The sequence below is a fragment of the Capra hircus genome, chromosome 24 (assembly GCF_001704415.2).
Source record: "Capra hircus breed San Clemente chromosome 24, ASM170441v1, whole genome shotgun sequence".
Lineage (NCBI taxonomy): Eukaryota > Metazoa > Chordata > Mammalia > Artiodactyla > Bovidae > Capra > Capra hircus.
The window spans coordinates 36,430,614-36,574,792 of NC_030831.1; positions in this window are offsets into that span (position 1 = coordinate 36,430,614).

A 144,179-nucleotide genomic window follows, 5' to 3' on the forward strand; every position below is an offset into this window, starting at 1 on the left:
GTTGGATAAAAATACACCCAGAAAAACTACACAGTTACTGTTTTCTCAAATAATTTCCAATTTAGTATAAAGCATGACAGAATAAAAGATTCTAAAGTCCCAATACTCTACAAGGGTTTTACTGAAAAGCTAGCAATTAATTACAAGAGGAAATTTTGGAGATGGTTTATTTGGAAGTGGAGGGTAGGCTGTTTTTGAGGAAAGGCAAAATGTCCAGTAAGCACAGATTGCAGGATGGTGTCTTAAGATAACAATACAATCATAACAAAGGAGATATAATAAGAAAGGACATATCATGCGTGGGAAATGCACTAGCACGACTGGAGAAAAATGTAGAAGATGAGGTGGGGAAGGTTGTAGCCAGAGCATGGAGGCTCCAAGCCAAAAGTGAAAGCTTACGTTTAACATCAGGTCAGTGTCATGCGAGGGCCAGCATTTTGTGCAGGTGAATAAGAATCCACATGGTTAGTTAATGACATTGTTGTTATTGTTCAGTTGCTAAGTTGTATCCAATTCTTTTCAACCTCATGGGCTGTAGCAAGCCAGGCTTCCCTGTCCCTTACCATCTCCCAGAGCTTGCTCAAACTCATGTCCATTGAATTGGTGATGACATCCTACTATCCCATCCTCTGTCATCTCTCCTCCTGCCTTCAATCTTTCCCAGCATCAGAGTATTTTCCAATGAGCTGGTTCTTTGCATCAGGTAGCCAAAGTATTGGAGCTTCAGCTTCAGCATCAGTATTTCCAGTGAATTTTCAGGGTTTATTTCCTTTTGCATTGACTAGTTTGATCTCCTTTCTTGTCCAAGGGACTCTCAAGAGTCCTCCAGCACTGGAGTTCAAAAGCATCAATGTCAAATTTCTCGAAACATTCTCAAAATCAACTTTATACTCAGTGTGAGCCCGGTGTTAATATCAATGTGGGCTTTCCTGATAGCTCAGTTGGTAAAGAGTCTGCCTGCCATGCAGGAAACCCTGGTTCGATTCCTGGGTTGGGAAGATTCCCTGGAGAAGGGATAGGCTACCCATTCCAGTATTCCTGGGCTTTCCTTGTGGCTCAACTGGTAAAGGATCTGCCTGCAGTGAGGGAGACTTGGGTTCAGTCCCTAGGTTAGGAAGATCCCCTGGAGAAGGGAAAGGCTACCTACTCCAGTATTCTGGCCTAAAGAATTCCATGGACTGTCTAGCCCATGGAGTCAGAAAGAGTTGGACACAACTGAGCGACTTTCACACAATTCACACTTTTCAGTCTAAGATACTGAAATGAAAAGACCCAAGTCCTACCCCTGTCTGTCTCAGTGGTTAGTCTTATGGCTTGAGAAGTCATTTTACTGAGTAGAGTGGGGATCCAAGGTTTTGAGGATCAAAAGAGATTACAAAAAGCAGTGTTTGTTTCTATAAAAAAGCAGTAAATAGGTATAAATTCACCCTCAAAACTCAAGAGTACAAAAATAAAATGTTTTGTTTTTTATCTTTATTATAAAATATTTTATATATACAAAAAGAAATGTTATGTTTGTGCTGTTTTGTTCTTAATTACTCAGTCATGTCTGTCTCTTTGTGACCCCATGGGCTATAGCCCATAAGGCTCCTCTGTCCATAGGATTCTCCAGGCAAGAATACTGGAGCGGGTTGCTATACCCTCTTCCAGGGGATTTTTCCCAACCTAGGGATCGAACCCACATCTCCATGTGGAGGAATCTGCACTGCAGGCAGATTCTTTACCTGTTGAGCCATTGGGGAAGCACTGTATAACCAAGGGTACCATCAATAAAATGAAAAAGAAACGTATGGAATGACAAAAAAATATTTGCAAACCATGTATCTTAAAAGGAATATATAAGGAACTCATACAACTCAATAGCAAAAAGCAAACAAATAAACAACACCCCCCCCATAATCTAGTTAAAAATTGAACAAGGACCTGAATAGACATTTTTTCAAAGAAGACATACAAATGGCTAATGATTATACGAAACGATACTGATCATTAAGGAAATGTAAATCAAGACTGTAATGGAATATTATTCAGCCATAAAAAGATAGAAATCTTGCCATCTGTGACAGCATAGACTTAGAGAGGATTATGTTAGGTGGAATAAACAAAGCATACAAAGAAGAATTTTTAATATTGATTCAAGGCAGTAGAGGTGATAGTACTTTTCTTGCTCCAAATTAATACAATATATATTGAGGTTTGCTTGGGGATTTATTCCTCACTGTTCACTTACTAAAGTGTCACTTAAGTTTAGGGTATAGATACAACAGTGACATTAGTTTTTCCCTGCCATCCTAGAGTTCAAAGTCAATTTTAAGTTTTAAAATTGTCTTCTTGCTGCTTTGGGCATGGTTTTTACTGTTTTGTTAGTTATGTGCCTGGAGAAGGCAAATATTTGCTAAAGGAAAACATAATTTGGAAAGTAAATATTTCTCCCCACATCTGAAAGTGAACTCCAAAGAGTACTTTTGAATTTTCTATGGAGATCGAAATTTCTCCATGTCTTTAAAAATGGTTGACATGCTGTATGCACATGCGTGTATGCGTGCACTCCCACATGCTTATCCCATCTGTGTGCATTTGTATATACATTTCATATATATATATATGTAAAATTTTAATATAAGCACAACTGTTCAGGGATGAGTCAGTAAATAAGCTTCGCCAAATTGAGCATTTTCTCATCTTGGCTTCTCTTTCTAGCTGTGGGATGTATCACCATCAGCTTCCAGACTTGCAGTGGGAAAGAAGATGTTTTTTCCAAAGTTCTCCATTGAACCAAGTAGAGAGGTGATTCACTCCCTTGGAGATGATGACCTTTGGGGTGGGCAGCTGATGAAGACTTTCTGTAAAACTCTTTATGACTGTTCTACAAAAGGCTTGTCTTGAGAATACTGCTAGGTGAGGGGATTGTTTAATAGTTTATTTTAATTATTCATAGAGACTTTAAGGTTTGGCCAACTTTTCTTGAGTGTTCACTAAGCATCAAGTACAATATTAAGTATTGTATACTTTTTCTCAGGACTCACAACAACTTTATGAGGTAGATATTTTCACTGCCCCCATTCAGAGGTGAGAAAATTGAGGTTCAGAGATGTTAATTAATATAGTTAAGTTGGCACAGCACTAAATGGGGGAAGCAGAACTAGAACACAGATTTGAATAGCCCACAAATTTGTGATTTTTATGAATAACTCTATCATATGTTCTCTCCAAATATCTTCAGTTCTTTAGCTTTTATCGTCATATTCTCCTAGTATTCTTTTTTATTGCTATCATTTACTTGCAAGCAGTAGAGAGATGATGAGAATTGCTTGGTCAGATTAAGGGAGAGCTCTAATTATGATGCAGAAGATCATTTTCAGTTAACAGCTAATAAAAAACCTATAACTTGTTAAAACTTACTAACTAACTAGATTTAAATAATCTGTCTTATTGACATTGAACAGAATAAACTGAACAGGCAGCAATAATTCATATTTCAAGTTATTTGCCTCTTAGATGGTCTTGAACAAGGCCACGTGGTAAAATGGGAAGAGCAGTGGAGTAAGAATCAGTAGTCTTGGATTTGAATTCACTGCAGATAGCACCTAGCCTGACAAGATAGCTTTGTTTTGAGACTTGATTTTCAAAAGACTGCATTGCAGGAGACCCAGGTTCAATTCCTGGGTTGGGAAGATTCCCTGGAGAAGGGAATGGCAACCCACTCCAGTATTCTTGCCTGGAAAATCCCATGGACAAAAGAGCCTGGTGGGCTATAGTCCATGGGGTCGTGAAGAGTTGGACACGACTGAGCAACTAATACTTTCACTTCACTTTCAAGGTCACTTATTCTATGACTTGGTAACACTATTAGTTCACTTAGACCTTCTCACAGAGGCCGGTGTGATATCCTATACCATCCATGAGTGAGTGAAGTGAGTGAAGTCGCTCAGTTGTGTCCGACTCTTTGCGACCCCATAGACTAGCGTACCAGGCTCCTCTGTCCATGGGATTTTCCAGGCAACAGTACTGGAGTGGATTGCCATTTCCTTCTCCAGGGGATCCTCCCAACCCAGGGCTCGAACCCAGGTCTCCTGCATTGCAGTCAGACGCTTTACTGTCTGAGCCACCAGGGAAGTAAAAATCAAGTTAGACTATGTACGAAATAAATTCAGGTTGTGGATTTCATGTCACTGTTGACTAAATTCACCTACAGGCATCAATCTTTAGAAGTTTTTCAATTGAGTGTATTTGGAACACTAGTGGTGGTGAAGGCAATGCTGCTTGTTAATCGCTCAGAAGATTCCGTTTCTGTGATCTGAAACAGAGTGATTGCTCATCTCCCATATTGCAGTGGGTGAACGGAGAAGACGCTGGTCCCAACTGCTGTCAGAGCATCTGTGTCTCTTTCTGGAGCTGGAGGTAGGGGAGCACGTTGAGCACTTCATCTGGTTTGCATGCACCCTGCCTTTCAATTAAATGGAACAGGAGGGCTAGAGGATGTGTGTGGGATTTGAAACCCGCAGGAAAGGAAATAATTTTGGATGCCAGAACCCAGAATAGGAAATGTATTCAAATGTTACACTTTAGGAAGGATACAAATATATTAATATATGTGTTGCTTCTATTCTCAATACTATCATTTTAATTCATCTTTATACAAATAGAAGAGGAAACTTTGTTTCTGTAATCTTAGCTCAGAATGGTATTTCTGCACGGTCAAAAAAATTTTTTTTTCTTGCATCATATGACTTGGTGTGATGAATATATTCTGAAATAAAAATGAGTTATTGGATGAAACCTGAAGAGGACACAATGTGCTCAAATTTATCATCTCACCAGTGGTATAAATATTGAAACTAAGGCCAGGAACATATGGCCCTAAAACTCAGTACAGCAAGCAACGAGGCAAAATATCCATGTATCTATGTGCCACCCCAAATTAGAAGTTAGATTTCCTATTCCTTCCTGAGGAGAACATATTCCTAATGCTGTTTACCAAATTTATGAAGATACAGGCTTGTTTTTAGTTATTTTTTATGTACAGCTTATGTCCACACACCTATTTCGTGAAGCAAGCACACCTAATACAGAGGCAACAGTGTCCCCTTCTTCACAGAAAATATTTGTTGAAGCAAAAGCAAATCTTGTACCAGAAATCTAACAGAAAATAAGAAAACTTGCCAATGTTTTTTTCTGAATTAAGTTTTATATTTACTTGGACTTTTCTAGTGGCTCAGATGGTAAAAGAATCTGCCTGCAATGCAAGAGACCTGGGCTTGATCCCTACGTCAGGAGGGTCCCCTAGAGAAGGGATTAGTACCCCACTCCAGTATTCTTGTCTGGAGAATTCCATGGACACAGGAGCCTAGTGAGCCACAGTCTGTGGGGTTGCAAAGGGTTGGACTCGACTGCAGGATTAACACTTTCAATATATTAAAACTTTCAATATATTAGAAACATACATTCAATATATTAACACTTTCAATATACATACATTCTTCTCTTCTGTTATGGAATAAAATATGCAAAGACAATTCACAGGAAATTTTATTTTATTTTATGTACATCAGTGCAGTTACAAAGTTAAACAAACTTGCGTATTTTAAAAAATTTGAAGTCCCTTATTTTAAGGGAAGAATTTTGCTCTGTAGTGCTCAGAAGTTAACATGAGTTAAAAATCCCCTTTAGCGTAAAATAATGTTTTAATAGTCAAGCGACAACAAAAAGAATCTAGTATTTATTTGCTATAATAAGAAAAAATTACTTCATAAGGGCTATCTTGTAAAATTTTTTTCCCCTTAAAGAAAAAAAGGGGAGTGGGTGCCTGTGGGTGGTCTATTAACTTGGCATGTCTGTGTTTACAATAATCACTTTTCCACTTCTCTTGCCACCTCTGTCTCCCTCTTTCTGGCCTATATAGTAGGAGTGAAACACTTCCTTCTACAAGTTAATTGAATTGGGCCTCTGCTCTAACGTAATTGAGGTTTGCAAGGCTTCCCTGGTGGCTCAGTGGTAAAGAACCCATCTGTAATGCAGGGGATGAGGTAGGAGTCACAGGTTCGATTCCCGTGTCAGGAAGTTCCCCTAGAGAAGGAAATGGCAACCCACTCCTGTGTTCTTGCCTGGGAAATCCCACAGATAGAGGAGGTTGGCAGGCTACAGTTCATGGGTACAAAGAGTTGGACATGACTGAGCAACTATCACAAATCACACACATAACATTATGTAAGTTTCATCTGTATAACATTAAATTTCTACTTCTGTATGCACATTCCTCAAGTGTTCTTGATTGAACTAAGCTTTCAGTTAAGAAATAAACAGCAATTAACAAAGCAATTAAGATATGATGTCAAACTTTATGAATGGGCATATTAGAAAAGAAAGCTTCCAAACGTGGATTTCAAATTAGAATTAAAATGTTTCCTATAGAGTTGTTAGAGGAGGTGGAATCCCTTGTAACCTCCTCTAAGGTTTGATAGACATGGAACAACAGACTGGTTCCAAATAGGAAAAGGAGTACGTCAAGACTGTATACTGTCACCCTGCTTATTTAACTTATATGCAGAATACATCATGAGAAACGCTGGGCTGGAAGAAGCACAAGCTGGAATTAAGATTGCCGGGAGAAATATCAATAACCTCAGATATGCAGATGACACCACCCTTATGGCAGAAAGTGAAGAGGAACTAAGAAGCCTCTTGATGAAAGTGAAAGAGGAGAGTGAAAAAGTTGGCTTAAAGCTCAACAATCAGAAAACGAAGATCATGGCATCTGGTCCCATCACTTCATAGGAAATAGATGGGGAAACAGTGTCAGACTTTATTTTTTTGGGCTCCAAAATCACTGCAGATGGTGACTGCAGCCATGAAAAAAAATTTTTTTTTTTTACTTTATTTTACTTTACAATACTGTATTGGTTTTGCCATACATCAACATGAATTTGCCATGGGTGTACAAGTGTTCCCCATCTTGAACCCCCCTCCCACCTCCCTCCCCATACCATCTCTCTGGGTCATCCCGGTGCACCAGCCCCAAGCATCTTGTATCCTGCATTGAACCTGGACTGGCGATTTGTTTCTTATATGATCTTATACATGTTTCAATGCCATTCTCCCAAATCATCCCACCCTCTTCCTCTCCCAGAAAAGACTGTTCTATATATCCATGTCTCTTTTGCTGTCTCACATACAGGGTTATCATTACCATCTTTCTAAATTCCATATATATACATTAGTATACTGTATTGGTGTTTTTCTTTCTGGCTTACTTCACTCTGTATAATAGGCTCCAGTTTCATCCACCTCATTAGAACTGATTCAAATTTATTCTTTTTAATGGCTGAGTAATACTTCATTGTGTATATGTACCACAGCTTTCTTATCCATTCATCTACTGATGGACATCTAGGTTGCTTCCATGTCCTGGCTATTATAAACAGTGCTGTGATGAACATTGGGGTACACGTGTCTCTTTCAATTCTGGTGTCCTCAGTGTGTATGCCCAGCAGTGGGATTGCTGGGTCATAAGGCACTTCTATTTCCAGTTTTTGAAGGAATCTCCACACGCTTCTCCATTAGTTGGCTTTGTATTAGTTTGCATTCCCACCAACAGTGTAAGAGGGTTCCCTTTTCTCCACACCCTCTCCAGCATTTATTGCTTGTAGACTTTTGGATCATAGCCATTCTGACTAGCATGAAATGGTAACTCACTGTGGTTTTGATTTGCATTTCTCTAATAATGAGTGATGTTGAGCATCTTTTCATGTGTTTGTTAGCCATCTGTATGTCTTTGGAGAAATGTCTATTTAGTTCTTTTTCTGGAATTGAGCTACAGGAGTTGTTTGTATATTTTTGAGATTAGTTGTTTGTCAGTTGCTTCATTTGCTGTTCTCCCATTTCTAAGGCTGACTTTTCACCTTGCTTCTAGTTTCCTTTTTTGTGTAGAAGCTTTTAATTTTAATTAGGTCCCATTTGCTTATTTTTGCTTTTATTTCCAGTACTCTGGGAGATTAAAATACGCTTACTCCTTGGAAGAAAAGTTATGACCAACCTAGATAGCATATTCAAAAGCAGAGACATTACTTTGCCAACAAAGGTCTGTCTAGTCAAGGCTATGGTTTTTCCTGTGGTCATGTATGGATGTGAGAGTTGGACTGTGAAGAAAGCTGAGTGCCGAAGAATTGATGCTTTTTAACTGCGGTGTTGGAGAAGACTCTTGAGAGTCCCTTGGACTGTAAGGAGATCCAACCAGTCCATTCTAAAGGAGATCAGCCCTGGGTGTTCTTTGGAAGAAATAATGCTAAAGCTGAAACTCCAATACTTTGGCCACCTCATGTGAAGAGTTGACTCGTTGGAAAAGACTCTGCTGCTGGGAGGGATTGGGGACAGGAGGAAAAGGGGATGACAGAGGATGAGATAGCTGGATGGCATCACCGACTCGATGGACGTGAGTTTGAGTGAACTCTGGGAAAATGGTGATGGACAGGGAGGCCTGGCGTGCTGTGATTCATGGGGTCGCAAAGAGTCAGACACGACTGAGTGACTGATATGACCTGACCTGACCAAAAAAGAGGCAATTCATTTAATTTGGAATTAATTCAGTAACTTTTATTAAATGAGACTGTTCATTCGAGCCTTTGATTGACTTGAAAAACTTGTTTGTCACTATATATAATGTTTTGGGCTTCTGCTAGGAAAAGAACCAAATGAATCCATAAAAAAATTATAGAAAATATTTTGAACTTATAAATAATTTTGGAGTAGAGTTTTATAAGCATGGCTTTAAAAATAAAAAGAAGCAGGTCTGGAGTAAATGACACAAATTTAGCTGCTGACAAATTGGGAATTCATTACAGTAAAAAGAACAACAATCTAAGTTAATAAACAAAATCAAATATCCAAACTATGAACTGGAGAAAAAATTACAAAATTAAGGACAGTTAAACTTTTGGAGATGGCGGGAATATTCATTATCTTGAATGTGGTAATGGTTTCATTGATGTACACATGTTAAAATATTGTTTACTTTCAGTATAAAAGCATATTGTATGTCAATTTATATGCCATTTGTGGACCATAATTAGAAATTTAATTTCACTTATCCAAATTAAAAATTTACATGTGTTAATCTATTTATCAATTTGACCTATTAGACACCCTAAAAACACTCCCATAGAAAAACATTTAGGAATGCTGGATAAACTATGACTAAATGTCCTTTAAAATGAACTGCTGGAATAAGAAGAATCAAATGGAAATTCCCAGGGACTACATAGGAAGAAAGAGCAAAAAACCCAACTGATAGTAATGCTAAAGTCAAGGCAATTGTGAGTGTGTAGTCCTGAGTCCAATTCAGTTCAGTTCAGTCGCTCAGTCGTGTGTGACTATTTGCTACCCCATGAACTGCAGCACACCAGGCCTCCCTGTCCATCACCAACTCCCAGAGTTTACCCAAACTCATGTCCATTGAGTCGGTGATGCCATTCAACCATCTCATTATCCTCTGTTATCCTCTTCTCCTCCTGCCCTCAATCTTTCCCAGCATCAGGATCTTTTCCAATGAGTCAGCTCTTCACATCAGGTGGCCAGAGTATTGGAGTTTCAGCTTCAACATCAGTCCTTCCAACGAACGCCCAGGACTGATCTCCTTTAGGATGGACTGGTTGGATCTCCTTGCAGTCCAAGGGACTCTCAAGAGTCTTCTCCAACACCACAGTTCAAAAGCATCAATTCTTTGGTGCTCAGCTTTCTTTATAGTCCAACTCTCACATCCATACATGACCACTGGAAAAACCCTAGCCTTGACTAGATGGACCTTTGTTAACAAAGTAATGTCTCTTCTTTTTAATATGCTATCTAGATTGGTCATAACTTTCCTTCCAAGGAGAAAACATCTTTTAATTTCATGGCTGCAATCACCATCTGCAGTGACTTTGGAGCCCCCCAAAGTAAAGTCAGCCACTGTTTCCCCATCTATTTGCCATGAAGTGATGGGACCAGATGCCATGATCTTCGTTTTCTGAATGTTGAGCTTTAAGCCAACTTTTTCACTCTGCTCTTTCACCTTCATCAAGAAGCTCTTTCGTTCTTCACTTTCTGCCATAAGGGTGGTGTCATCTGCATATCTGAGGTTATTGATATTTCTCCCGGTTATTGATATTTCTTGATTCCAGCTTGTGTTTCTTCCAGTCCAGCGTTTCTCATGATGTACTCTGCATAGACGTTAAATAAGCAGGGTGACAATATACAGCCTTGACATACTCCTTTTCCTATTTGGAACCAGTTTGTTGTTCTATGTCCAGTTCTAACTGTTGTTTCCTGACCTGCATACAGGTTTCTCAAGAGGCAGGTCAGGTGGTCTGGTATTCCCATCTCTTTCAGAATTTTCCACAGGTTATTGTGATCTACACAGTCAAAGGCTTTGGCATAGTCAATAAAGCAGAAACAGATGTTTTTCTGGAAGTCTCCTGCTTTTTCCATGATCCAGCGGATTTTGGCAATTTGACCTCTGGTTCCTCTGCCTTTTCTAAAACCAGCTTGAACATCAGGAAGTTCACGGTTCACGTATTGCTGAAGCCTGGCTTGGAGAACTTTGAGCATTACTTTACTAGCATGTGAGATGAGTGCCACTGTGCGGTAGTTTGAGCATTCTTTGGCATTGCCTTTCTTTGGGATTGGGATGAAAACTGACCTTTTCCAGTCCTGTGGCCACTGCTGAGTTTTCCAAATTTGCTGGCCTACTGAGTGCAGCACTTTCACAGCATCATCTTTTAGGATTTGAAATAGTTCAACCGGAATTCCATCATCTCCACTAACTTTGTTCATAGTAATGCTTTCTAAGGCCCATTTGACTTCACATTCATTATGTCTGGCTCTAGATGAGTGATCACACCATCGTGATTATCTGGGTCTTGAATAGCTTTTTTGTACAGCAGTCCTGAGAGTAGCTGCCAATCTCAGTTCCCTAGAGCTTTGGGTTTGATAATCATGTGGGTTGGAATATAAGAAGGTGAGTGGGCTTGAGGTTGCTGCTTAAACTAGGACACTTGAAAACCTACAAACTTGGTGAAAGAATGCCTAAAAAAAATTCCATGTACCAGCAATAAGAAAAGACAAGGGAACTAAGTCTTATCCTGGACTTTCAATTAAAACAAAACAAAGCAAAACTCTCCTCTAAAGTTTGTATTGGTGATCCTGAACTCACACATGTTAGAAGGCCAAATTTGTAGCACTTGGGTGATCCAGAAAATCCCAATCTAATAGTTTATCTTAAGTGGCCTCTGATTGATAGTACCTTTAGATGCTGGCTATAGCAAAAATAAATATTTCTCAGAGTCACACAAAAAAAACCTCCCACATGTAAATTCTCCATGAAATTGATCTTATAACCTAAGATATCAAGATACAAGTGATAATCAGCAGAAGTTTAATAGGGTGCATTAGACCCACAAGGCACTGTATATAAAGTATATTGAATAAAAACATTAATTTTATATATTTAAAAACAGAAAGCAGAGAATAAAAAACAGCACAAAATGAGATTTTTTGTTCAGTCACTCAGTCATGTCTGAATCTTTGCCACCCCTTTGGACTGCAGCACACTAGGCTTCCCTGTCCTTCTCTATCTCCCAGAGTTTGCTCAACCTTGTGTCTATTGACTCAGTGATTCCATACAACCATCTCATCCTATGTTGTCCCCTTCTGCTGCCCTCAATCTTTGCCAGCATCAGGGTCTTTTCCAGCAAGTCAGCTCTTTGAATCAGGTGGCCAAAGTATTGGAGCTTCAACTTCAGCATCAGTCCTTCCAATGAATTTTTGGGATTGATTTCCTTTAGAATTAATGGGTTTGAGCTCCTTGCTGTCCAAGGGACTCTCAAGAGTCCCTTCTCCGGTACCACAATTCAAAAGCAGCAATTCTTCAGCACTCAACCTGCTTTATGGTCCAACCCTCACATCTGTACATGACTACTGGAGAAACCATAGCTTTAACTACGTGGACCTTTGTCAGTAAAGTCATGTCTCTGCTTTTTAATACACTGTCTAGGTTTGCCATAGCCTTTCTTCCAAGGAGCAAGCATCTTCCAATTTCATGGCTGCAGTCACCTTCCGCAGTGATTTTGAAGCCCAAGAAACTGTAATTTATCACTGTTTCCAATTTTTCCTCATCTATTTGCCATGAAGATGGGACTGGATGCCATGATCTTAATTTTTTGAATGTTGTTTTTTTAAGCTTCTTTCACTCTCATCAATAGAGAAGGCAATGACAACCCACTCCAATACTCTTGCCTGGAAAATCCTATGGACAGAGGAGACTACAGTCCATGGGGTTGTGAAGAGTGGGACACAACTGAGCGACTTCACTTTTCACTTTCATGCACTGGAGAAGGAAATGGCAACCCACTCCAGTCTTCTTACCTGGAGAATCCCAGGGAAGGGGGAGCCTGGTGGGCTGCCGTCTATGGGGTCGCACAGAGTTGGACACTACTGAAGTGACTTAACAGCAGCTCTCATCAAGAGGCTCTTTAGTTCCTCTTCACTTTCTGTCATTAGATTGGTATCATTTGCATATCAGAGGTCGTTGATATTTCTCGTGGAAGTCCTGATTCCAGCTTGTGATTCATCCAGCCTAGGATTTCTCATTATGTACTCTGCATAGAAGTTGAATAAACAGTGTGACAATAGATACAGCCTTGACATACTCCTTTCCTAATTTTGAACCAATCCGTTGTTCTATGTCTGGTTCTAACTGTTGCTTCTTGACCTGCATACAGGTGTCTTAGGAGGTAGGTAATGTGGTCTGTTATCCCTATCTCTTTAATAATTTTCCAGTTTGTTGTGATCCACACAGTCAAAGGCTTTAGCATAGTCGCTGAAGCAGAAGTAGATGTTTTTCTGAAATTCCTTCGTTTTTTTCTATAATCCAGTGGATGTTGACAATTTGCAATAATTTGTTGACAAGATGCAATAATTTGTCCTTTATGTTAGAGAGGAAGTTGCACCATGTTCCAGGACACTGTGCTCCTAAAATCTTACCAGATATGTTGAGCACCTTAGATGGTTTAATCTTCGATGATTTAACTTTCTGCCTCTTTTTACTTAGCTGGTCTAATTAACATGATATCATGGATATAGTGAAACTATGAGATGGTCTTCAGAGCATCTACTTGGGTCCTAATCAGGACTCCTGTCTTAGAGAAGGCTTGCAGAAATCTTCTCTTTCACTTTCATAATTAAGTAATTCTTCTGAGCCCCAGATTTTTCTGCTGTCTGGCTACAGGATATGAGAGACTTCAAATGTTGCCTAGGAGACTTTCTGGCTTTCACACTTTTCCTAAATTGGTGATTAATCCAACGTTTCAGTAGTTCCCCAAAAGAAGCTTCTAATTCTGTAGTTATTAAGATTATTACTCCCCGCTTGGCCCCCTTCCACCCTCAGCGTCTCAAATGCCCCCCAGACACACTTCCGTCCACTGGTGCTCAAACTCAATTCACCACTGGCTCAGATGATCCATACAGTACATCTCAGTTGTTTCAGAGATCCAGGTGCTATCAGGATGCCACCTTCCAGCAAAGATGGTATTCTCTTTACCATCCTATGGGTGCCCTGGTTCCAGAGTCTACCTCTGTGGTTCATTGCAGGTACTGATCCTTGTAGTTGCTTTACTAGGGAACAAGTTATAAAATGAAAACTTATAGGCTGGTGATTTGTTGGCAGTGTGTTCTCAGGAAAAACACTGGCAGTGAGTCATCCAGGCTTAGGCAAGGGGCAAAGCTGAACTATAATATAGTTGCAGCAGAGACTTCAGACTGTTTCCCTGCCAACTCTGTAGATGGGATGGCTATTCAGAGACACTGAACTGAGATAAGACATCTAGGCCTTCATACCCTCCCATCCACACTGAACAGTCATTACAGTGGCCCACCCTTGAGGAGGGGTTAATGTTTGTCCTGGATGTTCTCTTTGTCCAAGGGCAGTTCCCTGGGAGGGACTCAGCTGGAGACCTCAACACTCAACACTACCATCAAGTCAGGAAATATAATGCCTCAGGCCTAATAAATGAGTTTGGTTGGTTCACAATCATCTCTATTAGAGGGAGAGACACAATGAAGAGTAAAGAGAGTTTTAATTTTCTCTTTTGTCTATCATGTACCTATCTCTTTATGTGTCTATCAATCGTATCTCTGCCTTAAAGGTAAGGTTTAAATTTTTGCAGTGTGCATACTCTTCATGTATTTTACAATTGTACTGCAAAGGAAATGAAGGAGTTGGGGGAGAGGAAGAGGACAAGGACAGGGAGGAGAAGGAGAACAAGATTTTTATTTAGCTCAAATAATAAAATTCAGTACAAATTTAAAATGCCCTCTGCAAATAAACCTGGCCATGGTAGGTAGGTAAAGTAGCAGTAGCAATTGCTGAAACCTTACATTTAGTATTTAGTTGCATCAGCCATGAAATTAAAAGATGCTTACTCCTCAGAAGGAAAGTTATGATCAACCTAGATAGCATATTCAAAAGCAGAGACATTACTTTACCAACAAAGGTCCGTCTAGTCAAGGCTATGGTTTTTCCAGTGGTCGTGTATGGATGTGAGAGCTGGACTGTGAAGAAAGCTGAGTACCAAAGAATTGATGCTTTTGAACTGTGTTGTTGGAGAAGACTCTTGAGCGTCCCTTGGACTGTAAGGAGATCCAACCAGTCCATTCTGAAGGAGAGCAACCCTGGGTGTTCTTTGGAAGGAATGACGCTAACGCTGAAACTCCAGTACTTTGGCCACCTCATGTGAAGAGTTGACTCATTTGAAAAGACCCTGATGCTGGGAAAGATTGAGGGGAGGAGGAGAAGGGGACGACAGAGGATGAGATGGCTGGATGGCATCACCGATTCAATGGACATGAGTTTGAGTGAACTCCAGGAGTTGGTGATGGACAGGGAGGCCTGGCGTACTGCAATTCATGGGGTCACAAAGAGTCGGACACGACTGAGTAACTGAACTGAACCTAACTGATAAGTCTGCATGCTTGATTGTTAGCTCATTTGATAATGATAGGTTCAGTGTTAAAATCAAAACCCTTTGAAATCACATGAAACACTGTGCCTTGTAAAGGCAAATGGAGTGAACACAGGACATCAAACAAGAGGCAGCTGGAAAGAATGTACTAGTGCCCTGGCTGTACCTAACATTTATGAGTGTTTCTAGACACCCTCTCTATACAAAGAAGTCAGGTTTAAATGGCAAAAAGAAGTATTTCTGGTAAATGTAATGTCTGGTGTGTTAGCTACTGGAGACAACTTTGCAAACTGTAGAGTCATTCACAGATGCTAAACAAAAATATATACTGTTATTATGGAGATTCTAAATTATATCAATGACTTTTTTGAGACAGCATTTCTGTTTTCATTTGTGATTTTCATGATCAATTTGATTGTAGAGTGCTAGTGAATTATCAAATCAAACCAATTTTTTTCTCACACTACTATACTTAAAACAGAAGAGAGAAATTCAGACTATTAAGGAATCAGCAAAATTGTATTTTGACAGCCCATATAAAACTAGGCATATCAGAAAAAGTTCTTTCAAAGTACCTTGAAAATCAGTGGTATGAGACAAATTCTTATATTTCTTTTCCCAGCCTTCCTTGCAATGCTTCCTCTCCTTCTAATCTCATCGCCTTTCTTTTATTTCTCATTAATTCATCTATTTACTTAAGAATTTATCACACATTAATGGAATACCATGGCAGGCAAAATTCTGTTAGTAAACAAAACTGCTGTTGATATTTCATTAAGAGAAGTATTTATTTATAATGTAGATTGATAGGATAAAAGTTTGTTAGAAGTGCTGGAGGAAGAAAGGTGATGAAGGTGCCATTACTGAAAGATCAGGAACTTAAAAGACTTGTCTTTTGTACTCATTGAAACCCATTTTTATGCCACAAAGGAGCCTTTGGTTTTCTTCTGGCTATGGTCAGCTCATGCTTCATTTCTCCTGTATTGCCACATGTGTGGTACATGGATATTAGACCACTGTGGCAGTCTGAAGAAAAATAATGACTTCTAGCTTCCATCTTCTACATACTAGCAATGAACCAATAGAATCTGAGATTAAAAACACAGTATCATTGACACTCCAAAATCATATACTTAGGTATAAATGTAACACAATATGTATAAGATCTATTGGAGGAAAACTACAAAATTGATGAAATAAATAAAAGAACTAAGGAAACAGACAGCTATTTCATGTCATGGAGAGGAAGAATCAATGCTGTCAAAATTTATTTCTTCTTAACTTCTTCTGTACATTCATCACAGTCCCAATGACAATCCCAGAAAGTTGTTTTGTAGATACTGACCAACTGATTCTAAAGTTTCTATAGCGAGGTAAAGGACCCAGAACAGACCACAGAATATTAAAAATGAAAGACAAAGTTGGAAGACTGACATCACACAACTTTAAAATGTACTATAAAATGAATACAACTTAAAATGTACTACAGCAATCAAGACATTGTGGGACTCCCCTGCTGGCATAGTGGGTAAGAATCTACCTGCCAATGGAAGGGACACAGGTTTGATCCCTGGTCCAGGAAGATCCAACATGCCTTGGAGCAACTAAGCCTGTGTGCCACAATTACTGAGCCTGTATCTAGAGTCTGTGTGCCGCAACTGCCGAAGCCTGCTTGCCTAGATCCTGTGCTCCACAAAAGAGAAGCCACTGCAGTGAGAAGCCTGCACACTGCAACGAAGTATAGCTCTGCTTACTGCAACTAGAGAAAGGCTGTACACAGCAACAAAGACCCAGAGCAGCCAAAAATAAATTAAAAAATAAGAAAATGTGGTATTGCAATAGACAATATTTAAGGAAAAAGACGAACATTCCAGCTAAAGTAGAAAATATTATGAGTATATGAGTAGCTTAGACTTTTTTCTGCTTCTTGTAAATCTGTTTAAAAGATAAATCAATAAAGGTATACTTTTGGCCAACTGGTGTAACAGGAACCAAATTTAGTATAGGTCATTACACAGTATTGAGTAGAGTTCCCTGTTCTATACAGTAGGTCTTTATTAGTTACCTATTTTACATATGGTGGTGGTTTAGTTGCTAAGTCATGTACGACTCTTGCCACCCCTTGGACTGTAGCCTTCCAGGCTCCTCTGTCCACGGAATTCTCACTGGAGTGGGTTGCCATTTCCTTCTCCAGGGGATCTTCCTGACCCAGGAATTGAAACTGGGTCTCCTTCATTGCAGGCAGATTCTTTACCAACTGAGCTACAAGGGAAGGTTATATATAGAAGTGTGTGTATGTCAATCCCAATCTCACAAATTATTCCTTCCCCATCCTTTTCCTCCCTGGTAACCATAAGTGTTTTTTCCTACATCTGTGACTCTACTTCCATTTTTGTAAATATTCAAGTGGTATAAATGAACTTATTATACTATTTACAGATTCCACATATAAATATTATATGATATTTGTCTTTCTCTAGAAATATCATGTTTAATAGTGAAATACTGAAAGATTTCTTTCTGAGATCGGGAGTGTCATAGAGTGCTTGTTTCAGTAGTTCTTTTCAAAATTGTGCTGGATATTCCAGATGATTCAAGAAAGCAAGTAAAAAAAGAAAAAGGAATAAGATTTGGAAAAGTAGGAACTAAACTGTCATCATTCTCAGAAAGCAGGATTGTAAAATAAAAAATTCCAAAGATCTTACAAATTATTACAATTAAGAAAATGATGTTAGCTTATTCAGAATAGGGGTTTCCCAGGTGGCTCAGTGGTAAAGAACCTGCCATCCAAGCAGCAGACATGGAATTGATCCTTGGTTTGGCAAGATGCCCTGGAGAAAGAAATGGCAACCCACTCCAGTGTTCTTACCTGGGAAATCCCATAGACAGAGGAGCCTGGTGGGCTACAGCCTGTGGGGTTTCAAAGAGTTATACACTTCATAGTAACTAAGTAGCATAATCATAGAGTATAAATTCAATATGCAAAAACATTTTTATAACTTAAGCTGGAAACAACTGGACAATTAATTTCAAAAATAATATAGAAAACTGGAGATAGGGGGTGGTCCTAAGATGGTGGAGGAATAAGATGGGGAGAATACTTTCTCCCTCACAAAGTCATTGAAAGAACATTTGAACGCTGAGCAAATTCCACAAAACAACTTCTGAATGCTGGCAGAGGACATCAGGCACCCAGAAAAACAGCCCATTGACTTTGAAAGGAGTTAGGACAAAATACAAAAGCAAAAAAGAGAGACAAAAGAGGTGGGGATGGAGATCCATCCCAGGAAGGGAGTCTTAAAAGAGGAGAAGTTTCCAAACACTAGGAAACACTCTCACCAGCAGGTCTGTGGGGAGTTTTGGAATCTCAGAGGGCAACATAACTGGGAGGAAAAATAAATAAATAAAACCCACAGATTATGTGCCTAATGTCAACTCCCAGTGCTCGCAGCTGCCACCAGCAAGTATGGGCTGAACAGGGAGGCATGGGCTGCATCACTTAGGGTAAGGACCAGGCCGAATGCCTTGAAGGCAATCTGAGGGAACCAAGGTGAGATAGCAACCCAAACTGTGGGAAAGCCAGAGAGAGGAAAAAAAATAAAAATAATATAAATTTCAATTGTATTTAAAATTACCAAGCAAAGAGAAAGTCAAAGAACCTTTTTACCAAACATTACAAAACTGTCGAGAGAAATTTAAAAAGTAAAATGAATTAAGTGAAATACTATGTTCATGAATTGAAAGACACAATATTGTAACTATATTTGATTAGAAATTATTGTGTAACAAACTTCTCCCACATGTTTGACTTAAAATAACAACTATTTATTAGTCATGAATTTATTGTCTTAAGGAAAGGTCTGCTGATTTAGGTCAGATGATTTTAACTGGTCTCACATATGCAACTTTGATCATCTGGTGGATAAACTGGAGGCTAGTTGGTCCAGGATAACTTCACTTATACTGGGTGATGTCTGGTTTTATCTTGGAAAGCAGATATTATAGCACCTTTCATCTCCCATAATTGGACAGGCTATCCTAAACCTGTCCTTATGGTGACTTGGCAGGTTCCAAAAGAGAGATAATAAATACAAAACTGAACCAGGAAGACATAGAAGATCTTAACAGACCCATCACAAGCATGGAAATTGAAACTGTAGTCAGAAGTCTTCCAGCAAACAAAAGCCCAGGTCCAGATGGCTTCACAGCTGAATTCCACCAAAAATTTAGAGAAGAGCTAACACCTGTTCTACTCAAACTCTTCCAGAAAATTGCAGAGGAAGGTAAACTTTCAAACTCATTCTATGAGGCCACCATCACTCTAATACCAAAACCTGACAAAGATGCTACAAAAAAAGAAAACTACAGGCCAATATCACTGATGAACATAGATGCAAAAATCCTTAACAAAATTCTAGCAAACAGAATCCAAGAACATATTAAAAAGATCATACACCATGACCAAGTGGGCTTTATCCCAGGGATGCAAGGATTCTTCAATATCTGCAAATCAATCAATGTTATACACCACATTAACAAATTGAAAAATAAAAGCCATATGATTATCTCAATAGATGCAGAGAAAGCCTTTGACAAAATTCAACATCCATTTATGATAGAAACTCTCCAGAAAGCAGGAATAGAAGGAACATACCTCAACATAATAAAAGCTATACATGACAAACCCACAGCAAACATTATCCTCAATGGTGAAACATTGAAAGCATTCCCCCTAAACTCAGGAACAAGACAAGGGTGCCCACTTTCACCACTACTATTCAACATAGTTTTGGAAGTTTTGGCCACAGCAATCAGAGCAGAAAAAGAAATAAAAGGAATCCAAATTGGAAAGGAAGAAGTAAAACTCTCACTGTTTGCAGATGACATGATCCTCTATAGAAAACCCTAAAGACTCCACCAGAAAATTACTAGAGCTAATCAATGAATATAGTAAAGTTGCAGGATACAAAATCAACACACAGAAATCCTTTGCATTCCTATACACTAATAATGAGAAAATAAAAAGAGAAATTAAGGAAACAATTCCATTCACCATTGCAACGAAAAGAATAAAATACTGAGGAATATATCTACCTAAAGAAACTAAAGACCTATATATAGAAAACTATAAAACACTGGTGAAAGAAATCAAAGAGGACACTAATAGATGGAGAAATATACCATGTTCATGGATTGGAAGAATCAATATAGTGAAAATGAGTATGCTACCCAAAGCAATCTATAGATTCAATGCAATCCCTATCAGGCTACCAATGGTATTTTTCACAGAGCTAGATCAAATAATTTCACAATTTGTATGGAAATACAAAAAACCTCAAATAGCCAAAGCAATCTTGAGAAAGAAGAATGGAACTGGAGAAATCAACCTGCCTGACTTCAGGCTCTACTACAAAGCCACAGTCATCAAGACAGTATGGTACTGGCACAAAGACAGAAATATAGATCAATGGAACAAAATAGAAAGCCCAGAGATAAATCTATGCACCTATGGACAGCTTATCTTTGACAAAGGAGGCAAGAATATACAATGGATTAAAGACAATCTCTTTAACAAGTGGTGCTAGGAAAACTGGTCAACCACTTGTAAAAGAATGAAACTAGATCACTTTCTAACACCATACACAAAAATAAACTCAAAATGGATGAAAGATATAAATGTAAGACCAGAAACTATAAAACTCTTAGAGGAGAACATAGGCAAAACACTCTCCAACATAAATCACAGCAGGATCCTCTATGACCCACCTCCCAGAATATTGGAAATAAAAGCAAAAATAAACAAATGGGATCTAATTAAAATTAAAAGCTTCTGCACAACAAAGGAAACTAGAAGCAAGGTGAAAAGTCAGCCTTCAGAATGGGAGAAAATAATAGTAAATGAAGCAACTGACAAACAACTAATCTCAAAAATATATAAGCAACTTCTGCAGCTCAATTCCAGAAAAATAAATGACCCAATCAAAAAATGGGCCAAAGAACTAAACAGACATTTCTCCAAAGAAGACATACAATACAGATGGCTAACAAACACGTGAAAAGATGCTCAACATCACTCATTATCAGAGAAATGCAAATCAAAACCACAATGAGGTACCATTTCATGCTAGTCAGTATGGCTGCGATCCAAAAGTCTAGAAGCAATAAATTCTGGAGAGGGTGTGGAGAAAAGGGAACCCTCTTACACTGTTGGTGGGAATGCAAACTAGTACAGCCACTATGGAGAACAGTGTGGAGATTCCTTAAAAAACTGGAAATAGAAGTGCCTTATGACCCAGCAATCCCACTGCTGAGCTTACACACTGAGGAAACCAGAATTGAAAGAGACACGTGTACCCCAATGTTCATTGCAGCATTGTTTATAATGCCAGAACATGGAAGCAACCTAGATGTCCATCAGCAGATGAATGGATAAGAAAGCTGTGGTACATATACACAATGGAGTATTACTCAGCCATTAAATAGAATAAATTTGAATCAGTTCTAATGAGGTGGATGAAACAGAGTGAAGTAAGCCAGAAAGAAAAACATTAATACAGCATACTAACTCATATATATGGAATTTAGAAAGATGGTAACGATAACCCTGTATGCGAGACAGCAAAAGAGACACAGATGTATAGAACAGTCTTTCGGACTCTGTGGGAGAGAGAGAGGGAGAGGGTGGGATGATTTGGGGGAATGGCATGGAAACATGTATAATATCATATAAGAAATGAATCACCAGTCCAGGTTCGATACAGGATCCTTGGGGCTGGTGCACTGGGATGACCTGGAGGGATGGTACAGGGAGGGAGGTGAGAAGGGGATTCAGAATTGGGAACATGTGTATGCCTGTGGCAGATTCATGTTGATGTGTGGCAGAACCAATGCAATATTGTAAAGTAATTAACCTCCAATTAAAATAAATAAATTTAAATTTAAAAATGCACGCCTTCCTACAGCCTAACTTAATGCTACACAGTATCATATCCACTGCATTTTATCATCCAAAACAAGTCGTATGTCTTGCCCAGATACAGGCATTGGAGAAATAGACTTTGTATCTTGGTAGGATGAATTGCTAAGTTTCAGAGCAAAAGACTGACTGTAGGCAGGAATGGAAAATTGTGGGTGCTTTAATTCTTTACAAATTTGCTTATAGCTTCAATGTACCCCAATAAAAATTCTGTGATTGTATGTGTGTGTGTGTGTAAACTGACAAGTTAATTCTAAAATTCATTAGAAAATGTAAATGGCCAACAATAAAAGGAACAAGCTAGAGACTTATAATAATGAATGAAAGAACCAATTATAAAGTTGTAATTAACTGATAGTACATTAATGGCACAGGAATGCGGGTCTCCTCATTTCTATCAAAATTGATACGCAAGGAAACATGGAAACAAAAGTCTTTTCAATATATTGTGCTGGGTCATTGAATGTTTATATGACCCTACTTAACGTCCCCTCTGCATCAATTAAGTAGGCTAGGTGTAAGTGGAAAAGATAAACAGTAAACTGTTAAAAAAAAAGACATTGGAAAACCTCTTTATGCTTTGTGTGTGTTAAATCACTTCAGTCGTGTCTGACTATTTCCGATCCCATGGACTGTAGCCTGCCAGATTCCGCTGTCCATGAGTAGCCTCTTCTTATTGTAGCTAGAGGAAGCTCATGCACAGCAATGAAGCCCCAGCACAGCAAAAATCAATAAATTAATTAAAAATCCACAAGGAGGTACACAAACATGAGAATGACTAGGACAAAAAAGACAGAGGAAGATGTGGAACCCCAGAAACTCTTGAATAATGCCAAATAAGAGTGTAAATTGTACAGTCACTTTGGGAAGCTGTTTACCTATAGAGACTAAAGAATCCCACTCCCAGGTAATTACTCAACAGAAATACTACATAAAATCACTAAAATATGTGTGTGGGAATATAGATAACTTTTAGTCCCAAACTGATAACAACAAAAATATACAAAAAATAATATATAAATAATATCTATTATATTCACATAATGGACTACTTTGCTAAAGTAAAAGTGGACAGACTATAGTTGTACTGAATAACAAGAATAAAACTTATACAATACTGAATCAAAGATGCCAGAAACAAAGGCATACATACTGTGATTCCATTAACTTAAAGTTCAGTAAAAGGTAAAGGACTTCCCAGATGGTGCTGGTGGTAAAGAACCTATCTGCCAGTGTAGGAGACATAAGTGACTTGGATTCAATCCTTGGTTTGGGACAAATCCCTTGAGGAGGGCATGGCAACCCACTCCAGTAATCTTGCCTGGAGAATCCCAGGGACAGAGAAGCTTGGTGGGTTACAGTTTGTAGGGTCACAAAGAGTCAGACATGACTGAAGTGATTTAACATACAACACACACACAGAGAATGTTTTAGAATAGGTGGTAGAATAGTATAGAATTTGAAATATATGGTACAGTTCTTTTTTTTCGAATATGGTATCCTAAACTAACACTTTATAATTGCAAACTCATGTTACCTGCTCATCCTTAGCTTTCATTGCATTCATCAGTCGTTCAATAACATCAAATACATGTCTGATCATTAATCTCTGTTTATTATCCAAATTGTGTCCCTTCTGGGCTTGATCTCACCATTTTGTGTAATTGTTTCAAAATAAACTAATTAGACTACATTAAGCCCTAATTCTCAGTTGGGGAAAGTGCATTTTTTATTAATCAATTTATTTCACAATTTAATGGGAACGGTTTGAATTTCTTTTCCCATCAGGAAAATAGGCAGATGGATTTGCATCAGAAATTATCCTTGTGCTGGAATATGAAGGCTTAAGTCCTTAGAACAAGAAACCTGGCCCAAGGGCATAGTCTCCCCAAGATGGTCAAACAAGTGGCGTTTAAAGGAGCTGAACTGGCGGCTGTGGAAGTGATGGCATTGTGTTCTATTGCCCATTTGATAAAATTTCCACCCTGTGATTTGGAGACCAGTTAATTGCATCAAACAATAAAAAAGTTATTGCTTTATTTTCCTTGAGAATTTGTCATTAAAAAATAGCTATTTGAATTTGAGTGGAGCAGGTTTTAGAGAGACTTGACAGGAGTAAGTGTGAAAAAAAAAATGTTAGCCATTCAGTTGTGTCCAACTGTTTGTGATCCCATGGACAGAACCATGTGATTTTCCAGGCAAGAATACTGGAGTGGGTAGCCATTCCCTTCTCCAGGGAATCTTCCTGACCCAGGGATCAAACCTGGGTCTCCCACATTAAGGGCCAATTTTTTATTGTCTGAGTAACAAGGAAGACCCCACAACTCTATAAGCAGAGTATATGTGAATAGACACATAGATATTTGTGTGTATGTACATATTCACATATTGATACATATGCATAAATTAATCAGTCATTTACACCTATCATCTACTAAAGAGAGCTATCTATCTGTATTAGAAAATTAGCACTCTTGGTATGGTAAGATTTTGAATGTTTATATCATGTGTTCTATTTATACACTTTGATTTTAGCAGTAAAAAAATCCACCTGCAATGCAGGAGGCACAAGAGATGCAGGTTCTACCCCTGGGTCAAGAAGATCCCCTGGGAGAAGGAAATGGCAACCCACTCCAGTATTTTTGCCTGGATAATCCCACGGACAAAGGAGCCTAGTAGGCTACAGTCCATAGGGTCTGGAAGAGTCTGACATGACTGAGTGAGCACACACACTTGCATTTAAAAATAGGAACATAAAAGCATTAAGAATAATTCTTTAAGACAACTTAATGAACTGTTACAGTATCACCAAGATATTTTCTTTCAAAATATGATGAACAGGACATACAACTACATTTTTTTTTTTTGGCTGTTTCAGAATGACCTATTGACTTTGTTAATTTATAGAAACCCTTTTAAAATTCCTTTTAGCCTATCCCCATTTTAGCTGGAATGAAAATCTTTTAACAGACACACAAAATGAAAGGAAGTGATACCAACTTTGGAGGCTCTAACAGCCATGAAGAAAAAGCTAGAGTCTCTTGCCTCTCTGATTATCTACCACTCCTGTCAGGTGGAGGGTTCTTTCTTGTGGATTTCTGTTCAAAAGGACATGGGTGATATTAACAACTAATTATTCTTGAATAATTAGCTCTCACTTGGCCTCAACTTTTATTTGCTTTTTTGTTTTCTACTACTCCACGATCTACTCGTGATTGGAGTTCACTCAGTTTTCTTTTTCTGAAGGATGTAGGAATGCAGAATACATCAAAATGTACAAGGCATGGAGACAGAAACGTTTCTCTCTTCTCCACCATATACCCATTGCCTGGAACAACACATAGTAGGCACTGAAAAAAGTTACTGAGTGAATACAAGAAGTGTTCATACTCCACTTCCTTCCATGAAGCAGTTCTAGCTCTCCGACTACCCCTTTCCCCCAAGATTATCCAATCACAAGCTGCCCTGGGACCAGCATCCTTTTCTCAGTTTGGTTTCTTAGTATTGCTGAGAAAGCAAGATTTGGTAATCCTGTTTTTATGGCCTGTAAAGTTAATTTTGAGCCCCTGGATATAAGGAGTCCATGTTCCCAATCATCTTTGGAGCATTTACCACCCCTTTGAGAATCCTCTGTTTCCCCCAACACCTCCCATTGGACTTCATGAGAACAAAAATAAACTTCTGTTAAACCATTGAGATTTGGGCATCATAAATTTCAGCTACTAGGTTACATTTGGACAACAGGAGCCTGACAAAAGCATGTAAAAATCAGAAGTACTACTTGAACTCTAAACATCACTGTTGCTCTTTTCCTTTTTTGCATGAGGATCCAAATCTTAACCATATTTGTCAAGAAGTCTTCAAGGTACTTGGCAAGGTCAGCTGTGTTTTACCTTTCCTGACTGATGACCAGTGCATTGAAAATGCCTTTTGAATGTTTTGCAATAGTAAAAGTAATCTGTGTATGCTCAGTCATGTCTGACTCTTTGCAACATGTCATAGACGGTAGCCTGCCAGACTCCTCTTGTCCAAAGGTAAACTAGTAGCTGAAATTCATGATGCCCAAATCTCAGTAGTTTAACAAAAGTTTATTTTTCTTCTCATGAAGCCCAATGGGAGGTGTTGGGGGAAATAGAGGATTCTCGAAAGGGTAATAAATGCTCCAAAGATGATTGGGATCATGGACTCCTCATATCCTGTCCTTCCTTCTTTCTCTAGGATCTTAGAATCCTCTGTTAGATATTCTGAATGTTACTGACATATGGAGGAAGTTAGGCTCCTACATTAAAAAAAAAAATGATGAATACCCTCGGTCTACATGATCATGAAATCATGTCCAGAGATGTTAACTGGAAGTGTTTGTTTGTATCACTTAAATTGTTTTCTTTACTCATTTTCTAAACCCTTGTACTACCCTTTCATTTTATAGGTGGCTTGTAAAACAAATAATAGCACAGGTTTCTATAATGTGATTTGTCAACATTTACAGGAGTTATTGAAAGAAATATTTTAGGAAAATCAGAAAACTCTAAGGAAGTTTAAAATTTGAGATATATGATAAATAGATAGAGGTAAGATAGAATAAGGTCTTCCCTAGTGGCTCAGGTGGTCAAGAACTCACCTGCAATGTAGGAGACTTGGGTTTGATCCCTGGATTGGGAAGATTCCTCGGAGAAGGAAATGGCAACCCACTCTAGTATACTTGCCTGGAAAATCACACGAACAGAGGAGCCTGGTGCACTACCGTCCATGGGATTGCAAAGAGTTGGACACAACTCAGCGACTAACACTTTCACTTTCATGATAGACTAAATGAGCAACTACTTAAGTAGTAAGGCTCTTTTGACTCAAAACCAGAACTAGATTTGTTTTGTATGGTTTCTATATCTAGAGTGAAACAGAACTCTTCATGTCCTACCACTCATAATCATGTTCCCAGGTGCCCTCTCATCCCCCACTCCCCACCTCTGCCCTCTGACACCCAGAGCCTTTACATCTGCAGGGACTCAGGACCTGATCATTATGTTCTTGCTGAGTGAGGCTTACATGTAACATTTTTATGGGTCAGACAGGACATGCTGTTCATCATATCTGCCCACACTTTATTGGTCAGAGCTCACTCAGATGACAGTACCTAATTGCAAGTGATGCTAAAAATGGTTCTGCTTGTGTGCCCAGGAGAAAGAGAAAGGTAACAAGTTTCCACCGTTAAGATTATTGGCGTTTATGTTACCAAGAGGAACTTTATTTTATGGTAGCATTGAACACTCTGATGAACATTTGTTACTAACCACTTTCTTCTTTGATTTTCATGAAGTAAATTTTCATTTCTTCTGCCATCTCCTCTTATAGCCATTCATTCATTTTTAAGTAGCTTAATTTATTCATTTGGCTGTGCCAGGTCTTAGTTGCAGCATGTGAGATCTTTAGTTGTGGCATAAGAACTCTTGGATGCAGAATGTGGAATCTAGTTCCCTGACCAGGATCAAACCCAGGCTCCTGCAATGAGAGTGGGGAGTCTTAGCCACTGGAACACCAGGAAAGTCCTTAACCATTCATTTTTGATTCCTTTTGAGGACTGTTCTTTCTCTTCCCAGTCTTTAAAAGTCAAATTTGTAATTCCAAAGGATTTCATTGTCATCTCTCTGAGATTTTTACAGTAAATATAATTCCTGCAGTATCTTAAAGAAAACATATTCTTGATATTTGAAGATTCTTGAATTTAATCAAGAACTCTGTTAAATTGCAGACCCATATTTTCAACGGTTTAATAAATACTTTGATTTGAAAGGTCCCCAGGCACTTCAAATCAATCACATTGAAAAATGTATCATTAATTTACACCAAAGGATTTCAGTATCATCTATTTTGATGAATGACTCTACTCTGCCCTGTAATTGCATATTCTTTCTTTCTCACATACACACTCCTCAGTGAAGATCATCAGTTCAGTTACTGCATTCTACAATTTCTAGTTTTTAGTACCTTTTGTATCCATCATCTATTTTCATGGCCTGAATTCAGGCTGTCATAAGTTTCTTTTTGCCTTGCTTTTAAATCTTTGCTTGCTTGTAGCTCTCCCAAGATTGGGTATAGTCTTTCTGTAGTCTTTCATTATCTACACCAAGAGTCAGCAGGAAGTGGGGGAGAGCTTTCAAGACAGAGCAGTTAGAATGAACCAAATTGGAATGTACAATTTGCACATTGGACTGGGGGTGGATTGTAGGACTTGGAAAGAAGTACAGTAGCTGGCAGAGCCATGCCCAGACAGAGAAGATGGACGTTAGAGCCAGGTGTCAAATTTCTGCACAGGGTTCATTAACTGAATGGAGACTCTGGTCCTGTTGATGGGCCAGCCGGCTGAATCTGTAGAGAGAATTCTTCGGTTGATCAAAGCAGAGTCGGGAGCACAGTCAGGAGCAGGGTTATTAGGGCCAGATGGATGCTGATCAGAGTCACAGACCACCTGGAATAATTCAAAGTGCAAGAACCAGAATGGACTGCAGCATAAATGCTGAAGTAGATTCTTACTCTCTCAGCCAGTTCGGTTAAGTGGCCTGAATGAGAATAACTGAGGAAGCTTCAGAGAAAGGCAGATTTAAGTTCTCCCTGAGAAATACCTTTTAGTGATCAGAATTGATTGTCAGAAAGGTGGGCTGCTTTGTGAGTTAGTGAGTTCCCCGGTCACTGAAATGACTCAGAGACATCGTGAGTGCCTGTGAAGCTACCGTAGAGACTATTTTTGCATCGCATGAATGAGGGGGTGACACAGTTGCTAAACTCATTTGTGACTCTCAGGTGTTATCTTCTCAGTTTGAAAATTGTGATCTGCTTCCAACTGGCTGTGACATCTTTCACATTCTCCTACAGAGCAGACATTGAGTTGCAGAGATTCTCCCATTGTTCTGCTTGTGTTCCGGTTCTCCACCCTCAAAGAAGTGGTTTTGTTCTTAGTCCTGGGCTTCCCTGGTGCCTCAGGGGTAAAGAATCCACCAGCCAATGCAGGAGACTCGAGTTCAATCGGGATGATCCCCTGGAGAAGGAAATGACAACCCACTCTAGTATTCTTGCCTAGAGAATTCCATGGACAGAGGAGTCTGGCAGGCCCCAGTCCATGAGGTCGTGAAGAGTCAGATTTAGTGACTTAGCAACAAAACAACAACAACAAGCAACAACCCATTCATATTTAACAAATACATCTTTTAATTTGCTCTCCCCCACTACCCCCACTGATATCAGCTGCCAGTAATCCAACCAGTTAACTCAATGAGATTTTAAGTTTGAACTAGGTCTTTTAATTGAACAAGAAAGAGGAAGGAGACCTGGAATGCAGAGTCCAAAGTATGGGATTCAGCTCTGAAAAAGATGCCTTTTAAAACCAACCAGTCCTTCATGCAGAGAGCAAAGCCAAGCAGCGGTGACAAGATCTGCTCTGGAAGCTTCGAGCTGCGAAGGATATGTTTTCTAGATTTGTTGTCAAATGTAGCATTTGGAAGTGGTAAATCATTGCAGGAGCCTGTGTGCTTGGCAACTGCACTCCCGCCTGGGTTGCTGGCAGAACAAGCTGCAGCTTCTTCGTCTCCCACAGACCTGATGGGGACATGTGAGCCATCAGTGACTGATCATTTGGGGAAAACCTGACAGAAGACAGAAATTTTCCTTACTTTTCTCTTGCTGTAATGAAGTGAGCAGAAGCTCAATGAAATCAAGTTGTCTTATTTATTATACAGATGACTCACATGCATTCTGACTCATGCCAGGACAGTCACTCTGCCACTAGTACAGATGCGCCAGGGCTGAAGAAAAATTGTGCTCTTCAGACCCCCCCACCCCCACCCCGACTCCTTCCTGAGGACTGGGCTATCATGATATTGCTCAGATTGGCCCTTGCGCTCAGAGCTGGGACAGTAACTCATTCTGGTGGGGGATGACTTTTCAAGCTTACAGCTGTATCCATTGGGGTGGATGCTGTTAATCAGCCCTGTCCATGACATCATTAAAGGAATGGCTCCTGAATATAAGGGCCATTTTATAGCTTTGTCATTCTCATGCTTTAAAACGCTGCCGTTCCTTCATCCATCAGATAAAATGAGGATGTGGTCTAAACCTGTTCTTTCAGAACAGATCCCTCCATAATTGTTCTGTGAAAAAGAATGTGCTGTCAGGCTCTGCACTGTATCTGCTTTGCATCTGTTTTTTGTCCAGTTATGTCTGAGCAGCCACCATGTTTTCCCCTCAGCTTACTTTCAGAACATGATGTGATGGGGGTATTGCCAAGAGTTTGAATAAAAACAGAATGTAGTTGTGTGATGTCATTGTAATACTTTGCCCAATTAAACACTTTGAGAATTTACTATTTAGACAGGAAAAAAATCCCTTTGGATTGTCTTTCTAGAATGTATGTTAGGTGAGCCATCTCAGAGTTCACACTGAACTCCTAAACTAATTTTGTGTTTGTGTTTCATGATAAAAGCTGACTTTCTAAAATAATATATTGAGTGGGTATCTAGTGAGATGTCTTGGAAGGTAAAATTTTCCATGTATTAAGAGCATGTTTTCACTCTTTCAATTGGTCTTTCATAAAATTTCCTATGGAAATAGTAGAATAAAACCTAGAATGTCAGAGTTTTTACAAGTTTTTACTTTCCTCCAGCTTCTATGTGAGTATGGAGATCTAGGCACAGGAAGATGAAGTGATCTTCCCAAGATTCTAGAGAAAAAACTGGCACTGTAAGCAGTGAACTCTGTACATAATTTTATTTTCACATATCATATTCATATGGTATGTATTCTTATTGTTGTTATTTAGTCAGTCGTGTCTGATTCTTTGAGACCCCATGGACTGCAGCATACCAGGATTCCCTGTCCTTTACTATCTCCCAGAGTTTTCCCAAACTCATGTGCATTGAGTTGGTGATGCCATCCAACCATTTATTCTTATAAAGTGGTTATTCATGAAGAAGAATTTTCCAGTTCTTTCTTGTGGGTTTTGCATTCTTCTATTGAAAAACTGAAATAATCTCTGCATAATTATTTGCATTTGTCAAAACACTGTTCTTTCCCCATTCACTGACATTTCTTTTCTCTACATTTTATAATATCTTCACTCATGGAAACTTGGAAGAGAAATTCTTAAAGGAAGAGGATAGCAAAAAGACATCTGCTTAAATGAATACTGATTCTCTTGCAGTTTCAAATCATATATGAAGAATCATTCTTAAAAAATGAAAATTGAGCTAAATATGTAGAGAATTCCAAGACACACTGATAAATATAGATTGGTCAATATATATGAATACTTGTTGACCCACCTTGGAACCAATGAAACTGCACCTTATCTAGAATTCCAAAATATGCTCTATTAGATTTGATTTCTGTGAGCTTTTTCTCAATGAAATATAATTTCACTGCAAAATATATTTAGTGAATGCCAGAGAAGATATTCCCCTATATAGAAATTTATAATGCATATTTGTATGCTAGAATCTCTGGAATGTTACATAACCAAGAAACATTTTCAACTATGTTTCACCTCTGCAGGTGCAGTATATTTTTCCCTTGCCATACTTGTTGACATGTAGAAGAGGTGAATGATGTTCCCTAGGACATTTATTAGGAATCTCTGAATTTAAAAATTTCTTTAAGTAGGTAGTAGAGAATCATTTCTAAAACTCATTACAGACATCAAAAATATGGAAGTTTGGGTTAAACATGAATTATATTTTATATGTTAGATGACTTTTTTGAGCAAATAATTGAAAATTATTGAAAAATAATGAAAGAAACGTCACTCTTTCATAAGAAATTTAGAAAGTTTCTTATCTAAATGTAAGACCAGAAACTATAAAACTCCTAGAGGGGAACATAGGCAAAACACTCTCCGACATAAATCACAGCAGGATCCTCTATGATCCACCTCCCAGAATTCTGGAAATAAAAGCAAAAATAAACAAATGGGATCTAATTAAAATTAAAAGCTTCTGCACAACAAAGGAAACTATAAGCAAGGTGAAAAGACAGCCTTCTGAATGGGAGAAAATAATAGCAAATGAAACAACTGAAAACAACTAATCTCAAAAAAATACAAGCAACTTATGCGACTCAATTCCAGAAAAATAAACGACCAATCAAAAAATTGGCCAAAGAACTAAATAGACAGTTCTCCAAAGAAGACATACGGATGGCTAACAAACACATGAAAAGATGCTCAACATCACTCATTATTAAAGAAATGCAAATCAAAACCACAATGAGGTACCACTTCACACCAGTCAGAATGTCTGCGATCCAAAAATCTGCAAGCAATAAATGCTGGAGAGGGTGTGAGAAAAGGGAACCCTCCTACACGGTTGGTGGGAATGCAAACTAGTACAGCCACTATGGAGAACAGTGTGGAGATTCCTTCAACAACTGGAAATAGAAGTGCCTTATGACCCAGCAATCCCACTGCTGGGCATACACACCGAGGAAACCAGAATTGAAAGAGATACGTGTACCCCAATGTTCATCGCAGCACTGTTTATAATAGCCAGGACATGGAAGCAACCTAGATGTCCATCAGCAGATGAATGGATAAGAAAGCTGTGGTACATATACACAATGGAGTATTACTCAGCCATTAAAAAGAATACATTTCAATCAGTTCTGATGAGATGGATGAATTGGAGCCGATTATACAGAGTGAAGTAAGCCAGAAAGAAAAACACCAATACAGTATACTAACACATATATATGGAATTTAGAAAGATGACAATGATGACCCTGTATGCAAGACAGCAAAAAAGACACAGATGTGTATAGCGGACTTTTGGACTCAGAGGGAGAGGGAGAGGGTGGGATGATTTGGGAGAATGGCATTGAAACATGTATACTATCATGTAAGAATCGAATCACCAGTCTATGTCCGATGCAGGATACAGCAAGCTTGGGGCTGGTGCACGGGGATGACCCAGAGGGATGTTGTGGGGAGGGAGGTGGGGGGGGGGTTCATGTTTGGGATCGTATGTACACCCGTGGTGGATTCATGTCAATGTATGGCAAAACCAATACAGTATTGTAAAGTAAAATAAAGTAAAAATAAAAATTAAAAAAAAAATAAAATAAAATTGTGAACTGGAGCAAAGCTTTATATATCCTGACAGGATACTAAGCACTTTTAAGTAAGCAATATGTTTTAGGTAAACCAATAAACTAATTAACATCAATTTGCATGTTAAAAAAAAAAGAGTAGATACTGTGTATTTTTGTATTTTTATCTCTAGCATAGTTCCATTTGTTAGAGCTCAATCTTTGTTGAGTTAATCATGTTAAAGAAAAAGATACCTCTCTGAAAAGATTTAGGTCATCTGGTACACAAGAATGCTCAGTTGTTAGAAATAAAACTAAAATCTGTTCTAATCCATCCAAAAGGGTGCTTTTTCCTAAAGTAGTCTATTTTTTTAATGAAATAAATTTAGTTACCATTGGTGTCTCATTGAGAACAGACATATTATTATTTATATTTTTCTAAACTAAAAGTAATGCTCAAAATTCTCCAAGCCAGGCTTCAGCAATACATGAACCGTGAACTTCCAGATGTTCAAGCTGGTTTTAGGAAAGGCAGAGGAACCAGAGATCAAATTGCCAATATCCGCTGGATCATGGAAAAAGCAAGAGAGTTCCAGAAAAATATCTATTTCTGCTTTATTGACTATGCCAAAGCCTTTGACTGTATGGATCACAATAAACTGGAAAATTCTGAAAGAGATGGGAATACCAGACCACCTGACCTGCCTCTTGAGAAACCTGTATGCAGGTCAGGAAGCAACAGTTCGAACTGGACATGGAACAAGAGACTGTTTCCAAATAGGAAAAGGAGTACATCAAGGCTATATATTGTCACCCTGCTTATTTAACTTCTATGCAGAGTACATCATGGGAAATGCTGGGCTAGAAGAAGCACAAGCTGGAATCAAGTTTGCCGGGAGAAATATCAGTAACCTCAGATATGCAGATGACAACACCCTTATGGCAGAAAGTGAAGAGGAACTAAAAAGCCTCTTGATGGAAGTGAAAGAGGAGAGCGAAAAAGTTGGCTTAAAGCTCAATATTCAGAAAATGAAGAACATGGTATCTGGTCCCGTCACTTCATGGGAAATAGATGGGGAAACAGTGGAAACAGTGTCAGACTTCATTTCTTTGGGCTCCAAAATCACTGCAGATGGTGATTGTAGCCATGAAATTAGAAGACTCTTACTCCTTGGAAGGAAAGTTATGACCAACCTAGATAGCATATTCAAAAGCAGAGACATTATTTTGCCAACAAAGGTCCATCTAGTCAAGGTTATGATTTTTCCAGTGGTCGTGTATGGATGTGAGAGTTGCACTAAAAAGAAAGCTGAGCCCCAAAGAATTGATGCTTTTGAACTGTGGTGTTGGAGAAAACTCTTGAGAGTCCCTTGGACTGCAAGGAGATCCAACCAGTCCATCCTAAAGGAGATCAGTCCTGGGTGTTCTTTGGAAGGACTGATGCTAAAGCTGAAACTCCAATACTTTGGCCACCTCCTGTGAAGAGCTGACTCATTGGAAAATACTCTGATACTGGGAGGGATTGAGGGCAGGAGGAGAAGGGGATGACAGAGGATGAGATGGCTGAATGGCATCACCAACTCGATGGACATGGGTTTGGGTGGACTCTGGTAGTTGGTGATGGACAGGGAGGCCTGGCGTGCTGTGATTCATGGGGTCGCAAAGCATCAGACACAACTGAGAGACTGAACTGAACTGAAACTAAAAAAAAAATTTGGAGTCAGTAAGTAGCTATTACAGCTGTCCCATAAGAGACTAGGGTTATGTTTTTTGGGAGGTTGTTTTTAGACTGCTTCCTAAGAGAGAATAAGATATTCATTGCACCTGTATCATTTTTCCCTGGTACTTTTAATACAAATTATAAGGTTATTGAAAAATCTAGCTCTCCAGAAAACATAAGCCTATAAAATTTTCCAGTTGTGTATTTCTTGTTTCTGTTTTGAAGCTACTGGAGATACCATGTAATTGCTGTCATGGTACAGAATATGTAGTGTGGCCACACAGAAGCATCAAATGACAGTTTCCAATGTAATGGTAATTTGAGGTTATTAATAATTTAGTGTTGATAGTAATCGGGACTAATCATCCTATTCTCTCTGTGTTTTCCTTTTGATATCTTAAGGCTTTTCACTTATTCTACTATATGTCTTAACTCCAGGTGAATAAAATCACGTCAAAACAAGCATGGAGAAGGGCTCTAGGCAGACAAGTGGGCAGTGGTATTGAAGCTGCATAGATTTATGGCCTGACAACTCTCTTGTTAGATGTGTAGGTCCTAGGTATGCCTATCAGTTCAGTTCAGTTCAGTCGCTCAGTCGTGTCCGACTCTGGGCGACCCCATGAATCGCAGCACTCCAGGCCTCCCTGTCCATCACCAGCTCCCGGAGTTTACTCAGACTCACGTCCATCGAGTCAGTGATGCCATCCAGCCATCTCATCCTCTGTCGTCCCCTTCTCCTCCTGCCCCCAATCCCTCCCAGCATCAGAGTCTTTTCCAATGAGTCAACTCTTTGCATGACGTGGCTAAAGTACCGGAGTTTTAGCTTTAGCATCAGTCCTTCCAAAGAACACCCAGGACTGATCTCCTTTAGGATGGACTGGTTGGATTTCCTAGCAGTCCAAGGGACTCTCAAGAGTCTTCTCCAACACCACAGTTCAAAAACATCAATTCTTTGGCAATCAGCTTTCTTCACAGTCCAACTCTCACATCCATACATGACCACAGGAAAAACCATAGCCTTGACTAGACGGACCTTAAGTCGGCAAAGTAATGTCTCTGCTTTTGAATATGCTATCTAGGTTGGTCATAACTTTCCTTCCAATGAGTAAGCATCTTTTAATTTCATGGCTACAATAACCATCTGCAGTGATTTTGGAGCCCCCAAAAATAAAGTCTGACACTGTTTCCGCTGTTTTCCCATCTATTTCCTATGAAGTGATGGGACCAGATGCCATGATCTTCGTTTTCTGAATGTTGAGCTAGCATCAATCTTGTAGACTGGAGCTATGGTCTTGACATAGGAAATATCACTGTATCTAAAAAGCAGGGAGAGAGAACTGCAGGCTGATGGAAATGTCCTTTAAAGTATTAACTGTATAACAGATTATTATGCCATACAGATCAGAGAAAATTTTTCATGCACTTTACTTGGTCTCACTGAATTATTCACTTTTCAGTGCAGCCCTCTTTTTTTCTGGCAGTAGTAGTTATTTAACTACAGTGTCTGGTCCTTCCTCTGATCAAGACTTCTAGATGGTTATACATTTATTCTACATTGTTTCATTCTTCTCAATAAAGCTCTTCTTTTTCATTATCATCCAGCACCTGGAATTCTCTATCTTACATAAAAACAAAGTTAGAAGAAAATTAACCTCCCCCCTCATAGTCTTCTCACTTGCTGTTTCATTAAATATTTCGAATACCTTTGATTCTATTACTTGTCTTATATTCTGAGTCTGTGTATATGTAATATATAATGCTTATAGGTTTATTTCAAACACCTGAAAGGACAGACATCATTTATTTAGCCTACATTTTGGAGAGTTTAGTATCAAATAGCTTATAGGATAAGTACCCCTATGTAGTATAACTATCAGTGATTGTTGATTCAGTATGGATCATCTATGTGATACAAAACCATTCTTCTATTTTCCTAAAGCCACATAGGGGTTAGATGAGGGATCTGTGATGATTTTATATCTATTTTTCATATAACTGAGTCATATAGCCCAGCAAGTTTGAATTTTTATGCTTTTCAACTAATAAGATATTAAAGCAGTCACACAAAAAGGAAAAAGAACAGAAATGTGTTCAATTTAGTGTAAAATCTTAATGCTTTATGATTATGCTACATGAGTTTAAATCTTAGAGAGTTAAGTGACTGTTTACTGACTGCCTATGCTGCGCCAGGCACTAAAGACCTACTATGTGTATTCCATGAGAAAAAGTTAAACATGATTGCTTCCTCTAGGAATCTACTATTTGTAAAGCATAAACTGCTATGTGGTGAAATAACTATACATTAATATACTTCTCATAAAATGGTGGTGAACGGAGAATTCCAGGCTAAGAAGGCATCAAATGCAAAGGCCCTGAGTTAGGAAAAATCTCAGGGATATTTACTAGAAGGTAAGAAATAGAACCAGTAAGGCAGGAAGGTAACAAATAAGGGAGAGGATGATGGGAGATGAGATAGAAGCTGAACCAGTGGATTCTTGGTCTGTGATGGGAGCTAAGATTTTATTCTAGCTTCATTCTAGCTTATTCTATTTTATTCTAGTAATGGAGAGGAGAGAATTTTTTTGGACAAAGGGATGTCATGATCTGACTTTGATTTCTGTATAGAAAAAATGCATTGGTGAGAGTGAAAAAGTAGAAGCAGAGATAACTCTCAAGCTTTTTCCCCTTCTAACTTCAGGACAGATATGTTGATGGCTTGGTTAGGATGGTAGCAATGGAAGTGCATGAGGTAGAGAGAGATGTTAAGAAGTGATCTTGGTGATCTGATAAGCTCATTGTGGGTGAGACACGAAAGATAAGGGAAAGGAAGTAAAAATTATGGTTTTCTGGATGATTGACTGAATGGTTGGCAGTGGGATGTGTTGAGAGAGAAACAGATTTGGAAATTTGAGTTGTTTGAGTAGTTTGCCTTTTAGACTCGCTTCTTTGGACTTTCCATGTTGAAGACACCTGCTAGACATCAAAGTGGAGCTGTGACTCTTTCCCCTTCTCTCTCATCATCTACCTGCCTGTCTATCGATGAATGAATCTGGGGCTTCAGAAGGACAAGTCTAGATCAGAGATGTATTGTATGTCTGGGAGCCACTGTGTAGATGGACTGTGTAGCCCACCAGGCTCCCCCAGTCTATGGGATTCTCCAGGCAAGAACACTGGAGTGGGTTGTCATGCCCTCCTCCAGGGCATCTTCCCAACCCAGGGATCAAACCCACATCTCTTTTGTCTCCTGCATTGGCAGGCGGGTTCTTTACCACTAGTGCCACCTGGTCTGAATCAGAGAGTGTAGATAGAGGAAAAGTGAGAGGGCTTAGGAATGAATGCTGAGGGACGCTATTTGTGGAATTGTGTAAAGGAGGAAAAGTCAACCAAGGAACCTGAGAAGGAGTGGCCAGAGGGGCAGTAGGAAAGCCAGAAAGCGGAGTGACACTGAAGTCTTGAACAGTGAGGGCCCCAGAGAGGGAGAAATGGCCATCTTTACCAGATACTGCTGGAAGTACGTAGTAGGAAGACAAGTGTTCTCTAATTTGGCAACCTAGGGCTGTTGAGACTCTTTATAAGAACCATTTTAGTGGGGTTTGGGGCTGAAGCCCAGGTCAGTATGTACTGAGAAGGAAATGCAAGATGAAGAAGAGGAGACAGACTGTGTGCACAGTTCTTTTGCATTATTGTGTGTGTGTGTGTGTGTGTGTGTGTGTGTGTAAAAGGAGTGAAAAAATGAAAGGGAAGCTCATGTGGAATGCTGAGGCCAAGAGAGGTTTTATCTGTGGTTAATGAAACTATTCTGATATTTTAAAAATATGAGGGAATTCACACATTTTGGGGTATTTCATAGGAACAGTGTCCTAAGAAATAGCTGAAATTTAAGCCTTGGTTGAGTAGCAGTCCAGTATTTTTATTGATTCAGGTCATCACCTATCTTTCTTTATCACTTCCCTACCTGATTATAAATGTATGTTACCAACAATAATCATCCATTGAACACCTAGTTTGAAATAGCTTTCTCATTTTACACAGCTGCAATTATCTGAAACAATCATGGGAAACAGTAATAGACTCTGTCTGAAGGTGACCTTGGTGAATAGCAAATTTTTCAAAAAGACTGAACTGTCATTCAATGGCTCTAGCCACAACAGAAATAGAATATTTTTGTCACATTAATTCCAAATGTCTTTCTCCTTCACCGGTGTTTATAGTGATGTTTCTGGAACCTTAACATCATTAGGGTTGCCTCTGCCTTTTCAAGTCACTCTGAAATTGTCTTGTTAAGCATGAGGCAAACTTGAATAGAAAACCAGCTTCTACCTTGATAACAAACAGAGGTCTGAAGTTTAAGAAGTTTCTTCTTAGTGTTACTTAATGTAACTTCTTAATGTTAAAGTTTCAACATTAGGACAAGAGTAGAAGGAGAGATATATGTCCGCAGGCAGCAGGGTCCCAAGGTATCCTTTCTAAGTAGTCTTGGCCAAGGTTATCGCTACACATGCTTTCTGTGGTCATCTCAGAGCAGAGATACCACTGGCACTTTTGGGACCTTCTGCAAAGAAGATATCCATAGCATCTGTTGTTCTGCTAGTCTGCATATTCTATCGCCTTTACCAAAGGACATGGCAACAGAGTTTGGGGTAGATATATTTTTTAAAACTATTAACTTATTTTTTGGCTTAGTTTATTAGTTTGAGTCTTAGTTGGAGCAAGCAGGCTCAGTAGCTGTGGCATGAGAGCTTAGTTGCTCTGCAGCATCTGGGATCTTAGTTCCCTGACCAGAATCAAACCTGTGTTGCATTGCAAGGCAGATTCTCCACCATCGATTTTTAAAAAAATTTAAAATTATATTTATTTATTTTTAATTGATGATTGCTTTATAATATTGGTTTGATTTCTGCCATACATCGGCATGAATTAGCCATACCTATACATATGTCCCCTCCCTCTTGAACTTTCCTCCCACCTCCCACCCTTTCCCACCCTTGTAGGTTGTTACAGAGCCCTGGTTTGAGTTCCCTGAGTCATACAGCAAATTCCTATTGGCTAACTATTTTACATATCATAGTGTGTATGCTTTCATGCTACTCTCTCCATTTAGCTCACCCTCTCCCTCCTCTCCCCACCCCCACTGACTTTTTAAAAATATTTCTTACCACTTGAAGCTGTTTCTGGACTCAGAACTTTTTGGGTTAGATTGACCTTTTTTTCTCTTTACTCATTAGTATTTTTTTTTAAACCTTCTCCTTGGACTAGAAGGAGTTAATGGAAGGCAAAAACTTGAGTATACGAGGGCAGAACTCAAAGAACTGTCAAAGGCCGAAGGTCCTCTTGTGGACTGTTATTTAACCTTCAGGATGTTTGGCTGATAGAGTTTTTAGATGACACAAAATTTGACCTGTTTTTAAAAATTATTTATTATGGACTCTATCAAGAAACAAGGGAAACTTTCATAATAAAAACATGAAGGATGCAATTCCTTATCTGGGCAAAGAGACTGGATTCAGGAACCAACTCAGCTACATGTTCTGAAGATAAGGAGGGTTTCTTCTGTTGGTGCTTCAAAGCACCGTGTCCTCCATCAGAGATATTCCTTGTCTCAGTGATGGAAAGACTGCTACCTGATGCTACCTGGGAAGTTTCTTTCCATTCCCATTTGGCCTCTTCAAAATGTTTGTCTAATTTTATCTTTAAGGAAATCCCAGTGAAGAAGGGAAAACTTGCTCCGTAGTGAATTGCTTCCTCTGGGTGGCTTCAGTAAAATCTTTAATGTAAAATTGTGGCATATGCTTGATTATTTGTCTCTGACCTACAGAAAACTGTCTAAGGTGGCACTTGGGAATGACGGACATCTAGTCAACATGTTTGCTGCTGTTTGAAGAGTCGCGGATTGTTGATACAATGACTCCTCTGCTGTTTCATAAAGGTCGTGTGTCACATACATCTTGTCTGCAGAGGCTCATCCATCTAAAGGCGAGCACTTGAGGAAGAACAGGATGTTTATTTGCGTGCATTTGTTGAGAGTTGGGAATGGAACTTGGAGAGCATCCATTTCATTCTTTTAATTTTTTTTCATACTACCATTTCATAAGCTAAACTTACATAAATGTAAAAAAAAAAAAGAATATAATGAAGTGACCCAATTTAGAAATTACAGACTTCTGATGTTGATTACTGGATTTATCTTGATGTAAAAACACATGCTTTGGAATGTTAGCCATTACTCATTCTATGACTCTGTGTGTGTGTGTGTGTGTGTGTGTGTGTGTGTGTGTGTGTGCCTGAAATTGATGAAAAGCAAAAGGATGACAATTTTAAAATGAAAGCTTTTTTTGTTGTTCTCTGATAGCCCTTCATGTACCTGGTTTAGAAGTAAAAATATTTTGACGTTTTTTAAAAAAAGATTAAGTGGCAAAGTGATTGATCAAAGTAAAAATACTCATTGAATCAAGGATTTTGCTTTGTTTTTTTGTTTGTTTAACAAGATGAGATCTTAGCATTCATCCAAGTTAGTTATTCACTTTTAACATCATGGAACCAACTCCACCCTCCAGCTAGTCTGTCACACCCATGTGTGTGCCTTTGACTGATAAAATTCATCCATGAATACATGACAATTATTATCACCCTAGCTCCTCCTCTGACTATATTTTTAAATAATTCAAACTTTTGCTTTGTGTCCCTAAATCTAATGTTGCGTCTAGACCATCTCTTAGTTTATTATTATTACTGTTGAGGTATGATTGACATAGTCTTAGACTTAAGTTTTAACTTTCTTCCTCCTATCATCTGGTTCTATTTGGCTGATTGTGGCTTGTTTTTCTGGCTTTTGTCATCCCTGACTTCATTAAATAGAACCAGGCATGAATACTCCCTGTATTCGGGCTTCTAAATCCAGCCCTGACTCAGAGATAGGCCTGGTGCCTGCGGAGGGCATACTCAGAGAGATCACTGTTTATTCTGTCACCTCACCTCTTGAGTATGATTGATTAAGCCTTTTTGTGAACAGTCACTGAGTAGAACTTCAGTAGTCAGTGCAGTCACTGATGTTGGGCAGTGAACTAACACATCCTGAACTAGCCACTGTGGTCAGGCATTTGTATCTTAAAAGAAAGACCAAAAGAAAATTGGAAGATCAACTTCATCTCTGTTTCCCACATAATAATCGTATAGAAGCCCTTCCTCTTTAAATCAGTAAGTTTATTGAGGAGAATAGCCAGCTAAGAACCATAGATTTTCAATAAGCAGTTCTCAAAATGTTGTCCTTTCAGAGGATTTGTGAGATCAAAGCTGTTTTTAGAGGTCGTTTGATATAATGACACCATTGCCATGTGACTGATGGAACATATGCTTCTGTATTCTTGGGCTTTAAACTTTTCTCAGTTTTAATTTCTAAGATGCTAAATAGCTATAGGTGTAATGTGTAGAAATAGAAGCACTTTGGGACTCTCATTATTTGTAAGAATATAAAGGAATATTGAGACCAGAAAATTTAAGAATTTGTGATGAGGGTTATTAAAATTCATGCCTTCCTACTTCCATTGTTAGAATCTAAAAGGTGAATTATTTCTAAAAGCCTCCTCTATCCAGGTTTTGATCATTATTTAAACCAATGAAATGTTGCCTTGTTGTTTGTAATTTGTACTTCAAGGAGACAATAGAAATTCTCAACAAGGTGAAATTACATGAAATATGTGGTACTTTTAAAACACACATATAATTTAAAATAATTAGAGTGTAACTTCCAGTATAAGACTGCTCAATAATAATCAGATTTGTAAACTGCCAGGCACCTCACTATGTAAATGGAGATAATGCCAGATATGTCAAATGATTAAAGATAAATGAAATGGTACATTTAAATTAAAAATTTTTAATTGAGGTATATTTGACATATAACATTGCACTAGTCTTAGGAGTACAACATACTGCTTTGATATATATCTACATCTATTGCAAAGTGATTTACCACAATGATTTTAAGTAACATCTATCACCACACATAGTTACAGTTTTTTCTTATGATGAGAACTTTTAAGATCTACTTTCTCTTAGCTACTTGCAAATATACAATACACTATGGTTAACTATAATTACCGTGAGGATAGCAGCATTCAGGCACTTAGAGCATGCTTAGCATATGGTTCAGTTCAGTTCAGTTGCTCAGTCATGTCTGACTCTTTGTGACCCCATGAATCGCAGCATGCCAGGCCTCCCTGTCCATCACCAACCCCCGGAGTTCACTCAGACTCACACCCATTGAGTCAGTGATGCCATTCAGCCATCTCATCCTCTGTCGTCCCCTTCTCCTCCTGCCCCTAATCCCTCCCAGCATCAGAGTCTTTTCCAATAAGTCAACTCTTCACATGAGGTGGCCAAAGTACTGGAGTTTCAGCTTTAGCATCATTCCTTCCAAAGAAATCCCAGGGCTGATCTCCTTCAGAATGGACTGGTTGAATCTCCTTACAGTCCAAGGGATTCTCAAGAGTCTTCTCCAACACCGCAGTTCAAAAGCATCAATTCTTTGGTGCTCAGCCTTCTTCACAGTCCAACTCTCACATCCATACATGACCACAGGAGAAACCATAGCCTTGACTAGATGGACCTTAGTCGGCAAAGTAGAAATCCATTAATACTAACAATTAGCCATGACCATTATTCCTAACCATTTGACTAATACTGAAGGAGAGCTTAAATTTAGAACTGAGGTCAACATTGCTTCTGAAGTTAACTGTTTTAGAAATAACAGTGAAAACCCAAGAGGAAATTTTATTTTTGTATTTTTTCTTGTATATCAATTTAGGGAATGTTTTTCATTCATTAAGTAGTTAGGCTGAAACGCTGGGCCTTAGCAGTGTTCTCCAGTTCTTTGATTGACTTAGTTGGAGATGGCAGAACATAGAGTAGAAACAGTATTCCAGAGAAAAGGAGTAGAAGCCCTAAAGTTGTGACAGCCTTATTAGAATATGAACATAGGAATCTGTTGTATAACGTTAGGTTACTCGCTGGTTGAACCATTTATTCTAACTCTAGAAAAGGGAGTAGAGACTCTGTGTGATACCATAGGCCATGTTCAATTTTTTTTTAAGGCTAAAATTTGTTTCCAAATTCTGAACATTCCCTTTTATTCCAACTTACAGTCCCAGAATTAGTGTTGAAAAATACAGATGAGTGATTTTCTGTTTTCAAGTCAGGTCCAGTTTGCTGAGGATAATGATCTGTGACATGAACCTGAAGGAGCTACTATAATTGACATAGTCCAAAGGAGCAATCTGATTATAGTACTCTCAACTGCAGCATTCTTTCAAACTAATTCTATCTTGAACTTGAGGAATGATGTCATGGTGTCTCACTATATACAACTTACATGTATATGATTTAAAAGCAGTAGCCACTGAAATTTTACATGGAAAGATCTAAATGAATAATTTGGATGGCTTTTGTGTTCAGATAATCCATAGCCATTTGGGGAAAGGGGGATGTTGGGATTAAAACAGGATAGACTTGGGTCATAGCCATAGAACTATCTGAAATCTTCCTTCACATAGTTCCTATTGAGGAAAAAGCAAGTTCAAGTACGTGTTATGATGTACAGAGCTTTGCCCAACCCAGAGGGAGTTTCTGGTTTCACCTAGGGATCTTTCCTTTCCTTAGGCTATGTTGGCCTCAGTAACGGAATGTAAGTCAGTCAAAATACCTATTTTACCTATCATTTCAGCCTGAGCTCAAACCGAAAGCTCCGTTCTTACACAGTGTATGCAAGGGACTCCCAATCCAAGGCACGCTCTCAGTGGAAGGCAGAAAGGAGCTCAGAACTGAATGAGGGAGCAGTGACATCAGTCCAGAGTTTTCTTACTTGCTATTCCTTTCTAGGGGTGCTACCTTCAGCTCTCTCACCTAGATGCAAGGAGAGCACATTATCCAAAGAGAAAGGACCTTAGAGAACAAGAGCTTCTCTGGTGTCCAGCACTGTGAGTGCTCTGAAGGCTGGGAGGGCCAGCTAATCACACGCTTGTTGACCTCCACCTTCAGAACAAGGCCGATAAGTGTTCTTAACTCAGCAGTTCTTGAAGACAGACTGGGGATGATGTGAGTGTGGGAAGGAAGGGGCTGAAAGAAGTTGTGAGCTTCCTTGTAGCCAACATATTTAACCCATATTATTAAATCAGTGCTTCTGATTTACCAGGCATCCAGCTAGGATCACAGAGTAAGTTCAATATAATTGGCATAAGGAGAATACCTTCTTACCTGGGGCAGCTGGAAATAATTAAATTATTCAGAATCCTTTGCCCTAGATGATACTATCTATACCTTAGAATTTCACTTTTTAAATTTTATTTTAATACCTTAAATTTAATTTCGTTACTAATTGCAAACCCTAAGTATCATTTTTTTACTCTCTAAACATCCATTTGGCTATGTTTGTATTGAATCCACATATATATCCCACTGGTGCCTCAAAATAGATTTTCCAGAATTGATCTCATGATGTCAGTCTTCTGAATCAACTCCCTATATTTTCCACCATTAAACCAGTTTTTTAAGCAGTTGACTTCCTGGTCTTCTGAGACCCCACTGCTCTCTCATTTTCCCAATTTATTTGACTATTATCTTCTGTCATTCCACCTCTCAGATACCTTCAATCTCCACCCCTTCCTCTATGTTCAAACATTCATTTTCTTTCATGACAATTATCCTCTCCTAAATACTCCTTTCTTCAAAACCATCCTAAAAAAAGTGCTGCCTGATTGTAGGATGTCATGTCTTTATGAATGAAATTATTCAATGATTTTCTGACTCTTACGAGGGAAAAATAAGTGAATTAACACTCTGTGAGCATGTATCATATTTTAGATACTATGATTGAAATTGAAAATACTGTTTTATTTAATTCTCACAACACTCATGTGAATGGGCATAATAACCCTGTATTGCAGGTGAGGAAAATGAGTTTTAGAGGAATAAAGTGACTTGCCTAACTTGTAAGTGGAAAAGCCGGGATTTGAGCCTGAGTCTGACTGACTGACTGACTGTCTTCTGATTCTCTTCATTTGTGTTCACACGTTTTCTTATGACTCTGGCTTTTCATGTCTGCCATTCTTTTTGTTTTCAGGCTCCCCTACTCACTCCTAAGCTCTGCTTTCCCTCTACTTGCTCTGCAAACCTTCTGTTTTTTTTTCCCCCAAAAAAATTTTTGACATGGAACATTTTAAAAGTCTTTATTGAATTTGTTACAATATTGCTTCTATTTTATGTTTGTTGTTGGTTTTTTTTTTTTTTTTGGCTGCAAGGTCTGTGGGATCTTAGTTCCCTGACCAGGGTTTGAACCTGCACCCCCTGCTTGCTGTTGTTCAGTCACTCAGTCATGTCCAACTCTTTGCAATCCCATGGACTGCAGCACGCCAGGTTTCCCTGTCCTTCACTGTCTCCCAGAGCTTGCTTAAACTCATGTCCATTGAGTCAGTGATGCCATCCAACCATCCCATCCTCTGTCATCCCCATTTCCTCCTGCCCTCAATCTTTCCAAGCATCAGGGTCTTTTCCAATGTGTCAGCTCTTTGCATCAGGTGGCCAAAGTATTAGAGCTTCAGCTTCAGCATCAGTCCTTCCAATGAATATTCAGGGTGGAAGGCAAAGTCTTAACCACTGAACCACCAGTAAGTCCTGCAAATCATCCTTTAGAACAAATCTCCTCTTTATATCATCCTTGACTTCCTCAGGTTTCTACAGAACCTTGCACATTCTTTCCTTATGGCAGATAGAATGCTTTATTGTAATCATTTTTGTGTTTCATGTGGAGTAACTGCTTTCTAAATAGCCTGCGACCTTCCTAAGCAGGGTCTGTCTCTTAGCTGAGAGCCATCTACAACACAGCACAGTTTCTGGCACAAAGCTGGTGTGGTAAACACCTGGCTGGACCAGTATATGACTGGGTGAATAAATGTTGAGTAAAGAAAAGCAAGGGATTTCTCTAGTGTTTCAATGGTAAAGAATCCATCTACAATGCAGGAGACATGTGTTCAATCCCTGGTTTGGAAAGATGGACAGAGAAGCTTGGCAGGCTACAGTCCATGGGTCACAAAAGAATCAGACACAACTTAGTGACTAAGCAACAACAAAAGGTTGTATATAAACCTACACTTGAGCACTTATATTTTTAAAAATCTTATTTAGTGATCAGCACCAATGAATTGTCAACTACTTCTGGCCAAAAGACCTGGTTCTTAGCAGGTGCTCAAAGATTGTTGGTTGAATGCTGGCTTAATACTAAAATTAAATTCATGTTTCCAAGTCCTTTGCAAACAAAATAGCATATTTTCAGAATGCAAACTTATTTGGAAAGTATGGGCCTCAATCTCCTTTTGTTTGCTGATCTAGCCTCTTCTTTAACAGAGATGTCCAGAAGAAAAAGGTTGTATCTTATATTCTCAACTATAAAGCTGATGGTGATACCAGTTAACATGTATTGGCCTAACTTGTAAAGTCCCAAATTGCTGGCAGTATTCTAGCCTTTACAATGAAAATCAATGAACTAAATTGACTAGAACAAATAAGGTGACAAAGGGTAATGATGAATGGCAGAAAGAGGGAAAAACCAGCAATTTAGGGACCAATAAAGTCATTGCAGTTAGTTCAGCATTAGCAACCTGATAAGACTTAATAGATATTTAATTATATGCTTTATAAGTTGTGGCCAATAATTTTATTGTTTTCTCTTGTCGAGTTAAAAGAAGGGTTTCTTGAGTGCTTTGAAAAACCTGATCTCATTCGAATGAAAAAGGAAGCCATTGCCAGGGGCATTTAGGAGGTCAAACTGGGGCACTGGAGCACCTCCGGGAATAGCTTCATTCTAACCAGTTTCAGAAACACCTTATTGGTTATTAGTAGTGTGGCTCTCTGAATAATGTGGTCTCATTGATGTTTATGTCAGATGTCTATCACAGATCTGATAAGCATGAACTGAATATGATTCACTAAGATTTTACAACAAAGAGCAAATTACAAAACCTTCACCTGTGAGTCAGCCTTTTGGTGAGAGAGTATAAAGGGGTGTGTGGGTATGTCGGGGGTAAAGTTTGGGGAGATAGGGTTTTTGGGGATCTCTACAAGAAGTGCCCCCTCCTGGGCTCTGTGATATCAGAGATGCCAAATTTGGCTGAGACCTGATGGAAGTTTAAATGAAGGGCTGATGTCTTCTGAGGGAAACCATCAGTTCTGTAGGTCCATGCTCACTGCCACCTCTGAGGTTCAATGTCAAACGTTGAAAAGTCCTATGACAAACACCTGGAAAGTGGTTAGAAAAGTTTATACTGACTGTAGTTCTGAGGTAGGATACTTAAGCGACTATATGAGACTGACTGCCCAGGTGGCTCAAGTGGTAAAGGGCCCGCCTTCCAATGCAGGAGCTGCAGGAGGCTAGGGTTCCATCCCTGGGTTGGGAAGATCCTTGGAGGAGGAAATGGCAACCTGCTCCAGAATTCTTGCCTGGGAAATCCCAAGGACAGAGAAGCCTGGTGGGCTGCAGTCTGACGCAGAAAGTGTCAGACACCATCGAGCATGAAAGCACATATAAGACTGTAGAGTTATATCCTTTAGCTGACCTTGGCATTCGGACATCCAGGGTGCCTGGACCCAAATCAAAAGATTCCCAGAGACACCGTGGAAATGATGGGGTAAGGAAGCCTATTCCATTGTGTTGACTTCATGTCTCTCTTTTTTTTCTCTTCTGGCTCCTAAAAGGTCAATGAATGAGACTGATTTACTGGGTTCCTCAAGCAGCAGGTGGAAACAGTAATGACCCCAAAGCAGGCAGTGAAAAAACCCTTTCTGCTGTGGAAATATCTGTGTTCATTAAAATCATGGCTTGTGGTCATGACCTAGGTCCAGGCTCAGTTGTGGATTTATCATAAAGCTCTAAGATTTTGCCTCAATGTTCTTCACTTATAGGAAACCAAGCGAAGCTTCTAGAAGAGGCTCTGGAAATGGGTTTATAGGGTCACATGTTCTGATAAATTTGCAAATGTAAAGTGTTTAAAGTGAAATGAAGCCTCCTTTCTCATTCTAACTTTTTCCTCACACGTTTCATGTCATGGGATGGTAGGTACTGTGGACTCGGAGAAATAGCTGCATGTGAGTGGGATATGTTTATGTAGCTCAGAGTTTCTTCTGTGTGTTGTTGAACAGCGTTCGGCCAAGTGTATGACAATGTTGCTGGCATAAAAGTTAAGAACAAAGGGCTACAAGCAGAACCAGCTTCACAGGCATGTGACCAGTGGGATTACAAGGTGCCTGGCATTCACAAGGGTATTGTGTTGGCTTAATTGTCTTCACTCCACTTTTCTGAAATTCTTTGTTTTATGAACGAGAGACTCTGCAAATTACAGCGCCAGTTCTGGCAGCAAACACCCTGTACAAACATTAATAAGCATATAGAATGGGCGCCACATTCAGCTCATCATTAACCTCAAGACTTTTTATCATTGAAGACAAAAGGCTACTCTTTAACTTGTTGACTAATTGAGCATTTTCCAATAGTTATATATTTTCAGGGTTATCATGTGGATGGAATTTTTAAAGCATATGTATTAACTTAGACTTAAAAAATATTTTAAGTGTAATGAGATTGCCCACTTGATAAAGTGATTAATGAATAATCTCTTGGTTTAATAATCCAAATATTGAATAGAAATAAATTGTCTATATAATCAAATATACTTGCATATAATGCAATTATATATATATTATTAGTTACTATGTAAGCAATTCAAAGTGTCCTGAAATTTCAGAATTTATGCTTTGAAGAATCCTTGTAAAAGCATTTCCTAATTTAACAATGTTATAACATTTTACATGATGGTTCTGATAATAGTGAAGTTGAAAGAGGCTTTTCTATACTATCAATTTTTAAAGTTTTGATTAAGTTTTCTAGAGGAAAAACACCTTTTATTCCATATATAGAAAATATTACAAAATATCATGTGTATGTGCTAAGTTGCTTCAGTCATGTCTGACTCTGTGTGACCCTATGGACTGAAGCCCACCAGGCTCCTCTGCCCATGGGATTCTGCAGACAAGAATACTGAAGTATTGTCATGTTCTCCTCTATGCTCTCCTACCCAGCCCAGGGATCAAATCTGCATCTCTTATGTCTCCTTCACTCACAGACAGTTTCATTATCACTAGCGGCACCTGGTAAATATTATTTTACTATGTGAAATATAGTAAATATTGTTTTACTATAAATGCAAAATATTATTTTGCTATATAAAATATTATTTTATTATGTAAAAAGGCTATCTAAGGGTACATAGCTAAAAATGTAGGTAAAAATATTACAAAGGTGGGTCAGTAAGTTAACGAACTGCAATAAGTTATGTTCCTGGTTTTGGTGATATTTGTGCTTGTGAACTATTTAAAATCTGCTCTTTTTGCATCTTCCTTTCTCATTCTAAGTAAATATTTACTTTCAAAAATTGGAATCTGATACTTGTAATTTTTCATTTTTTTCACGTGTGAACCGCTTCTTCCCTCAGTTTTATGTTCTCCAGGCCCCCGAAACTTAGCTTTACCTCTGCTCATTTCAGCAAGTGCATATCATCTGATTTTCTGATACTCGAGCCAGTGGTTCTAAGTTATGCTCTTACCTGAAATGTAACAAAGATACCACAGATGCTTTCTAATTGTACAATAAGTAGGTATCCAGAAGTGAAGGATTGCCCCCACTTCCTTGCCTTACTTTTTTGAACTCTGGGCTTTTAGTGGGGGAGCATTTGACAATATACCCAAATCATAAAGTTATGAGATCTCAGCGGCCCCTTGTTTATAAGGATACAGTGGCCATAAACATTGTCAAGTCCAAATCTTTTTATTTGCAAATGGGGGAAATGAGGTCCGCAAGTATCACACTATTGAAGAACAAAAGAGCTGGTGTTAGAATGCAGTTTAACTCTCTTCCCAGTTCTTATTCCATTAATATTCTTACTCATCCTCCCAATGAGTTGAGTGCTTATGGAATGGACTCTGGCACCTTTCTGTCCTCATGTCTAGCACCTGACCTGTTCATACTGGATCCTGATAAATGAGACCAGCGTCTTGGGGCTATTTTGAATAATAATCTGGAAAACTTTCCATTATTCTTCCAGGAAACCAGAATGCCAAGAACTCAAGGATTACTGACACCCTGTGCATGCTGTGAATAAAATTTCATTTTATTCAAGTCATATAGGTGGAAATTGATCTATGAAAGTTGAGCAGCAACATTGCATTTCTTATGGAGTCTTGACAGTTTAAAGCGGACAATAAATGCCAAAAAACATTTTCTTTTCAAATTTCTTCAATGACTCTAATACATGTAAAGTGTTGCAAATAAAGTTAAGATTGGCATCACTATTTGTATAGATGATAACAATGAGCTAGGTTGGCATTTGCTATAAGTCAAAGAATAAAATCTGGAATGCTCTGAAAGGATAAAGACCTAAATAACTTAAAATAGAAGACAGGACATTATTTTTACAAGAATATGTAGAGAAATGCCATTTTAAAATGCTGAAAAAGTCATTGTATTGTAGAAGACTAATAGGGCATTTAATCAGAAACTGTGAGTAACAAGGACCCAAATCCACATAATTATAAAACAGAAGATTCCTTAATTTAAGAGTCCTTAAAACCAATTATCTTTTCATTTTGAGGCTGAAATTCTGGGTGAGGCAGTGGCATAATCATTGGTAATTGGGTCTCATGAAGATATGACATCTTGTAATGAAAATCAGTATCTCACTGATTGATTTTTCTTCATTTCTAACAGAGGAACATGAAAGGAAAGACAAATAAAAGGTTTGGAAAGCATAGACGTCCACTCTACTTGTGTATTTGGCACAGCATCTAAAGGAGGAAAGGAAGCATTTGTCAACAGGAAAGCATTCGTTCTAAACATGGAAGCATTCCTGTCTACCCAACAGGAGGAGGCATTTCCTGTTCTACCCAACAGGAGGAGGCATTTCCTGTTCTACCCAACAGGAGGAGGCATTTCCTGTTCTACCCAACAGGAGGAAGCATTAGACCCATGAAGGCAGATGCATTTATTCAGTAGTTAATTTAATAGACACTTTGTGATGGACAATGCTGTGCTTGCATGGACTGACAGTAACAGATAAATTATAGAGTCTCTTAGAAGATGTTAACTGCACTGGATATAAAGAAAGAGTAGGAGAGGATCGAAGTGGCAGGATGTGTGGGAGCAAGGACAGGATTATATCAAAATTTTAAATAAGATAGTGAGAGGTCTTATCTGGAAAGTGACCTTTGAGTCAAAACCTAAAGGAAATGAAAGATTTGGTAGTGGAAACACGAAGAGGATGGGGGGTGGGAATGCGTTCTAGAAGCCTTTGCAAAGTCCTAAGATGAGACTGTAACCAGTATGGTTAAAAAATAGAAAGAAAGCCAGTGTGACCCCCAAAACAATTTTTCTTAAAGAAAATCACTCAATCATTACATGATTTCATCATGCGATCAAATAGAGGTGAGAAAAAGCAAAATATTTGATTCACAAAACAAAACGGTTCCACAGCTGGAAATATATTGTGGACAGATGAAATGCACGTGGACAGGAAGTGTATGTTGAACCTGGGTAAAAATGAGTGGCCAGTGGGAGCCATATAAGAGAATTCCTAGCAGGGACATGTGGCAAAAATGGAGTGAGATCATGGGGCAAGTCCTCATATGAAAGGAGTCTGCATTTTCTTCCTAATTGACCAGGAGACAGAGTTTTCTCTTAAAGACAAATAAGGCACAATTTTACAGTAATGTTCAATTACAAAAGAAAGAAACTTTTCCTTTTTAAAGAACTGATATTATTTATCAGGTTTATTTTTAATTTTTAGCAGTTCTAGTGGATGGGTTATCATTGTTTTTTAGTCTCTAAGTTGTGTCTGACTCTTTATGACACCAAGGACTGAGGCCCACCAGGCGCCATGGGGTTCTCCAGGCAAGAATACTGGAGTGGATTGCCATTTCTTTCTCCAGGGGATCTTCCCAGACCAGGATCGAACCCTCATCTCCTGCATTGGCAGGTGGATTCTTTACCATTGAGCCACCAGTGGATGTGTGGTTTTAATTTGCATTTCTCTGATGGTTAAAGATGCTGACCATTTTTAAACTGTATGTTGGCCATTTGCATAACTTCCTTTGTTAAGTGTCTAAGTCTTTTAACAATTTTTCCTAGGTTGCTTTCTCTTACTATTGAGTTGTAAAAGGCCTGTATATATTCTACATATAAATCCTTTATTAGATATAAAGTGAATATTTTCTCCCAATAGATGGCTTTCATTTTCTTAAAGTATCCTTTGATAAAGAGTAATGTTTTGATTTTGAAGTTCAATTTGTCATCTCTTTCTCTTGCTTTTTTGTCCTACCAAAAATCTTTGTTGTCTCCAGCTCTGCCAAACATTTTCTCCTATGTATTCTTTTAGGAGTTTTACAGTCTAGGCTTTTACATCTAGGACTATGATCTATTTGGATTTAATTTTATGTACTGTATCAGAGTAAATTCTTTAAAAATTTTCTATTCCATCATGTTTGTTGGTAAGACTTTTTTCTTTTCTGTGGATTATGTAAAATAGTACAAGGACTTTGAAAGACAGTTGGATGGTTTCTTCAAAAGTTAAATGTACATTTATCGTAAGACTCAGAGGTATTTTTTTTAAAAATAACCGATAACCTATTACCCTCACAAAAATCTTTAATAGACATTTTATTCATAATGGCCCCAAACTGGAAATTGCTCAAATATCTAACAACTGTTAAATTTATAAATTTAGATGCATACATATAATGTAATACTTCTTAGCAGTAAAAAGGAACAGTCTTCTGATACATGCAATGATATGGATGAATCTCAAAACATTTTGAAGCAAAGAAGCCAGACAAGAGTACATACTGTATGGTTCCATTTTAAATGGAAATAGAAAAGAAAAATATAATCTGTAATGAAAGAAAGCAGGTTAGTCATGGCCTTGGGCCAGTGAGCAGGATCCTAAGTGGGATGGACAAAGGAAACTTTTGGGTGAGATGGAAATAGTCTGTAATTTGTAGTGGTTGTTATACAGGTAAACACATTTGCTGAAATTCAAGGAAATGTATACTTTACATGTTTCTTTTATTATACATATATTCTACTTAATTGAACTCAATTTAAAAAGAGAAAGAAATAAGGAAGATAAGGTAAAATATTAACTAAATAAAGGTAGCTAAAATTCAATGTATTTTTTTGGAGTTGAAATTATTCTCTTACCCTAAACACTCTAGTATGTTGTACCCTATATGACTACACAAAATGCACTCAAGCATTTTGAGAAAAATGTGGACCTAGATAGAAAAGAGCACATAATATGAAATAATATTAACATCAAAGAAAGTATCAGATAATGTTACCCCTGAATAGAAGTGTAGTTAACTGTTACTAAAACTTAATGGAGTGGAATAAGCACAGATGTGCTTTAGCATCCTTGCTTTTTTTAAGTTCTACTTTTGTTATCCCAGACCTCAGATATCAAAAATGTTATATACAGAACCAAAAGAGGTGTTTGAGTCCTTAGAGCATATGTTGTCAAGATTTCATGAAAAACAAGTATCTTAGTTCAGGCTGCTGCAACAAACCACCATGGACTGGCTTATAAACAAAATACATTTATTTCTCATGGTTCTGGAGTCTAGGGAATTCAAGATCAAGGACGGCATCTGCAGGCTCAGAATCTAGTGAGAGTCCTGTCCTGGTTCACGGGTGGCCATATTTTTGCTGCATCCTCACTTAGGGGAAATGGCAAGGGATTTCTCATTTTACAAGGAAACTAATTCCATTCATGATGGTCCTTCCCTCATGACCCATCACTTCCTAAAGCCCCCTTTCCAAATTGACATTGGAGATCAGGTTTAACATACGAACTTGGTGGGAGAGGGGACACAATGGCATCAAGACAAAGTTGCTTTATATAACATACAGTAGTTTTCAAAAGAATTCTGCATTATCATTTGAACTGAAGGATCAGACTATACAAACTGTGGCTTCTGACCCTTGCTCACTCTAGTCCAAGGAGAACTATATTTTTGTAAGGGAGAAATCTTGAATAAATTAGACTGAATGCAAATCGTATCTTGGGCTTTTTCTGAATCATTCATCATAGCATTGGGCTAGAAAATGGAAACCACAATCAAATTCTAATATGTGCTATAGACAGTAATGCTATGCAGAGATAAGACTAAGTCTTCAGCAGCCAGAACCACTAAGTTGATTGTAAATAGAATACAAGACCTATTTGCTATTTGAGATTCAGTCTCAGACACCTCAGAGGATTCCTCTGGACAGTTGAAAGGTAGAGCTTGAATGAATAGCACTGATCTGTTAGGCACGCAGCTCAGTTCAACCTCCAAAATATACCCCCACTGTCCATCCCTTTCCCCCATCTTCCTGCTACCAGCCAGCCTAAGCAACCATTGTCTTTCCCTGGGACCAATGAAGTTTTCCCTGGTTGGTCTTTCTGTCCCCTTCTTGTTCCCCTATAATCTATACTCCATGCATTAGTCAGTAACCTTTAATAACAGAAATCAAGTTAGATATTTCTCTTAAACTTTAGCAGTGACTCCCCCCTTGATGTTGTAAAAGACATAAATGCCTTTTCTTATCCCTCACTTGCTCTGTGGTTTCATCTTGTGATGCCCTCCCTCTCACATGCTCTCCTCTGGCCCTGCTGTCTTTCCCCCCGCCATGTCTTAGAAAATACTTTTTTCAGCCAGCACTTGCTGTTCCCTTTGCTTTCACTTACAGTTCCTTTCTCTTTCTTACAATTCCTCAGACCTCCCTACCACACCCTTAATTCCTGGCATTTCATCCTTCTCATCTTGGTCTGTGTCATCTCTATAGCTGGGCCTCCGTAAAATGTTTATTTAAGTTAGGCTGAAGATTATGTTCTATCACAGTGCTTTGTTTATTTCTCCCAGAACACTTATCAAAATATGTAATTTGAAGTGTATTTATTTGTACTCATCCTTTGTTTATTCATTTAAAAAATATGTATTGAGTTGCCTATTATGTGCCTGACATTGTGAAAGAGATAAAAGTTCTTATCAAGCTTACAGTCTGTTATGAGTAAGTTGTATAACATATTAGAATGTTATAAACTTTGATTTAATTTAAAAAAAAGAGGACCAAGGTAAAAGAATTGATAGATCCAAGTGATATTTAAAGAAAGACTTAAAAGATATAAGAAGTCGACTATCCACTATCTGGAGAAGTAGCATTCAAGGCAGAAGAGATGGTCTAGTAAATGATTCTCATACACGACGGTAGCTGTTGGGGCTGAGGACGAGCACAGGGGTCAGGGTGCCTGGTACCTAAGGGAGCAAGATGAGCGATGGAAGTATAATGGATGAGATCAGAGGTAATGAGAGACTTGGAGGTCATGTTTGAACTTTGGCTTTTACTCTGAGGCACAAGGGGAACCATTAGCAAGGTACGGAACATGAGGGCGATGTGATCTGACTTACAGAGTGAGAGACTAACTCTGCTGACTTGTTGAGAAAAGGCTGTGGGAGTCCCAGTGAGAAGCACAGAGACCAATTAGGAGGCTGTAGGATTGAGGTGGGGTTTGATTAGAAGTTGGAACAGGTGGCGAGCAGAGGAGTAATGGGAATTAGAAGGATTCTGGATGAATTTTGAAGGTGAAGGGGATGCATGAGATAAGGAAACAAATTAGAAAAAAATTCCAGTGTTTTTGACCTGCACCAAGATATTTTTGCCATCAACAGAAGTGGAAAAGATGGTTTGAAGGGGCAGTTGTGAAGGGGAGAGTCTCAGGTGTTCAGTTTGGGGCATAGTTATTTTGAGATGTCCTTTGGCACCTAAGTGGAAATGGCAAACTGGCCATTGGAAATGAATCTGGGAGGATGATCTGGGTTGGAGAAATGGGAATCATTGGTCCATAGTTTGAGTGTTAGTCACTCAGTTGTGTCCAACTCTGCAACCCTATGGATGGTAGCCCACCAGGCTCCTCTGTCCTTGGGATTTTCCCAGCAAGAATACTGGAGTGGGTAGCCATTCCTTTCTCCAGGGGATCTTCCTGACCCAGGGATGAAACCTGGGTCTCCTGCATTGCAGGCAGATTCTTTACCATAAGAGGCTTTTAAAAATATGAGACTTAATGAAATCACTATGGTGGATGAAGAAAAGAAGGAAAGAAGAGTTTTCTAATAGGAAAGGCATGGGCAAAGAGCTGGAGCTGGCAAAGGAGATTGATAAAGACTGCTGAGATAAGATGATAACTTGAAGTTAAAAGCAAGGTGAATAAATGAATGAGGAAGGAGCTAGGTGTGTGAAATATACCTGTTTTATTGATTTTTCCCTCATTAGACTGTCAGTTACAATAGGGCAAAGGTCTTATCTCTCTGATTAATTGTCAGATCCCTGGTCTCCAGCACAGAGCTTGGCATATATCACACGCTCAGTAAATATTTGGTGAATAAATTTCAAGATGATTAAATAAGAGTCAATCATAGAACAACAAGTAGAGGCTTCCTGCTGAAAGCAAGTACTACAAATTGAAAATGAAGAGGAAAATTCATGAAGAAAAAGAGAAAAGGGGCCACTGTTTTTTCTGTTCCCCCTCCCCCCCATCCCCCACCTTCCCCCCTCCCCGGCCTTGGTTTCACCAAGAGAGGCTGATATTAGTAAGGACAGAGAACCAGTGCCTGTCTCACCCTCTCATTCCCTTCAGAGGGAGCTCTGTGTGTGTTTGTAAGCAGGTTGGTCTACTGGGCAGTGGACACTGATATTGAGTGAGGATAAGCATTATCCATACTGTGAATTAAGCAGATCAAAAGGCTCAGAAGATACCATTACAATAGCAGAATACCTGCACTTCATTGAAACTGCCTGGAAACATGTCTGCTGGCTCTTTAGTGTGAAGAAAATGATTCGTGCTAATAGTAATTTCATCAGGAAGTCTCAGAGTATTTCATAAACATTAAAAAAGGTTCCCCATGGATTTTTGATGCAAGTTCAGAAACTTTAATCATGAAGAACATGGCTATTTTTCTTGCTCCTAGAATTCTTTCCTAAATATTAAGTAAACATTAAATGTTTAATATGTTGGTAGAGGCTTTGGATGGAAACTGAAATAGGGGGTTTTAATAGCACTTTGTCACATCCTCGCTGAGCAATAAGGGATAATTTACTTACCTATTTTTCCACGGACAAAAATACAGACAATAATAAAGCACCTAAAATACCACTTGTAGTTCTGGGCATGTGGTAAGTCCAGTTCAGCTATGTGTTGACAGCCTATCATTATGCTATCCACTGGAAGAATTTTATGTTAAAGACTGTGATTTCTCTTATATTAACTCAATCTGGAAATTTGTGGCCAAAAACAACTCTATAAAATCATGGTTTCATGTCTCCCTCTGTACCAGACACATCCAAATGCTGGAGAAAATATAAAAATGGAAACTGAAAAGATATATAGCTGGATGTGAAAGCAAGATAAACACTTTGAGGAGCAGAAACACATGCCATGAAGAGGACCAAAGCCACAGCTGTTTGGGGCACTGGGTCTGTATGTAAGTGCAGCCAGAATCAGATTATTTCTGTGGGAAAAGAAGGAAAAAGTTGCTTCATCTTTGTTCAGAACTCCTGGCTGAAGCCACAGTTGAGGGTGAGATGAGGCTGTCTCAAAAATGAAAGAAGACTGAATATGAACAATGTACTGGTCACCATGTGAGATGGAGCTTTCGGTGAGCTGTAGATTCAGGAAGACCCAGGCTCACCCTTGGAACCAGGAAATGAATCAAGCTGTATGCTGGCTCCCTGATTTCCTAAAAATCACTACAGAGACTCACTTTGTATGAAATTATTATTATTATGAATTCTGATGAAGACTTTAAAATGTCAGCTCAAGGCACTGTGGAAGGTGGGACAATGGTAGACACGGAGATCTGGGCCTCCTATCACCTCCTTCTGGAAACTACACGAGGGAAAAAGAGAGCAAGTCCGTATATTCACAACCTAATCCACAGCAACCTAGGGAGGCAAAGACAACTAACTCCCCTTTACCAGTGCAGGGGAATGAAGACTGCAGTTGAGACCTGAGTATCTGGGGAATGCAGGGAGCAGCATGAGCATTGTCAACCTTGAAAAAATGCACAACAGAAGAGTTGTGAGTTAAGTTTTATTTGGAGCAAAATGGGCCCTACAGCCTGGGAGATAGCATTTCAAATAGCTCTGAGAAAATGCTCAAAAGAGGTAGGGGAGAAGGTCAGTATATATGTGATTTTGGTGAAGCGGGAGTATATGTGATCAAGCACAGACTATTTGCAGAAAGTTTCTGCTAGTCTTATGAAGCTATCATTGATATTTTAATTTTCCCCACTTTTTTCCAATTCTCTAAAATCTTTTATTATAAAAATCCACATATTTCCATTTTTATGGGCTTTCCTGGTGGCTCAGATGACAAAGAGTCTGCCTGTAATGCAAGAAGGAAATGGCAACCCATTCCAGTATTCTTGCCTGGAAAATCCCATGGATGGAGAAGCCTGGTGGGCTACAGTCCATGGGGTTACAAAAAGCCGGACACGACTGAGCGACTAACACTTTCATTTCAATTTTTGTAACTTTAACTTGTGGAAACACTTTCATAGATGCTTCTACCTATCTGAAATTGAAACAGACAAACAGATGCAGCAGGTGAACACAAGTGTTTAGAGATGAGAGGTGATGCATGGACATGAGAGAGGAGATACAAGAGTTCTGGCTGACATGCAGCAGGAGCTCCGGAGCATGGGCTGCCAGCCACAGGTGAGGCAGTTCTGTATGGTGGTCCTGGGAGCCATCATTCATATTGAGTGATTCAGATCAGGGCTCTTGCATGATTGGAACCACCTCCCATGGATGGTCTCCATCTGCAGGCACCATTTATTTGTCCGTGTGCCCTTTTACTTATTTGGCTACACCAGATTCTGTTTGTACATGTATAGTCTTCATATCGTGTTTCATCCAGGAGTAAGTGAAAAATAGGCGGATTCGTTTTTCAAGGTCACGCTCACCAGCATCTTAGTGAGAAGCAATTTACAGTTTCTTTAAGTTGAAGTTAGCACCAAAGCAATCTTATAAACTGCTGCTGAACTTGGCGAGATGCTCATTAGCAGTTCTTGGACAATTGATGAGCAAGCCAACCACACGTTCTGTTGGCCGGCTAGTTTTCTTTCTGTGTGCGTGTGTATGTGTGTGCATGCGTTTTCTTGCCTTTCCTCTTTTTAGTGCTTAATATGTACAAATGAATAAATGCCATTCAAACTTTTTTTTAAGCATGCAGATTTCATTCTTTTTTCCTCTCTGCTTCCTCTTTCCCCCTGTGTTAGGTATATGTGTCTCTGTGTTGCAAATGCTTTGAGAACTGAGGGGTTGTATTCTTGTCTGTATGGCTTATGACACCTACTTGGCTAATAGTGGATGTGAAGCAAAAGTGTGTGAAATCAATGGAAACCCTCAGATGCCAGTTCTTTGAAAGCCTCACTGTGTTCAAGCACCAAAGGAAGGTAGACCACGCTGTGCTAGGGATACCATACTCCAAATCCTGTGAAAGCCACATTGCCCATCCCAGGTGAATCATGGTATTCCGTGTCAACACACAGTTGTTGTTGTTGTTGTTTTAAATAAAGATCTTTTGACACAGAAGTTTCTTTTTTATCCTCAAAAGGCAGAAATCATCAAGATATGGGAGGGAGGGTGGGTGGTCAGCCATATCCTGGGAATCTCAGACTAGGTTATCCACACTGTTTCCATTTAGCCTTTGGTTGTGTCTTTTAGGGAACTCTACCTTTAATTTCAGTATCAGTTGGAAAGGATCACCGCTGGGGTGCCTATTACTTCTTCAACCAGGAATATATTCCAAGTCCTGAGGAAAGTGCATATATTTGTTGTTCATCTTTCAGACGACCTTTTTGTCCATTCAGCAATCTTCTCACCTTGAATTTTCTCCCTGCTTTGTTTTTTCCCTCTCTTTCCTGCAGCTTGGTCTGACCTTTCATTCAATCCTGTATTTTAAAAGTGGTCACATTCTTCAGAGTGGAGGGTCTACTTTTTAAGACCAATTGCCTTTCGCAGTAATAGTCTGATATATTTATCATGCCAACACCTCTCCCTCCACAAGTGTTAAGGATGCACTGCGTACAAGGGAACAAAGAGGCAAGAGATGCTTTCCTGACTCATGTTGTTTCATTTGAATATAGATGTGAGTGGTATTCAGAATTTTAAAACTCTCTCTTTCTTGTTACTATGTTACCTGTTATATGTATGGGATTCACAGTTGCATTGAATTAAAAATTTGTTTGCCTCAAATTCCAGTTGTTTCTTATGTACAACTACAGTTGACCCTTGAACAGCACGATCTGAACTGTGAGGGTCCACTTATACGTGGATGTTTTTCAATAGTAAATACTGCAGTCCTGCACCATTCATGCCTGGTAGAATCCTCGGACTGCAGGTATGGTGATGATGATTTACTTGCTAAGTTGCATAAGACTGTGCAACCCCATGAACTGTAGACCACCAGCCTCCTCAGTCTAAGGGATTCTCCAGGTAAGAATACTGGAGTGGTTGCCATGCCGTCCTCCAGGGGATCTTCCCTACTCAGGGATCAAACCTGTGTCTCCTATGTCTCCTGCATTTGCAGGCGGGTTCTTTACCACTAGCGCCACCTCTGCAGTGAGTGCCATTTGTCTCAGATCTCACCTGAGGGTGAGATTACCTTCCCTATGTTTCCAGTCTGTCCACATTAAAAAGAAACTGAAAGCATGGAACAAGACACTATGGGGTTTGTTTAGATCATATAACACTCAGGAAAGACTGAGTTACCGCTCAGAAACCATCTTAGGAATAGTAGATAAAGTAGTGAAACATCACTTCACAGAGCATGTTGGAAGGGAAAATGGTTGTCTTGGTAATTGGAACTAAGTATCATTTTAAAATAAGAGGTTGAGTCTTTTCTCCAAATAGTAACATTTCTCAGATATAAAATGTTATGTCCCTGTGCAGTTCAATTTTAGAATTCTCAGAAAAGAATAACAGAACTCCAAAATTAAAAAAGAGATGAATGAAAAAATATAGACAATGACTGCAGTATATATTATACTAATTTAAGATAAGAATATTCACTATTGCAAACTGACACATAAAGGGATATTTATCTTAAAATGTACAATAAGGGACCAATGTACTTATCTTGAATAGTATTTTTCAAATTATACTTACTAGGGGTTATGAAATTAATCTAATGGGTCATAAAAAACATTAAAAAATTAAGTGGACCAGACTAGACCAGAATAAAATACAATAGAAAATAAGACCATGAGCGGCATGTACTAAGATTAAGCATCCATCAGTTCATAGATGGGTCATGGTCAAAACGTATCAGTTATTTGCCTTTTATAATAGGACATCATGGAAGGCATTAAAGTGGTGGTGACATTTTGGCTTATTATTAATAAACAAGTAGAAGTTTTTAAGACAAAGAAATGTGAGGGCTGTTAATAAGATTATGTATAAAAAGTGTGAAAATATTTTTTTGGTAACTCCTTTATTGAGATGTAATTCACATAAGAAACAACTCATTCATTTAATGTGCACAGTTGAATGGCTTTTAGTATATTAACCAGAGTTTTACAACCATCACCACAATCAATTTAGAATGTTTTCACCACCCCAAATAGAAATCCCTTTCTGTAGTCACCTATCTTCTTCCCACTCTTTTTCAGCCCTAGGAAACCACTAATTATATTTTGTCTCTATAAATTTGTCCAGTTTGGGTGTTTTATGTAAACAAATTATATGAGTACATTAGTTGATTTTCAAATGTTAAACATACCTTGCATTCCTGGGATAAATCCCACTTTATCATGGTGTATACTCTTTGTTATATATTGCTGGATTTTGTTGAGAAGTTTTGCATCTATATTTATGAGATAATGATCTGTAGTTATCTTTTCCTGTGATTTTTTTTGGGGGGGGGGATTCTGTTGAAAACTTTTTTTTTAACTGCAGGACTTCTCAGAACTTTTAATATTCTCATGGTCATTGTGTATCTTTATATAGGTTCAAGCACTTCTTAAGTTATTTTAAGACAAAATCTTTTTATCTTGTGTACTGAAGAAGGGCAGTGTTCCATGGAAAATGCTTTGGGAAAAAATATTATTGAGGAATAAATGAACTTGGTATATTTTGGGTCCTAGAATAGTGTGATATTTGTAAGTTTTTTTAAAGAGTTTCTTGGTGAGAAGAGAATTGGAAATTAAAATAATCATGACCCTCACTCTGTAATTACTAAAGTTAATAAAACTTAAAGTAATGATTAATATATAGAAAGCTGAATGTATCTCTCTCATTCCACAGTTTGAATTCGGGAATTTTCACCTTGTCCTTTGGTTGTCTTTGGAATCTGAAACTTACCTTCTCTTCTGAATGTTAGTATCTGGGATGGGAGGAATCTTCATATTGATTATGTACACATTCTGAAGCCAGCATGAGGAAATAAGGTAAGAATGGCAACCATTTCCTAATGTTACTTCAAAAGTAACATTACTTCTGTCTGAATATGAAGTATAATCTTTCAGAAGATATCTTTGGATTTGCAGTGGCCAGTAATAATATTAAGAGTTTTCCAGTGTGCACCTGTCCTTTTTAACTCCTTCCACCACAGACCATGCAGAAGTGTCTTATTTTTTCTCCTTTGCCAGATTTATTAGCCTTTTCCTTTCCCTGCCTCCATTTCCTGTGTGGCTTCATGGCAGGAAGTATACAGCCCCCGATATATTGTCAACCACCCACACATTCTCCCAGCTGTGGTGGTCATTAGGCTAACGAGCATATGTGCTACGGTGTTGAGTACTATGAAAATAATTAATGGAGTGTCACCCATCTTTTCACTTTTCTAGCCAAGACATTAACTGCCTTGACTTAGGGTAGGCACAATTTGTTCCTCCTGAGTTATTACAGAGCCAATCTTGCTTCCTTTGCAAGCACACTGCAGGGAAATGAACATAAACACAAACACTGGGTTAGTGACAGACACTCTGTCATCTCATGAGATTATTGGGACAGTTCTCCCAGTTTGGGACTCTTAGAAGTGAGAGGTTTCATTTGAATTGCATCAGTATTTCAAAAATTAATGTCTGTAACAGCTGCCCAGTAACTGGATTCTGAGTTTGTAAGCAGAAGGTGGCAGTTGTAGTTTTTTCTAATTATGTGCATTGTTTCTTCATATCCTGGTCACAGACCATTGTGTTCACAATCTTTCCAAGGAAACTTTGCAGAATCCTCAGTAACAAAGCCTTAATGCTCTTAAAGTCTTGTATTTGTCACTCTCTGTGACTTTTCCAGTGATAACTGCTGACCTCATCTGGAGAGACAGACGCCCAACTAGAAATACCTATGTAATACTTTTCTTTGATGTGTACGGAGTTCCACAACCTATTAAGCAGTAAACCACTACTGCTTTCAGAAAGATGAAAAAAGAAGAGGCACTAGAAAGATGGAAACTTTTTGCCCACACTTTTACTCTGTGTCCTTTTGTGACTCACTCATCTTCCGGCTCATTAGAAGGTTCCCTCTCCTAACTCTCTTCCAGGTTTGGTTTCAGGCCAGAAAATTTAGAGTTATTTGAGATTGGGCTCTATTAGTTTCAAACATTCAGGAAATGATGACAGTAAGGAAGGTCAAGGGGAATGGATGACTAAGAGCACCCATGCAGCACCTAATGAATTGTCCAACCTAAGGGTCTCACTCTCCTTTCCAGGCTTCCTCATTTCTAGAGCTCAAGAGTCATCTGCCTTTCCGTTCTCTCACCTGCAAAGAAAGAGACAAATATTAGCTTGCTTTCCAGGACTTATGCCTTCATAAATAACAAATCTATGACCCTAAGTTTTCATATCAATCCAAGTAGGCTTCATTTTTCTCTTTCTCTCTGGCAAATATTTGAATTGGCATTAAAATTTCAAGAGGGAGACTGTATTGGCCCAGTGGAAACTATCAACAGGAATTCAGGTTTTTATTTATCAATATTAAAAACATATTCACTTTGCTGTAAATAAGCTATCTTATATGTTGGTCTCTTTTCTGTTTACTTCAATCTCTGTGAGCTTGCATCTGACTCACTGAGAAAACTGGGAAGGATTATTTGACTTCTGCTTGCATTTTTAGCACAATTAGTAGGATAACTATATTCCTTCCCTTTCCTTCTTACCTTCTGTGTGAAAAACACAAAGAGGATTTATAACAACTAGTTTTCAAAATACTTGGCTTCCTATAGAAACATAATATTTGCCATGTTATTATTGTTATTTCATCCTATGAAAATTACTAATTAACAGGAGACAGCTGTTTATCAACATGCAAGAGAAAAAGCTTAACTCTCAGATTAATATACTTAGCATCTTTTGTATTTCTTCTGTTGAGTAAACCTGAAACTGTATCAATATGCTCCTTGGTCATGCCTAAACATAAAACAAACAAAGTGGCAGATTAGCAACTATAGATCCCCAGTAGCTTGGTACAAAGCAGACAAATTTATCAGCAGGTCCACCTGTCTTGGATTTTAGAACATAGTTTTGGAGGGACTTCTCTGATAGTCCAGTGGTTAGGACTTCACCTTGTAATGCAGGGGGTGTGGGTTTGATCCTGGTTGGGGAGCTAAGATCCCACATGTCTTGGTGTCAAAAAAAAAAAAAAAAACAAAATGTAAGACAGAAGCAATATTGTAACATTCAAAAAAGACTTTAAAAAAAGAAAACAATTTTGGAGATGGAAACAAAAGCATGGCAGCCAGTTACCACTTGGGACATAGTTGAGTTTTAATTGAAGATGATTAAACTGCCCGAGTTTTTAAATTATTATTATTATTATTTGATAACATGTCTAATTTCTTTCCCTCAGTGAAGGTGAAATAATCTAAGATGTCAAGAATCTCTCATCTAGAAATAGCTATTGATTTGTTATTGAACTGATTTTTCCAATAGGCTTACTTTGTTTGGTCTTAGGAGAATGGGTTCTTAATTTTACCTGCTTTTGTGTTTTGAAATGAATTGAGTCCCTTCCCTAAGGAAATAGCTGAATATTTTGGTTACTACACCTTCTAAAAGGTTCCATTAAAATGTAAATGCTAGCCATTAATTTAGACGAAAACTCTCTCCCTTTAGTCAAACTATTCAGCAAAATTAGAATCGAGAGATGTCTTGGCTTAACCAAGTTATTTCTCCTTATTCTTTTTATTGTCTAAATTCCTGGCTAATCAGGTAGCACTTCATTTCTTCATGGTTCCGGTCCAGTTCTCTTTTACATCTTGTTTCTCTTTTACGTCTTGTTGTTGCTCAGTTGCTAAGTCTTGTCCAACTCTTTGCGATCCCATGGACTGCAGCACACCAGGCTTCCCTGTCCTTCACTATCTCTGGAGTTTGCTCATGTCCATTGAGTCAGGGATGCCATCCAACCATCTCATCCTCTGTCACCCCCTTCTCTTGCCCTCAATCTTCTTCATCTGGTATCTTCTAAATTGGCATCAGAAGACTGGAAAGAAAGAAACAAGTTGCCCACTACCCATGAGATAGAGATGACTTGTTTGCCAAGTAGTTTCTCTTCCATGGCATTCTCCTGTAAGGTGGTTTCCTTCTCAACTGCTATTTTAGTTTCACTGCTACTTCTTGCTTTCTTCCTTGCTTTGCTTTCCGAACACTATGACTCTGCTAGAGCCTTTACAGTCCCTTGCTTGTTCAAGCCTCACATTTATGAGAATTGCCCTTTTTATGACTCGGGTACCCTAATAAAAATGCTGCAGTGGCTTACTATAGAAGATTGAGGGATATGTTTCTTTGGCAAATAATTTTAATGGCACATAAATGTGGGGATAGAAATGGACAAGTTCCTCTTAAGGGCAAGAATCATGACATTTACTTCTTTTATTTTCTGATAGCATCTAGTATACTGAAAAGACAGAGCAGGAACCTCACAAATCTTTAGTGAATTGAAATGAACATTCCTAGCAATGATCCTAATATATAAGCAGACACTGGGTTTTCTGCCTCTCCTTGGCAGTCTCAAGATAGGCTTTGGATGCACAAACAATTACTGGGATATTTTAATGGTTTATGACAAACAACGGGACAGCATATTTCAAATAATGATATACAGTCAGTTGGCTCATTCAGCACAGTTACGTTTACCCTGCTGATGTCTACTCTGCATTATATCAGACAGAGTGATAGCTGAGATGCTAAGCCTGCCTCCGAGGCACTTGCAGCCTAACTGCAGGCATACTTTTAGAAATGAGGGTGTTATTGCCAAAAGAAGTAAAGCTTTCTGGAGACAATGTCTTTGATGCAGCTGAGGACATTCATTTCAATTCAGAATTTAAAAGCAAACCTTAAGCACTGGTGTTCATATTGTGTTTCTCAAAATACTGTTTATGTTGTTCTTTTTTTTTTTTCCTAAAAATTACTTGGTCAGCCAAGTTTGGGGTTTTCTATGCTAATATTTAGGGTTTCCCTGGTGGCTCAGTGGTACAAGAACCCACCTGCCAATACAGGAGGCATGAATTCAGTTCTTGGGTTGGGAAGATTCCCCGGAGAAGGAAATGGCAACCCACCCCAGTATTCTTGCCTGGGAAATCCCAGGAAGAGAGGAACCTGGTAGGCTACAGTCCATGGGGTCACAAAGAGTCAGACAGGACTTAGGGACCGAGCAGAGCAGAGCACAGCACAGCACAACATGCTAATATTTAGGGAAGTTGAATACCTACTTACCCTTATTTCACATTATAACTTTCCTGTCTGGTTACCTAACATAATATTACCTTTCCTTTACAGTTGCCTCTCAGTTTATATCATTGCCTTAATATACTCTGATGCCTGATATGGGAAGTAAAGTACAGAAAGCGTTGATGATTTGGCTTCTAGATTATATACATTGATGACAATGTTCAGATGATGATAAAATGAATTATTTTAATAAGGAGACCTGCTTCGCCTTTAATAATATCATTTGGTGTTTTGAAGTCTATTTTTACTGGTCCTAACATTGCATATGACAGAAAGGGGATGTGCATTACTATAGCAAATCCATTTTCCATATGATATAATGATGCCCTATGAGTTTAAATGACTTGTAATTATTATCCAAAGCCATTAACATTTAAAGTACAAAGAGAATGTATGAGGCACTTGGTGGACTCTCCTTACTTTATCACATTTAAAATTTTAAGTGGAAGAGTTATAACTGGAATTGCAATTCAGATATCCTTTTGTATGGATACCAATTGATGGAATCAGATAGGATTAGGGCCCTGCCCTCATGACCTTTCCTAAACCCAATTAGCTCGCAGAGGCTCCGTCTCCAAATGCCATCACATCTGGATTAGGTCTTCAGCATAGGAATTTTGAGAGGAGATATTCAGTGTATAACTGAATAACTTTGAATGTCAAGATAATTGCTTGTGGAAATATAATTTCTTTATTACCAGTCTCCTTTATTTAAACAGTCTAATTATAAAGTGCTTTTTTGTATAGTGTTTTGTGTTGGAAAGCTTATAATGATCCATGGATCGTGAACTATAAGTAAGATCAGGTGAATCCAACATGGTGAAAATTAGGGCACTGTTCTTGGCTCTCAGTTCCCCTACAGCCACCATTGCCAAACCTCTGACAGGTTCAGACTCTTGGTTAACAAGGAAGGTATTGAAGATTTGTGGTGGGATGTGGAAGGCAGTTTCAATTGTGAGACTATTAGAAGCTGAGTTTCAGTTTTAAAGTACTTTATGGGGTCGCAAAGAGTCGAACACGACTGAGAGACTGACGGAACTGATGACTAATACATGACATGTGAACGTTTAAGGCGTGCAGCATGTTGATGTGGTATATACATAGTGCAAAATGATGGCCACCAAGCTTTAGCCCACACCTCCATCCCATCCCCTAACTACCATTTTGTTCTTTTGTGAGAACATTTTAAGACTGACTGGTTCCAAACAGGAAAAGGAGTATGTCAAGGCTGTATATTGTCACCCTGCTTATTTAACTTCTATGCAGAGTACATCATGAGAAACGCTGGGCTGGAAGAAACACAAGCTGGAATCAAGATTGCCAGGAGAAATCTCAATAACCTCAGATATGCAGATCACAACACCCTTGTGGCAGAAAGTGAAGAGGAACTAAAAAGCCTCTTGATGAAAGTGAAAGAGGAGAGTGAAAAAGTTGGCTTAAAGCTCAACATTCAGAAGACGAAGATCATGGCATCTGGTCCCATCACTTCATGGGAAATAGATGGGGAAACAGTGGAAACAGTGTCAGACTTTATTTTTTGGGGCTCCAAAATCACTGCAGATGGTGACTGCAGCCATGAAATTTAAAGACACTTACTCCTTGGAAGGAAAGTTATGACCAACCTAGATAGTATATTCAAAAGCAGAGACATTACTTTGCCAACTAAGATCCATCTAATCCAAGCTATGGTTTTTCCTGTGGTCATGTATGGATGTGAGAGTTGGGTTGTGAAGAAGGCTGAACGCCAAAGAATTGATGCTTTTGAGCTGTGGTGTTGGAGAAGACTCTTGAGAGTCCCTTGGACTGCAAGGAGATCCAACCAGTCCATTCTGAAGGAGATCAACCCTGGGATTTCTTTGGAAGGAATGATGCTCAAGCTGAAACTCCAGTACTTTGGCCACCTCACGTGAAGAGTTGACTCATTGGAAAAGAGTCTGATGCTGGGAGAGATTGGGGGCAGGAGGAGAAGGGGACGACCGAGGATGAGATGGCTGGATGGCATCACAGACTCGATGGACATGAGTCTGAGTGAACTCCAGGAGATGGTAATGGACAGGGAGGCATGGCGTGCTGCAATTCATGGGGTTGCAAAGAGTCAGACACGACTGAGGGACTGAACTGAACTGAACTTTGAGCTACTTTCAAGTATATGCTAGAATATTATTAATTGTAAACACCATACTGTACATTTGACTTCCAGAACTTTTCTTGAAACTCGAAGTTTGTACTCTTTGACCAACTTGTTATCAGCTAAGCATCAAATTGGTTATAGTATCATTTTTTTTTAAACATTTGGGTACTGTCATTGAGATAAAAGTGTAGTCTATTCAGAGACAGCTGTCTCTTATGACCTGTAAATAATAAATATGCAAATATACCCTAAGTACAACACAGTATAGGGGGGTGGGTGATATAAAACTAAAGGAACAATTTAACATATTGATATTGATAATAGATTGATGTAGATACTGATGTATTGATGATTGATCTACATATTGATGTAGATTAAACAATGAGCTTAACTACTTTGAGAGAGGACATATATTTCCTCACTTTATATCTCATTGTAGTATCATACAACTTTCTTTTGAAAATTCTAGAATTATTCTTCATTTGAAAGGTTGATCTAATGTCCTCTCCTTCCCTTCCCGCATCCTGGAAACATCTGTAGTGACAGTCTAGGTCGATTTCACCCAGGTATTTAAGGCCTGTGATAATACTGCACTGCTGCTTTTCAGAGTGGAAATACCAAGGCACAGAGAAGCTTGGGAGGACTTATCTATATCCAAATGCACAAGTTGTCAGAAGCTAGTAGAGCCATCTAGGTTCACTTTCAAGCCTAACACACTTTGAGAGCACTCCTCACTGGCCAATTCTCAAGTCTTCAATTATAGTAACTCAATTCTTCTGTGAGAGTCAAATAACGGAAGACATAAAATGATTTGCATTATTTGCTATGCTGATTTACATTCTGAACCCATTCACTTAATATGTAAAGTGTATTGTGGGTTTATTGAGCTGAATATTTTAACACTGGCAACTCTTCTTAAAGTTTTCGTGAATGACAAATGTTATACTTGGACTACTCATAAATCATTTCTTGTAAACAGAGAAGTTCTTCTGGACTTGGATATATATAGGAATCATCCTGGGATCTGATCTTGTTAAAATGCCAGTTTAGATGCTGTAGATCTGGGAGGGGCCTGAGAGCCTGCTTTTTTGTTAAACTCCTAGAAGTTGCATCTGATGTTGCTGGTCTGTTAACCACATTAAAAATATATAAATTAAAATTAAACTGTCAGGAAAACATTTTTCAGATTTCCAGTGGAATAAAGAAACTTAGTATTTGTCTCAGAAACTGTTTAGTATCACCCTAGATTGTCTTCCTTGCATTTATTAAAACCTAAAGAAGATTTCTCTTTTCCGAATGCTTGAATGAATGGGTAACATGAGTCTACTATTTTGTATGGCTTAATTCATATGATAAATACAAAGTAATTGTAATTACCTTACTGACTCTGAGTTAAAAGATGAAAGCAGCATTGTAAAGATTTTCAAGTAGCATGCTACTTTTTTCTTAATTTCAAATGAAATATTGTAAATCTCCTATTTCTCTTGTTTTCCTCCTGCTATTTTGTTAAAATGTTAGTTAGAATTAGTTTTTAATTTCTCTCTGGTTACTTTTTTGGAAAAGGTGATTATTCTAAGACTTCAATAACCAGGAATGGAGTCATTAGGGATGGAATTGACAGAAGGTGTTTAATTCCAGTTCCTTCTGCCTGCCTTCCTTAGAAACTCTCATATTCTATCCTTATATTGCATGCCCTTGACATCTGTAAGATTTAAGGACTCTGCATCACTTGTATTCTCCATGAGTAAACAGAAAAGGTAGCATCTGGATCTATTCTCTTCAAACTCTCCTGCTGGCAATTAATGTGAAAACGTGCACTTCTTGGATAAAGGAGAGGGATGCCCAGGTCCAAGCCATTTGATAAGGTAGACAAAGAATACAAAGGGGATTGCTTTATCCCAAAGTGCAGTGAATCATAGGATGGACTGGGAAACTTGGGTTGGTTAGTTGGGGGAAAACTGTGGTAATTTTTCTATTTCAAGTATTCCAAAACTTCCCTCTTGGTGTATTTTCTCTCTGTTTTCATTCCTTATCATATCCTGCAAAATCAGTTTCTCTTTATTTGAAGAGTAAATTTCTCTTCCTTTAAAACTGTCCCTTTTGACTTACATGTTGAGAGTATATGTAAGAAAAATGTTCTTTTTCTTGAAGGAAGCTTAAAAACAGTGAGGGAAAGAAACATTCTAGTTGGGTTAATCTAGAAGATAAGAATACACAGATGGGAAAAGATTGACTCAAACAATTGAAATAGTGCAATGATATTTGGAGGAGTGAAGGTAGCTGTCTCTAAAATGGTAAAACAAAAAAATCGCTGGAGGTTTATTAGTCTTTAAGTGAAACTTAAAATCAAGCTCAGCTAAATACACAGTAATGACCATCTGGCAAAGTGCTCCAGGAAAAGCAATTGCTACCTCCAAGTTCTACAGCGATCAACCTGGACACCCCTTAGGAAGAATGCAATAGAAATAGTATGTTACAAATTGGAAACTTATTTAACAAATGATGTACTTATGAATACTTTTCCTAAATGGTCAAAAATCACTCACTCTGTACACTTTATAAAACCATTTTAGAAATTTCCCTGAAACTATTGGTAATCTCATCATTTTAATCTATTTGGGACCCAAGCTTTCCCTGTTCAACCATCTAGATAATCTTTGTCTAGTTTAATTCCTGGGCTTCCCCTATATTCTATCATTTCAGATACTTCTTAGAATGATTTAATATATGCATCTATTCTTTCATAACTTTGTAACATGGTTGGTCCAGATCAGCAGAGCAACTAGACTATGGATTCATAGGGTCAACTGTCTTCAGTGTGACTGCTAGTGCGACTGCCCACTGCAGGCGCTCAATCTATTTTAGCATCTTTCCTCATATACATGTCATGCTAAAATATTTGACATATGCCTTTTCCTTTTGAGCTTTGCCTAAAGATAAGAAACTGTTTCCACTTTAGATGAGAAGGATAGGACATGAAACTAAAAATAAAATATCTTTATTTTTAACTGCATTGCAGGTAGACTGTTTACCAGCTGAGCCAGCAGGGAAGCCCAAGAATACTGGAGTGGGTAGCCTATCCCTTCTCCAGCGGATCTTCCCAACCCAGGAATCAAACCAGGGTCTCCTGTATTGCAGGTGGATTCTTTACCAGCTGAACTACCAGGGAAGCCCAATATCTGAATCAGTTACAGAATAATATATTTGCCATCATACAGAAGCTCAATTAGTGAAAATATAATTAGTGAAGTTTAATCTTTTCTATATTCTTAGCTAGTGTTGACATTTTATAGAGAGCAGAAAGTAACATTATTTATCCCCAGAGGTCAAAGTCAAACCATGATAATTAGAAATAATGAGGATAGTGGTATAGTTTATAATTTTCCCAGATTCCCAGAAGGTGGAATCTTTTATTTGCTACTGTCTTAAAAATAACAGAACTTTGAAAAGTATACTAAATGGCATAATATAAATCAGTTTTATTAGTTCAGCTATAGTTTTAAAATTATAATTTTTTTTGAATCTTGACAAGAAATTTTGACTTAAAATTCAGTGTGGAAAATATCAAATCAATGAATATCAAAAAATGTTAAGTGATGGCCTTGGTATGTGGAATTGTTTTAGTAGTATCACTTCTACCTGACTGATATTCTACCAAATGGCAACATATATGGTTCTATACATAAGATTAATAACAAATTATCAGTTTAATAAAAATAGGTGGAAGGATATAGAACATATATGAAATTTATCATTGAATATATATATTCATAGTGTAGTGGTCATGATAAATTTATTCTATGGTTATGCATTTATGAATTTTCTCATGATTTTGTATATCATCAGTTCAGTTCAGTTCAGTTCAGTCGCTCAGTCGTGTCCGACTCTTTGCACGCCAGGCCTCCCTGTCCATCACCAACTCCCGGAGTTCACTCAGACTCACGTCCATCGAGTCGGTGATGCCATCCAGCCATCTCATCCTCTGTCGTCCCCTTTTCCTCCTGCCCCCAGTCCCTCCCAGCATCAGAGTCTTTTCCAATGAGTCAACTCTTCACATGAGGTGGCCAAAGTATTGGAGTTTCAGCTTTACCATCATTCCTTCCAAAGAACACCCAGGGCTGATCTCCTTTAGAATGGACTGGTTGGATTTCCTTGTAGTCCAAGATTAAGCTAAATGAAAGGGCATACTTTATGAGTTCACAACTGATTCTGATATATGAATGAAAATTCGGAAATCTGTCTTGGGAATAATGAGGTACAAAGTGTTGCAGAATCTGGTGATTGTTACCAGTGTTTCCTTATGAAATTCTTATAAGATGTCATCAGAATATACAAAAGTCTGTTTTAATAAAAAGGATTTTAAATTTTAATTGATGTTAATGAGATGACCAAGGCCAATCTACAAAGAGTTAAAATAAGTTCACTGTCAAAAATTGAATATGATGTTAGTAAAAGCATTGCTGGAAAAAATGTAAAACTGGGTGGTACAACAGCAAAGTTTAAGGCAAGCTAGCCAGAGTTCTTTATATACATTGTCAGCGTATCTTTTGGACAGCCTGATAATGAGGATTAATGATGAAGAGTCAGAACTCTGAAACACTTAGAACTCTTTCAATATTGTCACTTCTTCATGAACTAATAAATGTGCAGATTTTAAATACTGGAAAATGTTCCAGGTATTTTTAAATAAAAGGAAGATTTAGCAATAGAAATGCTGTGTGTTATTAAAAAGCACATTAAGCTATGCTGTGCGCTCTTATTTGTGACTGAGGCATTTCTGGAGATGTCTCATAAATTGAAAGTTGTATCAAATAATTCTTTAAATATGTATATGGTAGTGAGCAGAAATTTTGTTGATATGATTTTCTAACCTGAAGATCTTCTTTAAATTTCTTTACCGTTTCCATTTGTTAGATGAATTCTCTGTAAGGATCTTTAATGTCAAAACTATAGAACTGTGGTTTTAACCTTTTATGAATCATAATCTTTATGAGAATCAGTTAAAAGTTATAGGCTTCACCTTAAGTCCACTTAACCATATATAAAAAAGATTTAGAATATAATGAGTTTTATTCTACTGAAAATGCATTTCACAAGGGCAATATCTAGTGAAACTTTGTTCTTTGTAAAAATTGTTTCTTCTTAGAAGAAACTCACGGTAAAAAATAAGAAAAACATGAATAAATTTGAATTCTGCAGATAGAACAAGGCAAAATTTAACTGTGCTTCTCTGTAATGTTCAATAAGAAAATTATTGAGTTTTGGTTTGAATAGCTAGTGTAAAGAGTTCCTTCTGATTTGTTTTGTTCTCACTTCCTAGGAAGGGCTTTGCAACATAAGAAGCACCTTGCCTTTCATTTCTTTCCATTTCCAGTGATGAAAGTTAAACCCAAGAATGCATGTGCTCTATGGTACTCAGTATTTGAGATTTTTCCCATTAAGGTTGAACTCAGAGAAACAAGGATGGAGGCCCATAATCATAATGTGAATGTTTATTTTCTTCATTTTCTATTCTTCTGTGTGTGTGTATTTGCTCAGTCACGTCCAACTCTCTGAAACCCCATGGACTGTAAGCCTATCAGGCTCCTCAGTCCATGGGGTTGCAAAGGAGTCGGACACAACTTAGCAACTAAACAGCAGCTGGCTTTAAACTCCATGGAGGTTATCTTCTCCAGTGGGAAGAAACAGAACATGCTTCCTGCTTTCTAAACTTCTTACTAGAGAACACAGATTCCATTGGTGATGGTTATGTGTGCCCTTTTACAGTTTTTGTTTTCACTGTGTTTTTTATTGGTGTCTTCTGGTTGTCCATACGCAATGGTTTTTCTAGAGTGTATAGGCAGGAGTAGAATTTCAGGATTGTGGGTGCACACAAGTTAGTTGTTTAAAAAAAGTTGTTTTTTATTGGAGTATAATTGCTTTACAATGTTGTGTTAGTTTCTGCTGTACAATGAAGTGAATCAGCTCTATGTATACATATATTCCCTCCCTCTTGATCCCTCCTCCCTCCCCCATCCCATCCCTCCAGGTCATCACAGAGCACTGAGATGAGCTCCCTGTGCTACACAGCAGCTTTCCACTAGCTGTCTGTTTTACACTGGGTGTGCACAACTTAAATTGATTACTCATTGCTAAACTGTTTCCAAATATTATATGTAGCAATTTTTATCACCATTAGTTCTGTGATCTTGTTCACATGACTTCACATTCTTATCAACAGGGGCTGGTTTTAGACATTAAATATTTTCTGCTCTATTGGGTGTGTGTTGATAACAGCTTTTCACGTGTTTATGGGCCACTCATGTTTCCATTACTTTGAAAGACCTATTTGTGTCCTTTGCCAACTTTTTCTATTGTGTAATTTGTATTTGCCTTATTTATTCATAGGAAGTCTTTATATATTCTGGGCACTTTATTATAAGTCATATGTGTTGCATAGATACATTCCATAGGAGTTTTGATATCACATTGCTATGTTTATGACTCCAGTTAATACTTTGATTACAACTATATTAGATCAGTAGACAAATTTAAAAGTAATTGATATCTAAAAGAATTTCAATTTTCCTACCCATGGACATGACATGTCTTTTTTTTTTTTAATTTAAATTTTATTTTCTTACTTTACAATACTGTATTGGTTTTGCCATGCATTGATGTGAATCCACCACAGGTGTACATGAGTTCCCAACCCCGAACCCCCCTCCCACCACCATTCCCATATCGTCTCTCTGGGTCATCCCAGTGCACCAGCCCCAAGCATCCTGTATCCTGTATTGAACCTAGACTAGCGATTCATTTCACATATGATAATATACATGTTTCAATACCATTCTCCCAAATCATCCCACCCTCTCCCTCTCCCACAGAGTCCAAAAGACTGGTCTTCACATCTGTGTCTCTTTTGCTGTCTTGCATACAGGGTTATCATTACCATCTTTCTAAATTCCATATATATACGTTAGTATACTGTATTGGTGTTTTTCTTTCTGGCTTACTTCACTCTGTATAATAGGCTCCAGTTTCATTCACCTCATTAGAACTGATTCAAATTTATTCTTTTTAATGGCTGAGTAATACTCCATAGTGTATATGTACCACAGATTTGTTATCCATTCATCTGCTGATGGACATCTAGGTTGCTTCCATGTCCTGGCTATTATAAACAGTGCTGCGACGAAGATTGGGGTACATGTGTCTCTTTCAATTCTGGTTTCCTCGGTGTATATGCCCAGCAGTGGGATTGCTGGGTCATAAGGCACTTCTATTTCCAGATTTTAAAGGAATCTCCACACTCTTCTCCATAGTGGCTATACTAGTTTGCATTCCCACCAACAGTGTAAGAGGGTTCCCTTTTCTCCACACCCTCTCCAGCATTTATTGCTTGTGGACTTTTGGATCACTGCCATTCTGACTGGTGTGAAATGGTACCTCATTGTGGTTTTGATTTGCATTTCTCTGATAATGAGTGATGTTGAGCATCTTTTCATGTGTTTGTTAGCCATCTGTATGTCTTCTTTGGAGAAATGTCTATTTAGTTCTTTGGCCCATTTTTTGATTGGGTCATTTCTTTTTCTGGAATTGAGCTGCAGGAGTTGCTTGTATATTTTTGAGATTAGTTGTTTGTCAGTTGCTTCATTTGCTATTATTTTCTCCCATTCTGAAGGCTGTCTTTTCACCTTGCTTATAGTTTCCTTTGTTGTGCAGAAGCTTTTAATTATAATTAGATCCCATTTGTTTATTCTTGCTTTTATTTCCAATATTCTGGGAGGTGGATCATAGAGGATTCTGCTGTGATTTATGTTGGAGAGTGTTTTGCCAAAGTTCTCCTCTAGGAGTTTTATAGTTTCTGGTCTTACATTTATATCTTTAATTCATTTTGAGTTTATTTTTGTGAATGGTGTTAGAAAGTGTTCTAGTTTCATTTTTTTTACAAGTGGTTGACCAATTTTCCCAGCACCACTTGTTAAAGAGATTGTCTTTAATTCATTGTATATTCTTACCTCCTTTGTCGAAGATAAGGTGTCCATAGGTGTGTGGATTTATCTCTGGGCTTTCTATTTTGTTCCATTGATCTATATTTCTGTCTTTGTGCCAGTACCATACTGTCTTGATGACTGTGGCTTTGTAGTAGAGCCTGAAGTCAGGCAGGTTGATTCGTACAGTTCCATTCTTCTTTCTCAAGATTGCTTTGGCTATTCGAGGTTTTTTGTATTTCCATACAAATTGTGAAATTATTTGTTCTAGCTCTGTGAAAAATACTTCTGGTAGCTTGATAGGGATTGCATTGAATCTGTAGATTGCTTTGGGTAGTATATTCATTTTCACTATATTGACTCCTCCAATCCATGAACATGGTATATTTCTCCATCTATTAGTGTCCTCTTTGATTTCTTTCACCAGTGTTTTATAGTTTTCTATATATAGGTCTTTAGTTTCTTTAGGTAGACATATTCCCAAGTATTTTATTCTTTTCGTTGCAATGGCGAATGGAATTGTTTCCTTAATTTCTTTTTCTGCTTTCTCATTATTAGTGTATAGGGATGCAAGGGATTTCTGTATGCTGATTTTATATCCTGCAACTTTACTATATTCATTGATTAGTTGTAGTAATTTTCTGGTGGAGTCTTTAGGGTTTTCTATGTGGAGGATCACATGACATGTCTTTGTATTCTTTAAATCTTCTTTAATGATTTTCAATCAAGTTAGTATTATAATTTTTTATCTTTGTAGAGACTGATAGAAGAGATTGGTGTGGAAGATATATGTGTTGCAGTGGTCAAATTGGAGATCTGTTTTTTTTGTTGTTGTTATTGTTGTTGTTTGCTATAGCCACACTTTCCTTTATTCAATTAACATACATTTATTGAATTTCTGGTATATGCCATACACATTCAGATTTTGAGTTGTATATTTATTATGACATATTGAGAGTACAACCATGTTTGCCAACCTTGATAGCAGATTTAGTTAGTTGTTATTGGTTGTTTCCCAGGAAGCCAACTGATTTTTTCCAGTGACTAAATAAATTGCTTTTCACATCTTGCCTTGAATTTATAATTCTTTAATGTTAAAACTCCACATCCTCTTTTCTCTTCTGATTTTTCAGAAGTTTTTATAAAAGAAAGTATATTGAAACCTAAGCATGACCAGACGTTCTATAGTTTCTCACTTCCGATTTTCACTTTAACTTTCAGGGTGTGTGTATCTTGTTCACTGTTATGATTTGACACTTCACTGTTCTTGCTGTTTAGTTGCTAAGTCATGTCTGAAACTTTACCCTCATCTTGTTCCATTTTAAAAATTGTTTTACAGTTGCAGTATGCATAATTTTTTTCAAATGAATTGTGACTTTATTTTTTCTTATACTAAATTTTACATAAATTTGAAACTCAAATCACAGAGACTTTTTCGTAGTCAAAAAGTTAATAAATAAGCCATGTTGTGGTATAAAACTATGTTAAGCCATCTGCGGTAATGTAGTGATAATGATGAAAAGATTTACAGAATCCGAGTCAGTGAGTCCAATTAGTTCTTTCCTGAATGATTGTTAGGATGCTAGAAATTTACTACTGACCTCCACATTCAAGTCATTCAACCACTGGCAATGACTTTATCTAAGCACATCAGAAGTGAGTAAAAGCTGCATCACAAAGGATAATTCTTTGAATTAAAGATAAATGTGACAGCCACTATACTACAAATAGAAGTAAATGTTTTGTTGAGAAGTCATGAGTCTATGGAACCTGAAAGGAGGACATGAGACCTTAGATCACACTGATGCACACAGGAGTGAAGCCACTAAAATCACATCCTACTTAGTGATAGCAATTGGATCGCAAAGACCACTGTAATTGGCCTCCATGGCTGTCTTCCTGTCTTTCCTGACTCCAGGCCTGGTCATTATTTGCCCTGTTCATATTTCTATTAAGTCACCCTGTCCAAAAGACAGTGGTGGAGTCAATTCTATCTTAATGACTGTCAAAAAGAGCCTTTATTTTTGTAGTTCAGTATCCTTATTTTGGTGGGCTTTTTTGTTTGTTTGTTTGTTTTGTTTTGTTTTGCCACTAGTTCAACCCACTTCAAGCAATTCTTCCCCCTATCCAGGATTCAGTAATCTCTTTAAGACACTCTAATTAACATCAGTTCAGACTCCTCTTATGGTGCTTAGACAACATTTTGTATTTCAAGTGCCCACTTGGATTTTAAAGGTCCTCTGTAGTCTTGTTCCTCAGACTCTTCTGACCTCCAGCACACCCCTCTATGTACTCAGTGTTCCAGATGAACACATCATCTGCTGTCTTGTCATACGCTTTGCACATTTCTGATAAATAAGGCTGTTACCTGCAGTGGAAGGATGTTCTGTTCATTTTAAACTATCTACTTATGTCAAACTATTTAACAAGGAAGCCAAGTTCTCTTAAATAATGAAGGGAAATTTATCCTTCCTTGTACAGCTCCTTATAGAGATTGCTTTCTTTTCTCTAGAATAATATGTTCTTGTTTTTCTTAAATCACAAAGACATTGAATAAGCTTACTTTTGTGTACTGTTGTGAATTATGTTAGTGCAATTGTCAGGCCAAAGAAAATGGACACAGAAACAAATGAGAAAAGTGAATAAGTAAAACTTCTGCGTATTTTGTTGGTTTTACTTATACACTCATTTACTGGTCTTTATGAAGGAGAAGAAAAAGACTTTTCTGCAAGAGAACTAGTTTCTAAAGATGCAGTCATCCTGTTTGCAATATTTTACAGTCTTTACTCTTGTGTATTCCTGATCATAGTTTTATAGACAACAAAAATTAAAACATTTCAATCAAAAGAATAAAGGGACCGGCAAAGGAAGACCTTGTATAATTTTTAAAAAGTTGAGATTTTATTGCAAAGTCTGTGGGACCTATTAAAAGTTTAAATCAGGATTTAAAATTATTGTTTCTGTTCACATGAAGAACTGGTCCAACAGTGAAGGAGACAGGCTAGAGATAAACAAGACTTGGAGTATAGACACTAATTCACCCAAAGTAAATGATTTGATGGGAACAGTGAAAATGGAAGAGCAAACTTAAAGTGGGGGAGATGGTTTAGTGCTAATTAGAAAGCAAAACTGAGAGGACCAGTTTGTCAATTGAAAGTGAAGGGATGTGAGAAATTTAGTTAATTGTAGTTTCCAGGTTGGGTGATTGGGTGGTTTGAGTTGGCACCAAATTAAATGTTTATCACATACTATGTATAGGATTCTGTCTAACACATGAGGGGTGGTTAAAAATAACAAAGCATGCTTCTTGTCTTGAAATAGCTGACAGTCTAGTAGAAGGGAGGGATTCCCTAGTGGCTCAGATTGTAAAGAATCCACCTGCAATGGTGGGGACTGGGTTCAATCCCTGGATTGGGAAGATCTCCTGGAGGAAGGCATGGCAACCCACTCCAGTATTCTTGCCTGGAGAATGCCATGGACAAAGGAGCCTGGAGGGTTACGGTCCATAGGGTCACAAAGAGTCAGACACAATTGACCAAGTACAGCACTAGTAGGAGGGATGCTCTGCTGTAGCATGACAGGATGTGAAAATCCTGAGGTCAGAGTGTGTGTGTGGGCTTCCCTTGGGGCTCAGCTGGTAGAGAATCCACTTGCAATGCAGGAGACCTGGGTTCGAGCCCTGGGTTGGGAAGATCCCCTGGAAAAGGGAAAGGCTACCCACTCCAGTCTCCTGGCCTAGAGAATTCCATGGACTGTAAGTCCATGGGGTTGCAAAGAGTCGGACACGACTGACCGATTTTCACTTTCACTTTCAGGCTGTGTGTATCTTGTTCACTGTTATGATTTGACACTTCACTGTTGTTGTTTAGTTGCTAAGTCATGTCCGAATCTTAAGGATCCCATGGGACTGTAGACTGTGACGCTTCATAGATGTTCAATAAATACTTTTTGACTGACCTAAGCTTAGGAGGGAAATTGAGAGGACTGAAAGATCAAGCCCTCTGCATGTCTTGCTCAAGTGATTTTCTCTGTTGTAGTCCTCTTGACATGAGACACACTTTTGAGACAATGCCTCACTTTTTGCAGAGAATCTGTCAGATGATGGGCTTTATAGATAATATCCAGCAGTTCTTTGCAACTGCTCTATTGTTTGTTTCTTGATTGACTTGAAGGCTTCTTTACACTTTTTCTTTAGGCAAGTGCGCTCAGTAACACAAAAGCTACCCTCAAGCCTAAAGCAAACTTCTGATTTAACAATAAACCCTGAATTACCAGTCTTTCCAGCCACTGAATGTCAGTGGATCTTTTGAAGTTTCTTGCCCCTCTTCTGGTAAGAATCACAAAAAGATCAAAGCCACTTCTGTCTGTGTTTGCATACACACACCCTCAACCCCTTCCCACGTCTGTAAGACAGCAGACACTCAATGTTGAAAGATTTTTTTTTTTAATTGCTATGTCTTTGTTAAACTTCTAGTCAAAGAAAATGATACCCACAGGCAATAAAAATGAGGAAATGTGTCTAAAAGTTGGGAAGTTTACTCAGTAAAATATTCTTGCAAAAATAAAATTTATAAAGCCTGCATTTAATAAAATACATTAACCTCTTTTCATAAATTAGTTTATCATTATTTCTGAAATCAATCACTTAGTAATACAGATTAAAGTCTTTCATGGCAACCCACTCCAGTACTCTTGCCTGGAAAATCCCATGGACGGAGGAGCCTGGTAGGCTGCAGTCCACTGGGTCGCACAGAGTCGGACACGACTGAAGTGACTTAGCAGCATAGGGATATATGTTTATGGGCCTGCCATTCAGTTCAGTTCAGTTCAGTTCAGTCGCTCAGTCGTGTCCGACTCTTTGTGACCCCATGAATCGCAGCACGCCAGGCCTCCCCGTCCATCACCAACTCCCGGAGTGCACTCAGACTCGCGTCCATTGAGTCTGTGATGCCATCCAGCCATCTCATCTTCTGTCATCCCTTCTCCTCCTGCCCCCAATCCCTCCCAGCAGCAGAGTCTTTTCCAATGAGTCAATTCTTCGCATGAGGTGGCCAAAGTACTGGAGTTTCAGCTTTAGCATCATTCCTTCCAAAGAAATCCCAGGGCTGATCTCCTTCAGAATGGACTGGTTGGATCTCCTTGCAGTCCAAGGGACTCTCAAGAGTCTTCTCCAACACCACAGTTCAAAAGCATCAATTCTTCAGCGCTCAGCCTTCTTCACAGTCCAACTCTCACATCCATACATGACCACAGGAAAAACCATAGCCTTGACTAGACGGACCTTAATTGGCAAAATAATGTCTCTGCTTTTGAATATGCTATCTAGATTGGTCATAACTTTTCTTCCAAGGAGTAAGCGTCTTTTAATTTCATGGCTGCAGTCACCATCTGCAGTGATTTTGGAGCCCAAAAAAATAAAGTCTGACACTGTTTCCTAAAATATTCTCGTAAATCCTTTGTGAAGCAATGGAAAAACCCTGAAAAAAGCTGTATTTACTGTCTAGATAAATGTGATTCAACCACAAGTGTATGAGCAAAATGGACATATAAGTGAGACAATAATTGTGTTTTAATTGCTTTGCTAATAAACTTTTCCATTTCCTTAAGACAAAAGAATTGCTGCTTTGCTTTAATGTGGCATTTCTGATGCTAAGTATCATGCGCTTTTAGAAGAAACCAATTCTTAAGATATATTGATATATATATGCAATGTGCCACTTTTTGTTATGTGTCACTGTTGCTTGCTTTTTCTAAATTTGAAAGAAAGAGCAGCAGGCTGAAAATTGCATTAGAACATATACAACATAGGGATTAGACATACAGCAAATGTGTAACACTAAAATAAACAGGCTACAGAGATTAAAGAACTAGTTTTATTTTAGTTAGCACCGACTCTTGCTACGTTTCCTTCTAAATTATTTCAGCTATACAGAAGTATTGTAAGCTCCTAATTAGATAATTAGAAACCCCCATATTATAATGAACTAATTAATAAATGTAAAGCATAATTGAATTTTGAAATGGCTGGAATTAGCAAGATAATAATAGGAAATTACATTAGCTCTTTTACTATAAAAGCTGCTTGCAAAATGTAGAGTGTAGATAGACTTATAGTGAGGTGAATCCTATCAGTTATAAATCTGAACTCTAAAGCTGTAATTGAACCTATTAACTAAGGACCCACCCAGGATCTAATGCAGTAGTTCTTGACTGAGACAGAAATCAATGTGTGTGCTTTAATAATCTCTTAGGAAATGAAGGCAATGGCAACCCACTCCAGTACTCTTGCCTGGAAATTCCCATGGATGTAGGAGCCTGGTAGGCTGCAGTCCATGGGGTCGCGAAGAGTCGGACACAACTGAGTGACTTCACTTTCACTTTTCACTTTCATGCATTGGAGAAGGAAATGGCAACCCACTCCAGTGTTCTTGCCTAGAGAATCCCAGGGACGGTGGAGCCTGGTGGGCTGCTGTCTATGGGGTCGCACAGAGTCGGACACCACTGAAGCGACTTAGCAGCAGTAACAGCAGCAGGAAATGAATGAGAATAGCCTGTTACAGAACAGCTATATTAAGCCATCTATCAGCTTTTACAATTCTATTCTGCTTATCACAGAGTCTATGCAAAAGTATTTTTTAACTATGACATTTTCCAAAAGTATTTGACTAATAGAATCATCTGTGCAAGTGAAACTCTCAGAAACTCAGACTTAGTTTTCAACACTGACTAATCATTGTTAAATCCTGGTCTACCCATTTCCAGACTACTGGAGGTAGTCCATAAATAAAAGGAAAGGTGTTTCCACTTAGTTTATAGCCTGGTGACTCAGAGCACAGGCTCTGGCTTCACCTACTGGCACTACCATTTGTTAGCGGGGTGACCTCTGACAGACTACCTATTTTTTCCTGTCTTGGTTTTCTCTTCTTGAGGTTAGGAGAGCAAATATATTGACATTCTAGGATGGCTGTGGGCTTCCCTGGTGGCTCAGATGGTAAAGAGTCTGCCTGCAATGCAGGAGACTCAGGTTCAATTCCTGGGTCAGGAAGATTGCCTGGAGAGGGAAATGGCAACCCCCTCCAGTATTCTTGCCTGGGAAATCCCATGGACAGAGGAGCGTGGTGGGCTACATCCCATAGGGTTGCAAAGAGCTGGACACGACTGAGCAACTAACACACACAGGATGGTTGTAAGAATCAAATGTAATTGTATATTAACACATATATATGGAATCTAGAAAAAAGATACTGATGAACCTATTTGCAAGGCAGCAATAAAGATGCAGACTTAGGGAATAGACTTAGGGTTACAGTGGCGGAGGGAAAGGATAGGAGAGAGTAGTGTTGAAACATATGCATTGCCATGTGTGAAACAGTCAGTGGGAATTTGCTGTATAACACAGGGACCTCAATCTAGTGTTCTGTGACAACCCAGAGGGGTTGGATGGAGTAGGGATTGGGAGAGAAGTTCAAGACGGAGGGGATATATGTGTACCTATGGCTGATTCATGTTGATACATGGCAGAAACCAACATGATATTACAAAGTAATTCTCCTCCAATTAAAAATAAATATATTTTTAAAAACGGTTAATATAAAATAAAGAAATAAATAAAAAACCCCAAAAGGGGGGATAAAAAGTACTAGAGCAGTGCCTGGTGAATTGTATACACACAGACAGCACAGAATTTTAATATTGCTTGGTTGATAGCAATATATTGTTGGAATCTCAACTTCTTCCTGAAATGTTGTCTAAAAAGTGAATAAAATGCTTCACATTAGTGTTTCCTTGCAAGTGTTCATTGTGCAATCATCAGATGTATGATGATATTCTGGCTATGACATAATAAGTTGATCAAAGATATTTAGTAATAAGTCTTAAAGAACTTGTAACCTGAACTAGGTTCAATTTTCCACACAGTCAGATTAAAATCTGCCACAAAAATTCATATACTCTTAAAGGTCTGTCATTAATATCAACGGAAGTCTCTTGAGTCTTTCATATAGTTATGAAAAAACACAGCAGGAATTTCAATCCATTGTTTGGAGAAACCAATATGCTCAGAAAAACGTATGGCACCAGGTCCTCTGATTATAGTATAGAAGTGAAGGAACCAAAACTAAAAAAGCTAAAGAAATCCAGAGGCACGAGAACTCACACTTAGGTAGAATGGGTAAAGAGAGCTTCATGGAGGGAGTGGTATTAGAGCCAGATCTTGAAGAACATTTTTAATTTCAGAAGCTCTAGAGGTGACAAGTAGGTTGAGTAAGAAACAGCAATGGAGATACTAAGCATGTTAGAAAGGCTGATGCAGACTCATGTAGTGTATGGGACATAACTCCCTGAGACCTGGAGAACAGTGAAAGCTACTGAGTTTTATGTTAGTTCAGATCTCAAAATTGTTGAATAAAATTGTGTCAATCTTCCCCCCCCACCCCCCCGTCTTTCAAAAAAAAAAAATTAACCTTTAAAGATTTCACAAAAATTGAACAGGAAGGTTTTTTTACAGGCCATTAAAATCAGCTAGATAAAAATGATCAATACTGGAAAAGGAATTATTAATATTTATATTCAAAGTGCTTAACATGACATGTTCTAACATGAGCTTAGTGTAAGGTGAACTTAACCATGAGTGCCTCATTCATATGAATAAACATTAGAGAACTAAAATTACAGTTAATAGCATTGCATGGTTTTGAGACTAAGTTGAACTGCAGCATACAATAGAAAAAAAGTCCAGAGAGAAAAATGATAAGGTACTTTGACCAGGAAAGGCCCCCCTGTTTGACTGAGTTTTACAGGAATCCCCACAGAAGTAATGAACTCTCTTCCCAGAAATAGTTTACCCTACAATGTGGTGGGAAGAGATATTACTGATAAAGTTACAGTGTCTACTTAGATGGTATCAGGAAAACGTCAAGCTAAAATAAAATGTAATCAATAAAAAATGGTCTACTTTGGGAGTTGAGATATTTTAGGACTGTATGGTGAAATTAGGAAGGCAGTGATTGAATAACAAGAATAAAGAGAAAAGGGCTGGGCATCTCCAAGGGTGAGAAAAGAGAGCTGGAGAATAAGAATGTGTCAGAATGTCTCCCACTACTACTGAGGGAGGAAGCTCCAGGGCTTCAGTGAACCCAGGTAGCACTGTCAGGACAACTTGGCAGGTAAAGCACTGATGGGATTCCAGCCCCTCTGCTGGGCATTTGTGCAGTGGACATCCTGCACAAATGTACATGGGTGTTCTGACAGCTCAAATGGTATGTAGTAGCCTTCATAGGAAAAACCTCATAATAGAAAGAGGTATTTCATGAGACTACTATAGCACACTGATAATGTCCCTGAAGACTTTCCAACTCTTATATGTAGCCCAATCATATTTTTCTCAGCCAACCTCTGATTTTTAGTATCTCCTAAGAAACAGAATATCCCTGAGCTTCTCAAACATATGCCATAGTGAAAGTTAGAAAATGAACCATCTGGCCAGCAAAATAATACAGTAGGGACATTGTGGCTGGCAGAATAATGCCTTCCTCCACTCCTGCCAATGTCCATGCCCTAACTGCCTGGGCAACTAAGGTTGAACCAGTCAATCCTAAAGGAAATCAACCCTGAATATTCATTGGAAGGACTGATGCTGAAACTGAAACTCCAATACTTTGGCTATCTGATGCAAAGAGCTGACTCATTGAAAAAGATCCTGGTGCTGGGAAAGATTGAAGGCGGGAGGAGAAGGGGATGACACAGGATGAGGTGGTTGGATAAAATCACCGATTTAATGGACGTGAGTTTGAGCAAATTCTGGGAAATGGCAAAGGACAGGGAAGCCTGGAGTGCTACAGTCCACGGATTGCAAAGAGTTGGACATGACTTGGTGACTGAACAACAACTAAGGTCAAGGACCACAAAATAAAGAGAAATCATGGATTATCTAGTTGGACCCAGCCTAATCACATGAGCTTTTATAGCACAGAATTTTTTCTGGCTAGAGTCAGAGAGATGCAGTGGAAGAGGAGGCAGAAGAAAGATGTGGGGGAAAGGGAAGTCAGAGAGATTCCAAACATGAGAAGGATTCCACACTCCATTTCTGGTTCTGCAGTGGATGGCCAACCTTCTGTGAGGTGTAGAGGGAAGCCCCTAAGTGAAGACTGGGCCCCAGTTGATAGTCAGAAAGGAAGCAGAAACCTTAGTCCGACAACGAACAAAAGACCACTCAATTCTACCAGCAAGTCAAATGATCTAGGATTCTTCCCAGGGCCTAATGCCTGGTTTCAGTCTTATGAAATTAGAAGCAGAGAGACCTTTTAAGCAAATTCAGACTTTTGCTATACAAAACGATGTGGCAGCAAACTTGTGCTGTTTTAAGCCATGAAGTTTGTGATCATTTGTTACAGAAGCAATAGGACCCTAATGCAAGCAGCATGTGCTGTAATATGACTGTAAATATGGCTGCCTCATGGGAGCCAAGTTGCAATCATAGACAAAACGTATTTAAGCCTTCAAAATCCCTAAGAGAAAGCCTTGTGTGAGCTACCCAAATTTACAAAGGGCCTTTCCAACATCCCTTTTAGTTTCAGTCTTTCTTGAAAGTTCTTTAATCTCAATGACTCTTTCCCAGTGACTCAGATGGCAAAGAATCTGCCTGCAATACAGGGGACGCAAGAGACATGGGTTCCATTCCTGGGTTGGGAAAATTCCCTGGAGGAGGAAATGGCAACCTACTCCAGTATTCTTGCCTGGCAAATTCCATGACAGAGGAGCCTGTCTATCATTGTGTTGCAGAAGTGATGTTCTGTTTTATTTTCTTTAAAATGTGGTATAGGTTGGAGGATAATTATGTCTCCATCTTTTATTGTTTGTTTATAGAAATGATCCAGTGGGGCAAACAATCTGGCTTTGGACTTTCCATTACTTTAAACTATGAGATCATTTTCTAGACTATATAGAGCTTTATAAAGTTTTAACAAGGAACTTCCCAGGTGGCTCAGTTGTAAAGAATCTGCCTGCAATGCAGGAGACACCGGAGATGTGGCTTCGATCCCTGGGTCAGGAAGATCCCCTGGAGAATGAAACGGCAATCCACTGCATATTCTTGCCGGGAAAATCCCATGGACAGAGGAGCCTGGTGATATAGTCCGTGGAATCACAAAGAGTTGGACACAACTTAGCAACTGAGCAGGCACAAAAAATTTATGAAGAAAATCTTTTCAGAGTACAGATTATGCTAAAACAACACATATACGTGTTTACAAGAGTAAATTAAAGCCGCTTCTCAGAATGGGAGTGGCTTCATATAACACTCGACCTTTGTTAGAAGACATTACTTGAATTTCTTCTGTGAAAAGCATTTATAGAGGTCACATAAAGTAGCTCTTTCCCTAAAAAGATTTAAATTTGTGCTCTAAAAGATATGGGATGATTGTATTAAGATTATAATAGGATAAATTACTATCTTTATCCTCTCTATTCTTATATATCTATGTACCTACTTACCTACCTACCTATTTATCTCTCTAAGAGAGAGAGATTGATTTATTCAAATACTGGGCTCACATAATGATTGTGGAAGAAAAGAAATATATTTGTTATATATACATATGTGTTTGTGTTTTATGTATATATACAACCATATTAAAAAGAAAATAAGGGAATAATTATAATTATAGTGATAATTATTGTACTCATTTCTGCAGCTGGTCTTAAAGTTATAGCTGGTATTTATAACTGCCTTCTGCTACAAACCATTCTGTATTTCCTTTGTTCCCAGCAAGCACCTCAGTTGATTGTGGTTCTTTACCTGGGGGGATGATCCCTCTTCATATCTGAAGAATCCGGGTCATTGCTAGCTTTGCTGGAGTTGAGTGGCTGGAGTTTGACCTTGACTTTCACCATAGGGTATGCCAGTGATCGTAATCCATTTAGGCTACTATAACACAATAGCTTAGACTGGGTGGTTTATAAACCACAAACATTTATTTCTCCCAGTTCTGGAGCCTAGGAAGTCCAAGATTATAGTGCCAGCAGGTTTGGTGTGTGGTGAGGAACCACTTCCTCATAGCTGGCACCTTCTAGCTATAATCTCACAGAGGGGACGGGAGGGGGTAGGAGCTCTGCAGGGTCTCTTTTATAAAGGCACTAATCCCATCTAAGGGATAGTAATTACCTTGAAAAGGCCCCATCTCCTTATACCATCATGTTGGGTGTTAGGTGCTGAAGGGGACACTAAAGTATTCAGATTAGTGTTAGAGACTGGGTGGCTGTTTCATGAGTGTGACCCAGTGTTAGTTGCTCAGTTGTATCTGATTCTTTGGGAACCTATGGACTGTAGCCCTCTAGGCTCCTCTGTCCATGAGATTCTCCAGGAAAGAATACTGAAGTGGGTAGCCTTTTCCTTCTCCAGGGGATCTTCCCAACCCAGGGATTGAACCCAGGTCTCCTGCATTGGCAGGCGGGTTTTTTACTGTCTGAGCCACCAGTGAATCTCCTTAATGATGAAGCAATGCATGGAATGCTCAGGCAATGGCAGTAAAGGCAGGTGCTTGCTCTCAAACTTTCAAAACATCATAGGAAACTTTCGATTTCAATAATAGTTAGATGCCATCTAGAGGGCAAATCATATTTGTTCCCTAATTTATGTTTCAATTATGATGGAGTAAAACAATTCAAGTGTATTATAAAGAATATATATTACTTCTTCAACTCTTTTTCTTTCAAAATCTATTTAGTATCCAGGTGCAAAAAACAAGAGGATACATTGCATTCTGTGATAAAAATATATAGTTGTTATATGAATCCAAAATTAGGATTGCAACTCTGCTATAAAAATACATTAAATATAATGCTGGTGTAACTGAAGTCCTGTATATAGTAGCTGCTGCTGCTGCTAAGTCACTTCAGTGGTGTCCGACTCTGTGCGACCCCATAGATGGCAGCCCACCAGGCTCCCCCGTCCTTGGGATTCTCCAGGCAAGAACACTGGAGTGGGTTGCCATTTCCTTCTCCAATGTAAGAAAGTGAAAAGTGAAAGTGAAGTCGCTCAGTCGTGTCCGACTCTTCGCGACCCCATGGACTGCCGCCTACCTGGACTGCAGGCTCCTCAGTCCAGGGGAATTTCCAGGCAAAAGTACTGGAGTGGGTTGCCATTGCCTTCTTTACGCATAGTAGAACCTCCTCTAACAATAACCGAAAGAACTTTTAAGGAAGCTCTCGTTTATTTGATATGTCCTCTGAGGAAATGGCATTCCTATGAGGGGTAGAATTCGGGGGAAAGAGATTTAGTAAATCTAGATTGGGCTCTGCAGGTGTGTGCTAGTGGTAGAGAATCCACCTGCCAATGTAGGAGATGTAAGAGATGCAGGTTCGATCTCTGGGTGGGGAAGATCCCCTGGAGGAGGGCATGGCAACCCACTCCAGTATTCTTGCCTGGAGAATCCTATGGACAGAGGAGCCTGGAAGGTTACAGTCCATAGGGTTGCAAAGAGTCAGACATGACTGAAATGACTTAGCATGCATTCAAGTCTAGATGAATATAAATTGTTTCCTTGAAACGGAGAAGAAACCTATAGCTTGTTTGATATCCCATTTTGGGATGAGGAGTTCTCATGGAGAAATAGGTATCTCCTTAAGGTAAGGTCAGAAAATCCACTGAAAGTTCCTAAGTGCCAAGCTCAGGAGCAAAAACGAAGGGATGACATCCATCAGAATGCCCATCTGATAGTCTAGAAGAAAATGAGGACTATAGACTGTTTTCAAGATTTGGAGTTACTGTTAAAAATATTAAAATTCTGCAGTCTTATAAGAGTTCCTGTATTTGCTGTTTCTGTATGCCAGATTTCTTATTTTCTAATAGAAGCAAAATCCTTTTATTCAGTATATGTTAGTCACTCAGTTGTGTCTGACTCTTTGCGACCCTATGGTCTGTAGCTCACCAGGCTCCTCTCTCCATGGGATTTTCCGGGCAAGAATACTGGAGTGGGTTGCCATTTCCTTCTCCAGGGGATCTTCCTGACCCAGAGATCAAATCCAGGTCTCCTGCATTGCAGGCAGATTCTTTACCATTTGAGCCACCAGGGAAGCCCTATAGTCAGTATGTCTATGCATTTTATTTTACTTCATTATTTCATTTCTGAAAGATAGTTAAGTTGAAAAAACTTATTTCCATAACTAAGCTTGAGGAACATAGAATCGTAAGGGAGAGTGTTGACAGTAATAGCTCTCAAAATAGTCTGTATGCTACGGAGACTGCAATGAAGGAGAAAAAGACTCTCCAGATTACTGCCAAAACACAGAGATAACATAGGCTAACCATTTTCTAAGATCTAGAGTATTTCTTTTTATAAAACAAATTCATAAACTAATGCCATGAGCAAATTTGGTCATATGGTACTGATATTCCAACCATGAAATAATATCATTTGCTCGTTTGTGACCAGCCACTTAGAAAAACCTACAGTTTATCAGTTAGATCTTTGAATTAGACAACAAGGCATCCTGACAACAAATTGTCCTTAGATATTCAGTAAACATAAATTTATGCCAAATGTAATTCCATGATTACATGTTTTATATCTCCAAATGTCAACTTTCTTTTTGCTGGTAGTGTTACATACAGTCATGGCTAATCATCCACATACATGTGATGGAAAATACCAACAATAGATTCAGAGTACTTACCTTGCCATTAAGGATTCATGTGACTGTGATATTACCTGGTTGAAACTCTATTGCAAATCTAAATCAATTTCTGACAGTTTATGGGTCATTTAAAATAATTGTCCACAGCAAAAAGTATATAAATTAGTAAATAAATGTAGTTCTATCTCCTTAAGAGACATCAAACATCTAATATCCATCTAAATTAAAGTTTAATCCAGTCTGTGGGAATGACCTTGTTAATTATCAAATAAGCCTAATCTAAGCTGTACCTTGTTAATGAAGAACTCTCTTAGAGAAGCCTTGGTAAATATGAGTGGAGACTGCCCATTTTATAGAGCAAATGCTAGTTTTGAAAAAGTTTTGAAAGTTATAAAAAAAATGGCCAATAACTACTTTACTTGTGCAACTGTCTTGCCTACCTTGGACATTAGTGTTTGGAGGTCAAAGTCATAGACTCCTGGAGGTGAAGGGAGAATATTTCCTATCTATCTATACATATAGTTGAGGAGTAGTGATGGAGGGACAAAACTGGGTATTTTAAATTCTAGATTGACTCTGCATTCGTGTGATCATTTACTCATTCATTCTGTTTTACGCTCTGTCTCCTTATCGGCCCCTTTTGTCATCACTTTCACTATGCCCGACTGGTCAAGCGATTCCAGCCAAACGAATCCATGAACTCTGACTGTTGGCAGGCATACTGATAAATGGTCCTAAAAGGTTACGATGCTAAGAACAAAGTGAAACTCCCAGGCCACACAGTGACAATGAAATACATCACTGCTTCTGAGTTCTGTTAACTTTTCTGCTGACCACGTAATAGAAGTGAAGGCGTTTTCTATTTCTTCCATCAGATTATGTTGTCAAACAAAGTCCATGGGCTATTTTATGAATTACACAATGCATCTGATTACATATAGGTTTTATTAGGACTTTAGAAGGACACAGAAATCAGTGGAAATGCTTGAGTTGTATATCAGAGTATAAGCTAGTTATTTACATAAATTGGATTTTACTTTTTTATTTTTTGAATATGTTTAATACACATTGTTTTTAAAAATGAAGAACTTCACCAATCTTCCAGAATCCCTAAAGACGTATGCGTGACATGTCGCCTTGTTTAATCACTTTCTACCTTCAAGCAGATATTGGCCCAGCTAGGCTCTTTGTATTCTTCAAACTCACAATGTGCTTGCTCTTTCCTGATGAACATGGTATCATCACAACTAAATACGACACAAACAATGCTGTCCTGCCTTCTCTGAATTTCTTCATACATATTTCTCAGCTTAGAGCGTCTACTATTAATGACCCTTTAGTGGGAAACGAGGAGGTCTTTCAGGTCACACAGTCAGTAAGAGCTTAGATGTGGGAGTCAGTCAGCTTGGGCTTATATATGATGCTTCTTCATGTGGTGACCTCCTTAATTCCATAGCCTTCCTATAGCTTCTCTTTATAGAGCCTTAAAGTTAGAAAAAGAAAAAGGAAGCTAAATGATCTGTCATTGTGGATTTAATATTTCTTTTCGTTCTCAAAATATTCTAGGTTAGGCAATAAATATTTATCCACACAGCTGATAAAGATTGCAAGTGTACAAGCAATACATGTTATTGACACTTAGGTTAGTAACCTTTGCCAGTGAAACTGTAAAATATTAAATGGCTTATTTTGAGTTTTATATCTTGTGCTAAGTAGTAACTACCAGGTGTGTGAGCGTGCTAAGTCGCTTCAGTTGTGTCGGACTTTTGTGACCCTGTGGACGGTAGCCCTCCAGGCTTGCTCTCCATGGGAGTCTCCAGGCAAGAAATTGCAGTGTGTTGCCATGCCCTCTTCCAGGAGATCTTCCCACCCCAGGGATCGAACTCACGTCTCCTATATCTCCTGCATGGCAGGTGGTTTCTTTACCACTGAGCTGCCAGGGAAGCCCAGTAATTACCAGAAGTTTATAGTACCTATCAGTAGAGTAAGATGAGCAAGGGAGAGATAAAATATGCAAATTAGAGAGTCATATTCTGAATACTTGATTGTGTTACATTGCTGTCACGCAAGCAGGCATGTCAGAAATCTGATTATTTATTCCATAATTCCTGTGCCTTGTTGTTATTATAATAAGTTTTTCTCTTTCCTGTCATTGTGTTCATATTTATAGTCACTTGCTTCTTTTTAATTTGATTGGTGTATTACATTATTCTTATAGAAATAGCAATACCAAAGATTCCATATGCTCCTTTGTATTTTTTTCAGTCACTTTACAAGGGTCATGGAGACCAGTTCTGGTCAAAAAATTGTGGGAGAGGTGCTCTGTGTCATTTCTAGGCTAAGACTACATAAAGGCTGCTGCTTTTCCAGCTACTGGAAATCCCAGAGAGTGGGTCTCTGCTGGGCTGTCTAGAGCATACCTCCTGTCCATCTGCAGGGGATGTGTGTTGTGATGGGGAAATACCCTTTGGTATATGAAGCCACAGGGAGTAGGAGGTTATTGGTTATGTCAGCATCACCCAACCTAACCTAACCTGAGCAACACAGAAACTGGTATCAGGAGAGATTTGCTGCCGTAAAAAACAAGTCAAAATCTTTAAGCGTTTGGCCCTGGGTTTGGTGGCTACTGAATAAATGACTATCAAGTTAGAAAGGTAACAATCAATTTTTTAAATAAGATTTTTAATTTCAGAACTGCTTTAGATTGACAGTGTGTGCTTGCATGCTAAGTTGCTTCAGTGTTGTCCGACTCTTTGCAACCCTATGGACTATAGCCCACCAGGCTCCTCTGTCCATGGGGATTCTCCAGGCAAGAATATTGGAGTGGGTTGCTATGCCCTCCTCCAGGGGATCTTCCCAATCCAGGGATTGAATCTGCATCTCTTATATCTCCTGAATTGGCAGGCAAGTTCTTTACCACTAGTGTCAGTAGCAATCTGGTTTTTCCGGGGTGAACTAATTTCTAGAGCTTGAACCCAGGATAATATGGGAAGCAGATTGTATAGCATCCCTGATGCAGGTAGCTAGCTCTCTGGGAAGAGGTTGGAAGATGGAGCCTGAACAGTGTGTGTGTGTTGGTTTAGTGTTGTATTTCACAGGGTTTTAGAAGAAAGAGGTGGTTTCAGCTTAGAAATTGTCAATTTGCAGCTTAATGAAAGGGAATGAGGACATTTAGGTCCTTCACTGTTAGAAGAGTCAACTGCTTTGACACCTAGTAGTAAGAGGGTTGAGAAAGCCTTTTTGAGAAGCCTGCTCAGTACAATCTTTCAACTAATTAAAATGCTTAAGGGAACAATTAAACTAAGTATTGGAGCCCAGAAAAAAAAAAACATTTTTTTCACTGAAGCCCAAGGGACTCTAGACACCACCATTAAATTTGAAGACAGTGAGAATCACTGGGATGAGAAAGCAAACGACTGTTCAGCAGATGAGAACTACTTCTCAGAGAGAAGGTCGGGTGCATTTATTGGCACATGGGCTAAGTGGAGAGGATTGGGTAAGAAACTCTATGAAGTTTTTGAAGTGACTATATTGTCAAAGAAACCTCTGAACCAAAAGACATGGAGCCTTAAAATGACCCTAGGGTTTATCTCAGTTTTAAGACAGGTTAAGTTATGCTGTAGCAACATGCAAGTGAAAATACTACTGGCTCACTTCAGGCAAAGCTCATTTCCCCTTGGCACACAAGACCATCATAGCTGGCTGTGCTCTCTATGCCCTGTTAAATCTGGGTCCCCCTAAAACAGCCACTGCCTGGTGTGTCACAAATCAAAGTGGCTGAAGGTAAAGAGCACAGGAGCAAGCCCTACCCTAGATGTCACACCACCACTTCCTATAGCATCTTGGCCGGAATGGTGAGAAAGACAGAGATAATGGAGTGGGACGTGTGATCCCCTTGCCTGGAGGGGCAGTGAGTATTGGTGAGCAGGGGTAGAGACAATTACAGGCCACTAACTGTTATGCCCAGAGTCCAAGTCCCCAAAACTGAGAGAATAAGATGTCCACAGCCATGCAAAAGCATGAAGGGTTTTTATTTCTAGCTCGAGCTAGGGCTCCCGTCACATCCGATGCAGTGGAGTGGAGTGGAGCAAGGAGCCCCGAGCCCAGATTTACAGCAGTATTTATAGGTTTTAGAACAGAGCGTTGGCAAGGGCTGATTGGCTGCAGGAGTTTCCTAGTATTTACTAATTGGTTAATCTTTATTGGCTGCAGGGGTTTCTTGATATTTACTAATTGGCTATTGGCTGCAGGGGGATGTCTTTAACGTCCTGATAAACTCAAAACAGGTTATGGGGAGTGTGCTGATTAGACAAGTCCTGGCATCCGTGGGGATGACCTCACTGGGCAATGACTCAGCCTTTCCCGTGAGTCCTACCTTAGTCCCTGAAGCCTATCATGGCGTTTGTTAGGTCCCAGCACTAACGTCCTGTGGGGAGGAACTGGGCTCAGAAAACTGTGTAGCCACAGTGAAGGTAAAACTCCCCAAGGCCCAATTCAGATGTGAATGAGCATCGAGATATAGGAATCAAGGCTTATTTCCCACTCCACCGAGGGTGCCCTCCACAATGTGTATTCACTGGGATTTTAGAGTTGGTACCAAAAGTCATTACTGTATGTTACCTATTTTTCTCCCCAGAGGGAGTTTTTCATTAGTTAGGGCAATAACAAGAAGAAAGTGAAGCAAGTGTTAGTCTCTCAGTCGTGTCCAACTCTTTTCGATCCCATGGAAAGTAGCCTCATCTTTTTAATACATACGTCTTTGGACCTGGAAGAGCCATACATGGGCTAAGGTAGAGATGACTACCTAGACAGCATATTAAAAAGCAGAGACATCACTTTGCCAGCAAAGGTTTGTATAGTCAAAACTATGGTTTTTCCAGTAGTCAAGTACAAATGTGAGGGCCGGACCATTAAGAAGGCTGAGCACTGAAGAACTGATGCTTTTGAACTGTGGTGCTGAAGACTCTTGGGAGTCCCTTGGATAGCAAGGAGATCAAACCAGTCATTACTAAAGGAAATCAACCCTGAATACTCATTGGAAGGACGGATGCTGAAGCTCTAATAATTTGGTCACCTGACGCAAGCAGCTAACTCACTGGAAAAAACCCTGATGCTAGGAAAGATTGAGGGCAGGAGGAAAAGAGGGAAACAGAAAATGAGATGGTTGGATGGCATCACTGACTCACTGGACATGGGTTTGAGCAAACTCAGGGAGAAGGTGGCGGACAGGGAAGCCTGCTGTGCAACAGTTCATGGGGTTGCAAAGAGTTGGACATGACTTAGCAACTAAACAAGAGATGATTACGAGACGCTGAGCTTTAGGCCAAATCTGTGACTGGCTGGAAGTTTCATGTGGTCTCCCTTGGGAGGTGGTTAAGTGTGGCCCATCTGTTGGAAGAAGAGAGCAGAAAGATGTGTAATACCTAGATGGAAGAACTGGAGCATAGATAGGAATGCTCACTGAATATTCCATTTGCCCCTCCATCTCCACTCATGTGGCCATGATAGCCAATGATCTATGAGTGGAAGCAAAGTGTCCCTTTGAGGCTAAGATGATGAGAAACTCACTCATGACCTACAGCCTCTCCATCCATGTGGAGCCTGCCTGAGCATGCCTGATTGCAGGAAGCACAGTCACAAGAGGAGCAGCCTCTGTTGGATCCATCTCTAGGGGACAGTGTGGAACAGAGCCTCCACCGATCTGCACCAGGCGTGTGTGTGTGTGTGTGTGTGTGTGTGTGTGTGTGTGTGTGTGTGTACAGACATGTGCGCTGGTTCACTCATGTGGGACTCTGTGGCTCCTCTGTCCATGGAATTTTTCAGGCAAAAATACTGGAGCGGAGTTGCCATTTCCTACTCTAGGGTATCTTCCCGACCCAGGGATCGAACCCACATCTCTTGTGTCTCCTGCATTGGCACGTGGATTCTTTACCACTGCTCCACCTGGGAAGCTCACTGGAGCATGAGCCCGAGTGAAAAATCAATCTTTCTTACTGCAAAGTGCCTGTGCTTCAGGAGTAGTGTGTTGCTCAGGCATAATCTGGTCTATCAAGTCATGCTGGGTAATAGGTGAAAATTCTGTACAAAGCAGACTTTTTAAAAAAGGTCATTTTATTCTCCCATCACATTTATGAGGACACTTTGTGTGGCATATCCCTCTGCTCACCCTTCTCCCTGCTCCTGGGGGGAAAATAAGTGCCGTAAGAACAACTGAGAAGAGGAGAAAGAGAAACCTGCCTAACCATAAAGGCTGGATTGTTTCCACTGCAGCAAAATGCGGTCGGAGCATTTGTTTTTTCCTCTCTCCACCTAATGGTGCGTCAGAGGTTAGACACGCCCAGGAAAAGGTTACTGAGAGTACCCTTTGGGAATTGCATAATGGGCGCTGGCTCTTTGTGCAGCCTTTCTAATCAATGCGAAATAGCAGATTGTGGGTTCCATAAGCAAAAACACAGACATTTAATCACGTGAATGCACACAGATCCAAAAGAAGAATTAATTATTAATGATGCTGTGGTTAGGCTCCACTTCAATTAATAAATAATTTAAGATGCTGTAGACAAGGAAACCACATTATAATAAAAAATAAGGTAGAGTCTTAGCCAGAAACCTCCAAGTCAAAATGTAAAGGGTCGTTTCTTAACACTGATGATTCCTAATACTGTATCATTCTGCTCAGTCCACTCCTGTTTATTCATAGTAACACCCACAGATCGGCACAAGGTCTTTTTAACATTTGCACACACTTTTTCATATATATATATGTGTGTGTGTACATGTATGACAGTTTATTGTAAAAAGGACATAATTCAAGATGCAATCTGGCCTGATACAATGAAAATATATATCACTCAAAGTAGCTTTCCCTAATACATAACAAGGCAATCTCAAATTTATTCCTGCTTGCAGTTATGCCTAGACGGTGTGAGTCTTTCAAACCCCAAATCTACACAAATTAACAACCATCTTAAAAAGCAATGCTCAGCAGGTGCTCGTCTCATCTAACGGCTCACCTGCTGCTTGTGGTTCATGTATGTGCCAGTGGCTTCTTCCAGAATCTACCAGCACTTAGGTTTCAAGATAAAAAGAGAACATCATTATGAGGCATTTTTTTTCTTTGATATGCCTGGTAAACACTCCTTGTGGTCATTTAGCTTCAGAGCTAAAAAGTACTTCAACAGGATGTAGACATAGGAAGAAATTAATTTGGGAAGCCCAATTTGAGAATTAGTTTCAAGAACCACTTATCAGTCCCTCCTTCCTCTCCCTCCTTACCAAAACAGTAATAGAAAAGGGGCAAAATGAGTTCTGAGTTCGTTTTCAAGCTCCTTTGGCAGTGATTGCATTTCTAAAAACCAGGATGCCTTTGGATGGTTTCACATTCATAAACTCTCTTACTCCCCATGCAGCTAATTTTTGGAGTGTGACATTATGGATAAAACTGTAATTTTCATAACTCATCATCTTTCGAAACCTAGAATTTATCCTAGGCCAGACAAAATATTAATCATGTGGACTGTCTGGAGCTTTTGTCTGAGATGATAGAATTAGAAAATAAAGGTGTTGATATAATGCTCAGTTTTGTGCTAGTGGTTTATTTTATTTTCACTCTTATTTCATGTTAAAAGTAATAGCTTTAAAAATTGCTCATACAAAATTAACAAATGTAATAAAAGGAAATAAGAGCCCTGTGAAAGCCTCTGTTCTACATTTTATTAGCCAATGTTTAGCTTTTTTGGTTTTCTTCTCAGTCCATTAAATAGATGCAATAGTACCTCAGAATTAAATGAAAATTGTGAATTTTATAATATATATTGAGTTCCTATGAAACAGGTATTCTATAACATAAAGTGGATTGCATTTTAAGAGATTACATCATTTATGGATTAAGAACTGTAAGATAGGCAATTAAAACTGGTATATGTGTGATTTCCCTGGTGGCTCAGCTGTAAAGAATCCGCCTGCCAATGCAAGAGATGTGGGTTTGATTTCTGGTTCTGGAAGGTCTCCTGGAGTAGGAAATGGCAACCCACTCCAGTATTCTTGCTTGGGAAATCCCATGGACAGAGGAGCCTGGCACGCTGCAGTCCACGGGGTTGCAAAGAATCAGACACGGTCTCAGTGACTAAACAATAATAGTTGTCTATATATACACACACAGACAGTAGTTTTAGAATTACACAACTATTATTTCCACTAATAACAAACTTACTAAGTAAACTTTAAGACTTCTTTGGATTTGTTTCTTTCCTTGAAATAGGACATTAAGTGCTGTATTTGGAAGTTCTCTTTTTAATTAATTTTTTTCATAGTCCATGTTATCCATTTGCTATGGACCTAGGTTCATTTATTTCTCTGTATATATGATTTAGGGTTCATTGTTTTTCTACTTCTAATTTGATATTACTTTTGAATATGTGATATGATGAAATATTGTTATAGCTCAAAAATTAGACTATAAAAATGTGGTACACTTCTGTTTCTGTCCTGCCTTGTTCCCATCTACCTCCATAGGTATCATTTTCACTATTTTATGGCTTTTCTTTTCATTCCTTTTCTTCTTTCCTCCCTCCCTTACTTTTTCTGTTCTTGTTTTTGTTTTTGAACTAAAGTCATTTATCAGTCCTATACATACTTGTTTTCACTTTTTCACTTAATTACTGCTGCTGCTAAGTCACTTCAGTCGTGTCCAACTCCGTGTGACCCCATAGATTGCAGCCCACCAGGCTCCCCCGTCCCTGGGATTCTCCAGGCAAGAACACTGGAATGGGTTGCCATTTCTTTCTCCAATGCATGAAACTGAAAAGGGAAAGGGAAGTCGTTCAGTCGTGTCTGACTCTTCGCGACCCCATGGACCGTAGCCTACCAGGCTCCTCTGTCCATGGAGTTTTCCAGGCAAGAGTACTGGAGTGGGGTGCCATCGCCTTCTCCATCACTTAATTACACATACTGGTAATTGTTCATACCAGCTTATAGAGACCTTTCTTGTTCTCTTTTGTGGTGGCAGATAGTTGGAAATTTGAATTAGTTTACATGTCCATCAAAAGTGAGTGCGGTCCTAGAAGTACAGATGAGCCCTGGCCTTCAGAGATCTGTCAAGTTGATGACAGACAGACCGCAAGAGCTAACACCCCAAGACTCACAGATGGAGGAATCGTTACCCTAAATGTACCCAGTTGGACAACAATGGGACGAGCGAGAAAAGGGTCCTCCTTTGCTCCTTCCTGAAACTGAAAGAAGAGATTCATTCCCCCCGAGACAGTGTAAGGAACAGGCTACTCCCCAACAACAAACGATTGGGCCATTATGTATGTTTATTGGCAAAATTAGTGTCATACAATTTCAGGGTTGTGGGAAGCAGCACTTACTTCTTTCTTTCCTAACAGACTCTTCTCAAAAGTCCAATTTGCTCTGGAGTTATTCCAAAGCAGCGTTTGGATTATGTAAGCTTCCTGGGGTATAAGATGGTACCGTCACAAGGGGGGTGAGTTGCTGTTGTCTACCCTGCTGGTAAGGACGGGGAGAGAGACTTCCTGAGAGGCACAGGAAAAATGATGCCTGTCACAGTCACAACTGCATGTCGCCAATGAAGATGGGTGGTTTCTCTTCCTGTAAAAGGAAGCAAATATTTACTCTCCTAGTTATTGTAAAAATATTTCACTTGATGTGGTCCCAGTACAGCTTTATTTGATTGCAGAGTCTGATGTGCACCACCCTGAGGAAGCAAATGATAAACAGATCCTTCTTTTCTTAAATATATATGCACCCAACCCTGTTAGAAATGACTTACACATATGTCAGTTTGTTTGTTGTAATGAGGCACCAATATCTATTTTGTCAAGTACTCAGGCCAGAAGTGCCACTGGGGGTTTGCAACAGGATTCTGAAATGTGGACTGTAAAATAAAAATGAAAAATCTATTTAATATATCTGGACCAGCAATCTAATATGTGCATTATTTTGAAGATCCTAAAATATGAGCACCAAAAACTGATGTTAAACTGTATGAAAATTTTGAATGGCTTTACTTTGTCCCATGGAGATTCAGAGTTTACCGTAGTGTACATTGTAGAAAGAACATTTACAAAGAAAGTAAGCTTGACCAAGGACATCACATTTGCTAGTCTCTACTATTTAACATTTTGCCTTTGGACTCCTAGTTAATGCTGCATGTTAACATACTGTCCCACCACTTAGAAATAGCATAGACTCAGAAATCTCACATTTTCATCAAGAGACTCTTACCCAATGAAGAGGTCTTGTCAGAACAATGTTTTTTTGCTTTATGTCAACTGCCTGTTCTGACTGCAGATTAATTACAGACAAAATGACTTGGGGGATTAACCAGAGGACTATTTCTCATCTTTGTTAACATTCCTCTTTCTTTTCTATTTATAAATAGCAACTACACTGGCTATAAAAGAATAATATTCAGTATTATCCATTAAGTGCTCTCCATTATCAAATATTCCTATACATTTTTATCTCTTGTTAGAGTAAGATGACAATTGGCTATAAGGTGAGCATTCTTTATGCAACTGAAGTTCTATCGGGAAAATGAAACCCAAATGAAAGCAGTAAAAGAAAGGCTCTTTATGGATAAATGACTCCCAAACATATGCAAACAAAACCCAGCCGGACAACTAATTGAAGCCTTAAACACACCAATTGTGCTTTATCCAAACTAGATTAGGAGTAATTTAGAAGAGGAGTTATAGCAAAGTACAAATGAATCTGAGGAAGACTGGTGAATTTTCAATAGCAAGTAAGTGTTGACCCTTGATCCCTGGAACTTTTGACAGTGTAAACTGTAGGCCAAGGTGTGGATGGCTTCTACTCTGAAATACCATCATCACGTTTATGAGCTCTTTTTGGCACCAGGATCAGAAAAAACAAATCTAGAGACTTAGTGAAAAGAACCACATAGGAATAAATAGGAATAAATAAGAATTGTATATGTTGAGACTTCTAACTATAGTCTATTCTCTCTCAAATCTTGAAACATGGCTAAATATACTTTCACATACACATGCACATATGTTATATTTCAATATATCATTGCCAGGTGTATAGAGGTTATATACATGTTTTAGAGTTGGCATTGCTAAAGTTCAACTTCATGGAATTGGTTACTACAGTACCAATTTTCCTGTTGTGACAGGAAAAACATAACAATCTTTGGTATCGCTTAGCAATAGATAGCAGTACTATGAGCACAACTATTTAAAAACCTTGCCTAATTATTCTGTAGTTTGCCAGATGAACTTTTCAGTAAGATGAAATTTTACATTATTGGGTTATGACTCTTTAATGCTATTTAGCCATCTCAGGAAGAAAAAAGAAAAAACTCTTCTGGTTTCATCTCTTGACCCCAGAGAGATTCCAAGAACAATCGTTATTCTTAAGACTGGATGACTAAGGGCAAATCTTAGTAGATGAAATAGCCTGGCCCTCATAAGACTCTGAGATTTTTATATTCCTTATGGTTATTCTCATCATTTTGCAAGTGGTTTCAGTTTGTCTAATTTTGAGAAGTGACTTGAGAATTATAACCCTGGAAATTTAGATTCTATTCCGTTCTCTTTTAATTGTGCTTGTCTTTCTTACTCTAAGTCAGCTTCACAAAAGGCAAGGGCTCACAGAAACTTGCAGAAAGTTCCGTGTTAATGAGAAGCAGTGCAAAATGTCTCCATTTCACACTATATTCAATAATTTAATATTGTTTTTCAAAAGTATTCATCAGCCAGATGACTATCTTTTTTGTTTGCATGTGAGTTCATATAATACAGAAATTTAAATATGCTGTGAGTTTCAACCAGGTGTTGTTATGTATACTACTTGATCTCAAATTTTTCAGAAAGACAATATATTTATTCAATAAATAAGCAGATCTTTTGTGTTATGCAAAGATTTTCCTGCCCAAGATAATTATTTTTCAGATAAAATCATAATGTGGCTTTCAGGTTTTCTTGGTCAGTTTGAAAACAACAGAGAATGTTTCTGATCAATTTTAACCAAAGAAGATTTTTCAAAACGATACCCAGGCATCACAGAATTGGTAGGAGACCACAAAGCAAGTCTGAGAATGCATCTAGAAGCAGACTATGAATGAAATAAAGCAGTGATCATTTTGAATACATTAAAATGATAAAATTCTGATAAAATGTTACTTTTAATAGAGTAGAATAAAACAGCTTAGAGACAGAAATAAATGTATACTATGATAATAACCAGCAATAAATTATTTAAATTATATTAAGAATTTTAGTAGTCAGTATGAAAAGCACAAAACTCTTAGTACAAAAGTATATAAAGGAAATGAGCAGGCAGTGAACTGAAGAAATTTAAATGTCTAATGAAAGTAAGATGCTCAATCCCACTGGAAAGGAAAATAAAATTTAAAATGAGATTTTGGTTCATATCCATCAACCTGACCAAGATTTCAAAGGTTGATAATAGTAAGTGCTGGTGAGGGCCTAGAATAGGAGTACAACTTTTACACTGTGGATAGTATTATTAATAAAACTGTGTTCAATTCATAGAGTGACTTGCCAACATCTGGTACAGCTGAAGAAGCTGTCCATCTCTGGATGTGTACTTTAAAGCAGCTCTTAAACACATTTATACAGAGAGATGCTTATAGCATAATAATGCTTACAGCAGCTTTTCATGTAAAAGCAATAATATTGAAAAACATTAATGTCCATAAACAAAATAGATAAATTATATACTTTGAGTATGTTCATTTGGGGACCCCAGGGACATTGGAGATGCAGGTTCAATCCCTGGGTCCAGAAGATCCCGTGAAGAAGGAAATGGCACCCCGTTCCAATATTCTTGCCTGGGAAATCTCATGGACAGAGGCGTCTGGTGAGCTGCTGTCCATAAGGTAGCAAAGAGTTGGACGTGACTTAGCAAGTGAACAGCCACAACAAATATTGCATGAGGGATGAGTTATTCCAGCCATTTTCTGTGTCATACAAGCATCTTATTAGATGTTAATAGGTATTCTATGAAAAATAGGTTTCAAGATGAAACAAATTTGGTGAAAAAAAGCAACCAAGATAAGCCAGGCAATAACCAATATAAATCTTAGTCGTTTAAAACAGTCATGGCTTATATCTCACTCACAAATGTCTGTTTGGGTCAGCAGCAGCCTCTGTTTTGTCATTGTTACTATCTTTACTATTGGTGGCTCACATGGTAAGGAGTTTGCCTGCAATACAGGAGACCTGGGTTCCATCCCTGGCTCAGGAAGATCCCATGGAAAAGGAATGGCAACCCTCCAGTATTCTTGCCTGGAGAATTCCATGAACAGAGGAGCCTGGAGAGTTGCAGTCCATGGGGTTGCAAAGAGTTGGACACTACTGAATGACACACACTTACTCAGGACCAATAGTGCAGAGAAGCCACTGTGTGGAATTGTGTGTGTTGCTAGGACAGAAGTAGAAAAGAAGGTGGCCAGCACCCTCAGACAAGGAAGTCCATGTCCCTGCCTGACTTGAAGAGGGTAGCAAAGATGAACGCTCCTGCAATGACATAGACTTTGTACTATCTACCACGAAAAGTAAACCAAGAACCTAGGAAATGCTAAAATGTATGATAAATCACAATATGCACCTTTCATCTTCCACCAGGGCTATTGACACAGTATTAACCAATTTATTAGAATCAGATAGAATCTTTCCTTCTATTAATGAGTGAGGGCAATCTAGTATAGGTAGGTAAATATATGAACTCTGATGTCACACCACTTAGGAGCCAATTTCACCCCTGATTAGCTAATAACCTTGGGCAGATTTCTTAGCCTTCTTAATCTTTGGTTTCCTCAATAATGTCTCTTATCTGATGGGTTTCTTGTGAGGTTTAAATGCACATAAGTCACTGACTCACTTTCTGGCCAGTTATAAGCTCTTAATAAAGCTCAGTGGGGTTCTGAGAAACGATGAAAAACAGTGTTCTAGGTAAAGTTTTGTGTTATTAGTTCACAAACCAGATGATTTTACTTCATGTTTTACATCAAGAGTTCAGTGTGTGGTAGTAGATATAGATCATGAGAGAAATTTATCAAGGTTATTTCAAAAGTCAGAATGAGCAGGACAAGCGGGGGCAGGAGAGGGGGGGCAGGAACAGTAAACAAGGACAGTAGGGAGTCCAGAAAGACTGACCCTGGAGGAGCATCATATTTCTGTTATAGCTTGGAAAGTCAGCAAACTGAGTCTTTTGAAACGTCCAATAAAACATTTAGTAAAATCCATGTGGTACAGATACAGTTGCAATAAAATAATAGTTGGTTATTCTTCATCACCAGAATGCTGGACCTTTAAAGGGACAACATGATAGCTGCCTCATTATTGGTGCTTATATTGATTGAGAGCATGTTACAATTGGCCAGTATGTGTCAAGTACCACTGGTGTATTTGTTTTTCTTCTATGGATTTTAGTGATAATTTCTTATTATGAAATACTGACTAAGATTTTAGATATAGAGCAGATAGATCCCAAAACTTTTTAAGTTTTTTAACATATCCTTGGAAGTATTGTTAATTTATCTTATTTAATCGATAGCTTCAAAATTTATAATTATTTCCAAAGTTTCAAATGTACACTGGTTATGAGTTTTCTTAAGGAATGTTGCTGTAGAAAATTACTAATTCTTAGAATTATTTTTGGGTAAAGCCATTTTTTTTGTACTGGAATAAGCAAATAATGTCTACTTATTTAGGGTTTAAGAATTTTCTATTCTAAGAAAATAAGAAAAAAATTCTTATTCTTATCCTTTAAGAATAAGACTTACTTATTTTTATATGAAGGTTGATTAAAATTTCATAATGCTGTTACATAATTCCCAAATAAATAAAACATGTTTCTTCCATCTCCTCAAAATGGGAGGCTTAGAAAACTAAAGTGATTTCTCATAAAAAAAAATACACTTTTATTAAAAGTCAGTCAGTAGATATCTCATAGAATTTATATTTCTGAACCAAGAGACTAACTTTTATGGAATTGAATAAAATTGAGTAATTTGCATAATAATATTTCCTGGTGTTCCTGAAAAATAATATTCATATCTATTATACTCTCAGCTCTAAACTATGATAATCCTTTGAGATTTGGAGATTTAAAAATTTTCAGCAAAAAGAACTGGAACAAGTGTCCTATTCTTTATCCATAAACCAATGCGTAACTTAGTCATGCAAAAGAAGGGATAACTCAGGTGATTCGGCTTTCTGACGGTCTTCATCATCGACTGAAAACAAAATACTTACTTAATGTTTACAGAAATATGCAGTATTTGCTGTGGTTTCCACCCTCAAAAAGTTAGGAGATAATATTGTGTCACATAAGCACATGGAAGAAATTCAGATGCCTGAATATGTATTAAACAAAACAGTACCACTCATCTCCCAGGTAAAATAAGCTTACAAAGCATAGTACTTTTGGAGCCTCAAGGTAAACTGTGACTATTAAATGGTCAACTTCCAGTCAAGTATGTTACTGTGTTTTATGTTTTTGAAGATGTTTATATACATATTTATATATATATACACACATACACATACTATATGATTTTAATTTAAAAAATTTTATTGAAGTATAGTTGATTTATAAGATTGTACTGCTGCTGCTAAATCACTTCAGTCGTGTCCGACTCTGTGCGACCCCGTAGACTGCAGCCCACCAGACTTCCCTGTCCCTGGGATTCTCCAGGCAAGAACACTGGAGTGGATTGCCATTTCCTTCTCCAATGCATGAAAGTGAAAATTGAAAGTGAAGTCGCTCAGTCGTGCCCGACTCTAGCGACCCCATGGACTGCAGCCTACCAGGCTCCTCCTTCCGTGGGATTTTCGAGGCCAAAGTACTGGAGTGGGGTGCCAATGCCTTCTCCAACAAGATTGTGTTAGTTTCAAGTATATGGGAAACTGATTTAGTTATATATGTGTATATATATATTTTTTTCAAATTATTGTTCAGTTGCTAAGTCATATCCAAATCTTTGCAACCCCGTGGAATGCAGCATGCCAGGCTTTTCTGTCTTTTACTATCTTCCAGAGTTTGTTTAACCTCATGTCCATTGAGTCACTGATGTTACCTAACCATCCTCTGCCACTCCCTTCTCCTCTTGCCCTCAGTCTTTCCCAGCATCAGGGTCTTTTCCAGTAAGTTGCCTCTTCGCATCAGGTAGTCAAAGCACTGGAGTTTCAGCTTCAGTTCTTCCAATGAATATTCAGGGCAGATTTCCTTTAGGATTGACTGGTTTGATCTCCTTGAAGTCCAAGGGACTCTCAAGAGTCTTCTTAAGCACCACAATTCGAAAGCATCAATTCTTTGGTACTCAGTCTTCTTGATGGTACAACTCTCAAATCCATACATGACTACTAGATAAATCATAGCTTTGACTATATGGACCTTCGTGGGCAAAGTGATGTCTCTGCTTTTTAATACACTTTCTATATTTGTCATGGCTTTCCCAAGGAGCAAGTGGCCTTTAATTTCATGGCTTCAGTCACCATTCACAGTTATTTTGGAGCCAAGAAAATAAAATCTGTCACTGTTTCCACTTTTTCCCTATGTATTTGTCATAAAGTGATAGGACTGGATGCCATGATCTTAGTTTTCAAATGTTGAGTTTTAAGCCAACTTTTTCACTCTCCTCTTTCACCTTCATCAAGAGGTTCTTTAGTTCCTCTTCACTTTCTGCCATTAGAGTGGTATTATCTGCGTACCTGAGGTTCGTTTAGGTTATGGTCCCTGTGCTATATAGTAAATTCCTATTGTTTACCTACTTTATGTATAGTAGTTTCTATCAGTAAATCCTATGGTCCAAGTTTATCTTGCCAGCCCACCTCTCTTTCCCCTTTGGTAACCATAAAGGGAAGTGAGTTTGTTTTTGTTTTGTATATAGATTCATTTGGATTACTTTTTGTTTCCCACATATAAGTGCTATTACATAATGTTTCTCTTTCCATAGCTGAGTGATTTTCACTAAGCATAATATTCTCTAGGTTCAATGCCATCTGCTGAAATGGCAATATTTTATGCTTTTTCATGGCTGAGCAGTGCTCCTCATCTTACACCAAACATGTGTTGATGGGCACTTGGGTTGCTTCCATGTTTTGGTTATTGTAAGTAGTACTGTTATGAACATTGGGGTACATGCAGCATTTTGAATTAGAGTTTTCATCTTTTCTGGATATATGTGCAGGAGTAGGATTGCTGGATCATATGGTAGTTCTATTTTTAGTTATTTAAGGAACCTCCATGCATTTTTCATAGTGGCTGTACTAATGTACCTTCTCTTAGTCATGTCCAACTCTTCATAACCCCACGGACTGCAGCCTGCCAGGCTCCTCTGTCCATGGGGATTCTCCAGGCAAGAATACTGGGGTGGATTGCCATGCCCTCCTCCAAGGGATCTTCCCAATTCAGGGATAGAACCCAGGTCTCCCATGTTGCAAGTGGATTCTTTACTATCTGAGCCACCAGGGAAGCCCTCACCCAAATGCTATTTTCCATAGTGGCTGCCCTAACGTACATTCCCCCCAACAGCTATACATAGTTTACACATGCTATGTATATATGAATTCCTAATATTCAAAATTCATGAGACTTGTAAATGAAAAAGCTCTTTACTCAGTTTTCTAGAGCTCAAAGTTCACAAACGGTGTTTTGAAGGATACTCAAAGGACTTTGCAATTAATTCCTGTATCACAGCAGGTGTTGGTTACAAACTGTAAGCTATAATTATTTGCCTTTGTCTTAAGTTTGAGGCTCATTTTGAAACATTTTTGTGTGTGTGCCTGAAACTGCTTCTTTTTCTGGGTGGACACTGAACCACTGGAACTTGGTCTACATCAAATACTTGGCTTTCTTCCCACGCTCATTTTCCAGATCAGCAGAGGGCTGGTGAATGTTTCAACACTAGTTGATTAATTAACTAAATCTTTCCCAAAAACTTTAAGCATCTAATTGCCATGCTATTCATGTCTTATAAAAGTATATTATCAAATTTATCCAAAATTTATAAATGATTCTGATCAACACTGAATAATAAAATTGCCCAGTGAGCATTATGGTTATAATTAAGTAACAATTCTCTTTCTCTTTCAGTGGGACATTCCACGAATACCTTCTAACACAAAGATAGTTCTCTTTTGGTGAAGTCTCATATCTGCTGTCTATACTGTATATCATACCCATTAATGCTCTACTTTGTAACTATGGGTATATTTGTCTCACTCACCTTTCAAAATTGTAAGCCTCTGGGAAGCAAGACACATCTTTGCATTTTTTAATGTTTGTTAATAACCCATACCACATCTTGAACAACAGAGGAAATAAAAAATAACATTTGTCCATGAAGGAATTAAGAGAAAACAATGATAACTTATTATTGGCTTTATTTTAAACATTTCAGTATGATGAAAATTTGTATTTGCTTTCACATTTTTTAAAATGAAGTTAAATGTAAATTCCTCCTCAAAATTTCCCTCCTAATCAAAGCCTCAGATTACTTTAAAATCTAATGCACTACTAGGAAATAAATAGAAAGTAAAATATGCAGATTAAATTTATTTTATAAATCAAAGAAGGAATTTATATACATAAGATAAATTTTGATTTTGAAAAAGGATGTCTCATATTTCCCATTACCAAATAATTTTTAAAAGACAAGTTCTAGGATTGATGTTGTTTGAGTGTTTGGTGATAGATTCTGGGCTTGGAACCAAAGCATTGCTCAGTACGTGTAGAGACACTAGGATTCTCTGTTTCTTCACACTTTAATCTCAGAAAGGAGAAGTTAAAGCACAGACCTGTTTCCTTGACCTGGTGGTGCATGTTAACAATGAGCAGAATTAAAGACGTTCAACACCGAAATAAGATTGATTATATTCTTTGCAGCCAAAGGTGGAGAAGCACTATTCAGTCAACAAAAACAAGACCAGGAGCTGACTGTGGCTCAAATCAGGAACTCCTTATTGCCAAATTCAGACTTAAATTGAAGAAGGTAGGGAAAACCACTAGACCATTCAGGTATGACCTGAATCAAATCCATTATGATTATACAGTGGAAGTGAGAAATAGATTTAAGGGACTAGATCTGATAGATAGAGTGCCTGTTGAATTATGGAGGGAGGTTCATGACATTGTACAGGAGACAGGGATCAAGACCATCCCCATGGAAAAGAAGTGCAAAAAAGCAAGAAGAGAAGTGAAAAGCAAAGGAGAAAAGGAAAGGCATAAGCATCTGAATGCAGAGTTCTAAAGAATAGCAAGATAAGACGCCTTCCTCAGTGATCAATGCAAAGAAATAGAGGAAAACAACAGAATGGGAAAGACTAGAGATCTCTTCAAGAAAATTAGAGATACCAAGGGAACATTTCATGCAAAGGTAGGCTTGATAAAGGACAGAAAAGGTATGGACCTAACAGAAACAGAAGATATTAAGAAGAGGTGGCAAGAATACACAGAACTGTACAAAAAAGATCTTCACTATCTGGATAATCACGATGGTGTGATCACTCACCTAGAGCCAGACATCCTGGAATGTGAAGTCAAGTGGGCCTTAGAAAGCATCACTACAAACAAAGCTAGTGGAGGTGATGGAATTCCAGTTGACCTGTTTCAAATCCTGAAAGATGATGCTGTGAAAGTGCTGCACTCAACATGCCAGAAAATTTGGAAAACTCAGCAGTGGCCACAGGACTGGAAAAGGTCAGTTTTCATTCCAATCCCAAAGAAAGGCAATGCCAAAGAATGCTCAAACTACAGCACAATTGCACTCATCTCACATGCTAATAAAGTGATGCTCAAAATTCTCCAAGCCAGGCTTCAGCAATACGTGAACCGTGAACTTCCTGATGTTCAAGATGGTTTTAGAAAAGGCAGAGGAACCAGAGATCAAATTGCCAAGATCCGCTGGATCATGGAAAAAGCAAGAGAGTTCCAAAAAACATCTATTTCTGCTTTCTTGACTATCCCAAAGCCTTTGACTGTGTGGATCACAAGAAACTGTGGAAAATTCTTCAAGAGATGGGAATACCAGACCACCTGACCTGCCTCTTGAGAAACCTATATGGAGGTCAGGAAGCAACAGTTAGAACTGGACATGGAACAACAGACTGGTTCCCAATAGGAAAAGGAGTATGTCAAGGCTGTATATTGTCACCCTGCTTATTTAACTTCCTATGCAGAGTACATCATGAGAAATGCTGGTCTGGAAGAAGCACAAGCTGGAATCAAGATTGCTGGGAGAAGTATCAATCACCTCAGATATGCAGATGACACCACCCTTATGGCAGAAAGTGAAGAGGAACTAAGAAGCCTCTTGATGAAAGCGAAAGAGGAGAGTGAAAAAGTTGGCCTAAAGCTCAACATTCAGAAAACGAAGATCATGGCATCTGGTCCCATCACTTCATGGCAAATAGATGGGGAAACAGTGGAAACAGTGTCAGACTTTATTTTTTTGGGCTCCAAAATAACTTCAGATGGTGATTGCAGCCATGAAATTAAAAGACGCTTACTCCTTGGAAGAAAAGTTATGACCAACCTAGATAGCATGTTGAAAAGCAGAGACATTACTTTGCCAACTACGGTCTGTCTGGTCAAGGCTATGGTTTTTCCTGTGGTCATGTATGGATGTGAGAGTTGGACTGTGAAGAAGGCTGAGTGCCGAAGATTTGATGCTTTTGAACTGTGGTGTTGGAGAAGACTCTCGAGAGTCCCTTGGACTGCAAGGAGATCCAACCAGTCCATTCTGAAGGAGATCAGCCCTGGGATTTCTTTGGAAGGAATGATGCTCAAGCTGAAACTCCAATACTTTGGCCACCTCATGTGAAGAGTTGACTCATTGGAAAAGATTCTGATGCTGGGAGGGATTGGGGGCAGGAGGAGAAGGGGACGACAGAGGATGAGATGGCTGGATCGCATCACTGACTTGATGGATGTGAGTCTGAGTGAACTCCGGGAGTTGGCAATGGACAGGGAGGCCTGGCGAGCTGCAATTCATGGGGTCGCAAAGTGTCAGACACGACTGAGTGACTGAACTGAACTGATAAGGATATTACCATGGTTTTGTGAGGCAAATACGAACAAAGAGTACACTTTGTTTATACAAAGAAGATTTCCAATGAGGACGTTTATCATCATCAAACCTTGAGTCCTGAAGGAAATGATTTTTAACTTTTTTGATTTTCAGAATGTCTTGAGAATTTGAAGAAGTTATTGTACTCTGCTTCAGTAAAAACAAGGAATATGAAAAATGCATTCTGCAAATTAACTTTAGGGAGTTTTTGGACACCCCCCAAAAAAAACACCCAACTTTCATTGGTATGAGCTAAAGACCTCTTCATGGGTATGAGCCAAAGACTTATAAGGCACAGCTTGTTTTGAGAAGCAGGATTGGACGAGGCACATGCTTCTGGTCCAGGAACTGAAATTGTTCTTAGCTCCTTTCATCTCTGCCTAGCACCTCATCTTCTCATCGTGTTTCACTAGTACAGTGATGAGATGAGGCAAAGCGAACCAGAGCTGAGGAAAAGAGCAGGCCACTTTCCCAGGTCTGAGCAGACTGGTCGAAGGGTCCCCTGCAGGTTTTCCTAAGTTGGTGGTGGATGGGAACGGCTGGAGGAGGACGTAAGAGAAAACAGCTCCCAGCTTGCATGATTTAAAAAACAAAAGAGTACAAAAGAATAATACAAGATGTTATTTGTAAAGGGACAAGTGACAAGATTGTGGTACTTTTTTCCTTCTGTCATGAACTAAGAATGCTTAGACTTTAGCACCTTGATCTGCACCCCCACCAGTGCTTTTCATTTTCTGGAGCAGAATATGGGAGGTGGGAGCAAATGGCTCTGGTGGGTCTTTCAATTATTGGCACTTTAGGCGATGCTTGTTTTTAGAGTTTCGCAAGAAAAACTTGGCTGAGTTGGAAGAAAGCCTGATGGGGAAATGAGGGAAGGCTAGCTAATGGTCTCAAACACCAGTGTGCAAATGGGACTGACTCCCAGGAATTCTAATATAGCTTTTCTGGAGGGATAGTAAGGAATTTATTCTAATCAATAATCCTTTGTAATTTGACCTAGACAAGTTTTGATACCTGGACAGTATTTTGAGAACCACTGAGCTATGGTGTAATGAATGCCCAGGAGCAGTAGGTCTATCACAAGTAATCAAGTGTGTGTGCACATGTGGGGAAGAGGTGGTCAGTCTTTAGTTCTAAAAGTGAGATGGCAGGCAGAAGACAGTATTCATTTAGGTGGCACATGTTTCTGTGTTGGTCATCCGTCTAAACCCTTTGGACCTATTAAGGGCAAAAATTCCTTACCCTTGTGGAGCCTGAATTTTAATGTGGGGGGAGTCAGTGTGTAACCAATATGTTTAATAAATAAATTACACATTGTGTTAGAAGGAGAAAAGCACTATAGAAAGAAAGATAAATAGATCAGGGCAGGGGGATCACAGAGCCTGGGGATAAATACCAATTTTATATTGGGAGGTCAGGGATAAGTCCCATTGAGAAGATGATGTTTTAGCAAAGATGTGAAAAAGGTGAGGAAATTGCCTATGAGAATACTGGGGAAAGAGCATTCCCAGAGGGCCTTGCATGGGATCACAGAGAGGGGTTTGGCTAATATGAGGTTTGGCTTGAGTTAAGAAAACTAAAGAGAGAGAAGAGAATTAAGTGGGGTCAGATAATGTAAATGCCGGGAGCCAGCGTGAGGAATTCCACCCGTGACAAGGTCATGTGGCAGAGCTCTGATGGCAAGGCTAATCAGACCTCAGGTTTTCCCCCTGGAATTTCCTGAGCATCCACCCCCACCCAAAAATAAGAATCTGCCTGTTTTTCCACTCTTCTAATATTCTCTGGAAAAAGTCAAATCAGGGCTTTAGCCTTCTGCATTTGAAAGGGATGTTTCAGTTAAACCCCTCTGATAACTCTCTAGTTTGCCTTACAGGTTCCCCCGGACCTCTTACAGCTTGTGAATTGCATACAGCCCCGCAGCTGCCAGAGGCACAAAGCTTAAAAGCATCTTAAAGATACAGAGCCTTTTCTAAAGAGTTAAAAATTATATTGGTAGAGGGTTTTCACTGTTGACTCAATGATTGCCGCCAGGCCTCCATATTCTTTATCTTTTAGGCATCTGGGAGGATGTTAATCAATGTAAATGGGATATGGAAAAAGATATATAATAGTTTTGATGTTAGCAACACTAGACTTTTGAGTTAATTACTTTTCTCTTTGTTATATATCACTGCACTCCTCTTGTGTCCTTGCTATGTAAGAATGTAACTGTATTTAGTGCTTTCTGAGAATGGCACCAGACTTTGGGAAGATCAACACAAATAAGTCTTCTGGTTGACAAACCCTTATCAGAAAAAAGGCTGTAAAATGTTAATTGCCCCTTTTTGGCCAGAAGATGATGTAAATCACCTAAGACTTGTGTATACAATTAGGTATGCAGAGAGAAAAGCCTGGTTTTGATAAGAGTCTGGACTGCTAATACTGCATAATTTTGTATTATCCATTGATCTCTATGTACAAAAGAAGGCATAAAAGGCCTTTCTAGACAATAGGGGCCGGAGCCAGTCGCTGGACTTGTTTCCCCTGTGTCTCCTCTCTAATTTCAGGCTGAATTCCCATCTGGAGCGGGGCGGCTCGCCATGTCTACTTACTTGTCCCGGCTTTTAAGATCCACGTGAGGGGGAGCCCAAGGCGGGGCACCCCTGGGATATTCAAGTGGGTGCCGGTGGCCCAACATAGATGGCGCAAGCTCCTTGTCTGGAACTTTATTGGCCTTCCCTGTAAGCCAAGTTATTCAGCCTTCTTTCTCCCCTTAATTTTCCTACTTACTATTGTTTCTTAATCTAATCTTATAATAATAAACAAATAAGTCTTTCCTCGCCAATGCCGTCCTCACTTCGAATTCCCTGGATCCACCAGGGCTGGACCCTGGCAGTAAAGACTTGTAGACTACTAGTTACTTGGGACTAAAAAAAGAAGAGTCATTAGAAAGTTTCAAGAGAAAAGTCACATGATCTCCCTTATATCATTAAAAAGTCACTCTGGCTGCTGTAGTGACTCAGAAGGTTAAGAATCTGCCTGCAATGCTAGAGACCTAGGTTTGATCTCTGGGTCAGGAAGATCCCCTGGAGAAGGGAATGGCAATCCACTCCAGTAGTTTTGCCTGGAGAATTCCATGGACAGAGGAGCCTGGTGAGTTACCATCCATGGGGACCCAAAGAGTCGGATACAACTAAGCAACTAACATTTTCACTTCTGGCTGCTGTGAACTGAGTATGGCTAGGGTGCCAGGTGGCAACAGTTTGGAGATTTGGAGAAATTCAGATCACCAGGGCTGGTAGTGAGAATTAGCAGAAATCTGGAGATATTGAGTTGTTTTTTTTTCAATCCTGACTGAGTAAATGTAATATATGAAGGTACTATAGACGTGAATGAAGAGTGACTCCAAGATGTATGGTGTCAGGTACGTGAAAGGATAATGTTGCCATCAAATGAAATAAGGAAAATTTTGAAAGAGAAGACTAGAAAATCCCTAGCTGTCTGCTGTTTCCAATAACACTATTTAGAAAATTCAGTGACACAAGAAATTAATTTTCCTCCTTGATCTGCTAGATGGTGGCAATTTGAACCATCCATTGAACCTCTGCTTCCCCCTTCTAAAGCAAAACAGCATCTTTTCTGTTTACCTTGCTGTTGCTTTCTCTTTCTTTCTTTCATGAGAAATAACCGAGATAATAAATGTGAAAAAGTTTCAGTGTGTTTTATTGGAAAGTTGTAAGGTATCACGATTTTTCCTCGGTAATACTTCAGTTCAGTTCAGTTCAGTTCAGTTCAGTTGCTCAGTTGTGTCTGACTCTTTGTGACCCCATGAATCGCAGCACGCCAGGCCTCCCTGTCCATCACCATCTCCTGGAGTTCACTCAGACTCACGTCCATCGAGTCAGTGATGCCATCCAGCCATCTCATCCTGTCATCCCCTTCTCCTCCTGCCCTCAATCCCTCCCAGCATCAGAGTCTTTTCCAATGAGTCAACTCTTCTCATGAGGTGGCCAAAGTACTGGAGCTTCAGCTTTAGCATCATTCCTTCCAAAGAAATCCCAGGGTTGATCTCTTTCAGAATGGACTGGTTGGATCTCCTTGCAGTCCAAGGGCTCTCAAGAGTCTTCTCCAACACCGCAGTTCAAACACATCAATTCTTCAGCACTCAGCCTTCTTCACAGTCCAACTCTCACATCCATGCATGACTACTGGAAAAACCATAGCCTTGACTAGACGGACCTTAGTCGGCAAAGTAGTGTCTCTGCTTTTGAATATACTATCTAGGTTGGTCATAAATTTTCTTTCAAGGAGTAAGTGTCTTTTAATTTCATGGCTGCAGTCACCATCTGCAGTGATTTTGGAGTCCCCAAAATAAAGTCTGACACTGTTTCCACTGTTTCCCCATCTATTTCCCATGAAGTGATGGGAACAGATGCCATGATCTTCGTTTTCTGAATGTTGAGCTTTAATAAAGCCAACTATTTCACTCTCCTCTTTCACTTTCACCAAGAGGCTTTTTAGGTCCTCTTCACTTTCTGCCATAAGGGTGGTGTCATCTGCATATCTGAGGTTATTGATATTTCTCCCGGCAATCTTGATTCCAGCTTGTGTTTCTTCCAGTCCAGCGTTTCTCATGATGTACTCTGCATATAAGTTAACTAAGCAGAGTGACAATATACAGCCTTGATGTACTCCTTTTCCTATTTGGAACCAGTCTGTTGTTCCATGTTATACTTACTAGGTCCAAATAATGTCTTTAAAACTTAATTGTAGAAATGCAATAAAATATAAATGGTGCTGTTTGTTTTAGGCCTAATACATGTCAGGCATTGCGTAAACAGATTTAACTGTGCTGTTTCTAATTCTTGCAGCAACTTTCAGTTTCAGTTTCATTTCAGACACTCAGTCATGACTGACTCTTTGAGACTCCATGGACTGCAGCACACCAGGCCTCCCTGTCCATCACCAACTCCCAGAGTTTACTCAAACTCACGTCCATCATGTTGCTGATGTCATCCAACCGTCTCATTCTCTGTCATCCCCTTCTCCTCTCGTCTTCAGTCTTTCCCAGCATCAGGGTCTTTTCCAGTGAGTCAGTTCTTTGCATCAGGTGGTCAAAGTATTGGAGTTTTAGTTTCAGCATCAGTCCTTCCAATGAATATTCTGGACTGATTTCCTTTAGGATGGACTGGTTGGATCTCCTTGCAGTCCAAGGGACTCTCAAGAGTCTTCTCCAATACCACAGTTCAAAAGCATCAGTTCCTTGGTGCTCAGCTTTCTTTATAGTCCAATCCTCACATCCATATGACTCACATCTCACACTTGACTACTGGAAAAACCAAAGCTTTGACTAGATGGACCTTTGTTGGCAAAGTAATGTCTCTGCTTTTTAATATGCTGTCTAGGTTGGACATAACTTTTCTTCCAAGGAGCAAGTGTTTTTTTTTTTTAATTTCATGGCTTTAGTCACCATCTGCAGTGATTTTGGAGCCCCCCAAATTAAAGTCTGTCACTGTTTCCATTGCTTCCCCATCTATTTGCCATGAAGCGGTCGGACCAGATGCCATAATCTTAGTTTTCTGAATGTTGAGTTTTAAGCCAACTTTTTCACTCTCTTCTTTCACTTTCATCAAAAGGCTCTTTAGTTCTTTGCTTTACAAATGTGGAAATGAAGTTCAGAGAATGTAAGAAAATTCACAAGTTTGTGAAAATAATGAATAGTATAACCATTATTTCAATTCAGACTCTATCCCCTACAATATAAAGCCTCTCTAGTAGACAGAAAATCACCAACTAGAACTGACAAATTGTGGTCCTGTTTTGTTTAAAAAAAATTCTCCAGGTAGTATTACTGTGGTGAGAGAATAGTAGTATCAGACTGAAGGTAAATGACCAGAAGACGCAAAGCAAAAGCTTAGCTGTAAAGCAAGGCAAATTTGAATATTTTAGGTATAGGAACACTGAGAAAGGGGCAACTGAGATTAGTAAGACTATTTCACACATATACCTTGGAATTATTTTTTTGTTGTTGTTAACTGAGGGAATTACATGTGATCTCAGGCTTGTCTTAAAAATGTAAAGACCCTACATCATATTCAATTCATTCAGTGAAATACTCTTATGCACTTCTTTAGGATTTTCTTCTACTAAAACTAATGGTACTCGCAAAAGACATTTTTATTCATTTAATGGACTGTCAGACAAAGGTAGGCTATGTAATTTTTATAATAGCAAAGAGGGATGTTAGATCACTTTAAGAGCTTTCATTGTATAAATTTCATTTAATAACTGAGTTTAATCTATTTTATTTTGTTTTTGTTTTATAAATTGTTCCTTTATAATATTATCTACCACTTTGCCCCTTTCCTCTTGATTGAAGATAAAAAAAATGTCCTTATTTTTGTATGGGAGAGCAAGCAGGAAATACCGTGCCCTTTTAATAATCCATGCAATTCATAAATGTTCCTTATTTGGCCTATTAGTTATTTTCAGTTTGTAAGGTGAAGTTGGGTCTTTAAAATGTTACTTTGATTTGATGTTTTGATGTTTTTATAATTTAGCCAAGCAAAATTTAAGTAAACTAACTATTAATATATCTTTTTCTCTTCCTACACAGCATGAAGTACTGTTTTCTTTTTTTAAAATATTGCTCATCTTAAATAATTGTATTTCTTCTTTTATCTTCCCACAGACTTATTTAAAAGTCAAATATCTTTTAGTTTTTATTAGAAGGAAGCAAAATTCTTGACATGCTTCTTTCAAATGCTATAGGTTATATGTGAAGGTAACACATCACACTCCTGCTTCTAAACACCTTTGCTCATTGGGATACACAATAGGAGGTCAGAGACAGTTATTCCTTGAATAATATTAAAAGATAGGAACATAAACATGAATATTCAATACATGATGAATTAGTTATGGTCTTATACAGAATCAGGGGCTTCCCAGGTGACTCAGTGATAAGGAACCTGCCATCCAAGGCAGGAGATGCTGGTTCGATCCCTGGATCAGAAAGATCTCCTGGGGAAGGAAATGACACCACTCCAGTATTCTTGTCTGGAGAATCCCATGATGAAGGAGCCTGGTAGGCTACAGTCCATGGGGTCACAAAGAGTCGGGCACAGCAGACACATATACAGAATCACCTTCTCACATCTCAAGTTTAATTATTCTTCTTTATTAAGTAGTCATAATTACCATTACTAGCATTAATAATTTATTTAAAATAGATATAAAATTTTCCAAATTCATTGGCTGATTTCATCTCTGTGACAGCATTTTGCTATTGGCTCTGAAGATGTAATTATTACAACTTATTGATGGATAAGCTGAAGCCGAAATACTCAGCTACCTCAAGTTCAAATGGCTATTATTTAACCTTTGATTTTTGCATCAGGGTTTTCTGGATCATCCATGCACTATTTGGGAAGTGATCTCCTAGAGCAACAAATCTCTCCTGACCCTGTGTGCCCGATGGAGCATCAAGGTACTGTGCTTGCTGAGCATCATCAATGCATTGAGCTAGTTCCATCCTATCTCTGTGATATGAGAGGTTCCCACAACCATATGTAGAGCTTCCACACTGCCAGGGAATCTGGATCATTTCTGGTCTTGTCCCTGGATTCTGATAGCTTCTTCCTGTCTGTCCTAAGTGCTACTTTTGTCTCTGGAATTTGTGATTAAGTTAGTCCAGTGAAAATTTGATACCATTTAAGAGTTGAAAGTCAAAAGTAGACAGTGGAACTAGAGTTTCTGCAAGTTTATTTTCATTAATATATTTAATTTTGGCAAATGAACCCCAGCAAATCTGATGGCAAAAGTATATTTATATCTATATTATGTTAAATTATAATCATAAGTACAGATGGCTGGAAAAAGACTGAGCATCCTAATATGATAAACTATTTCTGGATTTTTGGTAACATTACTTTGGTACCTATTACTTAGTATTTTTCTGCTAAATCTTGCGAGAGGATATTCATTGATAGGAAACTTTTAAAAATAAGATTTATGGGATAAAAGATCAATGGGATTAATTGAAAGATTTGTATTCTTTAAATTTAATTTTCAGCAAAATTAAAAGGTTGTCATTATTCGAGTTTAGAAGTAGAGAATGATGACTCACCTTGTAGGGAACTAAATAGTGTAAAGATCTTGGATAATGTAAAATTTATTGGGTAATTTAAAAACTATCAATGACATTTTCTTATACACAGTGGGTATAGGCTTACGACTAAAATTTCTGATGTTATTTTGTATTTGTTGTTGTTGTTAAATCGCTAAGTTGTGTCTGACTCTTTGCGACCCTATGGACTGTAGTCCACCAGTATTGTACCCTCTTTTTCTTTTCACTAATATTGAAAATAAAGTTTAGATGGGAACTCAAGAATGATAGCTCCCATTTTATTTAAACTCATTAGCAGAGAATGTTTCTGTCCTTCAGGTGGCCCCCCCTTGAAGCGGCATTACTGATGGTGCTCACTCTGTCTTGACACCTAAGCCACAGCCTGGTCTCTGTCCTTCACCAGCCACGGGGCCATCAGGAACAGGTGGCCCCCTCTTCTCCTTCCTTCTTCGCTCTGCCTCAGCCACACTGGGTCCTGGCTCTCTGGGAATGTGTCAGGCACATTGCTGCCTTAATGGCTTTGCATGGCCTGAAGCTACTTGGAAGTACTTCTCCCAGGAAGTCACCTAACCTCCTTCAGCTACTTCAGTGTTTTGAGCCTCCTCTTGGTGAGGTCTTCCAAATCAGTCTCACCTCTGGTCCAACCCCACCTATCCTCTTTATTTTTCATCATGATCTTTACAACTTCCAATATACTATAACGTCCATTTACTTACTTTGTTTAGTCTGCTTGCTGTACAGTTGTCCCTTGGTATCTCTGGGTGACTGGCTCCAGGAACCTCCACAGACACCAAAATCCACAGGTGCTCAAGTCTCTTTTATAATTTGTGTAGTATTTGTATTTGTCAAATCTAACATCCTCCCGCAGAGTTTAAATAATATCTAGATTATTCATAACACCCAGTACAATGTAAATGTTTTGTAAATAATAGCTGCTGCTCAGATGCTCAGTCGTGTCCGATGTTTTGTGACCCAATAGACTATAACCCACCAGGATCCTCTTCCCAGGCAAGAATACTGGAGAGAGTTGCCATGTCCTTCTCCAGGGGATCTTCCCAACCCAGGAATCAAACCCGTCTCTTGCTGGTGGATTCTTTACCACTAGCACCATGTGAAAAGTTCGTAAATAGTGGCTGGTGTGTGGAAAATTCAAATTTTGCATTTTGAAAGTTTCTGGAAATTTTTTTTTAAAAATGTATTTTTGATCTGAGATTGTTTGAATCCATGTATGGAGGGCCACTGTATATCATCTTTTGACTCATGACACCTGAGTACTGTGTCTCTTCCTCGATAAACAAAAAGAGGTTTGCATTAGACACAGAAAATAGAAGTGTTTGCTCTTTCTAGTTGTGTTAGGGAAAGAAAGTAGAAAGGTAACTTCCATATAGTCTATTCCAGTGTTTGTCAAGATGTATTGATAGTTTCATGAGGGGAATAAACTAGTCTCCTAAATATGCATCAACAAAATGAATAACTTCTGAAAATGTCCAGGATACTGATTTAGAGTCATTTGTTATTTTTATACTCTCTACCTTCTGAAAAAGAGGATAGATAAATAATCGAGGTTAACAAGTTGCTTAGCAAAATAGCAGCGTATCTTAAAAAAAAAACAAACAAAAAAAACAGGTGAGGGAATATTTGAAAAACTGAGTGCACCGAGAACAGCAGGCCCAGATGGCATGCACAATAGGATATTAAAGAGAACCAGCTTGTGAACTTACCCAACAAAGCTGCTTCAGTCGGTAATAAATCACAGCTCTCTGGCCAGGAGTACTCCAGTCCACTTAATGGAAGAATAAAAATCATACGACCTATCTAAATTGAAAGAAAAATGACGATGGATTTTGTTGGAGCACCATGTACATAACGAAAAAATTTTTTTTTACAAACACATGGAAAGCAAATACAGAGTAAATCAATAAGTGGAAGCATTAGAAAGATAAAACTGAGTGAATTTTACATTTGCCTTTCCCAAAATGAAATAAATGGTTTTATTTATTCTGCAAGTTTAGCCAGATTTATAGTCGATACAATTATAACAGAGCAGTAAAGTTAAGATAAGGATCTCAATTTACTCAATGGGGAGAATTCGATACAATGCATTTTTGCAGGCATCTCCATAGTTAACTATTCCTTGAAAAAATTTTTCTAGTAGCTGAAAATGGAGCTGACTATCTTGACTAACACCAACAGCAGTGTAGTTAATGTGCTTTACTAATAGCTAATTTTATACAAAAATATAGATATTTACTCCACAAAGAGAAGATACATATATATTTGGAAAAATAATATAGCTTTTTCTTGACCACGTGGCATAGTAGATGTTGTATTTTGTTTTTTAAATATTTGAGTTTTATTGCTCATAGTAGATAGATTGCAATCCCCTCCCTTTCTTCCTCATGACCTTTATTCCTCTATTTACATGGGGTAGGAACTGTTGTTCTTGCTACATGAGTCTGTCCATTCTCATTTTTGAAAAGGGAGGTGTGTGGGGTATGGGTGGCTGGTATCCCTGGGTGGAGGGGCATGTTACCCACACACAGACACACCCACGCAAAATCACTGAGTAGACCAGACTTCCTTGGTTGCCCAGTGGTTAAGACTCTGAGCTTCTGCTGCAAGGGGCACGGGTTCTATCCCTGGTCTGGGAACTAAGACACTACATGCTGAGTGGTATAGCCAAAAAAGAAGAAAATTTTTAAAAATCATTGAATAGAATAAATACAGTGTAGAGCTGCAGTTAGGGGGGCATCTTTTTCATTTCCCTGATAAGAGAAAATAAAGTCATCCCCATATCTCACCGTGTATCATGACTGCTCATCTTATTACACTGAACTCTGTCTTTCAGACCCATTGCCTATAATCAACCCTGCAGCCTGTCCCCATTTGATAGATGAGGAGCTGAGTCTGGAGAAACTTCCTGGCTTCAGGGCAGCCAGTTCTCATCACAACAGAGCTTCAGGTTAAGCTTCTCCTGCGTTCTTTCCATCTGAAAATAGAGCAGCTAATGGAGACTTTCCAAAGGTCAGCAAATAAATGCACTTTCCTCTATACTTAAAAAATATTGATACACAGCTTTCTCAATAGCATGGCAAAAGGACTATTGTTTTCTTCCTTTTTCCCATTTCAAGTGCTTTAGAAGGATGCATTCTATGCCTTTAGAGATATGTTTTCAACTTGAAGCAACTATGCTTTTGTTTTGTTTTTATTGAATATATTTGATTCAATGCTGTGTTAATTTCTGCTGTACAGCAAAGTGATTCAGTTATACATACATATGTATATGTGTGTGTATATATATATATACACATATATATCCTGTATATATTCTTTTCCTTTATGGCTTATCATAGAGTATTGAATATAGTTCTCTGTGCGATACAAGGACTTTGTTGCTTATTCATTCTCCACATAATAGTTTGCATCTACTAACCCCAAACCCCCAATTCATCATTCCTCCCCCATGGCAATCACAGATCTGTTCTCTATGTCTGTGAGCCTGTTTTTGTTTCATAGAGTAAGTCCATCTGTGTCATATTTGAGAGTCCATGTATAAGTGATAGCATATGGGATTTGTCTTTCTCCTTCTGACTTACTTCAGTTAGTATGATAAGCTCCAGGTCCATTGGTGTGTAAGGAAACAGCTGTGTTTAGCAAATGGAAGGGCTCGCATGCAGTCAAAATACCAGGAAGCATTAGGGAAGAGAACTTCTCTCCTTAAAAGGAAAGTAGAAGACATGGTTGGTTGACGATGACAGGAAGAGACCTAGAGTCGTTTGTTATTATTTGTTTTTTAGCTGAAACCTACAAAATGGTGATGCCTCATGGACTTCCCAGGCGGCACTAGGAGGAAAGAACCCGCCTGCCAATGCAGGAGACATAAAAGACAAGGGTTCGATCCCTGGGTCGGGAAGATCCCCTGGAGGAGGGCATGGCAAACATTCCAGTATCCTTGCCTGGAGAATCCCCATGGACAGAGGAGCCTGGTGGGCTACAGTCCTCAGGGTCGCAGAGAGCTGGATACAATTGAAGTGACTCAGCACTTGTGAAACTGAACCCCCTACTCACTGTTCAGTATAGAGGGCAGGTTGCAGGTCCTCCACCAGAATGGCTGTGTCTTTGTGTAAAGGTCTATGGGTACCAGAGGAGGTAGAACAGTGAGAGAGCTGGAAACTTCAGTCTACTGCAGGGGGATAAAAGAGAGAAAGAAAAAAAAATAGGGAAGGTCATTTTCTGTGATGTTTTGTTGTTTCTAAGGGTGGAAGTTTTTGTTCGAGTTCACTCCCCTGTAATCAGGCTCTTTGGATTTCTTACCTTTCCCCAGTGCAGAGGTTTCCTCATGTTTCTCTTTCTTCCCTTGCACTGTTCTCTGCCCCTGGAGCCTTGGAGATGAAGATTAATATAAACAGACAACAACACCGACATCTCCTGAAATAGGAATGCCCTTACTTGTTTCTTCCCTCTCTGAAGTTAAAGGTCGTGCGTGTATAATCCCCAGATACCATGTAGCCCCTGCATTTAAAAATAATAAATAAATAAAATTTAGGTCCCCAACCTGTATATTTTCTAGTATACCACAAAAGGCTGGCTGACTTCTTGTTCTCATGCATCGCTTTGTATGATCACCTATCTATTTTCTTATCATTCAATTTCTCTTTTGCAGTTTTCTTGTTCTCCAGCTCCTGGCTGCAGCCTGGCTCTCGCTTCCCTCTTAAGTCATCTGAGCTGCAGTTAGATTAGCTCCCCATTCAGCAGTGAGTGGGATATGGAAGAATTTGGTAGTATCTAGGTAGTCAATGATGACTCCATATCCTTGGTGATTTGGGAAGGTTGGGGGTTCCCCAACAGCAGTAAAGAGGTTTCTCCTGCTGCCTATGTCACTTCCCTCTCCTACTGAGCTACCTCACGTGACAGGTACCAAAGGCTTCACTGTGGCCAAGGATGTATTAGGCTGCAACATCGCTGCATCTGTGTTCATATTTGTACAGACATTGTCCCTGATAATTCTCCTAAGGACTTTCTAGTCCGGTTCAGAGCTACATCCCTAGTCTTACTTGAGTTATTACTTCATGGTGTGATTTTCCAAGCTTAGCAAGACCACTGTAGTGACAGCTGCATGTCAGAGACTCAGTTCTGTTGGAGCCTATAGGTGTCAGATGGGGCGAGTTTCTGTTGCTTTTTTCCAGTTTGAAAATTGAGTCTTCAAAAAAAAAATGAAGTACATACATGGAAAAGAGTTCACTTTGGTGAAGAACTATCAGTAAGAAACATATTCATAAACTAAATGATTAAGCTTCTAGGATCTCCCTCGGCAGTGAGTCCTTCTCAAATTGGAGATAGTATCAGTGTGTCAACTTTAGGAATCTAAGGAGGCTCTAAGTAGACCCTCAATGTTTCTTTACAAAATTTCATTCCTAAACCATCCTGAAGATCCCTTTTCTTAACCTCTAGAATAGTGCATTTAATGCCCACCAAGAATAGCTAGTAGTCATCATTTTGGTAAATACCTCAAATTCTCTGTTCTTTCCTTTTAGAAATTGAAAGTTCATATTTCTCAGCAACCTGACTCTGATGAATGTTCTGAGGATTAGCTAGATTATATGATTTCTCTCAGTGTTAGAAATGTCACTTTATTACAAAATGTTAATATCACCAAATATTAATATCACCAGGCGAATCAAATACATATGAGGCTAAGAACCATGCTGTATGAATTTCCTCTAAAAATGTTACCATTCTCTGAACTCAATCAGAAGGTGCTTTAGTATTAATGAATTTAATAGAATACAAACCTTAATCTAACATCGTATAAATATATTGTGGATTAAACTTCTTAACTTCCTCAGATAAGTCAGAATGGTGAAGACCACAAAAAAGTGAGTCATGATACTTTAAGCTCCTGTTTCACTTTTAGCTGACAATTAAATAACGCTCATTATGTTAAGAACATGCAATTCAAATACTATAAAATATATTTTCATAAGATTTTATTATTCCTCTTTTTATTTACATTTTTTTCTTATCTATAAATTGGAAACCTCCAAAAATGTACCATTTCTGAGGAAGTTAGAAAATTGGTTATTTAAATAACTAATGCTGCTGCTGCTAAGTCACTTCAGTTGTGTCTGACTCTGTGTAGCCCCACAGACGACAGCCCACCAGGCTCCCCCGTCCCTGGGATTCTCCAGGCAAGAACATTGGAGTGGGTTGCTATTTCCTTCTCCAATGCATGAAAGTGAAAAGTGAAAGTGAAAGCGCTCAATCGTGTCCAACTCTTAGTGACCCCATGGACTACAGCCTACCAGGCTCCTCCAGCCATGGGATTCTCCAAGCAAGAGTACTGGAGTGGGGTGCCATTGCCTTCTTCGAAATGACTAATGAGGAAGAGTTAAAAGGAAATCTTTTCTTCTGTCATGTGTAATTTGTATTCAAACAGAGTTAGAAATTATATAAATACTAACCTTGAATCTAACTCTAGCTTAACAATTTATTGTTTGATTCAAATTTGAAGTTAAACTTTGGATTTACAATGAAATTATTGGTATGGCAATGTTGATTGTAATGAATCTATAATTTGATGAATTTGTATATTTACATCTATAAGCTTTCTAATCAAGAAAGGGCTATTAATAGTCAAGTTTGGAGGGAGTCAAATATTATACATGGATATTTAACTGCCTGAGGGGTTGGCAGCCCTAAACCTTGCATTTTTAGGGTTAATTGAAATTGTAGCAATTCATTCAAAGTGAGACGATCCAGGAATTATCATTTTCTATAACAGAATGACCTTTTAATATGAATATATGTTATATAGTGATTTATATCAATTTTATATATTTATTGTGATAGTGGGACTCATATAATTTAACCCTTTCTGAGAGGGTTAGCAAAGGAATTCTTATCCATCTGCTGAAATATCATGAAACACCACTTTAGGTAATTCACAGAAAAATACTTTTAGAAAGAGGTGCTTCAGAGAAAAATATTGTTTAAAGCATTCTTTAATACATTAAAAGCATTTTCCCAGTAGTCATGTATGGATATGAGAGTCGGACTATAAAGAAAGCTGAGTGCTAAATAATTGATGCTTTTGAACTGTGGTGTTGAGAGGACTCAACTGAGGTGTTGGAGAAGACTCTTGAGAGTCCCTTGGACTGCAAAGAGATCAAACCAGTCAATCCTAAAGGAAATCAGTCCTGAATATTCACTGGAAGGACTGATGCTGAAGCTCCAATACTTTGACCACCTGATACAAAGAACTGACTCATTGGAAAAGACCCAGATGCTGGGCAAGATTGAAGGCAAAAGGAGAAGGGGATGACAGAAGATGAGAGGGTTGGATGGCATCATTGACTCGATGGACATGAGTTTGAGCAAGCTCCAAGAGTTGGTGATGGACAGGAAAGCCTGGGGTGTTGCACTTCACGGGGGTCACATAGAGTTGGACATGACATAGCAACTGAACTGGACTGAAAGCATTCTTGTATATTCATTAATCTCTTCCATTTTTATTGTATATCTGGCAGGGAAAGTGAGAAAGGCTTTGGATTTAGAAATAGTGTTGAATTCTATCAGAGATATGGACTCTTTCAAAACAGAGAAAGTTATTCCCATATCATTATTATTCCTATTTGTAAAAATGGAGATAATAATAGTTCTCAAATAATTATTAATGACTAAGCTTAGCACCATACTTGACATATAGCAGCCAATTTCTGCCTTGAGTTCACAAATTTAGCAAACTTCATCATGCAATGAACACATTTGGTGTTAATTAAGAGGGAATATAGCCAGTCCTCACAGTTTCAATGTATATCATCCACCTCCTTTACTTGGTCTGTTAAATTATAGTTGGGATTTTGCTCACATGAATATTATAAAGTTGGTTTGATGAAATGCTATTATATCAAGTTAATCCTCTGCACGGGATTTTCATTCTTGTCACGAATGAACTCTGTCGGATTCCTACTCTTCCCCTAGCTGGAGTGAATAAGCTAATGGTTATTCAATCTCAAGACTCTCTCTGAGATTTCTTTTCTCTCACCTTTCAACCCCTTTCTGACCTAGAAGATGGGATTGCTGTAAAAAGAGAATAAAAGAATTAATTTGGTAGAGAAAAACATCTATGCATGCAGTTTATAAGGAAATAGGTTAAGATTCTGATAAATGATCTTTTCTTCAAATGCATCTTTAAATAAAAATATAAGATGCCTTATTTTGGGGGAAAGTAGTTTAATACTGCTCAAGTTTTCCCCAACAACATGGTTTATAGGATGAGCCTGTGAAGTTAATTTATGTTTCATCATTACCATCTTGACCTCTTCTAAATTGATTTTATGTTCAGGAAAAGAAGAAATATCAAGTACTTGCTTGGACCTTTTCACTATACTTATTATATCCTCTCATCAGAGCAAATAAGTTGAAAATTTTCTATCTTTTCTAAACAAGAACAATGAATTCAGTTCTTTGACCTCTGCCTATATGAGTCTAAAAATTACTAGGTTTGGTCATATTTCTAGCTGAAAGCTCTTGTTTCACAGGAAATATTTTAAAATATGAGCAATATATTTCCAGAATGAAGAACATAAAATTGAAATCAGTAAGGAAGTTAGTCTTTAACAAACTTGACCTGGCTGACTCTTTGTCATATCTTAGAGGTCAGATTGGACAGTAATTCTCTTGGAATTCTTTGCTGACTTCTGAAGGCTAATTTTGGTGCTTTTCTTCTGTGCCCCTGAGACCTCAAAACTTTCCTTTGTGTAAAGCCTTTCCCACTGTATTGTATTATGTATTGGTCTCATCATCACTAGACCATTAACTATTATAACAGGAAGCTTGTCTGCCTGTCTGTCCACCTCTCTCTTTCATTTTTTTACTGTGCTATTATTTACAACCTTAAGAACAATACCAGAGAGAGAACCTATATATAATAATTATTTGTGGAATGAATCAATAAACCTATTGTGTACAATGCCAGAGTTATTTTTTTCTAAAGTTGTATTGGTTATAATGAAACAAGAAGATACCAGAGATGGGCCAAATAAATTCTGGAACATTGGTCCCAAGCTCATGGCTTTCCTCCATCTCTTTCTTCGATTTTAAATTGAGTCACCCAGTGTAATTCTCAATTATGTGTGGCCAAAATGATTGTTCTTTTCTTGAGCTCTTTTGAATTGGATTTCACTGTTTTATAATGACAATAATCATAAGTAGCTATTTTGGTATTGGTCAAACAGATCAGTTAAGGGTGGAACATTAATGTGTTAAAAGAAATGTATTTCTATATTTATGGAATGTCTCCTTATGTCCACTTCCATTTTATATTTTGAGGGCATACAGATTCTTGAGACAGAGTAGCTGTCTTCAAGCAGCTTGCAGGCTAGTGGAGGAAATGGTGTGTTCATATATATCCTACGAAAAGTGCTTACGTACAACAGCAAGCCAAGCTGCTTGGCTCAAATGGTAAAGAATCTACTTGCAATGCAGGAGACCCAGCTTTGATCCCTGGGTCAGGAAGATCCTCTGGAGAAGGGAATGGCTACCCACTCCAGTATTCTTACCTGGAGAATTCCATGGACAGAGGAGCCTGCCTGATGGGCTACAGTCCAGAGGGTCGCAGAGAGCTGGGCACGACTGAGCAACTAACACTGTTTCACAACATCAAATTGCAAAAGAGAAAAATAAGCACTATGAAAGGAACTGTGGAGGATTTGTGAGGAGTTCTTTTGCTGTATATACCATATACTGTAGTATGTATTATATACTGTGTAGCATATACTGTCAGTATGTTGAGCTTGCATGTCAACAGAAATAGTGGTGAGATGGAACTATTTCAAACTGGTTTGCAGGAACTGATTGTTAATTTTTCAGGAATTTTGAGAACCAGTTACTAAATATAGTCAATATTAAAAATAGTTTATAAACTTACTAAATTTTTAAAATATTTATTTATTTGGCTGCTCTGGGTCTTAGTTATGGCACGTGGATTTACTTCCCTGACCATGTATTGAATCTGGGCCCCCTGTGTTGAGAGCGTGGAGTCTTAGCCACTGTACCACAGGGACATTCCATATAAACTTACTATTAAATAAAATACATTGTAAACAAAGAAAATACTTCTTCACAACTCATCACTTCCCAAGTATTTGAGTACATTTTGCTACTTTATATGCTTTTGCAGTTATTTATTGATATGTCTACCATACTTGTACAATGGAAATACTACATAATGGCGTCGCTGCTACTGCCCATCCATTCTCCATTCCAAAAGAATTGCTAAATTAAAATAATGATGATTGTAAGCTCTACATAGTATAAATGGCTTCCTCGATGGCCCAGTGGGTAAAGAATCTGCCTGCAATGGAGACACAGGAGACACAGGTTCAATCCCTGGGTCAGGAAGATCTGCAGAAGGAGGAAATGACACCCCACTCCAGTATTCTTCCCTGGAAAATTCCCAGGACAGAGGAGCCTCGCGGGCTACAGTCCATAGAGTCGCAAAGAGTCTGACATGACTGAGTGACTAAGCATAAATGTTGGAAGATGGAAATATAAAAAGACCTCATATTTGTTAAGAATTAGGTGCGTACATTAACATCAATTCAACAACTCACTTTATCTCATCTGATCCTTAACATAAACCAATCAGAGAATTGGTTATAATAATTATCCACAATTTTTTTGTGCGTGTGAGGAAACTGAGATTTAGAATGATGAACACAAGCCCAAAGTCAAACAATTTGAGTCCAAGTCTTTTCGTTGTAAGTCCTGGACTTGTATGTTGCAAAAGGCAACTTCCAGGTTGAGATCTAGATAAGTGAGTAGATAATGGTGAGAATAGCAGTACATAAGACAGACGAAAACATGTGCTAGGAAAGATGTTTACTCAGTCTTGATTTTTAATTATTTTCTAGAGTAACAATTTAATTAACTCACTAAATTCTTCAACACTTTCAGAGAATTTGTTTAAAGCTCAGTTATAGTTCTTATCATCCATAATTTATTGTATCATTCTAATCACAGTAGTTCCTTATAGCTCTTCTGTTTGTATTATTTGTAGGACAACACTTTCCAAAAAGTGGGCAATCAGTAAATGCTGCTTGAAGGAATTGGGCTTGTATCTCTAAATAACAGATTTACAATAGCACATTAAATACACCAAACATAAGACCACAATAATGTAGTCTTACACTAAACTTAAGAATGTGGTCTCTTTATAGCATGGGTTATAGGAAAACTTCCCACTTAAACTTTGTAAGAAAGCTGCACATGAGGGTGGGAATACGGGAGTTTATAAATTCATAGCATGCCCATTATGTTTGCAGGTACCTCATGGCATGGATCTGTTTTGGAACCACAAGAAATGTAACTAACAGGTGAAATTCTAGACCTCCAATTGCCAACAGGTTGAGTATCAGATCAATAAGTGCAGCATGAGGGAGAGAATCATCAAAGGTGAGAAAATGAGAGTGTTCATGAAGCTTCAGTCCCGGGTCCCATTGTATTATTGATAATGCTAAAGAGGCATAAAGCCATTTCATCTATTATCCTCTTAATATAATCAGAATGAGAGCTGACATCACTCAGCAACCTACAGGCAGAAGGTGAAAAGAGATTCCTCCTCTATCACAGTTTGCCTTTTTACTGTAAATGGCCTCTGACCCAACAGAGTAATTAGCTTCCATTGTGCTAACCTCACAGTCAGGAAGGACAAGCGCATAGAATTGCAACTACGGAGAACTTTTTTCCCCCACACCCATAACATTGTCTTTGGAGCTAGACCTTCTTTTAGCAGCTGTCATTAAGAAAATGAAGACATCTCATTGCAATACCTATTTTTCCTTTTCTGTTGAGGTTAAGATTTATGTTCTTACCTATTGTAACTGGTAGGGAATTTGCTATTTTGAACACTACTATAGCATTCTAAAAGCAAGAGAAGATTGTGTAAAATATGAAAGTGGAAAGAAAAACATTAATAATAGCCATGGTGGTTGTTGAGTCACTTCATAAATAAATGTTTTGGCATTTAGGTGTTTTACAGGCTGAAGAAAAAGACAGAGAAGACTTGATAACCAGTCTGCTTATAAGTTCCTGAGCATCACAAATTACAAATAGTGTTGCTTTATTGTTTAATGACAATTACTATGTTCTTTTATTTAAGAAAGGCTAGTAGTACATAAAGATTTCTCAACTAAAAATAATAGTGGGAAAATAGATAACTTGATTATAATTGATTGGTTGGTTGATTTCCCTAAGCTTCAGTGTTTTGACATTTTAATCTGTTTTCTACTTTGTCTTTACTACTTAATAATACCCATGGAGATTTTCTTACTCAAACTATTCCATAACCTCTATACAAGTTTAGTCACATATTCCAGTAGGGGGCCTTGTGCAAGAGAAAGCTTTTTTGCTCACCCAGTACTACTGACAGGTGTTAATTGTTCTGGGGGCTAAACTGGGGGAATAAGAAAATGCCTTTGAGCAACACGTTCATACCCTGCCTAATATCTAAGTCTGCTATTATCGATGTGCTCTTTTGGATAAATTGGTGCTCTTTAGTATACTACTGTTATTTTATAAATAAAGCTTTGTTGGATCACAGCCACACCCATCCAGTTTGTTAGCAGCTGCTTTCTTGCTACAGTGGCAGAATTTAGCAGTTGGAGCAGTAATCTAGTGACTTTATAGCCTGCAAAGCCTAAAAGATATGCTACTTACTCTTTTTACAGAAAAACTTTGCTTACCTCTAGCTAAGTGGAGGTGGAAATCATGATGTGGGAAAGGAAATCACCTGGTACTCTTTGCTGCTATTAGGTGTGAAAGATGACTAACTACCACAAACAAACGCAAACACATACAACACTTTCATTTTACTGCATTAAGAAACAAGTATCAAACAAAAGAGTAATTACAGTCCATTCTGTATATATTGCTATTCTAGAATAAATATAGTATAAAACGTGTTTGCTTTTTTTAGTTTATTGGTTTGTGGTTTAGTATTTCTGCATAATCATTTTATTATAACATCATGCTAATAGAAAATGTAGATCTTATTATACTTCCTTCCTACGTGAAGAAATTAGAGTTCTAATTTAGAACTTCATTAAGACCTAGCAAATGATTCTAATGAAAATCTCTTATCCCTAAGCTCAAACATATTTCTGACAGTCTTCTTTAGGCAGAGAAGCTGTTCTGTGTTTACTTGTACTGTTTTATGCCTCATAGGAATAGGGAAAGACCATTTTCTAACCTTTCTTACAACTAAATTGGGTGTTATGACAGAGTTTTGGCCAGTGGATTATGGGTGAAAGTCATGTAAGCTCTGCCAGACAGCTTAGCAGGCTGAGAGAGGGCTCCAGCTTTCCAACTTGAACTAGATTTTGTGAGAGTGAGAGAGAAAGCTTGTTTGGTACAAGTCACCAGGATTTTGGAGTTATAGCATAGCCATGTGCTGCGATTCATGGAGTCGCAAAGAGTCGAACACAACTGAGCTACTGAACGGAACTGAAATTTTCCTTATTAACACATAAATGGGATCTCCACTTGGAAGCCTTCCTCATCTTGAACACATTGTATCCAAAGTCAGACTCATTCTCTTCAACCTCTGTCTTCAACCACCCAAATGCATTCTTGATCCAGAACCTTTTTTGTAGGTTGATACCATCTCTAAGATATAAAGCAGGAGGTCCTCCAAATTCTTTTCTTTCTCTTGCCTCTTAAATCCATCTTTACCCAAATTTTTATATTTATCACTTATCTATATGTTTTGGGCCATATTACTGACTTATTTTCCCTAACAATTTTCCTTTTTTTGTGTTTTTTAATTAATTTATTTTTAATTGAAGTATAATTGCTTTACAATATTGTGTTGGTTTTTGCCATCCATAGCTCAATTGGTAAAGAAACTGCCTGCAATGCAGGAGACACCGGTTTGATTCCTGGGTCAGGAAGATTCCCTGGAGAAGGATAGGCTCAGTTTAGTTCAGTTCAGTCACTCAGTCATGTCCAACTCTGCAACACCATGAATTGCAGCACGCCAGGCTTCACGGTCCATCATCAACTCCTGGAGCCTACTCAAACTCATGTCCATTGCATTGGTGATGACATCCAACCATCTCATCCTCTGTTGTCCCCTTCTCCTCCCACCTTCAATCTTTCCCAGCATCAGGGTCTTTACCAATGAGTTGGTTCTTCGCATCGGGTAGCCAAAGTATTGGAGTTTCAGCTTCATCATCAGTCCTTCCAATGAATATTCAGGACTGATTTCCTTTAGGATTGACAGGTTGGATCTCCTTGCAGTCCAAGGGATAGGCTACCCACTCCAGTATTCTTGGGCTTCCCTTGTAGCTCAGCTGGTAAGGAATCTGCCTGCAATGCTGGGATACCTGGGTTTGATCCCTGGGTTAGGAAGATCCCCCAGAGAAGGGAAAGTTTACCCACTCCAATATTCTGGCCTGGAGAATTCCATGAACTGTATAGTCTATAGCTTTTTGTTTTGTTTTGTCCTTTAGAAAAATGTTTGTAATAATGATCTTCATAGGCTCTTGAGTTTTACTAAAGGATGGTATGCTGTCTAATGGTTGTTGAATAGGTATTTTTGGTCAAAACATGTAAGTTTTCTTGTATAAGCTTACTATTAATATAATTGTCTTCAGTTTGCAGTTTTTTAATTTAAAAAAATTAATTTTTTATTAGAGTATAGTTGGTTAGCAATGTTGTGTTTCTGCTATACAACAAAGTGAATCAGTTATACATATACATATATCCACTCTATTTTAGATTCTTTTCGCATACAGGTCATTACAGAATATTGAGTACAGTTCCCCTTGCCATACCATAGGTCTTATTAGTTACTTATTTTACATATAGAAGTGTGTATATCTTAATCACAATCTCCCAGTTTATCCCTCCCCTATCTTTCCCCTTTGGACTATGACTTTTAAAATAATGAATGACTACATTGAAATCCAAATGGGTATACAACTGAAGCAATATTCAAGTTAGAGTTCATAGATCCTGCGGTAGTAAGGATTTAGCACTGTTACCTTGGTTCACTTGGAACTGTAAGAAGGATATCAAAATTGCTGCACTTTACTACTGTGGGCAGGACAAGTCTTTATTACAGGAAGGTAATTTAGAACTTCAGGAAAACTCACCCCCCCCCTGCCTAAATGCCCTGTGAAGAAAAGAAATCTCTTTGTAAATTATAAATGAAAACACAGTTGAATTTTAACTCCCAGTGTAATTGGAAATCTCCTTAGTCTTCTACACAGGGGGATCAAAGAGGGAACCCAAAAGCTGTGAGTAATCAACAGAGAAGGTTCCTGGGAAGGAATGAGTCGTGGGCACGATGAAGACTGTGTTTTAATTAGTGTTGACTAAACGAGCCTTCTGCCCAGAAATGATACCACCCCCTTTTTAATAAAAAGAAAGATAAAACGTGGATGTAGGTGAGAGGAAAATTAATTTTAAAGGGTGATCCCCCTAAAAAGAAATGATACAAATGAACTTACTTACAAAGCAGAAACAGACTCACAGACTTAGAGACAAACATTGTTGCCGGGGCCAGGTGGGTAGTAGGCTGGGGGAAGGAGTGGGGGATGGGATAGTTAGGGGGTTTGGCTTAAAAGGGATAACCAACAAGGACCTACTGTATATATAGCACATGGAACTCTGCTCAATGTTATATGGCAGCCTGTATGGGGTAGGAGTTTGGGGGAGAATGGATACGTGTATATGTATGGTTGAGTCCCTTTGCTGTCCACCTGAAACTATCATAACATATCATAACTGGCTAAATACCAATGTAAGATTTTTTAAAAATAATTTTTAGAAGAGATTGAGAGTAACAGTACACTAACAGGTTGAAAGCACTGAAAATTAATATGTTTCTGTGCTTCCCTGGTGGCTCAGACGGGAAAGAATCTGCCTGCCAATGACCTGGCTTCGATCCCTGGGTTGGGAAAATCCCCTGGAGAAGGGAATGGTTACCCACTCCAGTACTCTTGCCTGGACAATCCCATGGACAGGGGAGCCTGGCGGGTTACAGTCCATGGGGTCACAAACCAGTTGGACATGACTGAGTGACTAACAGAATCTGTGCTTACATTTTACATCTTGAAAATGATTACTAAAAGCACTATAAAAAGTAGTGCTTCTTCCCTCAGAAGAAGATCATTCTGTTTGTTATGGGAAGATATTTTGGAGGGAAAGTGTGCAGTGGGTCTTTCGTGTCATGAACCTTCTTAATCTCATTACTAAGATCGCTCACATCCCTACTCAAAACACGTCGGCTATCATCATTCATCATCTAGTCCTTGGCTTTCACGGAATTCATACCCCGGTTCTAACAATCAGGCTTTTGTTCTCCTGTAACTAAGCTCATGGTTTAAATTGCAGTCCTGGAGAAAATATCAGTCACATTCCTCAGTGCTTTAAACTGTCTTTTGATGCCTTGAAGATATGCCAGTTTTTCCAGAGATGGGCTCCAGCATATTGTCACAGATTCTTCTGGTGGCTGATTTTCTCCTAGATTTCATCAGTTTTCATGTGGATTCTGTTGCTGTTCTTTTCTGATGACAATTACCCTTCCATTCGGTTCGTCTACTGCCTGTGCTTCCACATCCATGGTGGCTTCTGCTGCCAAAGTCTGTTCCTTGTCTCTGGATCATAGTTATATGACCTGAAGGCAAGTTATTTAATCTCTCTGAGATTCAGTTTCTGCAAAAATAAAATGAGCAGGTTGAACAGCAAGACTCCTAACATTGTTATGATCTCTTCCAACTCCAGGTATGTAGACAGAGTAGCCTTGCAGCTGTTGCTAAAAGAGCATGTTTCAGAGTTCAGTACTGCTAGCTTGCTACTCTATCCCCAGATGACATTCCTCAAAACTGTAAATATATCGGTTTTCTATTGCTGTATAACCAATGGCGAGTTTAGCCGCTGAAAACAACACACACTTGCTGTGCATTAGAAGTCTGGCCACAGCTTCTGGGTCAGCTGCTCAGGTTCTCACAAGACTGCAGTCTAAGCGCGGGCTGGGACTGCAGTGTAACCTGAGTCTGGATGTCTTCTTCTGCACACTGCCTGGTGGCAGGACTCAGCTCTTGGTGATTACAAGACTGAGACCCTCGTCTCCAAAGGGTTGCCCACTGTTCCCTGCATGTGATCTTACACACAAGTGCCAACTTGCTTCTCAAAGGCAATAGGCCCACATCTCTCTTTCTTCTCCCATTTGTGCCCCCTAGACCCACTTTTAAAGCTTTATCTGATTAGGTCAGGCCCAACCATGGTAATACCATTAGATGATACCACCCTAGTGGCAGAAAGTGAAGAGGAACTTTTCTCATAGTTTTTCCCGTATTGTCAACTTGCATTGCCTCCTGTTTCATTATATTTTTCTTGTCTTCATTAAAGGTGAGCAGAAAAGGTAATATATGCATATTATACATTTTTAGCTTCCACAACTTCGTGCATTGTATACGTTTTATCAATGTATACGAAATCACTTCCTAAATGTGTCTTCTATGAAACTGGCTATATTCCATATTTTATTAATCACTAATTTTAATTTGACTTGTTGACAAAGGATGTTTCCTAGGGTGTATGCTGGATTACTCTCCACCTGCTCTTCTCTACCTGTGGCCTCTGAGGCTCCTTGTTAGCGTCTTTCTTTCAGGAGCAGTTTTGCTCTATATATCACAGGGTAGCTAAGAAGAATTAGCAAAGTTCAACTTAAATACAGCTTACAGCACATCAAGTCTGAGAGTAGAAATGGGAGGCACACTGTGACCTCAAAGCAATTGCTATTGATCTAGCTAGCTTTTAATAACATCAATCAAAATGTGCTCTGACAGCCCCTTCATATTTTTTGGCTATGGTGAGAATTTCACCAGCATCTCTAGACTCTTTCCTAATCTGTCTCCTTGTCTTCTGTCCTCTTTCTACTATTAAATTCCATTTATGGCCAGACCTGTTGACTTGGGGGCACTGGCCTCTTCATAAATATGGTAGAAAACGAGGAGGTTTTCCAGGCTGCCTTTTACCTCTTTATTTTAGACTGCTGGCATGATGATGCGAAAAACAGCTGCCATGCTCTTTGATTTAAAAACATACATCTTCTCTTGACCATTGAAGGTTTAAATAATTCCTTTAAGAAAGTTGTCCAGAAATAGGACATAATTTTATGATGAAAAATGTCCAAATAGTTTTTCACTGTAAGAGGTTGCTCTGGAACAGAAGTCTGCTTAAATGTCACTTCAACAGTCCCAACTTTTTCAAAAGTCATTAATTCTGCTTATACAAATTCACCTTCTTCATCTTCATTTTTGCCAAATGAACCACTAATTTTTACTGCTAGTGGATACAGGGGAATATGTCTAGGAGAGAAACAGAATGTTTCTCCTTATTTTTATTCTGGCTTACCTTCTCTGTACCCTTCCCACTCTGATCAGAATTACTTCTTCTTCAGCTTATAAGTCTGTCACAGTTCCCCTGATTTGTATTCTAGCTAGTTGTATTCAAGTTTTAACTTTTACTAATTTGGTTCATTCACTTTCTCATAACTATCTATTTCATTTACTGAGTTATAATATGGACTAAATGCTCATTGAAATAAATCTAACATCTTGGCAATATTTGTACCTTACAGAAATATTTTGTATGGTGAAGAAAAACACCTACTATGCACTAGGCATTATAATTATGTACTTGATGTATAAAAAGAAGTACAGTAAAAGACAAATATCATAGCTGTTAATTTAATGGAAAATACATAAAGGAATTTGACACAGGACTCTGTTATGATTGCACTATAGAAATCTCAAACTATGGAATAAAATTCAGATTTAGAATTGTATATAGTCTTTTCATTTTGAAATAGCAACTGTAATTGTCACCACTCCCACTGTAAACCATCCATTTTTACTTTTTGCTGAAGAAGCAAAAATACCTTCAGCAATATTTTAGAAAAAATAGAATTGGCCTTAGTCATGAAATCACTCACAAACTGGTTTTTCAAAATAATTGTGTGATTCCTAACAGAGTTTATATGCACCGTATACTAGGAGTAACCCTGTGTTCTCATTGTGTTCATTTCTTAAGACAATGCTTTGAAGTAATCAGATAATTATTTATAATATTTTGTTGTTGTTTAGTCACTAAGTCATGTCCCACTCTTTTGCGACTCCATGAACTATAGCCCACCAGGCTCCTCTGTCCATGGGATTTCCCAGGCAAGAATACTGGAGCAGATTGCTATTTCCTTTTGCAGGAGATCTTCCTGACTCAGGGGTGCAACTCTAGTCTCCTGCATTGGCAGGTAGATTCTTTATTACCAAGCCACCAGGGAAACATTTTAGAGATGTAAATTAAGGCTTAGGGCCAACTCATTGGAAAAGACCTTGATTGAAGGCAAAAGGAGAAGGGGATGGCAGAGGATGAGATGGTTAGACAGCATTACCAACTCAATGGACATGAATCTGAGCAAACTCTGGGAGATAATGAAGGACAGGTGAGCCTGGTGTGCTGCAGCCCATGGGGTTGCAGAGTCAGAGTTGCACACAACTTAGTGATTGCACAAGAGATGTCAAATAACTTTCCTAAGGTCTTAATGTTAGTGGAGCAGAGATTCAAACCACCCTGGACTACTCTGTCCTCTCTTCAACCAGCTTGCTTCTAAGCAAAACATGAGCTAGTTTCTTGCTCAACATTCAAGTTAAAGTGTTGTTGAATTCTCAGTTCTCTATAAATGCATTTCCCCAAAGACTTGAACTTTCTTCAAGCAATCACAAGGTGGCAGTGTATCAAACCTTAATTCAAAACGTAATCGCTTATGCATCTGTTGTATGTTGATAACTGGTCTCAGATGTAAATCTGAAACATCTGATTGGTAGATTATTAAATCGAAATGAAAACTGAGGAATAAGTTCTTATAACATCATTAGGAATTTAAATTTGAGATGATACATTATTGGATATGCACTTTTCTTCTGTAACCTACATCGGAAATAATTTATTTGATAAGATACCATATGTCATTTTTGAGGGTATTTTCTTATTTTCCACATGCAACATAAGTAAGGATGTTTTCTATTCAATTTTACTTGTATGACCTGAAATTTTCATGGTGGTTCTTATGTGAAAATACTTAAACAGGTGAAGACTATTTCTGTGGATGTATTATTTTTATGAATCATAATAGAACTTTTCTAATGAAATAAACAATGTCAAACAATTATATTTTTAAAATGACACTTCTTAAATGTTCCACTGAAGTTTACTTTTGACATGATTACATGTGCTATGATTTATATTTCTAAGTATGAATGTCATCTCTGTATCACTATTGCTTTCAGGCCTTGATTATCTTTTTGAGTTCATAATATACTTTTTTAACCAAAATAGTTAAATTAACTTATGTTTAAGAGGCAGATTATTATAATTTTGATATTTTAGATAGATTGACATATAATGAACCAAGGGTGACATTTAGAACTTTATATGCCATAAATGTAACTTTTAATTAAGATTTTCACTTCTCATTGCTGGATTTCTAATTATATTCAAATAATAAGAGGAAAGAGCTTTCCAAGGAGGCCAAAGGAGTACATATACATTCTTAAATATGCTAATCAAAGATTATGGAGCATAATAATTTATCTCAGCCTAATAAATAGTAATTTAGAATTATTTGCTTTGGTTTTCAACTCTTATGTGAGTTTCTCACTCTCTTTCAGATGTATCACAAGTCTTTGTCCCCCTTATTCATTCTCTACTCTGCCTGCAGCTGAATCTAAAGTAGCACAATGATATATAGGTAATTCTGAATATAGATCAGTCTCCTTATACCTGGGGAAAGTAAAATATAGATGTTCTGTTGATGTCTCCAAAACATTTTATTCTGACAAGAATATTGTGACAAGATATCTTATATCTCCCAAAATTAAAAAAAAAAAACTTGATTTTTATTGATGGATAATAAAGAAACAAAAATGCAATAGAAATGAATATTTGAATTAATGGCAAAAATGTAATTATTTTGTGTTGAATGTACATTAATGCAACAAAACCACAAATATTTTGGTGTTTTTTATTTAAATTTAAACATTACTTCAAAATGCTCTTTTATTGTTTTCTGTTATGCTGCCGATTTACTAAGAACAAATTCATCAAGTGAATCCAATTTGTTCTGCATCTTATTTTCTTCTATTTGTCTTGTACATGGAATATTTCTCAAACTTACTTCTGTTTGTATATTATGTCCTTATTGTAGTTCTTATTCTTTTAAAAATCTCTGTAGTTTTTTCCCCTTTGCTGTTCTTTACAGGCTGTATCTGCTGCTGAGAGAAGAGGAATGGTAAGAAGAGAATCTAGAAGAAGTTTAAGTATTATTTATTACTTAAAGATAAGCTGATCCTTCATCTAAAATTTTCTAAATTAAAAAAAAAACATTCCAGCCTATGAATATCCATTTTATCGTTTTGGTGTTGCAATTCACAGTTATATCAGAAGAAATTTCAGTACCAAAAAACTTCCTAGAAAATCTCGTTACATAAACAGATTACTTGCAAAAAACTAAACTGTCATCCCTACTTCTAGGTCGAATTTTGAGCTTTGTACATAAAGAATACCTGCCCCATTTATATTTTAATAACAGGGGTACTGAGTTTACTTTGAAGGACAAGAAAACAAAGAATATCTTTATATATATATATATATCTTTATATCTTTAAAAGAAGCTTCGTGGGGGGACTTCCCTTGTGGTCCAGTGACTAAGACATTGTGCTCCCAATGCAGGGAGCTGGGTCCGATCCCTGATCAGGGAACTAGATTCCACTTGCCTTGTATGCTGCAACTAAGATCCAGTGTAGCCATATATACATATAGGATTCACTGCTGGCTCAGATAGTAAAGAATCTGCCTGCAATGCAGGAGACCTGGATTTAATCCCTGGATTGGGAAGATCCCCTGGAGAGGGAAAAGGCTACCCACTCCAGTATTCTTGCCTGGATAATTCCATGGATAGAGGAGCAATATATAATATATAATCCCTGGTGGCTCAGACAGTAAAGAATCCTCCTGCAATGCAGGAGACCTGGGTTCAATCCCTGGGTCAGGAAGATCCCCTGAAGAAAGAAGTGGCAACCCACTCCAGTATTCTTGCCTGGGAAATCCCATGGATAGAGAAGCCTGGCAGGCTACAGTCCATGTGGAGACAAAGAGTTGGACATGACTGAGTGACTAACTCTTTCTTTACAATATATAATATGCAATATATATTATTATGGTGTATATATATAATATACATTTATATATAAGCTTGGGGTACAAATTTGTTATCTCTGACTTCCTGCTTTAAAGTAACCGAATATTGCACTGCATCATAAGTCATTTTAGTTACTGTGTCACAGTGTTACTTTCATTTAATACCATACTAATTGCCATACAGTTTTCCCAGGACTTTCTATTGTTAGTGCTAACAGGGACTAGACAAATATGTAGCTAAATCAAAGGGTACAGTTTATTTCCCCGTAGACATTAATCAGTTTTGTATCTCATGAAGTAACTTTTTCCTAACTTTCCTTTATTGAATTTCTTACAAATGCCTGGTTGAATCAAATCTGTAATGTGTATTCATTTTACATTTTTAT